Source organism: Megascapheus bottae, chromosome 10 (assembly GCF_031878675.1).
Source record: "Megascapheus bottae isolate mThoBot1 chromosome 10, mThoBot2.hap1, whole genome shotgun sequence".
Lineage (NCBI taxonomy): Eukaryota > Metazoa > Chordata > Mammalia > Rodentia > Geomyidae > Megascapheus > Megascapheus bottae.
In genome coordinates, this window is record NC_143518.1 from 9,178,815 (window position 1) to 9,322,993 (window position 144,179).

A 144,179-nucleotide genomic window follows, 5' to 3' on the forward strand; every position below is an offset into this window, starting at 1 on the left:
GTGGGAGTGGGTTTGCATTCTTGTTTCTTTTTTTAAAAATTTTTTCCTGGACTTGGGGCTTGAATTCAAGGTCTGAGTATTAATGCTTGAGCATTTGTGCTCAAGGCTAGCAGGCTTAAATCCACTTACATCACTAAAAACACAGCTTCTTTGTTCTATTTCTGAATTTAGGTGGATACTTAAAGGTGAGAATCACAGACATCCCTTCCTGAGCTGGCTTTGACCCATGAGCCTCCTATCACAGTCTCCTGAGTAGGTAGGATTGAGTGGCATGAGAGAGTGAGGGCTGGCTTATGCTGTTTTATTATTATCCACTTTTTTAGGAAATCTGAACTGTGCACTTAGTATAGCTCCCCCAATTGAAGATGCAATGGATTTGCAGCAATATGAAGTGTGTTAACGTCTTTCTGAATTCCTTAAACATATATAATCATGTATTTATGTAAATGCACCAATATACATATGAATGTGTGAATTAAAATTATGATTATATTTACCAGAATTTATAGTAAAGGCTAAAGATGCAGTTCCTTGGGAAATGAGTTTTTTAACATGTTTGATCTCCACACAGCCAAAGTTATTTATAAATCACAAAAAATATATTGACTGAGTAGAAAGGGTAGGGGGAGGGAAATGGAGAGAAAACATGAAAAGGTATATCAATGTGTGTGAGGTAATGCCCCTTCTATCTGATGAATATAACTGTAACCCCTCTATTAATTGCAATAAAACTATATGAAGAAAAAAATTGAAATTTTCCCCTACAGTATAAATTTGATACAACATAAATTCTACCAGCTGAAAAATAGAAACCTATTTATAATGAATTTCACCATGAAACTAAACTGTAAAACTGTAGGTTCTTGGGTCGGAAGTTTGGCCTAGTGTTAGAGTGCTTATCTAGCATGCACAAAGACCGGATTCGATTCCTAGGTACCACATACATAGAAAAAAATCTGGAAGTGGTGCTGTGGCTCAAGCGGTAGAGCTCTAGCTTTGAGAAAATCCAAGGACAGTGCTCAGGCCCTGAGTTCAAGCCCCAAGTCTGGCAAAAAAACTGTAAATGCTTGAGGGATATATTTTAATAATATCAAGTAGAAATGCCAAGTGCATAGTGCTATATTCATAATACTGTGAAATAATGATTGTCTTTAAAAATTTATGCTAAACGCTGAGGAAAGCATGAGTACATTTGATGATAAGAATGGTAAAGAATTGCTAAAACTTGAACAATTCATGATGCACACAGCATAAGTTTTTCAGTCTGCCTCATGAGCTGTGAGGACATAGGAGGGTTTCATGATGAACAGAAAGAAAGACCTCAGCAGAACCTTTTGTCCTGTGAATAGATCTTTGATTTCCTGTGCCTAGAATGATGATAAAAATTATTCTTTCAGTTTCAGTTTTGGAAATGTGCCAGTTTTCAGTAAAATTCCAGTTTTCAGTAGCATCTTTAGTTTCTGATATTTTGTTATGGCAGACTGGGCTGAGAAAGATATAGAAGATATACAAGCAGAGTTGTATATTTTTTTTCTGTACTTGATCTTGAAGTAGGACTTGAGTATGGTCCTTGGGCTTTCTTAAGTATAGAACTCTACCACTTGAGTCACAGCACTACTTTTGGCTTTTTCTATGCATGTGGTACCGAGGAATCAAACTCAGGTCTTTGTGCATGCGAGGCAAGCACTCTACCACTAGGCCAAACTTCCAGCCCCCAGAGTTACATTTTTATAGAAATAAATATAAACATAAAATGAATTTTGATTTATGTAAAATTCATAAGATATCCTAATACAAAGCAACATTAATGCGTGAAATAATGTTGCTCATTCTTTCTTGATTAACTATGTATTGTCTGTTTGACATTTTTAATGAAACTATCCAAACACATAAATGAAATGTTTTACCATTGTAAGCCAATTTTACCCAATCAATTCTACACAGAAAGTGGTGAGAAAACAACAAATTTAACTAAATATTTTGTTTTTGAAATAGCATTCCCCTTTGGATACATTCCTGCTAGCATCTGTTGTTCTTTTTCTTGATAGTTGCCATTCTAACTGGTGTAAGGTAGAATTTCAATATTGTTTTGATTTGCATTTCTTTTATGGCTAGAGATATTGAGCTTTTCTTCATGTATCTTTTGGCTATTCATATTTCATCTTTAGAGAAGTTTCTCTTTAAGTCTTTAGCCCACTTTTTAATGGGGTGTTTGTCTCTTTGGGGGTGATGATCCTCTGTAGATTAACATGTAGTATAAATACAATATGGAGCTCTATGTTTCCATCAGAAAGAATGATATTGCCTCATATATAAGGAAATGGTAAGATTTATAAAAAGTCGTATTATGTAAAGTATGCCAGATCCAAAGAAAAGTAAATTGTGGAAATTCCCTCATATGTAGGAACTAGAATGTATCTGATATTATTAATGGTGGATCTCAATAACAAAATTGCTTAGTGCATAGGAATATATAAAATGAAGCATATCCACAAGAACTCCAGGATGTGGAAATAAGAGGTTGTTGTTATGTCTTGTATGTAGGTTTATTTTCAAGTTTCTCTTAATTTTCTGTACCCTGTGTCCTGTATATAAGATTATTTGATATGTGGAAGGGAAAAGGAATCACAGAAACAGCAAGACAAAGATGAACCAATGGATTATTGATACTCTAATGACACTATGTTGCATATGGACCTTACAACTTGGGGATGGGTGGATAAGGAGGGCTAAGGAGGAGAAAATGAGGAATGGGATAACAACGTTTAAAAACAATTGTTCTTGTTATCTTACTTACATAACTATAAATTCAATGTTCATCACCTTTTCAATAAAAAAGTGCAGAATTAGTAACTTTCCTATTTTCAGGTAGAAAATTTTAAATAGACACTACCCCATGAGCTTGGTAGTGTGAATGATAAAAGGGTCAGTTCATAGTAACGCTTTTGAACAAAATTTAGTAGACTTACCTGTAAGGTTTGAATACTTCAGCATTCGGCATCTTCTTTTGCATAGTCAAAGATATCAAAACTTGCTCCTTTCTTCAAATCTGCTTTATGTATTTATTTTGAATAATAATGTGGCTTATTTCCTACTGGTCATTGCATTTAGATATAATATAACTGGATGAATCCCAGACTCTGGCTTCTGGCATTTCACAATTTATTCTAAATATTGCTGGTATGTCAGTGTCTCCATTGAGTTAGGAAGTCTTGGAGTATTCCATTTACATGTGAAGCAGCATAAAGCTTAATGGAGTGACTGGTGGTGGAGCTATTGTCAAACATACTAATATATATGAAATATAGAGTCATGATAAGGAAGTCTCCATAGCTGTAAACAGAACTAGAAATTCAGTATCCAACATTTCTGATACTCCAATTATCTACAAAGTGTTAAGATGCTCATTATCATTGTAAAGTGAACAATGTTATATAGAGACATTTTAGATAAAATGATATATATTAAAATAAATGTCATAAATGGGCATTGATTGCTCACACCCCTAATCCTAATTATGCAGGTGGTTGAGATCTGAGGATAAAGCTTCAAATTTAGCTTTGGCAGAAAAGTTGCATAAGACACTGGTCTTCAATTTACAGCTAGAAACCAGAAGCGATGCTACTGCTCAAAGTTGTAGAGGACTATCCTTGAGTGAAAGAGCTTAATGTTTGTACCAACGCCCTGAGTTCAAACCCCACTACTGACAAAAACTAAATTAATATGCTAAAATGAAACAAATACCATAAAATCAATAATGATGCCCCAGTAATTATAATTGAGATAAATTAAACTAAAACTGTAATGTTTAGGATTTGGTGCATACATCTCTACTTTAAAAAATGATATTGATAATTTTAATTTTCCTCCTGGATCTACGAAGTCCAACATTGCTGTTGATTTTCCTTCTCTCTAGATTCCACTCGAAAAAAACATAGCAGTTATTGAAAACATCCTGTTTCAAAATGAATATATAGTTCCTTTCAATGTACTTATAGGGCTATATGAGCTATTGTGAATTTTAGATGTGGATCTTTAGATTATCACAGTGGGTCCCTAATGGAATTAGTGAAACCAGCAATGTGGCTCATACAATGAGGTGCTTTTTACCTTGGAAATCAACAACACCAATATGAGAAAATTCTGTACCCAGCTGAGTGTCTGATGCCCATATCTAGATTTATGATGTAAAATTCTCTTCTTATTAAGCTTCATAATCTACTCTTTGTTATGACAGTCCAGACCTATTATGCACCATCATTAGCCTTACTGTGCCTTTATTCTGCCTTCCCGATGATGTAAATTGTTTCCCACAAGTAGAATGTGGTTACCACATAGTGTATAGCTGGTTTGGCAGCACTGATGGACTCTTTCTACTCTGTTATGTAACATGTTAAAGGCAATGCTTTGCTCCCTGCAACACACACCTCTAAGAACTGACCTCAGCCTGCCATGCTTCAGCAATAAGCAAAAACTTTTAGTTAACTTTCAACTATTTATCTTTACTACAGTGAAAACAGATTTGAGCTTTAAGTTAAAAATATATGAAAAGCAGCAAGAAATAAGGAAAGGTACAAAAAATTCGAAACATGTGGGCCAAATTTGTCCACAGAAACAAACAAAAAGATTATGAAATGGTTAAGCTGAAGTCATATTAAAACTTTGTCTTGCTTTAATAGCTCCTTCAAACTCTGATTTCATTATAAAAAATTAATAATAAAATAAATGCACTAAAATTGTTTTGTTTTGCTTTTTTTTGTTTTTTTGTTGGTCAAGGGAGTTGAAGTCTGGGACTGGGCAATGTCCCATTGTCAGTTCAATCCCATTACATTACCTCTAGAGCCACAGTGCCACTTTCAGTTTTTTAGTGATTAATTGGAGATAAAAGTCTACCAGACTTTAGTGCCAAGGCTGATTTTGAGCCCAGATCCTCAGACCTCAGCCTCTTGAGTAGCTAGAATTACAGGCATGTGCCACCATACCTGGCTTGTATGTTATTTTTAATATATTACTTTTGAGTATATTGTAGCAATGTTGGAGCCAAAATATTTACTGTTTTTTTCAATATTATTCATCATTTGTTGACTTTAGTGTCATTGGTTATGTTCACATCAATCTTGATTTAAGAGTCCACCAGAAGGACCATAAAGGCTTGTGATTATTTGTATAACTGTAGTTACATTCCATGTTTTAAAATAAAGTATAATTTAAAAAAATCTATGCACCAGTGGCTCACAACTATAATCCTTGCTACTTGGAAGGCTGAAATCTGAGGGTCACAGTTTGATGCTATCCCAGGCTGAAAAGCCCATGAGACTTAAAAAAGCCCAGAAGGGAGGCTGTGGCTCAGGTGGTAGAACAACAGATTTGAGTACAAAGAAGGTCAGGAATTAGAGCGCAGGTCCAGAATTCAAGCTCAAGGACCAGCAAAAATATTATTGTTGCTATTATTATTATTATATGAATTATTTTTTCAGTCTGTAATTTAGAATTGAAATACAGATTTGCCTGTATATAAAACTGACCTGAACTTTGCCTGATATTTCTGCAGTTTACGTGTTGTCTTATATATTTTATTCCTAGAGGCTACTCTCATACATTAACTTACATAATCTTCTATCTCATCATTGTAAATATACTCCTTCCATAGGCACAGGTCTTCCTGCCAGGAAAACAGCAAACATTTCTTAAGTATTAAGGGTTGAATGGATTGTATTGTGACCAATTCCATAATATACTCAACCCAAACACCTTTATGCAACCACAATCGATTCTTTTTGCAGCATTAAACAATGGATTCTCAGGCTCCAATGAGGTATAGAAACTTGCACTTTTGTAATTTTATTCAGATTTTGTCACAGAACATGATAAATCTAAACTACATGAGTCTCATGAGGAACTCGATATCAACTTGTTTGAAATATGATACAGTTTGATTCATAATTCTAAATTATATTATATTGTGTGTAAACAAAATACTTAGTACCAAAGGAAAAAAGAAATATTTATATCACATTAAAATAACAAATATATATTAATAAAAGAATAAAATATTTAGATATTGAGAGAGAATGTCAACAAAATACAAAGCCATGTTATTTTTCAATCCAAATATTCATTCTACTGTTTTCCCAAAACAGAGTGATGTAATCTCCACAGGAGCTTAATAAGAGCAGCTTTGATCTCCTTATTTCTCAGACTGTATATTACAGGATTCGAAAATGGAGGCATCACTGAGTAGAAAACAGATGCCAAAAAGTCCACAAGGTGTGGGGAGTCAGGGACTGGCTTCAAATAGGAAAAGATAGCTGTCACTGTAAATGTGGTAACGACTATGAGATGGGGAACACAGGTGGAGAAGGCTTTGGACCGGCCTTGTAGGGAGGGCATTCTCAGCACTGTATTGAAGATGTAAATGTATGAATACCCAATGCACGCAAAGCAGACAAATCCATATACGACCCCAATGGTGACACTAACATCAGTGATGATATGCTTCCTAGAACAAGAAATCTTCAGTAGAGAGGGGACATCACAGAAAATCTGTGGGAGTTTTCTGGAACCACAGAATGAAAGAGAGAAAGTTCCAGCTGTGTATAAAACCCCAAAGATACTGCCAAATAACCAAGAAAGAGCCACCATCTGCACACAGAGTCTATTGTTCATTATGGCCTCATAGTGCAGTGGGTGACAGATGGCCACATAGCGGTCATAGGACATGGCTGTCAGGATGAAAATCTCAGAACTAACTAAATTAACCACCAACAGGACTTGACACACACAGCCTGGGAAAGAGATGATGCTTCTGTGAGTGAAAGAGTTCATAATGAGGTTTGGAACAGTGGTTGAAATGAGGCCCACATCAAACAAGGACAAGTTCTTCAGGAAGAAGTACATGGGGCTGTGAAGACAGGGATCTATGGTGGCAAGTGTGAAGATGAGAAGATTCCCCATGACAGTCAACATGTAGATCAGCAGACACAAAATGCCAAGGAAGATCTGGATCTGCTTGCTGTCAGATAACTGAGTAAGGATGAAGTCTGTCTCTACTGTCAGGTTGACCATGCCTTCCACTGAATTGAACATCTGTAAGCAAAAGAAGGAAAGACAGGTGCCTATTTCTTGTTGAGATTTCCTCTGATACATTTCACTTCTTAGCAGTACATTTTGACCCTGCCCCTGTCCACCTTGCCATACCTTTTCAATTGCAAAAGAGACAAATTTACACATCTCATGAAACAACAGAAATTACAAAGACCTATATATCAAGCATAGCACAAGGAGAATGGTAAAAATCTACTTTTCTTACTCAGAACAAGGTCTGTGTAAGAAGTGATCAAGTTGCCATGTCTATCTTAAAATTTGCCTGAGTCAATAATTGGAAAGTGTGAAGGGTTTAGATCCGGATGCTGTGAAATCAGACTAAGCAAGAGGTGCACTATTTTTTTTTGAGAAGTGGCTTTCTTACTGATACTATGAATGAAACGTTTAATTACTGCACAAAGTAAGTTGCTATACATTTATTACTTTGTCTTTGGAATTATACTTCCTGGAAATTTAGCTTCTTTAGCAAAAATGCTTTTGAATGCTTGCACCAATAGGTTTTATGCTGAACAAGTTAGTAACAATGAACATGAAAATAATTAGAAGAGAGTTGAAGAAAGCTCACTTTATTAGGGGAAGTATAATGGAGCTATCAGTCTTGAGAAAGTTAGAAATTTTCTGCTACTCTGTAACTTTTGTTTAATAAATTGTATTCCATAATTACTGTGATTCTTTTATCTCTTAATTATGTTTATGGCCACATGTATATAATAGTTACCAAATTCAAAACATAATGTAAGAAAAAAAGTCCCCAAGATAACCATGAGAAGGGATATAAATGTGTAAGAAGTAATGCACTTACTACCTCATGAATGTAACTGAAACTCCTCTGTACATTATCCCAACAATAAAAAAGAAAAAGAAAAGAAAAAATAGTCCCTGAGTACTTTGAGATTTGTGCTCCAATCTTCTGATAAATGAGTTTAGAAAGCTTAAAGGTATTCATCATTAAAAAACTTTAAATGTGGGCCGGGATTTTGGCCTAGTGGTTAAAGTGCTTGCCTAGCATGCATGAAGACCCGGGTTCGATCCCTCGGTACCACATACATAGAAAAAAGCCAGAAGTGGTGCTGAGGCTCAAGTGGTAGAGCTCTAGCCTTGAGAAAGTCCAAGGACAGTGCTCAGGCCCTGAGCTCAAGCCCAGGACTGGCAAAAATAAAAATAAATAAATAAATAAAAAAAAAACTTTAAATGTGGAAAATAATGGCTGTTCTGTTATTTTTAGTTATCAAGTAATTATCTCCTACACAAATGCTTAAATATTGTATATCAAGTTTAAGTCTAGATTTATTTGATGAAAATATTTCATGGTATTATCATTGTTTGAAATACGAGTAAATTTCACTCTATGCCATAAGAAATGCTAGTATAAAGATGATTGCTTCTTGTGATTTCTTATAATAAAATTTTATTTAACCATCTCTATTGGAAACAGCATCATCTACCATGGCTAAAAACTAAAATGGGACTGTGAAATCTGAAAGTCTGACATAATCTTGGAAGAAAAGATAGGACTTTGAATGGCTGTAACACAAAGGAATAGTTCTTTAGCTAGAAATGAGAGTTTCTCTATTTGGTTATTTTATATAAAATACTGTATCAAATAATCACACAGTACCTTATAACTACTATATCAAATAATCACACAGTACCTTATTAAATATGAGCTGTAGGAGTTAAATCACTTTTATTATGATTGCAATAGTTGAACTAATGCATTAAGGGGAAATTTCTATTCATGTAAACACCTGGCTTGAAAGTTGTTACATATAAAAAACAAAAGAAAAACCAGACCAAAACAAAAAATGAGACATTTCTTTCCACATGCTTATACATATGACATAAAGATTTAGGACAATATAAAGTGCCAATATTCAGACTCACCTGGTAGGATTCAAAATGGTAATATTAGACCTCTTCTATTCATGGTGAGAAAGGAAAAGCCAGTGATTTCATCTCAGTTGAAGTCCTGTTTTTAATAGAAGGGAATTATGTCCAATTTACTCTGCATTACCCTCTGGGAAACATAGGGCTGAAGACAAACCCAGTCCTATGGGGACCATGATGCATTTCTATATGGAGCCTCATTCACTATGGTGATGAGTGTGTGCAACCTGGATCTGATGATCCTTGTGCTCCTGCTGTGACCTTTCTTGTAAGGTCACTGAGAGTCCCACCTGCCTCCTCACCAGTGGAACACAAGATGGTGCGCAGTGTACTTTGGTTACTTTGTGTTACAATTCATGTTCTAAATCTAAGGAAACATTTCGCCAGATTTTCATTTTTCAAAGCTATCCTTACTTGTACTTTTAAGAAAACAGTTTATGAACACAATGCATCTGGATCTACATCATGCATTTCAACATATCCACTTAACTCCCTAACTCACTTCTTTACTCAGTTTTCTTAAGGTAGAATTATCTCCATGGTCTATGTACAGGCAAAGAAATATGTTCTCTATTTAAGACTTCTCCAAAAGTAATTAATCTATGTACAATCTAAATTTTATAGTGTTTATTTTAGTGATTCAAATATAATGAAAAACTAAATAATATAATACATATTCATGTGAATTACTCTGATAATTCTCTACATTTATGTAATGTAAAATAATCAGAAGTATTAACATTGTACCTAGAGAATTATTAATCATTCCTTTCTCTTGGGAATGTTTCCAACTTCTAACTTGTCTTCCATGAGTTTTGCCACAATGAAAAAGCCACATTGACTTAGTTTGTAGTTCTTTTTCACTTCTAATGCATTCTAGCCAATTCAGTCCTCAAGCGGTGGTGTTTATACACAATGGAATTCTATGCTGCTGTCAGAAAGAATGACATCACCCCATTTGTAAGAAAATGGAAAGACTTAGAAAAAATCACATTAAGTGAAGTAAGCCAAACTCAAAGGAATTTAGGCTCAATGCTTTACCTCATTTGTCATAATCAGTAGAAACCTTGGGCTCTCCTAGCATAGATTTACAATAGAACAAAACCTAGATACATAAGGCAATATAGTATGATGCTAAACAAAAGCCATATAATGAGTGATTGCTGTCCTAAATGTACTATGTTATCTCTCATCTCTTTTGCTGTCCCTTGGTTATCTCATACTGTTACAGTATTTCACCTTGTTATCTTATATATTGTATATATGCTTATTTGGTTATTTGAAATAGGATAGAGAAGGGGGAAAAAAAGATGAGAGGCGGGGATGAGGTGAGGGAAATGGGGACCAAGATCTAAGAAAGGGTATCAATGTTTGTGAAGTAATACACCTTCTATCTGGTGAACATAATGTAACCCTTATATTAATTACAATAAAAATGTATGGAAAAAAGAAAATAGCCATGAATACAAGCAAAAGCAGTTGATTAATATTTTGTCAAAAAATAGAGACATTTTCACTGATTTGTGGAGCATTTAGAGATTAAAAACTATGTTTCTTTTCTTTCAACATTCCCAACATTTTATCACCTTCAGTGTTGTATATCTCTACATTCCAGAAATGAGACTCATTTATGGAGTCAAGTTTAGGTTTTATTTCTATATTCATAAGTCAATTGTGGTAAAATATATTCATTATTCTCCATTTTATTACATAGAATTGCAACACGTGGTGAATTACTTGAAAATCCTGGTAGCTGTCTGACTGTGCTTATTGCAGTTTTTGGTGGGACATTTCTTTCCTCACTTCTTCAAAGCCTAGAGGCTTTCAACCACTTATAGCTTCTGACACCCTTTCCCTTTCAGTGCTAACAATTAAATATAACCATTCTGTCATCATGTCTCTCCTACTGAGTAGCATCCAAATTGTTTCTTAGCCTTTAATGGTCGAATTGTGGCCACTTAGATAATCTACCTTGCCCTACTTCCTTACATATGTAAAGATCAGTTTTGTACTATAAAGTTCTCTGTGAGGGGCTGGAAATAAATAATTACCTTATATCACGAGAGCCTGAAATAGAGCCATTGAAGTCTGAATTATGAGAATCACTTCATGTACCAAATACACAGCTCATGAAAATGATGATAGTTTGGCCCTGATCAGAAAGATGTAAATGAGATTCTCTTACGTTTAAATAAAGTAAATACTTAAAACCAGTGAATAATTTACATTGTAAGAACTTATATATACATTGAATATTTTCAAAACTATAGCAATTCACACACTGTAGTATTTCTAGTTATAGATTTTGTTCCCTCTAACACTTATAATGTAGTTTCCACAGAAGCTTCCACAGACTAGCTTTGATTTCCTGGTTCCTCAGACTGTATATGATAGGGTTCAAAGACGGAGGCATCACTGAATAGAAAACAGATGCCAAAAAGTCCACAAGGTGCGGAGAAACAGGGACTGGCTTTAAATAAGCAAAAACAGCTGTTACTAAAAATGTAATTACAACTATGAGATGAGGCACACAGGTGGAGAAGGCTTTTGACCTTCCTTGCAATGATGGCATTTTCAAAACAGTATTGAAAACATACACATATGAAAATCCAATAGAAATAAAGCAGAAAAGTGCATATAAGACTCCAAATATCACACTAACATCAATAGTGACATGAGTCTTGGAGCAAGAAATTTTCAGTAGAGAAGGAACATCACAGAAAATCTGTGGGAGTTTTCTGGAGCCACAGAAAGATAAAGAGAATGTTCCAGTTGTGTAGAAGATCCCAAAGAGACTTCCAAAGAGCCAAGAGACAGCTGTCAGCAGCTCACAGACACCTTTGTTCATGATGACATCATAATGTAGTGGGTGACAGATGGCCACATAGCGGTCATAGGACATGGCTGTGAGGAGAAAAAGTTCAGAGGAGGCAAAGTGAACCACCAACAAGACCTGACACACACATAGTGGGAAAGAGATTTTGCTCTTGTGTGTGAAAGCATTCAGAATGAGGTTTGGAACTGTCACTGAAATGAGGCCTGCATCAAAGAAGGATAAATTCTTCAAGAAGAAGTACATGGGACTGTGAAGACATCGATCCACTGTGACAAGGAGGAAGATGAGAAGATTTCCAATGAGAGCCTCCAAGTAGATCAGAAGGAAGAGGAAGCCATGGAAGACCTGGAACTGCTTGTTGTCAGAGAACTGCCAGAGGAGGAAAGCTGTCTCTAATGTGAGGTTGGTCATGGTGCCCAATACCTCCTGTGTGACAAAGTGGAGAAGGACACACATCATGTTCAAAGGAGTCTTCTACAGGTCAAACAGTGTATATTCATTCGTGTAATAGACCATCATGCTGAAGATATATATAATAGTTCTATTCGTTATGTCAAATATGCATCACATTTTATGATATTTAAATTTCATTTCTAATCTGTTTCGGGTATTGAAATGAGAGGGTATTTGAAAAGAGATTATACAGGACTAGTTTATTAATATGCACAACAGAACTTCACATTTTTGTATTTTTCTGGGGTTTTCTTTTTTATGTTTTTATTTTTATTAATGGAGTGTGCTGGATATCTAATTTTGTTCAGGTGACTGCAGAACCTGGAAAAGCTGTTGCTGCTATCGATGCATAACATACTGCTATTTCTGATCTTTTTATATAAATATAAATATATATATATACATATGTATAATTTGAATTTTTGGAAACTTTAGCTGTGCTGTCAACTTCGGAAAAAGTATCCCACTTTACAGTGTTGAGTTGGCATTGTACAGAAATTTGTAGCCATATTGGTCTAGAAACGTTAAACTTATTTTTTTTTCATTTGTACAGGGGTAAACACACTGCATTAAATATGTAAGGTCTTATCTACATGGGTTTGATTACAGAAACTAATAAAGTATTCTCTAAGTAAAAAAGAAAAGAAAACCTATTTTGACTCATCATCTGCATTTGTAATTATAATCATAATAACAGCCAGGTTAATTTGTGAAACATGTCAGAGGGAACATTATCATTGAATCATTTTACAACTGAACCCAGATTTAATACGCAGGAGCCTGTTCTTTGAAAATATTTTTTGATTAATTTTATTATTAAATTATATAAAGATAGGAATATTAAATGTGATAGAAAAGTGCATATCAAAGATGAAAGATAGTTATATCAAAGAGGGGGGAAAGACAATATGGTCAAAATTCAACATATACTTCATAAAATTAAGAAAATTGACGATAGGGGGTGAGGTTGGCAGTGATGGATGAGAAAGGGGTGACGTTAGTCAGCATGCATTATATTCATACAATACTTTTTGAATGACAACTTCATTGTCCAATTACTTAAGGATAAAAATAACCTAACTTTTGGGTGGCATACAAGTGTACAAAAATAAATTAAAATATGGCAGATTCAGGAGAGAATTCAGGGTAATTCATTAAAAAGTCAAAATCATAATTCAACAAAATAAATGCAAGGTAATGCATACTTGAAAGGGGGGATGCAGATAAGAAGATGAGGGAGAATGCAGTAGAATATTCAATTTATATCCTACATAATATTTAAAAAGTGAGGAAAAGTTTAGGTTGAGAAGGATGGATGAGAAGGTTAAAAGGGGTGACATTTATCGAATGTGTTGGATTCATAGACTTTTGTTCAATGGCAACATCTTTGTACAAGTACTTAAAAATAAAATATTTTTAAAAATAATAAAAATATAGCATTGCAATGAAAAGTAATAGCGATTATGGAAATCATTAGAAAAGCATATGGAATATGTGGAAATAGTAAGCATGCCTATGCATTTCATTGGCTTGTTATATGTGCTTTCATGTGCAGTCTTCTCTTTCACACACACAAACTGAAAAATTCTTTTGCCCATTTACCATCTGAATTTCCAGGGTTATGAATGTTCATGTGCAATCACATATTATAAACAACTCGGTCCCAATAAACATAGGCAAGCAAGAGGAAACGAGAACACTGATAGCCAATACCACTCTGTTGAAATGCACCCTTCAATAGGTATAGGTTATTTTGAGTACAAAGACGTATGAAAAGACAGAAAATCTTTATGTAGCTAATCCACTTCAGTTTACATTGAGTTAAAAAAAAGTAAGGGAGAATGGGCCAGGAGGTTAGCCTAGTGGTAGAATGCTTGTCTAGCATGCATGAAAATCCGGTTTTGATTCCTCAGTACCACATAAATAGAAAAAGCCAGAAGTGGTGCTGTGGCTGCAGTGGTAGAACTCTAGTATTGAGAAAGCCCAAGGACAATGGCCAGGCCCTGAGTTCAAGGCCCAGGAGAGGCCAAAATAAAAGTAAGGGGTAACAATGTTCAACCAGAAGTAAACTGAGTATCTTTCGTATATAACAGTGACACCTCTGTACACCACCCTGACAGTATAATTGAATTTAAAAAAGAAAGGAACTTTTAAAACAAACAAAATCTTCATTTACAGACCACTCAATTTCTTTTTTTAATTAGAAAATAAATCATTTATTTCTTCTCCTTTCATACGTCATACTACTCAGGAGACAGTCCTGAATTTGTATGTACAGAATCACCCTAGCACTCACACTGTTTAAAGGCAATAGCACCATCAGAGAAGTGACCCAGCCCTAAAGAGATTTCAGCTCACAGATTTTGCCTCATGTTGAACTTCTTAAAATCAGAAATATCATCTCCAAAAAAGGATAAGAAGGGGACTGTAAAAATAATCACTTTATTCAATATTATAGTTTGAGAAGTGGAGTATTTTTCCCTTCAAGAAACGAAAAACTAAGAAAATGCCACTAACATGGTTGGGATATCAGAGTAGGTCAGCAGCAAAATAATACTAAGAAATTCTAGTGATAATTTGGTAATTACCTCAACTGTTCACTGTTGATTTTGTGAAGCCCTTTCAGTTCTGCAGATGAGGTATGCATCCCTATCCTATATAGGAGTGCAGAATCTTGGGATATCCAGCATTTTGAAACTGATCCAGTGAAAGTAAAGAAATGCAATTTAAATACATTTAAATTTAATTAAAAATATGTATCCCATCAAGGACTTGAATACATGGCTCCTCATGTAAGGGCTAATAGAAAAGTTTGAAAACTCCTAAGACAAAGAAATGACATATTTATTTAGGTAGAAATCGTAATTACTTTGAATTAATCACCTTATATGGTATATAAAGGCACCAAATTATCACAGAATTCCCTACAAGTACCAAACCATAATTTGTTAAATTAATCATATTTGAAAGATATGACTGAAGTGAAAATAAATATATATATAATATACCAGGTAACAAAGTCACATACAGTAACATTCTGATGACTTCATACTCACCTGTAAGATTCAAATTCTCAATGTTTTATTTCTCTTTAGAGCTCTTTTTCTAGCCATGGTATAAGGGAGAAAGTCAATGATTTCATTTTTTCTAAACTACTCTTTATATCGTAGATGAAGCAATTTTTGATTCATTCTGAGTCACCTTCTGGGAAAACAATGGGTTGAGGACAAACACTATTCTCATGGGGACTGAAAGAGACAGTGTCCAGGCACATTATTTTCTTTCTCTTGTAATCCAAGAGATCCAGTCACATGTTCTAAGCTCTGTGATGGTCAAATTTTGACCATCATTCTTATTTTATTTTTTTTCCTTTTTAAGATGTATATTTTATTTTATTTTTTATTGTAATTAGTAAAAGGGTTACATGATATTTGCCAGATAGAAGGTGCATTAATTCACATACATTGATACCCTTTCACATGTCTTGGTACCCATTACCCTCCCCCCCACACTCCCCACCCGTCTTGGTTTTCCCCCCTTCCCTATCAAATTTCAAATAACCAAATACAAATAAATTCAATATATCAGATAACAAAGTGAGATACTATAACAATATGAGATAACCAAGGGACAGCAAAGGAGATGAGAGACAACATAGTACATTAAGGACAACAATCATTCGTTATATGGCTTTTGTTTCAATATCCTGGAGGTCCTTTCAATTAGCTTCATACTATATGGCCTTATGTATCAAGATTTTGCTCTATTGCAGATCTCTGCTAGTAGAGCCCAAGGTTTCTACTGATTATGACGAATGAGGGAAACCATTGAGCCTAAGTTCCTTTGAGTCTGGCTTACTTCACTTAATATGATTTTTTCTAAGTCTTTCCATTTCCTAACAAATGGGTGATGTCATTCTTTCTGACAGTAGCATAGAATTCCATTGACAAGGGAGCCAAAAAAAATAGAATGGAAGAAAGACAGCCTCTTCAACAAGTTGTGCTGGCAGAACTGGTTAAGCATCGTTCTTATTTTAAACAATTACTTCTTTTTTATTTATTTTTTAATAAATTTTTAATAAATAAGCAATTACTTCTTATTTGTCTTTAATAGCTAACATAAACTCAAATTGTAATTATTTTCTTAGATAAATGATTATTCTTTTCCCAAAACATAATTTAGCATTTGGAATTTCATCTACATTTCCACTCATTTCAATTTTCATGATTTATTCTATAACTAAATTGGAGAAATCTATTTTCTTGGTTCCATATGGAGCTCTCCAAATTATTATATTTTTATCTAGTTATATGCTGGATCAACCCCTATGTAACTTATTTAATATCTCAAACACTTATGATAGAACTTTTCTGAAATGTTTCTGTGTATGCTTAAAACTAGTTGTTATATAGGTTAAACCTGTGTAGTTTAATTCTAATGATTATTAAAAATTGGTAATATTAAATATTATTAAGATACCAGCAACAAAATCTTTCTGTGTGTGTGTGTGTGTGTGTGTGTGTGTGTGTGTGTGTGTGTGTGTGTGTGTGTGTATGTCTGTATCGGGAGGCTTGTACTTAGGGCTCTTCTTTTTTACTCTCAGAGCTAGCACTTTATTATTATTATTTTTTTTGCCAGTCCTGGGCTTTGAACTCAGGGCCTGAGCACTGTCCTTGAACTTTCTCAAGGCTAGAACTCTACCACTTGAGCCACAGCACCACTTCTGGCTTTTTATTTTCTATGTATGTGGTAATGAGGAATCAAACCCCGGTCCTTGTGCATGCTAGGCAAGTGCTCTACCACTAGTCTAAACTCCCAGCCTGAACTTTACTATTTGAGCCACAACTCCACTTCTATTTGTGTGTGTGTGTGTGTGTGTGTGTGTGTGTGTGTGTGTGTGTGTGTTTGTCTGTGTGTATTACTGAAGATTATAGGTTATTTGAGTTATGTAAATAGTCCTTGGCCAAAGTGCTACAGAAAATGTGAAGATGCAGGATTCTCACTGATTTGTTGACACCATTCCCTTTGAATAAATACCCCAAAGTGGCATTGATCAATCAAATATTAGTTCTATTTTAGTTGTTTGAGGAGCATCCATTCTATTATTGCAGCATCAGTCCTAACAGAACACTAGCATTGTATAAAAGTTTCTTTTCCCACATGTCCTCACTATCTTTTGTTGGTGTCAAAAACAGTATATTAGGTAAGTATTAAAGAAACAAAAGTATATGCTGAAAAATTCCAAAATAAGTTCTTCATATTGAGCAATTTAATAAACTTTTTTCTATATTGAAAAAAAACAAAGATGAGCAATTCATAGAAAAACTTTTAAATGAGGGATGATAAATCCATCCAAAAATATATGGATGAAACATTGTTGAAAACTATAGATTATTTTTCTCAAGTGGACATAGAGAATTTGAAAGGAATTTTGAGACCTAAGTAAGTTCAAGGTTTTTGTTCACATTAACATTTTGAATAATATGTAATTTAAAATAATCTATTACCTATCTGTCATCTTTGTGTCTAACATCTCAACAAAGATAGAAAATAATTTCCCTCATTTTGTTCATATATTCTTTATTGTAATTAATAAAGGGGTTACATTATATTCACCAGATAGAAAGTGCATTACTTCACAAACATTGATAACATTTCTCAGGTCTTGGTCCCCATTTTGCTCTCCATATCCCCACCCCTCATCTTGTTTTCCCACCTTCCCTATCCTATTTCAAATAACCAAGTATGCATTTATACAATATATCAGATAACCAGGGGAAATACTGTAACAATATGAGATAACCAAAGGACAGCAAAAAAGATGAGAGATAACATAGTACATTGAGGACAACAACCACGCATTACATGGCTTTTGTTTCCATATCCTGGAGGTCTTTTCATTTAGCATCACTCTATATGGCCTTATGTATCTAGGTTTTGTTCTATTGTAAAGCTTTGCTAGGAGAGCTAAGGTTTCTACTGATTATGACAAATGAGGGAAACCACTGAGCCTATGTTCCTTTGAGTCTGGCTTATTTCACTTAATATGATTTTTTCTAAGTCTTTCCACTTCCTTACAAATAGGGCATATTGTTCTTTCTGACAACAGTATAGAATTCCACTGTGTATAAATACCAAATCTTGTTGATCCACTCATCAACTGAGGGACATCTGGGTTGGTTCCATATCTTTGCTATGGTAGATAGTGCTGCAATGAACATCATTGTGCTAGTAGATTTAGTATGTCCTTGTTTCTGGATGATTGGGTAAAAGCCAAGTAGTGGAATTGCTGGGTCATAGGGGAGCTCTATGTTTAGTCTTTTGAGGAACTGCCATACTGATTTCCATAGTGGTTGAATGAGTTTGCACTCCACCAACAGTGTAGTAGTGATCCCTCCTGTCCTCATCCCAGACAGCATTTGCTGTTATTAGATTTCTTGATCATGGCCATTCTAACTGGATTGGGGTGGAATCTTAGAGTTGTTTTGATTTTCATTTCTTTTATGACCAGAGATGTCAAGCATTTCTTCATGTGTCTGTAGGCCATTTGTATTTCTTCCTCAGAGAAGACTCTCTTTAAGTCTTTGGCCCATCTTTTAATGGGATGGTTGTTTCTTTGGAGATTAGTTTTGGAGTGTTTCAATTTTTTGAGCTGTTGATAAATTTTAGATATGAGGCCTTTGTCTGTTGTATCGTTAGTGAAGATCTCCTCCCACCCTGTAGACTTTCTAGTTAGTTTGCTGGTTATATCTTTTGCCATACAGAAGCTCTGCAGGTTAATGCAGTCCCACTTATCCAGACTTTCTCTGATTTGTGTTTCTGAGTCCTTATTAAGTGAAATTTGACCTGTGCCAAGGGCACCTAGTGTATCTCTGACTCCTTCTTGTAAAGTTTTCAGTGTATCTACTTTTACCTCCATGTCTTTTTTCTATTTGGAGTTAATCCTGATGCAGAGTGACAAAAAAGGGTCCAACTTCAGTTGTCTACATGTGCTTAGCCAGTTCTGCCAGCACCTCTTGTTGAAGAGGCTGTCTTTCATCCATTCTATTTTTTTGACTCCCTTATCAAAGATTAGGTGGCCATAGGTTTGTGGGTCAAAATCTGAGTCCTCAGTTCCATTCAATTTGTCATCAGGCCTGTTCTTGTGCCAGTACCAAGCTGTTTAGGTCACTATAGCTCTGTAATAGAGCCTAAAGTTTGGTATTGAAATTCCTCCTGTGCTGTTCTTTCTGCTAAGAATTGTTTTTGCTATAAGGGGTCTTTTATTATTCCATATGAAATTTTGGGTTGCCTCTTCTAATTTCTTTAAAGAATGACATTGGGAAATTGATGTGTATTGCATTGAATTTGTAGATATCCCTTGGCAAGATGTTAATTCTTCCAATCCAGGAGCATGGGAGGTTTTTCCATTTCTTCAGTTCTACTTTAATGAAAATATTTTTGATAAGCCTAGTAGACAAAAAATTATATAATAGAAATAGAAATATATATTGAGCAGATTAGTATGAAGTAATATATATATATATATATATACTATAGAACACAGGTTACTGATCTAAAACATATAAAAGCAAAAGATAGTCCTGATTTTTTTGAAAACTAAGATGAAATAGTTAACAAATGGAAACAAACAGCAATTAGTAGAGGAATATAGGCCCTCTCCACCGAGGCATTACCAGCGAGCCTCCATGTGCGCCTGTGGTCCCTGAGGGCCTGTGGAACTGCACGAGTCTCCTCAGCCTACCCTGGGGTGTGTCTGTGAGCAGCATTCCCTTTGATGCTCTTAAACCTGAATGTTGAATGGCTCTTTTCTATGTCCCACCGACTCTGCCCAGTGACTCCAACCATCTCTGGACAATGGCCACCACTCTGTTGCTCACCATTGGTAAGAAACTTTATGAGGGTAAAACAAAAGAAGTTTATGAATTGGTAATAAAGCAGGAAAATTCCTCCTGCAATCTAAGGACCAGATTACAGTGGGACATGCAGCTAGAAAAAATCACTTTGAAGGAAAAGCTGCAATCTCCGATAAAATTACTAGTTGTATTTTTCAGTTGTTACAGGAAGCAGGTATTAAAATTGCTTTCGCTGGGAAATATGGGGAGACAGCTTTCATAGCACCTCAGTGTGAAATGATTCCAATTGAGTGGAGTTGCAGGAGAATAGCAACTGCTTCCTTTCTCAAAAGAAATCCCAACATCAAGAAGGATATAAGTTTTATCCACCAACAGTGGAAATGTTTTTCAAGGATGATGCCAACAATAATCCGCAGTGGTCTGAGGAACAGCTAATAACAGCAAAGTTTTGTTTGTTGGACTTGCTATAGGCCAGACTAAAGTGGATATCATGAGTCGTGCTACACAAGCTATTTTTGAAATACTTGAGAAATCTTGGTTGACCCAGAACTGTACACTGGTTGATATGAAGATTGAATTTGGTGTTGCTATAACCACCGAAGAGATTATTCTGGCTGATGTTATTGATAATGATTCCTGGAGACTCTGGCCATCAGGAGAAAGACAAACAGTCTTATTGTGACCTCAAAGAACTAACTCCTGAAGGACTAAAGATGGTAAAGAAAAACTTTGAGTGGGTTGCAGAGAGTAGAGTTACTTCTGATATCAGACACTCAGTGCAGAGTGTTAGTATTGATGGGTTCAACTTTTGATCTGGGTCATTATGAAAAAATCAAAAAAGCATGTGGAAATTTTGGAATTCCATGTGAACTTCGGGTAACATCTACCCATAAAGGAAACTCTGAGGATTAAGACAGAGTATAAAGGAGATGGCATTCCTACTGTGTTTATTGCTGTGGCAGGCAGAAGCAATGGTTTGGGCCCAGTGATGTGTGGAAACACTGCATATCCAGTCATTAGTTGTCCTCCTCTCACACCAGACTGGGGAGCTCAGGATGAGTGGTCATCTCTTCAACTAGTAGTCTTGGCTGCTCAACCATACTATCTCCAGAAGGATCAGCTCAGTTTGCTGCTCAGATATTTGGATTAAATAACCATTTGGTATGGGCTAAACTGTGAGCATGCATATTAAACACGTGGATTTCCTTGAAGCAAGCTGACAAGAAAGTCAGAGAATGTAATTTATAAGAAAAATGTTTTTTCATGAATGAAATGTTACTTTAGTCTTCTAAAAATCTCAAATTTCTAGATTCACAGCCAAAAAGAAGCAAGATAAAAAGATTTTAAATGAATAAAAATAGTTTACTAGTGTATAAGAGTTTCTCTAGATAAGGATTAGTAGAATAGCTATTGGTATTTATTATATAGGTAGCAAAATTACCATAGCATAATCTTTTTACCCATTATAAATGGTTTTTGTTAGCTAATAGATGATATAACATAATCAAATATATTTTATAAATGTTAATGTCCTTTTCTAAAGATATGACATTATTACTTGCCCTTTGTGTCTTCACGCAAGTTTTGAAAATGCTTATGGTGAGGAAAATATTGTCATCTTTAACTTTGTGGTCTACAGATTTGAAGGTTGTGCATTTTTATTTTTGCTGAGGTTTGAACTGAGGGCCCTTTGCATATTTTAGGAAAGTATGAACAAGGCCTTGGGTTCGATCTCCAGCAACATAGAAAAAGGAAGTTGAAATTGGTGTTGAGGTAACATGAAGTGAGGAAAAACTATGAGTAAAATAAGACTTTTCTGGGACCTTTTTTGTATCAGCAGTCTTCCTTGGAAAAAGTAGCCTCTTTACTATCCTAAATAAGAATAAATAAATCTTACTATGTAAAAAAAGAGGAGTATAGTAAAATAAAAAATCCGTTCTACTATATATAGAAAAACCAAAGCCATTCTTTATTTGACTAAGTCAAAGATTTTAAAATGAGACCTAGTGTATCTCTGATTCCTTGTAAAGTTTATAATGTGTGATTGTTGTTCTTAATGTACTATGTTGTTTCTCATCACTTTTGTTGTCTCTTGGTTAGTCTCATATTGTTACATATTTTGCCATGTTATCTGGCATATTGTTTATACAGTTGTTTAAAATAGGAAAGGGAAGGGGGGAAACAAGACGGAGGAGAGAGAAATGGGGACAAAAACATGAGAAGAGGTATCAATGTGTGTGAAGTAATGCACCTTCTATCTGGTGTATATAATTGTAACCCTTCTATTAATTATAATAAAAAAGAAAAAAAGAAATAAAGGTTTTAAAATGAGTAAATTAAGTATACTAAAATTAGGAATAAAAACAGGGAAACAACTAAAATAATTGTAGTGGGAAAGAACATTATGGAAGTATATTAAAATATGACTATTACTATAGAATCGTAAATCTCTACCCACTACCTCAAATCTTAAGCTTTCAACATTTTAAAATAATAGGAAATTTAAGCTGTACTACACATACTAAATTGCTTGCTCTTTATGTTATATATTAATGAATAAGAAACTACCAGATGGTTTAGCACACAGTATGCATTTTGTGTGTGTGTGTGTGTGTGTGTGTGTGTGTGTGTGTGTGTGTGTGTGTGTGTGTGTGATGGGGCTTGAACTCTAGGTCTGAGTGCTGTACTTGAGCTTTTCAGCTACTGCCCTACAATCGGAGCCACAGCCCTACTTCCTGCTTTCTAATGATTAACTGGAGATAAGAGTCTCATGATTTTCTCTGCTCTGGCAGGCTTTGAATTAGCTATCCTCAGATCTCAGCCTCCTGAACAGCTAGGATTATAGGTGTGAGTCACCGGGCCCGGCACACAGTATATTTAATATCAAACAGTTTCTATTGTTTAAATGTAAAGACTAAACTTAGATAAATTGGAGGAACTAAAATTGATTTTAAAAAAATGGATGATTTGAAGTTGGATAGGGAAGTTAGGAAATCAAGATGAGGGGCAGTGGGGGGGGAGGGAAATGGCGACCGAGACATGAAAAAGGGTATCAATGTATGTGTAGTAATGCACCTTCTATCTGGTGAATATAATGCAACCCTTTCTATTAATTACAATAAAAATATATGAAAAAATTGGATGATGTCTAATAGGAAAATTTGCTGAATTTTACAGCTCAGTAAATAGTTAAAAAGTAGAAATGATCTTTCCAATACAACTAGTGTTGTAATACAGAAAAGCCCCATTGCTATGAAATGCCCCCTCATGCTACCTGCCAGAGCCAAATCCTCCCTCTGCCATTCACTGCTGGCTAATTCTGGCAGGATTATGCTCTGGATTGACATAAATGGTTCTGAATATCAATAAATTATTTATTTTATTGGTTCATTATATGAACAAAACATTTTATCCATATATCCATTAAACTGCAATACAATTTTATGCAAATATTGTTAGATGTTTGTTTCAAGTTTCATTCACATTTTAATAATAATATATATAAATACCTAGAAGTGCAGTAATCATAGGAAAGAATTGATGTCATGGCTGATGGTGAGAGAATGATCTCAAAGCACAGTGTTAGAGTTGCAGAGTATTCTTCTGGTTACATTTGCACCGTTATGCTCTCATTAACAGTGTGATTTAATCACTATTTTATTTTATTATATTTCTAGTTTTCCAAGGAAGAAAATGAACTAATAGCACATAGTGGAAAGAAATGATGAGTAAATCTAAGGAAAATTTTGGACCTTCAGGAAAGCATACTATCCATTATAGTGGAAAACAAATGTGGACTCTGGAAAACAATATTGTCAAGTAAGAAAGAAGGAACTGTAAATGAAATTAGAGAGGTAGATGGAAGATAGGGAAATTTAATAATGGAAATAAAAATGAAGAAAAATGATGGGAAAAGTGAACATAAATGTTTTAATAAGGTAAACTAAAAATGAATTTCTTTTGTAAACTTACTTAAAATGACAAAGTTATCAAATTTCTAAAACAAGTGAATTCAAGATGATAGGGAATGCATTTAATATTTTAAGCTATAAGTATATTTAATGTTATGAAGAATGACAAGAAGGGCTAGGAGTGTGGCCATGTGGTAGAGTGCTTACATAGCATTCATGAAGCCCTGGGTTTAAGCCCTGAAACCACATACACAGAAAAAGCTGGAAATGGTACTTGGCTCAAGTAGTAGAGTGCTAGCCTTGAGAAAGTTCAAGAACCATCCAAGGCCATGATTTCAACCTTCAGGACTGGCCAAAATAATAATAGTAACAGGAAAGAACTAGTTACATCCTATATTTGTATTGTTTTTTTTTTTTTTTTTTTAGCCAGTCCTAGGCTTGAGCTCAGGGCTTGAGCACTGAGCACCTCAGCACCACTTCTGGCTTTTTGTTATGTATGTGGGACACCGAGGAATCGAACCCTTGTCTTCGTGCATGCTAGGCAAGCACTCTACCACTAGGCCAAATTCCCGGCCTCCTTGTATTGTTTGTTTATGTGAAGATTATATAGAATTATATTTCCATTTCTATTGTATAATTAGGAATATACCATTTGCCATTCAAGATCATGGATCCTAAAATTATTTTGTAACTAGAAAATGATATTAATATTGTTGTCACTCCTTAGTAATTATTCTGAATTATTTTACTATTTATATTTATATATTTAATTTATATTTATTTTCTGAATTATTAAAATATGCTACTCATATAAACAAAAATGACAAAAATGAGTTTGGAGTTAATCATAGCTTGGAAAAATACTAAAGGAAATAATCGAGTATCTAACTTATTTTTTTTCTTTTTCTTTTTCATTTTTTTTGCTTATCCTGGGGCTTGAACGCAGGGCCTGAACACTGTCCTTGGCCTCTACCACTTGAGCCATAGCTCCACTTCCAGATTTTTTTCTATGTATGTGGTACCAACGATTCAAACCTGGGTCTTTGTTCATGCCAACTATGCACTCTACCACTAGGCCAAACTCCCTGCCCTGTTGATGTACCATTACATAAGAGAGACAAGGATCACATTTCTCTTTTTGGGGGGGGGTACAGTGTCACCTCTTAGTTTTTTTCCTCCCAATTTTTTTCCTTTCCCACTACCTTTTCATGCAAATTGTATAGGACATTTTTAATAGAGTGTCTAGTGAGTATCAATGCTGAATTGTTGAATTGGATCCCTCTCTGTCCCACCTTTCCTGTGCTTCCCCCTAACCTCTCTAAATCAGAAAATTACAAACAATACAATGGATACAGAATACACAAACAGCAACAAAAGGTGAAAAACTGAAAGAAAATCACACAAAATAAAATACAAAACTGTAAGTATCTCCAGGATAAGGAAACAAAAGCCATATAATGAGTGACTGTTGTCCTTAATGTACTATGTTATCACTCATCTATTTTGCCATCCCTTGGTTATCTCATATTGTTACAACTTTTCACCTTGTTATCTGATATATTTTATATGTGCTTAATTGGTTATTTGAAATTGGATAGAGAAGGGGGGAAATCAAGGTGAGTGGGGGGGAGGGTGCGAGGGAAATGGGGACCATGTGATGAGAAAGGGTATCAATGTTTGTGAAGTTATGCACCTTCTATCTGGTGAATATAATGTAACCGTTCTATTAATCACAATAAATTTATTTAATAATAAAATAAAATAAAATATAAAACCTCTTATTTCTATTCCTTGGAGTTCATTTTTATCCACATCACTACATATGCACATAGCTATTGAGCCCTTGTGATCCTCTCCTAAGAATATCCTCCTTTGGTCTTGCTCTATAAATATTTCGAGTCTTATTTAGCATACCCAAATGTAATTCTTCCTCTTTTATTATCTACTGCTTTACTTGTATATTTATAAGCTCCTCCTAATTACAAATGAGGGAAACCATGGAGCATTTGTTTCTTTGGGTCTGGCTTACTTCGTTTTCCAATTCCTTACAAATGGAGCAATGTCATTATTTCTGGTGGAAGTTTGAATTCCATTGTGTATATATGCCACATTTTCTTGACCCATTTTTTTCTCTGAGGAGCATCTGTGTGGATTACACATCTTGGCTATTATGAAATGAACCTGGTTGTGCTGGTAACTTTAATATGGACTCGTTTGTGGTAAATTGGCTAAATGACCAGGTGTGGGATTGCTGGATTATGGGGAAGCTCTATGTTTAGTCTTTTGATGAACCTTCATACTGTTTTCCAGCATGGTTGAATAAATTCACACTTCCAACAACAGTGTAGTAGAAATCCCATTTTGCCACACCCCTGCCATCATCTGTTGATACTAGTTTTCTTGATAATGACCATTTCAACTGGGGTGAGGTGTAATCTTGGTTGTTTTGATTTGCATTTCTTTTATGGCCAGTAATGTTGAACATATCTTCATTTTTCTACTTGTTATTCTTACTTCCTATTTTTAGAAGTCTCTAAATCTTTAGCCCCCTTATTAATGGTGTTGTATTTTCTTTGTGGATTTGTATTGGGTATTTTGTTTGAGCTCTAAATATATTGTAGATATTTGGACCTGGAAAAAGTCATAACTAATAAGATGGATTCTTATTCTGTGGATTGTCTATATTGCTAGCTATGTCTTTTGCTATGCAGAAACTGCCATTGGACGCAATCCCATTTATCCACTCTTTTGATTTGTAATGATTCTGGATCTTAGGAAGTTTTGACCTGTGCCAAGGAGCCATAGTATTTTCTTGATCCCTTCCTGTAATATTTTTGGAGTATTTGGTCTTCATTGAGGTCTTTGATTTGAGATTGATTCTGATGCATGATGATATGTAAGGATCTAAATTCAGTTTTCTGCATGGTATAAGCCAATTTTTGCAGCACTATTTATTGAAGAGGCTAACTCTTTTTTCTATTTGTGTTTTTGGCTCTCTTATCAAATATTAGGTGGCTATAAGCCTGTGTGTTCATTTCTTGGTCTTTGATTCCATTCCATCTATCCTCAGGCCTGTTCATATGCCATTACCAAGCTTTTATTATTATTACAGCTTTGTAATAGAGTTGGAAATTTTGGTATTGATATTCCTTCAGCATTTTCCTTCATGCTATGGATTGTTTTGCTATTTGGAGTCTTGTATTATTCCAAATGAAGTTTGGGTTGCTTCCTCTATATCTCTGAAGAATGTTGTTCGGATTTTTATAGGTATTGCATAGAGTTTGTACATAGCTTTTGACAGTAGTACAATCTTCTTTTTTTTGCATTTTTTATTGTAATTAGTAAAAGGGTTACATGATATTTGCCAGATAGAAGGTGCATTAATTCACATACATTGATACCCTTTCACATTTCTTGGTACCTATTTCCCTCCCCCCCACACCCCTCACCCATCTTGTTTTTCCCCCCTTCCCTAAGTAGTACAATTTTCATAATGTTAATTATTCCAGTTGAGGAGCTGGCAAAGATTGTTCATTTCCTTAAGTCTGCTTTAAGTTCCTATTTGAAGTTTTTAAAGTTTTCATCATAGACAGCCTTTACATATTTGGTTAATTATTTGATGTTATTTTGAGCCTATACAAATGGATTTGCTTTCTTAAATTCAGTCTCACTCTTCTCATTGTTAGTATACTAAAAAGCTGCAGATATTTTTGGTTGGTTATACATCTTAAACTCTGGTCCTGGGTTATGTCTTTGAGCTTTTCAGCTCAAGCCTAGCATTCTATCACTTTGAGTCAGAGTGTCACTTGCAGCTTTCAGGTGTTTAATTGGGAGATACGAGTCTCATAATTGAAAATTTCTAACATTCAGGCTCACATAATAGAAAGTATGTCCTCTTAGATGCTGGCAGGGTTGTGGAGAAAATGGAACCCTATTGAACTGCTGGTGGGATTGTAAACTAGTTCAGTCGCTCTGGAAAGCAGTGTGGACGTTTCTTAAAGAACTGAAAATAGACTTTCCCTACAATCCCGCCATACCACTCCTGGGCATCTATCCTGAACATCATAATCCAGGATATGGATATGGACACCTGCTCAGCTATGTTCATCTCTGCACTATTCACAATAGCCAGTGATGGAACCAATCCAGATGCCCTCCTGCAGATGAATGGATACAAAACTATAATACACACACACACACACACACACACACACACACACACACACACACACACACACACAAAATGGGATTCTACATAGCCAACAGACAAGATAAAATAATGGCATTTTCAGGAAAGTGGACGAATCTAGAGCAAATCATGTTGAGTGAGACAAGTCAGGATCAAAGGAACAAAAGGCGCATGGTATCCTTAATATGTGACTATTAGATCCAAACAGTACAAGAGCAAGGACTCTTATTTGCATACCCAATGCTATGGACATGGTATTGGAAATATATACAAACCCTCAGCCTAATTTTAATTATGTTCTAAAATCTAAGTGCCAGTGATTGTATATAGAGATTCCCTTCCTGAATAATTGTTAAATATGTCATTTGAAATATGATGTAAGAATTAATAAATTCTTTAATAAAACAAAATATGTCCTCTTGTATAGTTAATAGCAACCACATTACGTAGAAGATACCTAATAATGCAAAATTCAACTTAGTTTTCTTGACATATCAAGTGATTTGGTACATATTTGGTACATATCAGTGTCATTAATATTTTAGACTGCTGCAAATTTAGTTTTGCTTCTTTTTCCACTAACAATATTCCATAGAGCCACTTTCATGTCTCTGTTTCTTAGGCTGTAAATGATGGGATTTAGACTGGGAGGTAATACAGTGTAGAACACAGACATGAATACTGATGATGATGTTGTTATTGAGCCTAAATATGAAATTAATGAGGATAAAAAAAACAAGGTCACCACAATAAGATGGGGCATGCAAGTGGAAAAGGTTTTGAGCCTGCCTTGTGAAGAAGAGATTCGTAGGATGATGGCAAAAATGCGAACATAGGAAATCACCATGAAAATAAAACACACCAAAGCAATGCAAGAGCTTGCAATGATAAATGCATATTCTAGAGTTTGCTCCCTAGGGCAAGAATGTGTAAGTAATGAAGGAATATCACAGAAAAAATGATCCACTGTGTTGGGCCCACAGAAGTGAACAGAGAAAGTACCTGCAGTATGAAGGGATCCATACAGGAACCCACTGAGCCATGCAATAGTGACAATCTCTTCACAGGAGCTTCTATTCATTATGACTTCATAGTGCAAGGGATGACAGATGGCAGCATAACGGTCATAGGACATCACTAGGAGAATGGCAAACTCTGTGCCCCCAAAAAGCATCACAAAGAAAACCTGTGCAGCACACCCCAGAAATGAGATGGAGTGGGAGTTGGTGAGAGAAATCATGATGGATTTAGGAGTGATGGCAGAGATAAAGCCTATATCAATCAAGGACAAGTTCTTCAGGAAGAAGTACATAGGGGATTGCAGATGATGAACTGTGGAGGTGAGGGTGATAATGAGTAGGTTCCCTGTCAGTGCAGCTAGATAAATTAGTAAGAAGAGTATAGCACAAAGTCTCTGGAACACTTGGTCATCCGGCAATCCCATGAGCAGGAATTCTGTTATGGTGGTAATGTTGATTATCTTGGTCATCACAGATTCTGACTGTAACAATCCAATGAAATAATTACTACTTCATTGACTGAGAGCTTCATTTTTTTTTGCTTTCATCATACCTAGTCTCCTACCTTATAAAATTTCAAAGCTAGACATGATGATAATAATTTGAGTTTTTACTACTATTTCTAATGTGGGGAGCAGGAACTATTCCATTCTTTATTTCATTGGATTGTGTCCTGTTACACTTTAATTAATCCCTGCCAAAATTTCAGAAAAACCTTTTGTTTGTTGGTTGCTTCATTGTTGATTGATTCTACTTTGTTTTCTGGGACATTTTCATGATTGTGATATTGTGTATATCACACCTCACAAATTATAATTTTTAATTCATAATGGTAGATTTTAATCATTAAAAGACAGTCTAAGTAATTAAGCAAATGATGTCATGAAATTTAGTGAAGAAGCGAATAGAAACAATTTACTTACCTTTCCTAGATAAGGTCTTGTTTGATTATGCTGACATAGTTTTAAACATGTAGAAAACTTTATGAAGGTGAGGTGTTTATTTGTAGCACTTGAAGAATGAGTTCCTTGTGAACTGTTTCATAGATAATGAACAGCATGAGGAATTCACATAGCTCTTTATCTGTTTTGTTATTTTTATTCTAGTAGATATAAGAAAATAAGCAATGATGGGCAGAGGAAAAGATTTTGTTTGCAAGATTGCATAAGAAAATGATGTAACCTCTAATAATTCAACACTTCTTTTTGTGTTTATGATCAAACCTGGGTCACTAGTTTTAAACATTTCAAGCTAAGAAAAAACATGGCAGCTGGAAGAACAAATAAAACCTAAGTTTCTACACATTCTCTATCCATTTCAGTCATTCAGAGAGAAATTTGATAATTGTCTTTGGTAAATCACACCTGTGATTTAGCTAAAAAAAGATTTAGAATATTTCATATTACTAAATTAAGGCAAAATAAAAAGCACAAAAAGTAACTATTCAGTTGTATCAATAGAGTTGAAATATACAAGCTCACATTTGATAACATACAAATTTAGGGGAAATTTACTTACCTAATAAACAATCACTTTCTCTAATCTTAGGGATATATTGATTAAACTGCTATGGAATTGAAAGTCAAGAAGGAAGCTTAGTGGAACTCTCTTATATAAAAAAACATCTGGGTGACCTGAAAAATTTGTTCAAAGGGTATGCATCCCTGTGTGAATATGACAATCACTCTGGTTGTTAGAATAATTTCTGAGTTGCCTGCAGTCTTCTCTTCATTGGCAAAAACAGATTTTAGAACGCTTGTATAGATTTTGTAGTTTGGTGCAAGGTAACAGCCAATTATAATGGGAGCAAATTAAGTGTATGGCACAGTGGGTCCTATTGGGAATTTGTCTTACCATAGCAAACAATGAGGTTTAGAAGTAAAAATGTTCATATTTGTGTAGATAATTGTTATACAGAATGGATTTTCTGTTTTGAGTCCTATGTCCTTTATGAACGATCTAGTATTAATATTTAGCATTACTAAGAAACAAAACAATTTGAATTCATGAAATCATATCCAGACTAAATGGCCAGCATATTTCATCAACATTTAATATTCTGTCTTATTTATCATTAGAAAATATCACACTTTCCATCTTATTTATTTTTGTCTTGCCTTCAAATTCAGTATATATGCAATATATACTACTATAACACATGTAATTTTATTCATATTACATATCTATATTATAGGTAGAATATATAATACACAGTATATTATTAGTATATTTAACTCTAACAGTATACATTATACATCATATATAGTAGTATATAGTATTTAATTTAATTGTATCTGTTTTAAGTATTCTCCAAGGAGTTTTTCAACATTTATGTTTACTGTATAAAAAGTAGAAAGTGGTCATTTAATAAGGACATAATTGCCATCTTCTTCAATCAATATAATAGACATATACTTGCAAAGTAAATAAAGATCTATGAACAGTGATAATTTTCTTATCAATAAATGAGACTGATTTTTGAAGACAACTTCCTTGACATTATTAGAACTCTATGTAACCACCACTAAGATAATAAACAACTGATCACCATAGGTACATCGATTAAATTTCTTCCTTTTACCATTACTTCCCTATTTTCAATTCTGATGTAAGTAGTCAGACATAATTTTTATGACTCTGACCCTCTATGACATAGGAATCTCCTACAAAACAAAACAAAACTATGCTTTTAGAAATGTCATAATTCCTAATATTGTATCTAGAAGCAAAATCCTTACATGATAATTTCTTAACAGGGAAGAATGAAAATCTAATCAAGCAGGAACATAATAGCCAAATTATTTATCTTAGCAAAACTGTTATTCAAAGATATCTAGTGGATGAAATCGAATTTTCTGTTTGTGTTTTGGTACTGGACTTGAAGTTAATATCTGAGTAGTTGTCGATTCTGTCTTTTAGCTTTTTCTACTCAAGGAAAGTATTCTACCACTTGAGCCACAATTCTGCTTATAACTTCTTGATGATAAGAGTTTCGTGGATTTTCCTGCCCAGATTGGCTTTGAACTGGAGTCCTCTCAAATCTCAGCTCCTGAGCAGCAATAAAAACAGTCATGGACAACGGCTACAACAGCTATTTTTAAAGGCAAATGGATAAAATGCAAAATTCCTCAAAGGCAAATATTCTGAGTTCTAGCACTCTGCCGGGGCCTACTGGAAGCAAATTGGGATTCCTGAAAATAGGGGGCAGGGACTGGAAAAAATAGAGAGACAAACATATGGAATCTGGGAGGTCTGCAGCCCAGGTAAAGACTACAGCCCCGTTTATTTCCAACTCAAGGCTTATAGCCTTTCTTGAAACCAGGGAACTTCCAGGTGTTACATTCATATGGTAAATCTCAGGTCATTTAAACAGAATAAGGCCAGAAAACAATAAGACAATAAAGCAATTGTCTGATGCAAATCAAAGTACAGTTTGATTCCACTCTGGCTCCCAACATATCCCCCGTCTTTATTTTAAAAGAAACACAAGTGCAATTTTTACTCTTTCCTATACCTCTAATTTATCCTGTCTCACTTTCCAAAAATGACTCTGGTCCCTTCATCTAAAGGGGATTGATGGGCAGAGATTCAGCTTCTGTGACTTCTTCAGGCTGACTCAGGGGCATTGTCTCTGTACTTGACCAAGGATCTTAAAAAGGCTAGCCTATTTTACCAAGGGATTGCAAAGATTAGATATTAAGAACAATAATTTGCTCCAAACTAGAGATCATATTTAACATTTAATAACTGCACAAACCATCTTTGGCTACAATAGTGTAGCTTACTTAGCACCCATTTGCAAAGGCATTTTCTTGATTGTCTGGGGAACTAAATCTCTGCAACTGTAACAATACTTCAGTTGCCAGATCGATACAGATTAATAGGGACACAAGCCCCAGATCCACAAACTTTCCTGAATTTGCTTAGTTAGGGCTTTAAACTACCCACTATCACAGAAGATTGACAAGTTCCTGCCCAGTTATGAAAGGCATGGGCATTAGCAAGGCATGCTTACAAAATATTCTATGACCTCCCAGCTCTGATAAATATTGAATGGCCAAGCATGAGTGACTCTAGGATCTGACACCATCTCTGCCATCCAAGCAGTGGCTTACTGCATCTGGATGCTTCATTGCTTTCGTCCCAATATTGTCTCTTCACACCGGGATAAACATCTCTTTGGCATTTCACTTTGTTGATTGTTGGACTTGAACTCAGGGTCTGAGTGCCACACCTCAGCTCTGCAGCTCAAGGCTTGCACTCTGCCACTGTGAGTCCCGAGCTTGGTGCTTGAGTGCTGTCCCCCAGCTTTTCAGCTCAGAGCTAGCACTCTGTCAGATTAGACACCACAGTCTCACAGGGACTTTCCTTTGCCGGGGCAGGCTCAAAACTGCAGCTTTCAGATCAATGAGTCCTACAAAAGGCCACTTTACTCCAATCAGAAGCAACAATGTGGTCAACTCAGAAATAGTCTCTAGGCATGATCTTACCTGGAACTTGGTGAGGGCCAAAATTACATCTGAATGAGGATCTGCTGTCCTTCTCCATGGGCCTGCTGGAGATTGCTATAAAGTAACTTACAAGAGTAAGCTGAAATAGCAATTAAGCAACCATTTTGGTAGTCCTAATTTTCCTTGTTTCTTTTTTTGAAACAAAACTTTAGGACAACTTTACTTTTAAATTTTGTTCAGAAACCATTTCTAATTTTCTTTAAAACTTTTACACTTTTTAACTTAAACACTTAACACTTTAGTCTTTATTTGCATTTGAAAAACCTTTAAGGCTCAAGGAACTCCCTTTGCCTCCAGGCCCCCTACTGCCCAAGGCACTCCCTTTGCCTTTTAGAAGAGGCCTTTTTTTTTTTTTTTTTTTTGCAGTTTTGATTACTGCCTAGAACTCCAACAGTTTAGACTCAAATAAGTTTTCCTTAATGCAACCACAAACATAGCTGAGCATGTGTCCTTGTAATATCTTGGGTCATGATGTTTAGGATAGATGCCCAGAAGTGGTATGGCAGGATCGTAGGGAAGATCTATTTTCAGTTCTTTAAGAAATCTCCACACTGCTTTCCAGAGTGGCTGAACTAGTCTGCATTCCCACCAGCAGAGTAGTAGGGTTCCTTTTTCTCCACAACCCTGCCAGCAACTGTCATTGTCTGAGTTCAAAATCTTGGCCATTCTTGTTGGGGTAAGGTGGTATCTTAGGGTTGTTTTTATTTGCATTTCCTTTATGACCATGGATGATGAACATTTTCTCATATTCTTTTCTGCCATTTTAATTTCTTCTTCTGATAAGTCTCTCTTTAGTTCCTTTGCCCATTTAGTGAATGGTTTATTGGGTTTTGGGGGGATTAGTTTCTTGATTTCCCTGTAGATACTAGATATTAATCATTTGTCAGATGTATTGTTGGTGAATATCTTTTCCCAGTTGGTTGGCTGTCTATCTACTTTGGCGACTATGTTTTTATCTGTACAGAAACTTTTTATTTTTAGATAGTCCCATTTATCGAGTCTCTCTCCAATTTGTTGTGACCCTGGGATTCTGTTCAGGAATCTTTTGCCTATGCCTATGAGTTCCAGTGTTTCTCCTACTTTATCATGTAGCAGTTTCACGGTTTCCGGTCTGACATTGAGGTCTTTGATCCACCTTGAGTTAATGCTTGTGCATGGCGATAGGCTAGGGTCAATTCACCTGCTCAGCTATGTTCATCTCTGCACTATTCACAATAGCCAGACAATGGAAACAATGCAGATGCCCTACTGCAGATGAATGGATACAGAAAATGTGGTATATATACACAATGGAATTCTACATAGCCAACAGAGAAGATAAAATAATGGCATTCGCAGGGAAATGGATGAACCTAGAGAGAAACATGTTGAGTGAGACAAGTCAAGACCTAAGGAACAAAAGGCGCATGGTATCCGTAATATGTGGCTATTAAATCCAAAGAATACAAGAGCGAGGACTCAATAACTGCATACCCAAAGCTATAGACATGGTAATGGAAATATAAACATAACTATATAGACATAAAAATCTATGACTCTATAGACATAGTTTTATTTCATAAATATGTTTCTATGACATACAAACCCTTAGCCTAATTTTGATTAAGGTCTAAATACTAAGTCCCAGTGATTGTAAATAAAGATTCCCTCCTTGAACATTTGTTTGTTAAACTTGTCATATAAAATAGGATGTAAAAATCAACATTAATCAATTCTTAAAAAAAGAAAGAACCACAAACATCATCAGTGCACAAAAAGTCTAAGTCTGGACTTAGTTTCCATCTTTTCTAAAATATATCCAATTGTGAAGTAGTATGAAACCAAATCATAAGGAGATAATTTTTAAACATTCCTTTTAAAACCTCTTTTTCCCAATTTAATACATTTTTGGGGGCAGTTTAAGAAACACTAATCACATCACCTCTGACATTGATTAACAAATTCTGATTTAAATCTCTAATTCCACTCTGGCTCCCAACAGCACTCTACTAGATCAATCTACTCTTTTGAATGACAGCATCACTTAATTTCCTGATGGTTAGTTGGAGATAAGAGACCCTCAGACATTTCCTGCCCAGGCTGGCTTTAATCCATGAGTAGGATTGATTACAAGCATTAGGTACCAGTGCCCAGCAGTATCTTTTATTGTTATTATAAAGGTGATGTACAGAAAGTTTATAGTTACATAAGTCAGGTAATGAGCACATTTATTTCTTAAATTAATTTATTTTTTATTTATATTTTTCCAGCCCTTGAACTCAGGGGCTGGGGTCTGTCCCTGAGCCTCTGTCTGCTCAAGGCTAGTGCTCTACCATTTGAGCCACGGTGCCACTCTGCCTTTTCCTGGGCCCTTTATTGGAAATAAGAGTATTAAGGATTTTCCTTCTTAGGCTGGCTTTGAGCCATGATCCTCAGATTCCAGCTTCCTGAGTGGCTAGGATTATATGTATGAGCCACTGGCATTCGGCTAAGACTACATTTCTTTTGAGCAAAGTCATCCCTTTCCTTACTCTCTCCCTGTTTTACCTCCATTCATATCCACAAGTTGTGTAGTTCACTTTCAACATAGAGTACCGTGAGTGCTACTGCTGCATTTGTTCCCCTATTGTCCCAGCATTTGTGGATACACTTTCCCCCTCCCAAAGAGAAAAAAAAAAACGAATAGAAAGGGAGAAAGGAAAAGAAAACAAGACCGTAGCAAAGATAAAAATTTCTTGTTTCTATGTTCTGGAGTTCATTTTGGGAAAACTATTTTATAAGACTTGAGAAACATAAGCAATTGTGTTTTTGTATTCCTCTCCTAAGAACATCCTATATTTTTGGTCTCACTGTGTGTGTGTGAATATGAAGCTTTGTACAATGAATTATGAAACCACAGAAAGTATTAATCACACAACAGCAGGACTGAGTCCTGGACGTGTTTAGCTAGAAGAGGAAAATACTCTGCAAGATCATATACTGCTTGATTATAATGAAATATATCTTTGGAAAGACAAAATTACACCACCTTCACTGTTCAGAACACTCAATACTGATTCTACACTGATATAACTCTAGTTGAAATCCCTGTACATGGGTCTGAAATTGTCAGCTTGATGCATAAATTCATATGTTCCATGATGGCCCATGGAAATTGCTGAAAGTGACAAGGAAGAAGGTATAACCAAGGTATCAATTCTGTCACAAGTGTGGGGTGTGGGCAACAAACAGGGTGCAAAATGGGAGAAACTGAACAAAAATTTCCCAGAAAATATGTCATCAGCCTTATTCAGACATGAGAAACTTAGAGGAACTTTATGCCAGTTCTAGGACATAAGGATGGTGTTACAAAAGTTTTTAAATTAACTTAATTGTGTTTACAAGAGGAGAAACAACTGCTAAATTCCCTTACGATGTTGCTTGCAAGTGATGAGAACATCACTGACATCTGTGAAGATGTGAAGTCTGGAAGAAATTCTTGGCACTTTCTTCCCAGACATCCCTTACCATGTAAGAAAAAAGGAAAAATTTTGTTTTGTAGTCTAATGTTCTTTCCCATTAAATTGAAATGGATTATCATAGTAGATTAAAGGTGATGTGAACCAAGAATTAAATTTAAATTTAAATTTAAATTAAATTTGCTTCAGGAGCAAATTAATATCTTAAAACTCACTACTCACACAGCTATGATAATAACTGAACAGTTACTGGAGAGATCATTCTAATCAGTCCCCGAGAAATGTCTTCTTTGCTCTCACTGGACAAAAGGTTAGCCAGATTAGTTTTTACATGCGTGATGAGAGTAAAGGGTCTGGTCTCTAAGGCTTCAGAATCCAAACACAAAATACTAAAGCTGAATTGTGATGATCTGGGGAAAATCCCATGAGATCTATAAGGCTGGCTTGTAACTGCCTTACAAGCTAGTTACTTCTTGGACAAACAATTTTCTGAGGCAGAGAACACGAAGCACACTTTTCCAACAGAATTCAGTGATCTTTTTCTCAATGAATCACCTGTATGATAAGGAACATACTCTATGAAGGTTAGTGTTAAAGTATTCATTTCGGAAAGACTGTTGAGAAATCTTAGCAACAAATGTATGTGTATGGAAAGAGACAATTAAAATAAATTGCAAATTACATTGGTTTCCACATGAAAATTTCTTCATATTCATAATTTCTTATCCCTTTGAATGCATTTTATTTCATTATTTTCCCAAAATATTATGCAGTTATCACTGCTTCTTGTTTCATCCTCCTTTTATCTTTCACTTTTCACATCTTTTTATCACTTTTCTAATTCTCTTTTGCTGTGCTTCAAATTGTTCTGTGTATTGGAATTTGTGAAATAGTGTGCTCAACATATATACTTGTATGGATCTTTACCACAACAAAATATTTCTGTTCAAATTAAGCTAAAGCTTAAATTTTCATATAGAAAAGAATATATGTAGTGTGTGGAGTTATTTTCTCCATTTCATTTGACACATCTCTGCCCTTGCCAGTGCATTCTATTTATTGTCTCATAATCCACTCACATTATTATACTATGAAGATAATATTACTCTCATAATAAAGTTAGGATAATCTGGGTCACATGAAGCGATTTCCCAAACCTTACGTGTAATTCTTTCATTACTTTTTGACCTATCTATGATCTCCATTATATATTTCTGTTTTAATAAATCCTATTTCATATTAGCTCTAAAATATTGCCTTTTTTTTTTTACCAGAGATCCTTCTGGTCAGCCACCAATCATTTATAAACACATATAGTCCTAAAATATTTCACGTTCTCTTTAGAGCTTTTTCAGTAACAAATACAATTGTTACATGTTAATTGATGTTTTATCTATTCATTTTTTTTACTTTTATTTCACTGTTGTTAAAAACAACCAAAAGGGGCCAGGAGTGTGGTCTAGTGATAGAGTGCTTGCCCTACCATGCAGGAGGACCGCGTTTTCAATTCCTCAGTACCACATACATAGAAAAAGCCAGAAGTGGTGCTGTGGCTCAAGTGGCAGAGCTCTAGCCTTGCAAAATCCCAAGGACAGTGTGTAGGCCCTGAGTTCAAGCCCCAAGATTGGCAAAATAAAAAGAGCAGAATCTTTAACTGGGCACGCGGTGGCTCACTCCTTTAATCCTCGCAACTCAGGAGGCTGAGATCTGAGGATCAAGGCTCGAAGTCAAACCTGGTCACTAAAAACTACGAGACTCACCTCCAATTAACCACTAGAAAACCAGAAGCAGAAAACCAGAACCCCTTTTCTAGAGGCTAACTGAAAATAAGAGTCTCAGGTATATTTGTGCCCGGGATGGCTTTGAACCTTGATCCTCAGATCTCAGCTTCCTGAGTAGCTAGGATTTCAGGCATGAGCCACCACACCTGGCTTCTACAAGTACTTTTATGAATCTTGCCTAAAGTATGTCAGAGTAAATGAAGTTTTGAAGTTTCCTTAAAGCTTTTTTTTTTTCCTGAGTGTGGGTCAGGCATTTTCTCTGAGTTTTTTTCTCAAGGCTGTCTCTCTATCATTTGAGCCACAGCTCTAATTCTGGCTTTTCTTGTTGTTGTTGTGAGGAGATGTATATCTCCTCACATGGTTTCCTGCCCTAGCTGGCTGCAAACTATCATCATCTTATCTTAGTTTAATGAGTAGCTAGGATTACAAGTTTGAGCCACTGGCATTTGGGGGGGAAGATGAGAATAGAAAATATTACCTTGTTTTAATTTAATATTATGGTTTAATTTAAATTAAAACCTAATATTGAGCTATACAAGATAGCTATTCTATAAACCATTTAAAATCTGTTTGTTTGAATGTAGTAGATGGGGGCCAGAAGTGTGGCCTAGTGGCAGAGTGCTCACCTAGCATGCACAAAGCCCTGGGTTCGATTCCTTGGTACCACATACACAGAAAAAGCTGGAAGTGGCACTGTGGCTCAAATGGCAGAATGTTAGCCTTGAGCAAAGTGTGTCTAAGGACAGGGTGCAGGCCCTGCGTTTGAGCCGTAGGATTGGCAAAAACAAAACAAAAAAAAAAAAGAAAAAAAGAGAAAGTAGTAGACTAAGTTGTCTGGTATTAAATAGAATGTTGAGGCTAATTATAGAAATAAATGTCATTTGTGAGAGAGCAAGTCAAATGCATATTCTAGTTTCCTCTTTTTGGAATTACAGTGGCATAATAAAATATGTTACTTTTTAAATGTGAAATCATTGTATTGAAGAGTTCAAAAACCACAGGAAGTATTGACAGAATGGCCCTATTATGTGTGTGGAAAGGAGGAACAGGAAGTAGGGAGAGAAGAACTCTTAAAATTTGACTTTCCACCACTTGAAGAAAGAGTAAACACTGCTCCTATTGGATCTGGATGCACTGTTGGAGATAATTGAAAGTAAACTGGATGAGAGTGAGTTCACAGTGTGTTCAGCTTTCAAAGAAAGTGGCATGTGAGCAGGGATGAGTAGTCAAAAGCAGTAATAGGCAGAGCCAGGCCCTTCTGAGATGTCTGATGGAGAAGTAAGGATTGTGAGCACCATTCCAGGTGTGGAGAGCATGCTCACAATTACTGAAATTATGGTGTGGAGCTGGTGTGTGTTAGGAGCTGGTGCTCACTTACAGAAGTGAGAGTGCCTTCTTGATAGTGAGTTCACTGAGCTAATAAAAGAAACGAGTTGCAAGGATATTTTATAAGCATGCCAATAAACGGGAGTTAATTTTTGGTCAAAGAGGACCTAATAAAGATGATTTTGTAGAGAACTACCACCTCATACTTAGTGAATGAATGACCTTGGGTAAGAGCCCTGTGTGTCCCTACTATACAAGGCTTTGTCCCTCTATTTTGGGTGCAGTAGATTCATTTCTCCTGAACTGCTTCTTGTTAATAAATCCTTTACAGAATCTTAATGCATAGTGTTACACCAGGTCTCCGGTGTTTCTCTTTTCATGAAAGTCCACTGTATATTTTAAACCAAATCTGCCTATCTTCTTTCTTTGCTAAGCACCTGTACTAGAAAAAGACTCTATAATAAAATACACACCAAAGTGTTAAAATTTTATTGTACTATGAGATCAAGTCACTTAGAAGGAAATTCAGTTGTAGATTTAATTCATGGAAACAATTTCCATTTTCTATTTTTTTCCCTTCTTTTTCCTTCTAAGGCATTTATTTCCCTATCCCATTTACATTTTAGATTACTGCTTAAAACCAGTATACCAATATATTCAGTCCGTAGTTGACCATGACTTAGTACAAATTATTGTGTGTGTGTGTGTGTGTGTGTGTGTGTGTGTCTATGATTGGTGTTGGAGCTCTGAACTCAGTGCTTTGCAGTTTCTATGTAAGTGCTGCAAACTGTTTTTTATTAAAGAATTTACATCATATTTCAAATGACGTGTTTAACAAACAAGTATTCAAGAAGGAAATCTCTATATACAATCACAGGCACTTAGATTTTAGAACATAATCAAAATCAGGCTAAGGGTTTGTATATCATAGATATATATTAATCAATGTAATAAAACATTATTTCTCTAGAGGCATACATTTTTATGTCTATGTAGTTGTGTTTATGTTTCCCGTACCATGTCCATAGAATTGGGTATGCAAATATTGAGTCCTCACTCTTGTACTGTTTGGATCTAATAGCTGCATATTAAGGATACCATGCACCTTTTGTTCCTTTGGTCTTGACTTGTCTCACTCAACATGATTTGCTCTAGATTCATCCACTTCCCTGCAAATGCCATTATTTTATCTTGTCTGTTGGCTATGTAGAATTCCATTGTATATATATGTATATATATATCATACTTTTTGTATCCATTCATCTGCAGTAGGGCATTTGGATTGTTTCCATCACCTGGGTATTGTGAATAGTGCAGAGATAAGCACAGTTGAGAAGGTATCCTTATCATATCTTGGCTTATGATGTTCGGGGTAGATGCCCAGAAGTGGTATGGCAGGATTGTAGGGAAGGTCAATTTTCAGTTCTTTTAGAAACATCCACACTGCTTTCCAGAGTGGCTGAACTAGTTTACAATCCCACCAGCAGTGCAGTAGGGTTCCGTTTTCTCCACAACCCCGCCAGCAACTGTCATTGTCTGATAGGTGAATATCTTTTCCAAGTTGGCTGGCTGTCTCTCTACTTTTGTGGCTAAGTGCTGCAAACTTTGAGTACTGTCCTCAATCCTTTTTTTCCCCTGCCATTGTTGTAGAGGCTCTCAAGATTAGGGGCCAACCAGACTTTTGCTGTAACCTGCTTATCTCCGTCAATAGCAACTATATACCCACCATATCTAGCTTGTTTGTTAAATGGGTTCAGTCTATTGTCTCAAGTAACAATCCTCCCTGTCTCTGCCTCCTTGGTAACTGTTTACATCAATAAGCCACCTGGTCTAGCCTGAACCTGTTTAAAGAATTGGACTGTGGCCAGTCACTGGTGGCTCATGTCTATAATCATAGGCTAGGATATAATCTGAGGATTGCAGTTAAGATGCAGACTTATCAGGACAGTCTATGAGATTCTTATCTCCATTAAACCAAGTGGTGCTTTCCTTGAGGAAAGAAGCTCAAGGATAATACCCAGACTCCAAATTTAAGCCCAAGGACCAATAAAGAAACAAATAACAACAATAAAACAAAACAAAAAATAACCAAACAATAAACGTCAACTGCACTGTACATCTAGCAGACTCTCCATTTATTATATTGAATTTAAAAAAATATCAAGTAGTATAACATTAACTTGTAACACTGTGACACATTACTATTATAATTATGAACAAATTCTGCATTTCATTATGGAAAATTATTGAAACACTTCAAGTTATTGTGGAAAAAAATGTACTTAAATTTAAGTCAAAATATGTTGTAGACTTTTGTTTTAAAGTTGAATAGATATATGAATATCAGAATTTGAGATGCTTTTAACTCTTCTGCCTAAAATGATAACCTCCTCAAAAATGAATAAAGAATTGACATGCTATGTAGTATATTAATGTATATATCCTTTTTTTGTTCAACAGGTAGATACTAATTTTCAAACATGCCAAACCAGTGATAGTGGAGTTCTTGCTGCTGAGGCTGGCTGAAAATCCAGTGCTGTTGAGGCTGTATGCCGCACTCTTCTCATTCATATACGGTGGCTCTTTTGGAGAATGTGATCATCCTAGTCCTTACTGTTCTTTACCAGCACCTCCACACCCCAATGTACTACTTCCTTAGGAATCTGTCCTTCTTAGATCTATGCCTCATTTCTGCCACCCTTCCCAAGTCCATTCGCAACTCTGTCATCCTCACTGCTTCCATCTCCTTCTTTGGGTGTGTGCTACAGCTTTTTGTGGTGATCCTACTGGCTGGATCAGAGATTGGAATCCTCACTGCCATGTCCTATGATCACTACGTGGCCATTTGCTGTCCTCTGCACTATGAGGCCATCATGAACAGAAGGTTCTGTGTCTTGCTAGTGACTCTATCCTGGCTTAATGGTGGTGCCTTTGGAATCTTGTACTCATCTGGGACATTCCTCCTGGATTTTTGTGGCTCCAACAGGATCCATCAGTTCTTCTGTGATGTCCCCTCAATTTTAAAGCTCAGTTGTTCTAAAGATCACATAACCATTAATGTCAGTGTGGCCATTGGTGTGTGTTATGCCTTCTCCTGTTTGGTTTGCATTGTGGTCTCCTATGTGTATATTTTCTCCACAGTCTTAATGATCCCTTCCAGACAGAGCCAATCCAAGGCCTTTTCCACCTGTGTGCCTCATTCCTTCTGATAGGTGCTGTTGCTTACTTAAAGCCAGTTTCAGATGCACCCTCAATTGTTTGAGGAACAGGGATGTTAAATCAGCTCTAGGTAAAGTACTGTGGAGTTCCAGAGTTTGTAAAGCTTTGAAATGATGGTAAAAGTTGAAGCTAAGAAGTAGCATGTCCTTTGATAGTAGCATATCTTAATTGCAAAATAATGAGTTTCATCATCATAGTTTCAATCTAGATATAAGATACCAGGATCATGTTTACACCCCACAATAGACACATCTACTCCCTTCTCACTCCTTCCAGGTCTCTTCATGCTGTAATATGTCATCAACAATTATTTTTTTGCCTTTTGAGATAAAGATTACACATGAGAGGAAATACATAGATACTTCTCCAAATCTGTCTTCAATTTTGTTTAATACAATAATTTCCACTTCCATCCATTTTCCTACTAAGGGCATAATTTCATTCTTTTTTTGTGGGGGGAAGTATTAAGGGTTGGATTTGGGACTTCAGACTTAGTAGAGTTTAGCTCTTGAGAGCAATGTCTCCAGTCCCATTTTTTAATTTATTATTTTTGCAATAAGCTCTCAATGCCTAGACTGGGCTGGGTTTGGATGCTCTTACTTTTCCTTTACTTCATTGCTGGGTTTGTAGCACTGTGCTTATCCAGTAGCTGGGATAATAATTGCATTCTACCACCCAAGCCAGGTATATGTTGAGATGGAGGGGTTTTTCCCAGGGTTGCCTTGAATTACAAACTGCTAATCTCAGCCTCTAAGGAACTTGAACTGCTGCAGCCATCTAACTTTATTGTTCTTTATATGTTTATAATACTCAGTATATATGGTACATTGTCTTTGTGTATTCATCCACTGTCAGGGTTGAATGACTTGGCTACTTTGTATACTGCACACTAAATATAGGTATGCAGTATTTCTGTTTTATGCTTGGTTTGATTAATAGGTTGTGACATGGAAGGATAAGTTGATACTTCTATTCTTAGTATTTGAGAAACCTAAATATTATTTTCATAAAGACTTGAACTTACTATATTTTAAATAGTGTTTAAGGATTCCTCTTCCCTCCTAATCCTTACTGGCTTCTGTTGTTTATTTTCTTCAGGCAAGAAGTTCCAATTGAGGTAAAATAGAATCTCAGGGTGGCTCTTGTTTTCATTTCACTGATGGCTAATATTATTGGATATTTTCAATGTATACATGGTCCATTTGAATCTTCTCTTAGAAAAACATCTATTCAGTGTGTTTGTTCTGAGTTTAGCTTCAGATTTGTTTAAATATTCTGTTCTGTCAGATAAATAACTGCTCAGATTTCTGTCATTCTGAAGGATGTTTCTCTATGCTAGTAACTGTTTCTATTGCTGTTAGAAGTAGGGACTGTTTCTATTGCTGTCAGAAGTCTAAAAATAGATAATGATTACTTACAATGAAAAGAAAAATGTACTTGAGATGACAGAAATTCTCATTTCCCTGGTTTGATCATTGTACATAGCATATATATCAAAATAACACATAGTACCCCATAAATATGTACCATTATCTAAATGTATATGTTATATGTTAATTGCATGCTAACTTAAAACAAAATATTACTAAGAAGAAGTTGGATAGACAATTGGGCTATCAAATATGCCCTCTGAAATTGCACATATAAATTATGTACTTGAGAATGTGCTTAGCATGACTTAAGGACTTTGGTTACTTAATTTTTAATTAATATGAATTTAAAGACTCATACTCCATTCATTTTAATAACATGGGATATATTTAAATATGCATGTAATAAACTAAGTCTAATAATCTCTTTTTTCCACCACAAACTTCATACATTTAAGTATAATTTATTTTCAGTGAAAGTTTAGTGCTCCAATAAGTACGTCTAAAAGCATACTTCATGTACTCAATATAAGTGATAAATTATCACATTCATAGTTTTACTAGTCATTAGGTATTGAAATGGCAATTTCTAAGTTATATTTTTTAAAATATGATTCCAAAAGTAAGAAGGCCAAGAATTCTGGCACAGAGCTGTAATATCCACACTGAAGTGTGAGAGATGGTATGATCATATTTGAAGGGCATTCTGAACTATACGACAACATTCTGTCTCAAAAGACTAAGAGACAAATGTGGTTCATCAACAACAGGCACCACTCTTTGCTGTCACCAAAAACAAGAAATCACATCTCCAGAAATGTGATTTATATAGCCACAGGGAAAATGTGCAAGTTTGTAAGGTAGAGGGTAAACAGAAGAGATTGCATCTAGAGAAACTCCAAAAATAATGCAGTCTCAATTAAAAAAAACAAAACAGGGTTGGGAGTTTGACTTAGTAGTAGAGTGCTAGCCTAAAATGCACCAAGACCCAGGTTCAATTCCTTGGTACCACATACGGAAAAAAAGCTGGAACTGGTGCTGTGGCTCCAGTGGTAGAGTTCTAGTCTTGAGAAAGCCCAAGGATAGTGTACAGGCCCTAAGTTCAAGGCACAGGACAGGCTAAGAAAACAAAAAGAGACAAAAAAAACCAGAGTAAACTTTAACTAGAGTGTACTTTTCTAATATTATTTCTTATATGACCACACTAAATGTCAGGAGGTCTGACACGGAGAACTCCATTAGGATCTTAGTCTCCTACAATCCCCAAGACTTATTTGGAAGGAAATTGATCAATGAGTAAAATAATTATATAAATAATTATATATTATATGCATTATAGAATATTAATATAAATATAATATATCAACACATAATATGTAGATATGAATTATATTCACCAAATAATATATACATTATATCACTTATATGTTAATATATTAATATATCCAACATTAAATATAATATGCCAGTATACTATATATTAATTATATATATATATATAATTGGTTTATCATGGATCTTGAACTGAGGGTCTGGGACTATCACTGGGCTTTTTTTCCTCAAGGCTAGAATATCTCCACTTCTGGATTTTTGTGTGGTTATTTGGAAATAAGAATCTCAAGTCTTTTTTCTTTCTTTTTTTTTTTTTTGGCCAGTCCTGGGCCTTGAACTAAGGGCCTGGGAACTGTCCTTAGACACTTCTTGCTCAAGGCTAGCTTTCTGCCTCTTGTGCCACAGTACCACTTCCAACTTTTTCTGAGTATGTGGTATTGAGGAATCAAATCCAGGGCTTTGTGCATGCTAGGGAAGAAGTCTAACACTAGGCTATGCTTCTGATCAGAGTTTCAGGTCTTTTCATGCCTGAGTAGCTAGGATTACAGATGTGAGCCACTAGCACCCAGCATATGTAATAATTAGATAGGAGTAATTCTAGTGTATACTTCATAGCAGCATGTGTGTGTGAACAATGATACACTTCTTTCCCTTCTCTTCTTTCTCTTCTCTTCTCTTCTCCCTCCCTCCCTCCCTCCCTCCCTACCCCCCCCCCTCTCTCTCTCTCATCTTTGGGTTTGAACTCAGGACTTGGGTGCTATCTCTGAACTTTTTTCTTGCTCCATTAGAGAAACAGCTCCAATTTTGACTGTTTGCTGCCCAGCGCATTCTGTTTGCCCCTCTCCTGACCCAGCGGGCTCCTCCGGGCATCTGCCTCACCTGCCTCCTGGGCCTCTGCTGCCGCCCCCCAGCGGTGTATGTCTTGATCTCCAGCGGCAGGTTTCACGGGCTCCTCAGGATTATGATGCTGCCCAAGTTGCAGCTGCTGGCAGTGGTGGCCTTCTTGGTGGTGGTGTTCTTCCTGGAGAACCAGGTCCAGAAGCTGGAGGAGTCCCAGTGGAAGCTAGATACTTGAGGCTCAGTATATAGTGGGTCACTTTCACCACTGAAGTTCTTCTTTCTGTGTCATATAAAATCCATATTAATAGTTGTTTTTTTTTAACAAAAATTGGAGATGATTGAGAGGGGGACTGGGAAGGAAAAGTGGGAGAAAAGCATGAGAAGGGATATCAGTGTTCAAGAATTAAGGTACCTACTACATCATGAATGTAACTGTAACCCCTCTGTATGTTACTCCAAAAATAAAATACAATTAAAATAAAAATCTTATGAGAATGGTTATAACACGACAGAAATTGCCAAGATCCAGAGCATCATAAGGGAATACTTTTTAAACCTTTATGCAAACAAGTTTGAGAATCTAGAAGAAATGGAAGAATTTCTAGCCAATATAACATACCCACACTGAACCAAGAAGACCTAATCCAACTAAATAGACCTATTTCAAGCACTGAAATAAGAGACCTCCCATCCAGAAAAGCCCAGAGCCAGCTGGATTCAAAGCTGAGTTCTATAAGGTCTTCAAAGCAGAGCTCACACCAATAATCCTCAAGCTCTTCAACAAAATTGAAAACGAAGGCTCTTTGCCAAACTCATTCTACCAAGCCACTATACCCCCTCATCCCCAAACCAAACACATTCATCAAAGGAAGAGAACTATAGACCCATTTCTTTGATGAGTATTGATACAAAACTTCTCAACAAAATACTGAAACACAACAAATCAGAGAAAGTTTGGATAAGTGGGACTGCATTAAACTGCAGAGCTTCTGTATGGCAAAAGACATAGGTAGCAAATTAACTAGAAAGCCTATAGAGTGGGAGAAGATCTTCACTAACCATACAATGGACAAAGGCCTCATATCTAAAATATATCAACAGCTCAAAAATTTGAATCACTCCAAAACTAATCTCCAAAGAAACATCCATCCCATTAAAAGTAGGGCCAAAGACTTAAAGAGAGTCTTCTCTGAAGAAGAAGTAAGAATGGCCTATAGACACATGAAGAAATGCTTGACATCTCTGGCCACAAAAGAAATGCAAATCAACACCACTCTAAGTTCCACCTCACTCCTGTTAGAATGGCCAGGATCAAGAAATCTAATAATAACAGATGCTGGAGGGGATGTGGCCGGGTGGGGTCACTACTACACTGTTGGTGGGAGTGAGAACTCATTCAATCACTATGGAAAGCAGAATGACAGTTCCTCAAAAGACTAAACATAAAGCTTCCCTATGATCCAGCAATTCTACCACTTGGCATTTACTCACGCATCCAAAAACAAAGACATATTAAATCCACTAGCACAACGATGTTCATTGCAGCACTATTTACCATAGTAAAGGTATGGAACCAACCCAGATGCCCCTCAGTTGATGAGTGGATCAGCAAGATGTGTTATTTATACACAATGGAATTCTATGCTGCTGTCAGAAAGAATGACATTGCCCCATTTGTAAGGAGATGGAAAGACTTGGAAAAGATTATATTAAGTGAAGTAAGCCAGACTCAAAGGAACATAGGCTCAATGGTTTCCCTAATTTGTCATAATCAGTAGAAAACTTGGGCTCTCCTAGGAGAGATTTACAATAGAACAAAACCTAGATACATAAGGCCATATAGGATGACGCTAAATGAAAGGTCCTCCAGGATATAGAAACAAAATCCATATTGTTGTCCTTAATGTACTATGTTTTCTCTCATCTTTTTTGCTGTTCCTTGGTTAGCTCATATTGTCACAGTATTTTACCTTGTTTTCTGATATATTGTATATATGCTGATTTGTTTATTTGAAATTGGATTGGGAAGGAGGGAAAACTAGATGAAGGGCAGAGATGTGGGGAAGGAAATGGGGACCAAGACATGAGAAAGGGTATCAATATTTGTGAAGTAATGCACTTTCTATCTGATGAATATAAGGTAACCCTTCTATTAATTACAATAAAAAATAAATTAAAATCTTAATAAAAAATTAAAAATCAGGGGCCGGGAGTTTGCCTAATGGTTAAAGTGCTTGCCTAGCATGCATGAAGACCCGGGTTCGATTCCTTGGTACCACATATAGAAAAAAGCTGGAAGTGGTGCTGAGGCTCAAGTGGTAGAGCTCTAGCCTTGAGAAAGTCGAAAGACAGTGCTCAGGCCCTGAGCTCAAGCCCAAGACTGGCAAAAAAAAAATTCAAAATCAGCCCCCTTTCCCCTCCAAAATGGGGTGAAAGTTTTTTTTTCTTTTTTGCCAGTCCTGGGAATGTGCCTGAGCTTACATGAACTTTTACATTCATGGGGTAGTACCTCTTAAAAGATAAATATGAAAAAGACATCTATCTCATTTAATATTATTCACATCACTGTAATAATTTCTGTAATAAAATGAAGACTTGAGGAAGAAGCTAAGCCTCATTTTGTTTTTATTCTAGACTTGATGCACTTGATGTGAATAAAGGGAAAGTTATGAACTAAGTACAATAAACTGTAGACATTTCCCCCTCCCCAAAAAAGGGAAGACTTCTCTGGAGAGGAAATAAGAGCCAATACACACATGAAGAAATGTTCAATATTTCTTTCCATAAAAATGCAAATCAAAACTACATTGAGATTCCACTGCACCCCATATAGAATGGCCAGTATCAAGAAAAGAAATAATAGTAGATGCTGGAGGGGATGTGGCCATTCCACTGTTGGTGGGAATGTAAACTGGTTCAACCATCCTGGAGAGCTGTGTGGAGGTTCCTCAAAGGACTAAATATAGAACTCCCTTATGACCCATCCATCCCACTCCTAGGCATTTACCCAAAGGCCATACTAAATCTGCCAGCACAACCATGTTCATTGCATCATTATACAACCAACCCCGATGCCCCTCAGTACATGAATGGACAAAAAATGTGGTATATATACACAATGAAATTCTATGCTTCCATCAGAAATATTGGTATCACTTGTATGATTTGGCATCATTTGTAAAATCATACAAATCATATTAAGTGAAAAAAATCATATTAAGTGAAGTAAGTCACACCCAAAGAAATATAGAGTCCATTGTTTCCTTCCTTTGTAATTAGTATTGGGTCATTCTAGCAGAGGATCAGAATAGTTCAATAGCTATTGATGCTAATCAAAATGAAGTCCAAGATATGGAAATGAGAGTGTTTTGTGTGTGTGTGTGTGTGTGTGTGTGTGTGTGTGTGCATTTTTGTTTTAGTTTTAATATATGGTATGAAGTTATTTCTGTTTTCTTTTTCTTTTGTTTTATCCCTTGTCAGTTTCTTATTTTGGTACCTTTTGTCTTATATATAAATTTATCTGATTTGGAGAAGGGAAGTGGAACAACAAAATGGTGAAGCAAAGGACAAAGGGGGAACCCAATGCAACAGTGATACATGACACTATGCTGGATGAACTTTACAACTTGGTGGGGGAGGGGAGTTGAGGAAGGAGGCAAGTGGGAGAAAAATGGGGTATAAAAATGTTTGACAAGAAATGTACTCCTTACCTGAGTTATGTAACTCTAACCCCTCTGTACATTACCTTTACAATAAAATAAAATTTAAAAACCCTCTTGTTTCCATTTCTTGGAGTTAATTTCAAGAATCATCATTTATATGTTCATATATACAGCTATTGATCCATTGTGATCCTCCCGTTGGAATATACTCTCTTGTTCTCAGTGAGTCTGTGTTGGAATTCCCAATATCTTATTCAATAAAACTTTCTGCTTAATGCTCATCTCACTGTCCAAAACTTTCATTCTTAGATTGTCTTGGGACACAAACTTGGCTCACATCAACTGGTATTAATTTGAAACTATTATGTTATAACTGAAAAAATAATTACTGAAGTGGGGCTTTCTTCACATCTTTGTTTCTCAGGGTGTATATGAGAGGATTGGCCAGTGGAGTAAACACACCATAGAACACTGATACCACCTTACCAATGGTGAAGTTGTACTTGGCTGGAGGGTGGACATAGGCAAAGATTATGGTGCTATAATAGATGGAAACCACGCTGAGATGGGATGCACAGGTGGACAAAGTTTTCTTCCGAGCCCCATGATGGTGACCACAATTTTGCCATAGGAAGACATAGAAGAAAAGAACTTAGAATCACAACCGAGCTGTATGTATACTCCACAGCCTCAACAAAGAATGTATCTGAGCAAGAAAGTTTAAAAATGGGGTCTGAGTCACAAAAGAAATGGTTGATTTTCCAGGGACCACAGAAATCTAAGTAGGGTGTGTAAGAGCAGAGGCATAAAGCCCCCAGCCCACGATCCAGCAGAAAACTGCAGGCAAGCCTGGAGACTCACGAGCCGCGAGTAGCGGAGCGGGCTGCATATGGCCACGTATCTGTCATAGGCCATCACAGCCAGCAAGATGCACTCGGTAGCTCCCATTGAGAAAAAAAGTAGTACTGAGTAACACAGCCAGAGACAGAGATGGTGACAACCTTTGAGAGGCATGTGGACAATAACTTAGGCACTGTGGCTGTACCAGATCTCTAAGGACAGATTTCCTAGGAAAATGTACATGTGTGTCTGCAGTGCAGGATCCATCAGAAGAATGAAAATGATGCGAGTGTTTCCTTTGAGTAAGAGAAGATACAGGGTGAGGAATCCCACAAACAATGCAGAGAGGGAGCACCTAAAAAACCAAGCAAAATGAACTCTGTCACTCTTGTATGGTTTGTTACATCCATATTTCATCATCTCTGATCTATGAGGAATAACAATACCTAGATGATGATAGATAGCCGAGAAGGAAAAAAATGGTTTATATAATTATTATATAGTAATTCAAAAGGAGGTGAAAAAATATGAACAAAAGCGTTGTAATGAAAGACAAGACTAAATTTTAGAATATCTTTCCTATATACCTGGTTACATAAGGAAAAAAAATCAATATTTATGTCATCTTTAACAGACCAAATATTTAAACTGTTTCTCATTTGTATGAAAGAGATATAACAGGGACTTTTTTTCAATCAAAAGAAACCATGTGTTTTTTTTTATTTTTATTTTTGGTCAGTCATGGAGCTTGAACTCTGGGCCTGGGCACTGTTCCTGAGCTCTTCAGCTCCAGCGTATCACTCTAAACATTGAGTCACAGTGCCAGTTCTGGTTTTGCTGGTGGTTAATTGGAGATAAGAGTCTCATGGAATTCCAGTCTAGGGCTGGCTATGAACTGTGATTCTCATATTGCAGCCTCCTGAGTAGCTAGGATTACAGACATGAGCGACTAGGAACTGACACAATGTATTGTTTGATATGAGATAAACCAAAGGCCAAAAAACAGAAGAGAAATAACATAACGCATTAAGAACAACAATCACACAAGATAAAGCTCTTGTTTCCATATCCTGGAGGCCTTTCATTTAGCCTCATCCTATCTGGCCTTATGTATCTAGGTTTTGAGCGATTGTAATCCTCTGTTAGGAGAGTCCTAGATGTGTACTAATTATTACCAGTGGGAGAAACCATTGAACATATATGTTCCTTTGGGTCTGGCTTACTTAATATGATTTTTTCAAGTCTTTCCGTTTCCTTACAAATGGAGCAATGTCATTCTTTCTGATGGCAGCATAGAATTCCATTGTGTATAAATGCCATATCTTCTTGATCTAATTATCTACTAAGGGGCATCTAGCTTGGTTTGATATCTTTTCTATGGTAAATAGTGCTGCAGTTAACATCATTGTGCTAGTGGCTTTAGTATGCCCTGATTTCCGGACAATTGGGTAAATGCCAAAGAATGGAATTGCTGGGTCATAGGGGAGCTCTATGTTTAGTCTTTTGAGGAACCGCCATACTGCTTTCCATAATGGTTGAACAAGTTTGCACTCTCACCAACAGTGTAGTAGTGATCCCTCTTGGCCCCGTCCCCACCAGCATCTGTTATTAGATTTCTTGATCATGGCCATTCTAATGGAAAGAGGTGGAATCTCAAAGTTGTTTTAATTTGCATTTCTTGTATGGCTAGAGATGTCAAGCATTTCTTCATGTGCCTAAGACCATTCTTATTTCCTGTTCAGAGAAATTTCTCTTTAAGACATTAGGCCATCTTTTAAGAGCATGGTTCTTTCCTTGGAGATTTGTTTTGCCGAGATTCAATTTTACCTTTATCTAAGATAAACCATTTTCTCTCTCACTGTCTCCCTCTCTCTCCCTCCATCTCTGGCTGTCTGTTATAGTATTCTATAAGGAGTTATTGGGATCATGTCATTGACTCTGCTTAAGATGCAGGATATATAGTGCCTTAGCAATTTATACATTTACACCAATGCACTTTGCAGATGAGAATGCATATATAATGCATATCTTATTTTTATGAATTTGTTTGGTCATTATTTACCTACCCAAAGATGACATTGTTTCCACAAATTTAACTCTTATGCATTTCTTGGTTTTAATTGGGTCACTTGATCTCTAGAGATCAGTACCTGCCAGAAATTATACCCTGCTGTCACAGGATAATGAGGGCCCTGCTCCCAGAGTGTTTGCTTATGATTTATGAACATATATTTTTGATAAAAGGCACATTACTGATTCTTCCTTTGAATGCACAATTGTGTTTGCTTTATTGAAAGTCATCCTCAGCTCTCATATGAATGGGGAAATTGGATTGAATCACTGTTCCATCCCCAACTTAGAGAAGTTAATGTGGTGGGAGTCGATCTTCTCACAGGGTTTAGAAGAGCTGCTGATAGTGAGTACAATGTAACTTCTGTGCTGACTTGACCACTCATTCATAAATGATACTTTGATTCAATTTGGAATATTATCTTAGAATTTGGAAAGACATTCTAGTTAAAAATTCAAGCCATGCTTGTTTATTTTTAAGAGAGCTGCTTAAACTTGCTTTTAAAAATCAAAGCAATATAAACAAGAAATAAATCTTTTCTTCCCTAAATACTGAAATAGAAAGTATTCAAATGGGCATGACAGTTGAGAATAATTTGTCCTTATTTACCTCGATTTCTTTTACTCCTAGTGTTTGTGTATCCATTTGTGTGCATGTGTGGGGGGTATGTGTGTTCTGTCTTTTTTCTATACCATACATTAATGTCTGAAGAAATTTTAGCATTACTCTCCTTTCATAGAATGTGGCTTTAGTTCAGAGTTAACTCTTATTTTTTATCCAGCAATGGTGGTTCAAGCCAACTTATTCACAATGAGATCTAAAGATTGCAGTTTGATGCCATCCCTAACAAAAAAGTAATACTTTTTTTCTCCAATTAAATAGTGAAAAGCTGCAAATATATGTATAGCTCAAGAGATAGAATGCCAGCTTGATCTAAAACATCAGGGCTCTGAATTTAAGCCCAATACACACATCCCCCCCTTCTTCAGGGTTTTTTTCTAGAAATGCATTGCATCATCTGATCGTACTAGTAGTGACATTTTTATAATTTCAGCAATATTTTTTCAAAATACATTGTTCATGCTAGCACTGAATTAATACACTGAGTGGAATGTGTTTTGTTTGTGGTATGTACATCTCTACTTTGTTAGGTCTGAGGGGGAAGTTGCAAATTTTCACAACTGAGTGGGATGCATTTTTTTATTAAAAATATTTTTTCTTTTATATTTATGAGAAACTTATTGTAAATGACATTGAAATTTATGAAATATTCTTTCATGTGTTGGGATTGCCATGTGATTTTTGACATTCCATCTAATAATGTAGGCAAGCACAGTGGCTGATTGATTTGCTTATGTTGAACAAAGCCAAAACCAAGGATAAATTCCACCTGGTAAGAAGCTTCAATGATTTTAATGTACAATGTATATTTTGTTTATAAATTTGTATACACTTTTCTCAAGAATATAGTCTGTTTTCTGCTTTCCACATCTAGGTGATGGAGACATTAATTCTGCTCATAATGTTTCCTTTCATTAGAATTAATTCCATTTAATAATTACTTATTCATTCAAATTTCCTTGTCATGTTTTTTTCATTAGAATTACTTCAGAGTAGTATTACTTCTCTCTCCAAACCAATTTTTTCTCATTAATAAATATATTTCTGAATTCTTTGTTCACTGAATTTCTTAGCATGTGATTGTTGACATGTGATCATTTTAATTTGTGTCTTCTTTTCTAACTTTATTAAGAGAAATTACACTCGTATTAAAGTTATTCTCCATAACAGATTTATTTTGCTGCTTTTATGAGTATGAAGTGACTCAGTATTGTAATAAGTAGAACAAGAATGGTTGCTCCATTAAAAGAGGTTTCTGAAGTTAATGTTCATCCTTAAAAATGCTCAGAATTTCAGATTCATTGTGTACATTCTCTTCAATAACATTCCATGTATTTGCTATAAAAGATATGGCTGTATACACAAAAAATACTAAAAAGATAAAAATAAAATTTTCAAGTAATATCATTTGCTCAATGAGCTATGCAGGCCTTCAATCCTTTGCTTCTGAATGACCAGTAACTGCCAGGAATAGTTGAATTTGTTTGTTTTAATTTTGTTTAAATTGTGCTACCAGAAATTCATGTCAAAATCTGTATGGTATAGCTCTTTGAAAGTTACTTTCTGCTTATTACAAAAACATTGCAATTGTCAATATTTTTAAGGCTTCGTGTAAATTAATTCTCTTTATCATCCATAAGTTATTCTAAATTTATGAGCATTGATAGACTGTTAGAAGTTTTGGTTCATAAAATAAAACACAATTAATAAATCTATTAAAGTAAATAGAATCAAGTATGTTGTTTTGATGTTTATTTGTCTGTTTTACTTTCTTTTGCCTCTTCATAATTGTTTTGTTTCATTGTTGATTTTATATTTTTTCAGGTTGATATTATTTGAATATTTTTTCTTTATCATTTTACATTTATGAAACAATCTGTTATGACTACTATCTGGTGTTCTTAGATGTTCTTAGCATAATGGTTTAATAAATAAGTGACAGCTTACCTTTATTCGTGTTTAAAATTTCAACACTTTAGTAAAACATAGTTCATTTTACGAAATTCAAAAATAATTTATTTTTTTCATATATTGTTATTGTAATTAATAGTAGGGTTGCATTATATTCACCAGATTGAAGGTGCATTACTTCACATACATTGATACCCTTTCTCATGTCTTGGTCCCCATTTCCTTCCCCCACTCCCCCCAAAATACTTTATTTTAAATGGGGGTACCCAATCATGATTTTGTAGTAACAACTATACTTAATATTTTGCTCTTTGTGTGCTGCATGTGTGTGTTTGTGTGTGTGTGTGCATCCTTGTTGGTGTTGGGACTTGTCCCTTAGCTGTTTTACCCCAGACTTGTGCTCTAACACTTCAGCTACCACTCCCCTTTTAGCTTTCTGGTAGTGAATCAGTTATGAGAATGTAAAAGACTTTCCTGCAGGGGCTTGCTTCGCAACTTGGTTCTCAGATCTCAGCATCCAGTCTCCTGTGTATTTAGGATGACAGGTGGGAACTACTGGTTCCCCAGAATACTTTTACTTTGGGTTAAAAGTATTGATGCACTCTCATTGCAATATTATAGTCTTTTGTATTTCTCTATATACTTACTTTACCTGTAATAATTACAATTTTAGAAGTTCTTAACTTGTTGTTTAGTGTCTTTAGGTATCAATTTGGACCACACCCTTCAGCTTCTGTTGGAAACCATGTCTAATAAGCCAGATGCTGTGATCATTGGGAAAGGACTGGTAATGGAGTTTCTACCTTGGTGGGACATACTGGGTTTTCCATATGTTTCCCCATCATTTTCTCTGCAGCCATCATTTTTTAATTTGTTATATTTTCATGTTTCATATGTTTCCTTTGTGAGAAGCCAACCTCCTGAAAGTAATATTTGTTTTCTTCTGCTGTAATTTTTGACTCATCTCGACTGATCTGACTTGGTGCAAGAATCAAAATGTCTTGGAGTCTACAAAGAAATATGTAATATCTTACTTCTTTTATTTTCCATTTTATTTTTCTTTTATTTTTCTGTTCATTTTTTCTTTTTTATTGTAAGTAATAGAGGGACTACAGTTATATTTGCCAGATAGAAGTTGCACTACTTCTCACACACTGATACCCCTTTTTATGTTTTTGGCCCCATTTACCTCTCACTATATATATATATATATATATATATCACTAATTGAACCCAATAGTTATAATACTTTATTTCTATTCTAGAACTTATATATTTCATTAAATCAGTGATTTGTCCAGATAGATTATTCCATAAGCCATATATATAATCAATTTAAGCTTCACTGAGGCAAAATAATTTATGAGCTGGATAACATTATTAATCAAGTACCCATGCTAACATTGCCAGTGTGCATAGAGCATTCTATTTCCTTGGAATTTGTTTGTTTATCACTTACAATGGGAAAAGTTTACATGAATAATGACACAGTAAGGTCAATTGAATAAAATAGAAATAAACAACAACCAGAAAAGTGTACAGCATCATTTTACAAAATGATTTTATTCTTTTTGTTTCTTTTGGTCCAGATACATCATGATTTTCAGAGGCTGGGCAATGCCAGTACAGTGATCGGGTTTCTCCTGGAAGGCTTTGCTGAGGCTTGGGAGCTCAGGCTCCTGCTCTCCATGCTGTTTCTGCTCATGTACCTGGCTACAATGCTAGGTAATCTGATCATCGTCATTGTCACCTCCATTGACCAGAACTTGCAGACACCCATGTACTTCTTCCTCAGAAATCTGTCCATCACAGATATGTGCTACATTTCTGTCACTGTCCCTAATACCTGTGTCAATTCCCTCACTGGCAACAGAGCTATCTCTATGGTTGGCTGTGCAACTCAGATTTTCTTAGTCCCATATTTCATTTACGTGGAGATTTTGATCCTTACCATAATGGCCAGAGATCGGTATGTGGCCATTTGCCAGCCCCTCCAATACCCTGTCATCATGAATCACCAGTTCTGTGTTCAGAGCACATTGGCTTCCCTACTCTCTGGTCTCCTGTATTCAGCTGCTCACACTGGCAACACATTCCGACTCTCCTTCTGTCATTCCAACCTGGTCCCTCAGTTCTTCTGTGACATCCCATCTCTGCTGAGGCTATCCTGCTCAGACACCTTCAGCAACAAACTCTTAAACCTTCTTTCTACCATGTTCATAGCAGGTAGTTGCTTTACCTTAATTGTCATTTCATATGTGCGCATATTTTCTACTGTGTTGAAGTTCCCAGTAAAGGAAAAAAGAGGCAAGGCCTTTTCTACCTGTATCCCACACATTCTTGTGGTATCCATACTTCTTAGCTCCAGTGCCTATGTGTATCTCAGACCTCCACTAGTCAATAAAATATCCCAGGACATTATTGTTTCTATATTCTATACCATTGTCCCTCCATTCTTGAATCCTGTGATTTACAGTCTTAGAAATAAGCAGATAAAGCAGGCAATGAGGAAGGTAGTACTAGGAAAATTTTATTCAAGAATATTGTAAGAATTGATTTGGATTTATTATATCACTAAGACTTCCATTTTAAAATAATCTACCCTTGAATTTAATTGACCATTTCACTGACTCCCAAGTCAGTCCAATGAAACCACGAGGAATCCATTTTTTAACTTATACTCACAAGATTTATTTTCATGTGTCCATTCTGGCATATAATATAGTTTGATCATTTAATACTGTTATTCTTTGTAATTCATGCTTTCCTTCTCCCATTTAAAGATTCTCATATGCTCCATTTTCCTGTATGAATTTAATATATTTTGATTATCTTCATCCATGTGACCCACTTCTTCATTCTTCTTCCTTTCTATTAGTTCTCCAAATGCTGTCCTTTCTGTTCAGTCATTATTATTGCTTTGTTTTGTTTTATTTTGTTTTAGGTCTAGATTCTACACACAGTAGAACATGTGATAGTTCTCTTTCTGATAATAGCTAATTTCACTGATCTTGAAAATCTCCATGTCTCTTGTTTTTTCTTGAAACTGCATAATCTTCTCCTTTCTGTCTGAATGACAGCTACTCTTTTGTACATATTACACATATGAAATCCATTTAGTAGCAATAGGTTCCTTGGTGTGGCACTTTTAAATAGTATTGTAATAAACACTTGCATGCAGGGCCGTGGGTGTGGCCTAGTGATAGAGTTCTTGCCTTGCCTGCATAAAGCCGTGAGTTTGATTCCTCAGTACCACATACACAAAAAAAGACAAAAGTGGTTCTATGACGCTAGTGGTAGATCACTAACCTTGAGAAAACTCAAGGACAATGTCCTCAGGACTGCCAAAATATATTACTATGAAGGCATCTCTGTAGAATTCAGACTACATTCCTTCAGATAAATGCCCAGGAATGATAATGTAAGATCACACTACAATTGTGTTTTTAATTTACTGAAGAACTTCCACACTGATTTCAATAGTAGCATAAAAATATATGAAAATCGAATAATAATGATGATAATTATTTTTCAATAATTATCCTTACCATTTCACATCTAAAAATGAATATTTACAATCAATAAAATTTTATTGTGAACAATTTATGGTACATCCTATGGAATTGATACCTGTACCAAGTTAGTTATTAAGTTAGAGTAATTAGAATTTTCTTCTCTTCAAACATGCATATTTTAAAAATTCTGTTGCTCAGTGTTGCTAGAAATTAAACCAAGTATGTTTACCATCCACATGTATTTAGCTTTTCTAATAATAACTCAATTTGCAGCACTTTGCAAGTTGACTTTGAACTGCAATCCTCAGATCTAGCCTCCTGATTGGTGAGAACTACAGGCATGAACCACCAGTGCCAGGCTTTATCCTATTTTTAATTTCCAATTTTGTTAATTCACAAATAGAATTCTATCAAATAAGCACATTTCTGTATTAAAAGAACAATTACCAGACTCAAGTGAAAATTCAAACTGGAAGAAAATATTTGCCCGCTAATCAATGGGCAATTGATTAATATTCACACTATACAAAAAGCTCAACATACTAAAAAACAAAAGAACAAGTAATCAATTTAATGAAGAGGAAAATAGATGATGCACAATTCTCAGAAGACATACAAATGGCTGGTGGATACATAAGTGTTCAATATCCAAGAAAGTAAAACAATATAGTTCTATCACATTTCAGTCACACAATAAACATTAAAACACAAGCAAACAGAAAATCTGGGTGCTAGTGGCTAATGTCTATAACCCTAGTTTCACAGTAGACTGAGATCTCAGAACTGTGGTTCAAAAGACAGGCCTTGGCAGAAAAATTGATGATATTCTTATCTCCAATAAACAACCTATAAAAAGCCAGAAAATGATGCTGTTTCTAAAGTGGGAGAGTGTTAGCTTTTGAGCTTTGAGAAATAAAAGAACAGTGTGTAATCACTGAGTTCAAGCCTCAGGACTGGCAGGCACACAGACACAGACAAAGACACACAAAGACACAGACACACACACAGACATAGACACAGACACACACACACACACACACACACACACCTAAATGAACAAATAAATACATAACATACATAAATAAAGCACGGAAACCTAATACTAGGGGGAAGGAGTAGTATATTTTGCTGACAGGATTGTAAATTAGGGCAACCATTATGGAAGCAGGCATGAAATTTCCTGAAAAACACAAACTGCAGACTTACTAATGACACTGAAACTATATCTAAAAGACTGTAAATAAGTGTAAAGTGGTGTTCTTATATCTTCATGTTTCTTGCAGTTCTGTCTACAACAATAAGCTACAGTTAGCTGAGGCCCTCACTAGCTAATGAATGGATAAAGAAAATTTGGTGCAAATATACTATGGAATATTGCACATCTGTGAACAAAATGAAAAGTTATAATTTGGAGGAGAATTAATGGACTGAAGATCATCATGCTGACTTGAGTTAAATAAGCCAAAGTAAAAATAAACAAATAAAAAATATCATATGTTCTAACTCATCTGTGGAAGGTAGAACAAGGGGTTATCAATACTGAAGTACATTTATTGTATATTTGAAGAGACTGTAGGATGCTCTCTATGAGCTTCTGGACAATAAAGGAGAGGGATAGGAAAAGAGAACAATAGAGACAGGTAATTTGGTTAATGTATCATGCATACGTGTGCAAGAATGCAAGAAAACAGGACAAAGTTACTGTGGGGGTTTTTAGTCTGTTCCTACCAACCTGCAAGAGGGATAGAAAGAACACGCCCTGACCAGGACAAGCTGAGAAAGGCAAGGGTCGACTGATGGTCCCTACCCAACCCTCCCTCGCTGGAGGACAGATGCATCAGGGAGACCAGTCAAGGCAGGAATTCCTTTATTGAGGAAGTACATTTAGCTAACATAGGATGCAGGAGCCTATCAGCACAAAGGTGGGCAGGGTGGGGGAGGTAGGTAAAGAAGGGGAATCAGGTACTGTTTCAGAGGGCAGATGGGTTCGGGGCCAATCCCTGAGGTAGACTTACTTTACATCACAAACCACAGCCACACCTTCCAACCAGGCGACAGGCAGATTGGGTCCCCAAACCAGGAAATGAGCACTGGACCACTAGTTAGGCCTCCTTTTCTAAAGCATAGGTTTCCATTTCCCTGATGTGACGCGCTCCACAGTTTCTATGGTTGAAATTATATGTATTGAAAACATGAACGGCAGCAAAGTGGCAGCAAAATTAGCAGTTTCTTTTGGGGAATATATATCACTGGAAAGGAAGACGCAAAGAGGAAAAGTGAATAAGAATGCAGAAGAATGCTTTGAACATATTAATATATAATATATAAAACATAACATGCATAATTAAAAAGTAGATGAGGCAAGGAAAGAAATGAGATTTATTTACATATAGCATATGCATACCTGGTAATATCACAATGAACCCGTTTTGAACAACTAATATATATTGGTAAAAATCTTAAGAAAAATAAATTAGTAGAACAAGAAAAAACATATTTATATCTTCAGTATGAGAATCATTCACTTAACTAGGGCCTGAATAGAATGAAGTCTGAACATCAGACTTCTGTCAGATGTACAGATTTCAGAAGTGTCTATTTCCAAGCCACATGAACAAACATATACTCAGCTATATGCTTCTTCTTTGGAGAAACTTGACAAAGAAGCTTACTTCAGAAATTTTTGTGAAAATGTTTAAACAATTTTTAGTACTGGAAAATTACAAACTGTGTGTATTTTATTGTTGTAAATTGTGTAGCTAAATTTGAACTCATATAATTCTTTTAACAGCAATAACAACTAGACAAGAGAGGCACAGATAAACTAAACTAAAATTAAAAACATCATCAAAAAGCATTTCCAGGCCAAGTAGAACAACTGTTTGGTGGTTCTTGATCTGGATGCATGCATGCTATGGCCATAGCTTTGTCATGGCTGCTCTCTAATTTATGTTAATATCTGATATTTAATGATCAGATTATAACCATCGGTTATTGTAAATAATATTGCATTCCACATAAGAAAGTTTCAAAATGGATAATTTCCTTTGAGATCTTTATTTATTTATGTTTTATTGTCTGGACAAGGTATAGAGGGGTTATAGTTACATTCGCCAGGTATTAGGTGCATTACTTCTCACACCCTGATACCCCTTCTCATGTTTCTGTTCCCATTTCCTGCTCCCTACCTCCTCCCAATATCTTGTTTTCCCCACTTCACTATTCTATTGTAAATAAATAAATGTATAGACAAGGCACCAGGTAGCAAGTCAGACACAGTAACAATATGAGATTAACCAAAGGGCAACATAAGAGAATTGACATAGTACATCAAGAACAACAATCACACAAGATAAAGCTCTTGTTTTTATATCCTAGAGCTCCTTTCATTTAGTCTCATCCTATATGACCTTATGTATCTAGGGTTTGAGCTATTGTAATCCTCTGCTAGGAGAGTCCTAGATGTGTACTAATTATTAAACATGAGAGAAACCATTGAGCCTATGTTCCTTTGGGTCTGGCTTACTTCACTTAATATGATTTTTTTCCTCGTTTTTCCATTTGTTTACAAATGGAGCAATGTCATTCTTTCTGGTGGCGGCATAGAATTCCATTTTGTATAAGTACCACATTTTGTTGATCCAATCATCTACTGAGGGGCATCTGTGATGGTTCCCTATCTTTGATATGGTAAATGAACATTGTTGTTCTAGTGGCTTTAGTAAGTTCTTGTTTCTGGATGACTGGGTAAATACCAAAAAGTGAGATTGCTAAGTCATATTGGAGCTCTATGATTAGTCTTTTGAGGAATCACCATAATGCTTTCCATAATGGTTGAAGAAATTTACACTCCCACCAAAAGTGTAGTAGCAATCCCTCCTGGCCACATCCCCATTAGCATCTGTTTTATTAGATTTCTTTCCTTTTTTTTTTTTTCTATATATGTGGTACTGAGGAATCGAACCTAGGTCTTCGTGTATGCTAGGCAAGCACTCTACCACTAGGCCAAGCTCCTGGCCCCTGTTATTAGATTTCTTGATCATAGCCATTCTAACTGGAATGAGCTAGAATCTCAAAGTTGTTTTGATTGACATTTCTTGTATGGCCAGAGATGTCAAGAATTTCTTTATGTGTCTATAGGACATTCTTATTTCCTGTTCAGAGCAGTTTCTCTTTAAGTCTTTAGTCCACCTTTTAAGGAGATGGTTCTTTCTTTGGAGATTTGTTTTAGAGAGATTCAATTTTACATTTATGTGAGATAAACCTTTCTCTCACTCCTTCTCTCTCTCTCTCTCTCTCTCTCTCTCTCTCTCTCTCTCTCTCTCTCTCTCTCTCTCTTCCTCTCTCTTCCTCTCTCTCTCTCTCTCCTCTTCCCCTCTCTCTCTCTCTCTCTCTCTCTCTCTCTCTCTCTCTCTCTCTCTCTCTCTCTCTCTCTCTCTCTCTTTCTCGTGCTCTTAGTCTCTCTTACAGTATTCTAAAAGTGTTATTGAGATCATCTGATCAACACTGCTTAAAATGCAGGACACATAATGCCTTAGCAGTTTATACATTTATACCAATGTACTTTTCAAATGAAAATTCATATAAGAAATAAGAAAAATATGCCTATTTTTATGATTTACTAGTTTGGTCATTATTTACATACCAAAAGGTGACATCGTTTCCACAAGTTTAACTCTTGTGCATTTCTTAGTTTTAATTGGATCACTTGTTCTCTAGAGATCAGTACCTGCCTGAAATGACCCATGGGCACCCTGCTGTCACAGGATAATGAAGGCTCTGCTCCTCGAGTGTGTTTAGTGTGTTTGCTTATGATTTATGGACATGCATTTTTGATAAAATGCATATTACTGATTCTTCCTTTAAATGCATAATTGTGTTTGTTTTATCGAAATTTAATTGATCCACTGTTCCATACCTGACTTAGAGAAGTCATGAGCTGGGAGGTGTTCTCACTGGGTTTAGAAGGGCTGCTGACAGTGAGTACAATGTGACTTCCATTTTGGTTAGATCAATCACTAATAGCATACTTTAATTCACTTGGGAATATTATCTTAAAATTTGAAAGGATCATTCCTAGCCCAGATTAATTTTTTTGTATTTTATCCTATTTTTTATTTTTATTCCTTTCAGTTTATTTTTTATTATCGAGGAATGATTCTTTAGGTGATGGGCAAAAGGGAATCCATTGTGGTTACAAAAAATTTGTTTATGTCAAGTGAGTGATACCTAGCCCTCAGAGATCCAAAAGGAACTAAAGGATTTTTTAATTTCATCTACTTTTTGTGTTTTTTTTCAGGTTTTAGATATAATGTCAATAACCAAACATATGATAATTGCTGAATTATATAATACAATGTATACATTGTAATATTTATTTGTATTAGTAATAAAATTACATTGAATGTTAAAAAATAGAATATGAAGGAAATCCAATTAAAAATACAGTCAAAGAAAATCTGTGTAACATATGACTTTTTTCAAGTCCATGGCCTTGAACTTTCTCAAGACTAGAGCTCTACATCTTGAGTCTACATCTTTGCATGTTGTAATGAGAAATTGAACCTGAGTCTTCATGTATAGTAGGCAAGCACTCTACTACTAGCCCAACCCTGGCCAACATAACATTTTTTTTCTGTGAAATGCTTATTTAATTTAAAGAAGAGGTGAAGACAATGGAAAGTGATATTAATGTTCAAGAGGTGAGGTACCCACTACCTGATAAATATAACTGTAACCCCTCTATATATTATTACCTCAATAATAAAATACAATTTAAAAAATAGAGTAGATTAGGACAGTAAACTTACTGTAGATTTGTAAAGGCCAAAGCAATCTTTGGGCATTTGTGTTTGTAGTAGTTTGGGCCATTTCAGATGTATCAGAAGAGCATCAGGGATGTAGATTCAGCATAATTGATCATTGTTTCATATGCCATCTGATTTAAAATTTATTTTGAAATGGAAGATGTTAAAGTACTACCATGGCCATTATTTGACACATGTATATATGCACATAGTATAACTCAAATTTTGTAAAGGCATGGTTGTGAAATCAGTTTTTTTCATATATTTTTATTGTAATTAATGGAAGGGTTACATGATATTTGCCAGACAGAAGGGTGAAATCAGTTTTATATATCATTGTTGTACTTTTTCTTTGACATGGAGTATAAGATGTCTTTCTCTCTTGAAATACATACCTAACACTTTCCGTTGAATCCTTTTTATATTTCTGCTATGCTTGAAGGACATCTTAAAACTATTAAATATGCATCTCATATCAAAGAAATGTGCTATTGAATATATCAAGTAGATTGAATAATCTAAAAATAATCACTTAGTAAAGCTAATATATATTTTATGTATTGATACAATTGTTTCATTGAATTCTGTTGCTGCTGTATTTGCCATCATAATACTTCAAAACATGTAGTATTTTTGTACTAGACCTGTGGCTTGACCTCAGGCCCAGGGCGCTATCACTGAGCTCAAGGCTAATGCTCTACGACTAGAGCCATAGCTCTACTTCTGGCTTTTTTGAGTAGTTTATTGGAAATAAGATTATCTTGAATTTTCTTACCCAAGGTTGATTCAAATTCTGATTCTCATATCTCAGCTTCCTTAGTAGCATGTATGGCAGATGAACCATTGGTGACCAGAAACATCACTTAGTTTTTTAATGAAATTATAAAGAATATAAGATATATTAGACAAATAATTTAAACATTAAATATTCAAATTTCATATGGTATTAAATTTCTAATTATACTAAGTAACTACTACCTTCATAAGATTTCTCCAAAGATTTAAAATTATATTTGTCACAGGCAAAAATATGTGGGTGTAGGGCCAGGAGTGTGGCGTAGGGCTACAGTGTTTGCCAGGCTTACATGAAGGCCAGGGTTTGATTCCTCAGTACAACATATATAGAAAAAACCAGATGTGGTGCTGTGGCTCAAGTGGTAGAATGCTAGTCTTGAGCAAAAGTGCTCAAGACCAGTGTCCAGATCCTGAGTTTAAGCCCCAGGGCTGGAAAAAGAGAAATGAGGGTTTATTGTACACATCTCACCACTTATTGTAATGTAAACACATTGATTTCATGATGGAAGACTCATATGGATTTTTGCTGGTTAGAAAGTGAAAACTTTCTCTTTGCAGGGATTCTTGAGCCATCAAGTATCACTAGATCCTGCACTGTCAGACATGTGACTCTCGTCACGTATATGTGTGTTGTCATAAAGGTTATAAACATGTAAAACATGAATCACCCGGAAGTTTATTTAACATACTGCCTAACAAAGTGGAATACCTTCTTTTCCAAATTGCTGTCGGATATTAAAGTATCATTAAATATTAATATTTTATCATAAAGAAATTTAAGTTTAACAATTATAATTAGAAATTTTAAATTCAAGCCATGCTTGTTTATTTTTTAATGGGGCTGCTTAAACTTGCTTTTACAAATCAATGCATTCAAGGAGGGAATCTCTATATACAATCACTGGCACTTAGATTTTAGAACATAATTAAAATTAGGCTGAGGGTTTGTATGTCATACATATGTATTAATCTGTATAATAAAACATTATGTCTATAGATTCATAAATTTTTATGTCTATACAGTTATGTTTATATTTCCAATACCATGTCCATAACATTGGGCATGCAAATATTGAATCATTGCTCTTTGAATACTTGTCTGCCAAACATGTCATTTGAAATATGATGTAAAAATCTATGTTAATGAATTCTTTAATAAAAAATCAAAGCAATATAAATGAGAAATAAAAACTTTTCTTCCCCAAATATTGAAACAGAAAGTATTCAAATGGGCATGATAATTGGAATATGTCTCTTCTTTATCTTCATTTCTTTCACTCCTACTGTTTGTGCATGCATGAGCATGTGTGTGTGCGTGTGCGTGTGTGTGTGTGTGTGTGTGTTCTGTCCTTTTTTCTAAAACCTATTTACGATGAGATCTAAAGATTGCACTTTGATGTCAGCCCTAGCAGAGAAGTAAACTTTTTTCTCCAATTAAATAGCAAAAAGCCGAAAATGTATGTATAGCCCTAGTGACAGAGTGCCAGCTTTATCTAACACATCAGGGCTCTGAATTTAAGCCCACACAATCTCTCTCTTTCTCTCTCCTCTCCCTCCCTCCCTCCCTCTCTCTCTCTCTCTCTCTCTCTCTCTCTCTCTCTCTCTCTCTCTCTCTCTCTCTCTCTCTCTCTCTCGCTCTCTCTCTCTCGCTCTCTCTCTCTCGCTCTCTCTCGCTCTTCCTCTCCTTTCCCTTCCTATTTGTCATTCTTTTTCTCTCACTTACATATATACTCAGATAGAGAAAAAGAGAGAGAGAGAGAATTCTCAAACATAAATACAATATTTTTTAAAGGCTAATAAGGCTTAGTACTCATTTGTGCCTTTGTTGTATAGACATTATCTGTGAAGCAAATTAGAATGTTCCTGCCTAACTATGATGATGGCAAGCCTCAAATGCTCAATTTTTGAAGTTTTCCTGTGAGAAAGAAAAAGTCAAAGAGTACTGAAATTCCTAAATTTTAAATTGGTCACGCAAGCAAAAGAATTGTTTAGTCATATTCAGGCTATTCAAGCCAGTTATAAGATAATTCGCTAAGTTTCACAGGTAGATAAATAACAAGACTGCTCAGTGCAAGAAATGAACATGTTTCCATCATTCCTGTGGGATATCTTATATCTTAACATGCCTTTTAAAAATTACTGTATTGAGGAATGATTTGTGTAACTGTATATACTTTACACTTGCAACCTGATGAATTTGAGATAAGAAAACAAAACCAACAAAGAAAAATAGGTTACCTTTCCAGAAATGAACAAAATATGAAAAAAGAAATTACGAAAATAATTGTATTCTGAAAAGTTTACTTTTTATAGAAATACATTGCATCATCTGATCATATTAGCAAGGACATTTTTTTATTTCAGCAATATTTTCCATATAACATTGTTCACACTAGCACTGAATGAATACACTGAGAGGATTTTTTTTTTTTTTTGCGTGCGAGGGGAGTATGTGTATCTCTACTTTGTTAGGTGTTAGTGGGAAGTTACAAATTTTCACAAGTGATTGGGATGAATTTATTTTATTTTTTAATTAATATTTTTTCTTGAGCTGGGCACTGTGGCTTACGCCTGTAATCCAAGCTACTACAGAGCGTGAGATTTGAGGATCAAGGTTCAAAGCCAGCCTGGGCACAACAAAAGGAGCTGAGACTCTTATCTCTGATTAACCTCTAGAAAATGGGAAGTGGGGCTTGGCTCCTGGTTAGGGTGGTAGCCTTGAGCTAAAGAGCTCAGGCACAGGACCTAGGCCAAGTTCAAGCCCTATAACCTACAAAAATATATTTTTTCTTTTATAATTATGAGAAACTTTTACTGTAAATGACGTTGAAATTTATGAAATATTATTCTTGCATGTGTTGGGATTGCCATCTGATTTTTGACATTCCATCTATTAATGTAGGTAAGCACGGTGGCTGATAGATTTGCTTATGTTGAACAAAGCTCAAAACCAAGAATAAATTTCACTTGGAAATTCGATTATTTCAATGTACCAAAATATACAGTCTTGTATATTTTGTTTATAGCTTTTTTTTTTTGCCAGTTCTGGGCTTGAGCTCAGGGCCTGAGCACTGTCCTTAGACTTTCTCAAGGCTACGGCTCTACCATTTGAGTCTCAGCACCAATTCCAGCTTTTTTTTCTATGTATGTGGTACTGAGGAATCAAAGCCGGGTCTTTGTGAATGCTAGGCAAGCAATCTACCTCTAGGCCAAAATCCGGCCCCTGTTTATAACTTTTGTATACACGTTTCTCAAGAATATAGTCTGTTGTCTGTTTTTCATGTATGTGATGCAGACAGTAAAATCAGCTCATAATTGTTACTTTAATTAGAAATTATTCCATTTATTAATTACTTATTCATTCATGTTCACATGTCATGTTCCTTTCATTAGAATGACATTAAAGTAGTATTACTTCTTTCTCCAAATTTCTATTTTTCTCATTGATCCATATGTTTCTGAAATCTATATTCACTGAATTTCTTAGCATGTGATTGTTGGCATGTGATAATTTTATTTTTTGGAATCAGTTTGGATATCTTCTTTTCTAATTTTATTTATATGACTTACACACTTATGAAAGTTATTCTCCATAACAGGTTTATATTGCTGCTTTTTATGAGTATGAAGTGATACAGTATTAAAGTGGAACAGAAATGTTTGTTCCATTAAGAGGTCTCTGAATTTAGTGTTCATCCTTCAAAATGTTCGTAAATTTCAGATTCATTGTGTACATTATCTTCAACAACATTCCATGTATTTGCTACAAAAGATATGATCGTATACACAAAAATATTAAAAAGATAAAAATAAAATTTTCAAATCATATCACTTGCTCAGTAAGCTATGTAGGCCTCCAACCCTTTGCTTCTGAACGGCCATTAACTGCCACACATAACTGAATTTGTTTGCTTCATTTTTTCATTTAAATTGTGCTACCAGAAATTCAAGTCCAAGTCCATATGCTATAGCTCTTTGAAAGTTACTTTCTGCTTATTATACAAACATTGTAAATGTCAATACTTTTAAATGCTCAATACTTTATGTAAAATTATACTCTCTATTACCCATAAGTTATTCAAAATTTATAAAAGTAAAACTTCTAAAAACTTCTAAAAAGATGTTTTGGTTCATAAAATAAAACACAATCAATAAATCTATTAAAGTAAATAGAAATTATGGTGTTTTGATGCTTATTTGTCTGTTTAACTGTCTTTTGCCTCTTCATAATTATTTTGTTTCATTTCTGATTTTATATTTTTTCTGGCTGATATTATTTGAGTATTTTTTATTTTTCTTTTTATATTTGTGAAACAATCTATTATGGCTGCTATCTGGTATTCATAGATGTTCTTAGCATAATAGTTTAATAAACAAGTGACAGCTTATCTTTATTTGCATTTTAAATTTCAACACTTCAATCAACCATATTTCATTTTATGAATTTCAAAATAATTTATTTTAAATGGTGGCATCCATTCATAAGTTTGTAGTTACAATTATACTAAATATTTTTCTGTGTGTGTGTGTGTGTGTGTGTGTGTGTGTGTGTGTGAGTTTGTTGGTGTGTTGAGGCTTGTCCCTTAGCTGTTTTGCCATAGACTGGTGCTCTAACACTTGAGCTACAGCTCCACTTTTAGCTTTCTGGTAGTGAATCAGATATGAGAATGTAAAAGACTTTGCTGCAGGGGTTTGCTTTGGACCTTAGTCCTCAGATCTCAGCTGCCAGTGTCCTGTGCATCTAGGATCACAGGTGAAAACTACTGCCACCCCCACAATGCTGATTATTATTTTTTATACTGTAGTTAAAAGTATTGATGCCCTCTCATTGTAATATTATACTCTTTTGTATGTCACTATATACTTATTTACCTGTAATAATTACAATTTTAGAAGCTTTTGACTTATTGTTTGGTGTCTTTTAGCATCAATGTGGACCACACCCTTCAGCTCCTGTTGGAAACCATGTCTAATGAGCCAGATGTGGTGATTGTCGGGAAAGGACTGGTACTGGAATTTCTACCTTGGTGGGATATATTGGGTTTTCCATAAGTTTCACCATCATTTTTCTCTATAGCTATCACTTTTTAATTTTGTTACATTTTTATGTTTCACATGTTTCCTTTGTGAGAAGCAAACATCCTGAAAGTAGTATTTTGTTTACTTCCACTGTAATTTTTTGCCTGATCTCGAGTGATCATACTTGTGAGAATCAAAAAGTTTGGGAGAATCCAAAGGAATATGTATCTTACTTCTACTCTGGAATTTCTGTATTTCATCAAATAAGTGATTTGCCCAGGTAGTTTACTCCATAAAAGGAATTAGCCATAATTTAATAGGAATAGACACAATTTAAAGGGAAATAATAGCCATAATTTAAGAGGAATTAGCCATCAATTTAATCTTCCTTAAGGGAAAACAACTTCTGGGTTGGATAATACTGTTAAGCAAGTAACCATGCTAACATCTCCAGTGTGCTTAGAGTATTTTACTTCCTTGGCACTTGTGTGTTTATCACTTACAATGGGAAAAGTTTACATGGATACAGACACAGGAAGGTCAACTGAATAAAACAAAAATAAAGAACATCCAGAAAAGTATGCAGAATCATTTTACATAGTGGTTTTATTCTTCCTTATTTTTCTTTTTGTCCAGATACATCATGATTTTCAGAGGCTGGGCAATGACAGCCGAGTGACTGGGTTTCTCCTGGAGAGCTTTGCTGAGGCATGGGAGCTCAGGCTCCTGCTCTCCATGCTGTTTCTGCTCATGTACCTGGCCACAATGCTAGGTAATCTGATCATCGTCATTGTCACCTCCATTGACCAGAACTTGCAGACACCCATGTACTTCTTCCTCAGAAATCTGTCCATCACAGATATGTGCTACATTTCTGTCACTGTCCCTAATGCCTGTGTCAATTCCCTCACTGGCAACAGAGCTATCTCTATGGTTGGCTGTGCAACTCAGATTTTCTTAGTCCCATATTTCATTTACGTGGAGATTTTGATCCTTACCATAATGGCCAGAGATCGGTATGTGGCCATTTGCCAGCCCCTCCAATACCCTGTCATCATGAATCACCAGTTCTGTGTTCAGAGCACATTGGCTTCCCTACTCTCTGGTCTCCTGTATTCAGCTGCTCACACTGGCAACACATTCCGACTCTCCTTCTGTCATTCCAACCTGGTCCCTCAGTTCTTCTGTGACATCCCATCTCTGCTGAGGCTATCCTGCTCAGACACCTTCAGCAACAAACTCTTAAACCTTCTTTCTGCCATGTTCATAGCAGGTAGTTGCTTTACCTTAATTGTCATGTCATATGTGCGCATATTTTCTACTGTGCTGAAGTTTCCAGTGAAGGAAGAAAGAGGCAAGGCCTTTTCCACCTGTATCCCACACATTGTTGTGGTGTCTGTACTTCTTAGCTCCGGTGCCTATGTGTATCTCAGACCTCCACTAGTCAATAAAATATCCCAGGACATTATTGTTTCTATATTCTATACCATTGTCCCTCCATTCTTGAATCCTATGATTTACAGTCTTAGAAATAAGCAGATAAAGCAGGCAATGAGGAAGGTAGTACTAGGAAAATTTTATTCAAGAATATTGTAAGAATTGATTTGGATTTATTATATCACTAAGACTTCCATTTTAAAATAATCTACTCTTGGGTTCAATTGACCATTTCACTGACTCCCAAGTCAGTCCAATGAAACCATGAGGAATCCATTTTTTAACTTATACTCACAAGATTTATTTTCATGTGTCCATTTTGGCATATAATATAGTTTGATCATTTAATACTGTTATTCTTTGTAATTCATGCTTTCCTTCTCCCATTTGAAGTTCTCATATGCTCCATTTTCCTGTATGTATTTAATATATTTTGATTATCTTCATCCCTGTGACCCACTTCTTCATTCTTATTCCTTTCTACTGGTTTCTCCAAACACTATCTTTTCGATTCACTCATTATTATGTTTTGTTTTGTTTTATTTTGTTTTAGGTCTAGATTCTACACACAGTAGAAAATGTGATAGCTCTCTTTATGATAATAGCTAATTTCACTGATCATGAAAATCTCCATGTCCCTTGTTTTTTCTTAACACTGCATAATCTCCTCCTTTCTGTCTGAATGATAGTTACTTTGTCGCATATTTTACATATATTAAATCCATTTATTTGCAGGAGGTTCCTTGGTGTGGCACTTATAATTAGTATTATAATAAATACTCTGTGCAGGGCCAGGGGCCTATTCTAGTGACAGAATTCTTGCCTTGCTTGCATAAAGCTGTGGGTTTGATTCCTCAGTACCCTTACACTAAAAAACACAGAAGTGGTTCTATGGCTCAAGTGGTAGAGAACAATGTCCAGGCCCTGGTTCAAGCCCCAAATCTTCCAAAATTTATTACTGTGAAGGCATCTCTGTTTGATGTAAACTCCTTTCATTCAGAGAAATGCCCAGGAATGATAATGCAGAATCACACTGTCATTGTGTTTTTAATTTACTGAAGAACTTCCCACTGATTTCAATCGTAACATAAAAATGAGTAAATGATAGATAAATTTAATATTTATGAAAAGTGTAAAACAATTTATACACACATAGAAACTATAAATAAATACATAGCTTTACATTCCACCAGGTGAAGATAATTTGTATATCAAGAAATGAACGGAGTAATATGTTTAAAGGGACAATTAAGGGGTCTGTTAGAATGAAATATGAATTTATCAAAATAAATCATATTAATTAAATACCCTCATGGTGAACTTTAAAAATTCTGGATGTTCCTTTACAGTTGGTTAATACAAGTACTCCTGTGTGTTGATGAGCCTTCAGTGAGGTCATGTAAAGAAAGATGTAAGTCTCTGGACATAAAAAATGCAAATCAGAACAACTTTGATATTCCACCTCACTCCAGTTAGAATGGTCATTATCAAGAAATCTACTAACAACAGATGCTGCTGATGCTGACAGGGATGTGGCCAGGAGGGATTGCTACTACATTGTTGGTGGGAATGTAAACTCATTCAACCACTATGGAAAGCAGTATGATGGTTCCTCAAAGGACTAAACATAGAGCTTCCCCTATGACCCAACAATTTTCACTACTTGACATTTACCCAAAAGTCTAGAAGCAAGTATATACTAAAGTCACTAGCACAAGGATATTCTTTGCAGTACTATTTACCATGGCAAAGATATGGAACCAACCCAGATGCCCCTCAGTTGATGAGTGGATCAACAAGATGTGGTATTTATACACAATGGAATTCTATGCTGCCATCAGAAAGAATGACATCACCCCATTTGTAAGGAAGTGGAAAGACTTGGAAAAAATCATATTAAGTGAAGCAAGCCAGACTCAAAGGAACATAGGCTCAATGGTTTCCCTCATTTTTAATAATGAGTACACATCTAGGTCTCCCCCAGCAGAGGATTCCAATAGCTCAAACTTAGATGCATAGGTCATATAGGATGAGACTATATGAAAGGATCTCCAGGATATGGAAACAAGAGCTTTATCTTGTGTGATTGTTGTTCTTAATGTACTGTGTTATTTCTCATCTCTTTTGTTGCCCTTTGCTTAATATCATATTGTTATAGTATCTGACTTTTTTCCTGACATATTGTATACACATTTATTTGTTTATTTGAAATATGAAAGGGAAAGTGGGAAAACTAGATAGTTGGGAGGGGTGGGGGAGGGAAACGGGGACAAAAACATAAGGTGTATCAATGTTTGAAAGGTAATGTACCTACCATCTGGCGAATATAACTGTTACCCCTCCACAGATTGCAATAAAAATAAAATAAAATAAAACAAAATGCATGAAAATAAAAAATAAAGATGTAGGGTCTCTGATAAGTAGTATTTTGTGAACCTATTTTGTATCAGCTGAGTAAAATTTGTTACCTAATAAAATGACTAATTTTAAGCTCCGGCGATAAAGTGAGATGAATAGAACAAAATTAGTGTAAATATGCAGAGCACACACACTTAATTTTAATTTGTTCAGCCAACAATTTAGTAAATTGTAACCAACAAGAAAATAGATAAGTGACCATCAATATGATGATCAGCACTCTGTAGATGTAAGAGACAAGATATACATATATAAAGATTCTAAAGTCTTAAATCAAAAGAGAGGAATGAAACAACTAGGTACATAAAGACCAATGTATCTACCTTAAATTAGGATTACTTGTGGCTGGATTTTAGTTAATGGTTGTGGGTAAAGGTTTCTACTTATGAAGTGAGGTACCCGGTATAAAAGTAAATTTGAACCCACTGCTTCTTCTCCCAGGTCTTCTGCTTTTGAGTTGTGAATATTGACCAGTTTCAGGACACTCACAAAAGTGCAAAACAGGAATTATGAACTTTCACTACCATTCATGGGTAGATCTATTAGCAGTGCCTCTACACATAAAGCAGCACCTTGCAAAACTCCAAAAATGTACCCATAAGAGTCATCAAAATGTGCCATAGGAATGAGCCAAAGTTATAGCTGATTAGGAAATATAGATATATCCTGTTTGAACTATACTTCTTCACAAATTAGGATCCGTTTCACAAAGGGAGTCCACAGAAAAAAATGATATAGGAGAAGCAGACACTAAGCTTCCATATGTTTCATAGAAGCCTATAGGAAATCCTTAGTTCTCATCTCAAGAATAAATGTACTCACTACCTTACGAATGTAACTGTAACCCCTCCTCTATACATCACTTGACAAAAAAATAAGTTTTTAAAAAAGTAGTTTATCATACCAAATAATACCTGCCACAGTCAAAAAGAGAATGACTTCAACAAATGCATGAAAAACACTTGTGATGATTGAAATGATTTTGCTCCCAAAATTTTCATCATTAATAGCTTGATTAAGACATCGAATCTTATTTTTGCAGCATAGCATGGCTAATGAAATGCACGTGAAATATATATCTCTGTATGATTTGGTACTACATGTGAAATTATTCATAACATTCATCACATGTGAAATAAACATTTATTTTATTTGAATTTATTTTTATATCAATTATTAAAAGTAAATTAGGTAATTATTATTTTGATAGTGATATTTTAAATTTAGCACACACAAGCTATTACTACAGAACATAGAAAGTGATATGAATGTAGTAAAGTTCACTATTTCCCAAACTTACATGGTTAAAATCAATGGCTGCAATAAAGAAAATATTCCCTAACATGTGAAATGATGTTCTTGTTTTATTTTTTTCTAAACTAAGGTGCATTTTAATTTGACTATGAATGTACATGTGAAATAAAACAAGTAAAGGAGGAGGCAGAGGCTCTAGCAAAGTCAATTCTGGCATCAGAAGGGTTGTTCAGACCAGCTGTTCCTTTTCTTCATTTCTCTGCTCATTGGTCAGATTATTAACTCAACCAATTTCAGTTCCTCAGTCTACAAAAGAGGTGAAACAGTAGCATCCACTGTAATGGTTAATTTATATGTAAAGTTGAATAGCTGCCTAGCTTTTGATTAAATTTTAGGTGTTTCTGTGAGAATATGTATGGATGAGTTCTATATTGAAATTGATATTCTAGGTAATACATGTGAATTACTCACAAGTGAGCCTCACCCACTCAGCTAAGGTCTGAGCAGAATAATCAAACCCACTTCCTAGAATAGAAAGATTTGTCCTGACTGACATCTTCTCTTCATACATGCAAGCAGCCCCTGACATCCACGTGCCTGGTTGCACCAGTCCTGAGGCTTAAACTTAGAGCCTGGATACATTTCTGTAGTGTGTGTGTGTGTGTGTGTGTGTGTGTGTGTGTGTGTGTGCATGTGCCATCATATGCATGTGTGTTCTATATATTGCTTAAGATAAGTTACATAATTTCATGTTCATAAAAATTGCTCATATTATGCCAAATGATGGATGTCATTCATGTCTTTCCTCTGACTCTCTGTAGCCACTATTTTCACATGCAGCAAGGACACTGTTTCTAAATGTTCAATCCTGGCCTCATTCCCTGGATGTTACTTGGTACCTATTTTGCCCTCTGGAGATCCTCATCTCTCAAATTACCTTATGCAACCTGCTGTCACAACCCAGTAAGGACTCTGTTCCTAGAGTATTTGCAGGTGATTCCTGAGCAGGCTCAGGTTGTTAGAGGTACATTCAAGAAAGCGTTTGGGTTTATTCTGAAAGGTTTAAAATCCTTTAAGACAAAGATGACTGTTAAACTATCTTTAAGTCCTTGAGGTGAAGACACTAGTAAGAGGTATTGCTGCCTTCACCTTCATATCAAGAAGATTCTGACAGTGAGTTAGCAGTGACGACTGTTGTTCTCTTAATTTTTCCTCATTCATATATGGAATTGCCAGCCATCTTTTGTTGCTTTTTCTTTATATAAGTTTTTGACTTTAGAAATGGAAAATAATTCACAGTTAAAAGCAGGAATAGACTATATTAGTGCAATAATCAAATTTAAATAATTCCTATGAAACAACCAGTAATATAATTATAGATACAAATCAAGGCAGAAATGTAAGAATTGGTATTTAGAAAAACAATTAAAATTACAGAAGAATTATAATTATTTTATAGCAATTGCTGTCATGTCAAATGTCTCATAATGGTATTGGGGAGTGTCATAGAATCATGTCCACCATTAAAAAGCATTAAATTTAAAAAACAAGATTAAAAACTGCCGTTTATCTTTTTTTGACAGTCATGGGGCTTAGTGGTTAATCAGAGATGAGAGTCGCATGGACTTTTGTGCCTGGGCTGGCTGTGAACCATGATTTCAGATCTCAACCTTCTGAGTAGCTAGGATTACAGGTGTGAACCTCCAGCACCCAGGTTTTCGTTGTTGTTGTTGTTTCTTAATGACTTCTTTATTGATTCTGAATTTTTACTTACAGCCTTTAGTAATAAACACAGAAAATGTGTGGAACTGTTCCAGAGCAGACATCAGCTCTAGAGAAATGATGGCGCACAAATAGTTTATATATAAGCACATTTGTATATAAATTTTACAAGTTCCAGTCTGTTATTCCTGACCAAAATTTCTTTGCTTGTTAGAGGATTTGTAGTTCCATTGCAATCTAAGGATTGTTTCTGTTATATACAAATGATTTTGTAGGGTTATGTTGAGTCTATAGATTTATTTCACGGGCTTTTAGAATTTTTTATCGTTATTGTAAAAGTGATACACAGAGGAGTTAGAATTGCATTATTCAGATGATGAACACATGACTTTTTGGAAAATACCGTCTCCATTCCCTCACTGTCTCCAAGATTTTCTCCTCCTGTCCCTACTCAGCAATTGTGTAGTTCATTTTCAACACAGTATCTTACTGCTGCATTGATTCATGTATTTGTCCCTCCAATTCTAGGCTCCCTTTACCCCTGCAAGAACAGATATATGAGCAAGAAGATAAAAATAAAAGAAAACCCAAAGAAATAACAAAGAAAAATCCTTTTGTTTCCATTTACTGAAAGTTATTTCGAGAAATATTTTATATGACCAGAGACATCTAGGCATTATGTCTTTGTGGTTCTCTCCTTAGAAAAGGCTCCTTTGGTCTCATTGTATGTCAGTGCCTATAGTTCTGTGCAATATCCCTCATTAGCTTTTTATATTTTAAAACAATATTTAAGTATCCACTATTTTTTATTAGTATATCTACTTGCTTTACATTGCTAGAATTTTTAGTATATAAACTCTTTAAAGTCTTACATTAACTTTGTCTTGTCATTATATCACTTTTGATGTTATTGTAAATTATTGTTTTGCATAATTTTCTAGACCCTTTGATGTTTAAGTAATATATTTTGCATTTTATTTTGTCTCTACAGCTTTGGTAGTAGAGTTTTGAACTCTTTGTGTAATTCTTTTTTTGTCAGTCCTGGGCTTGAATTCAGGCCCTGAGCACTGTCCTTGGAATTTCTCAAGGCTAGAACTCTACCACTTGAGCCTCAGCACCACTTCCGGCTTTTTTCTATGTATTTGGTACCAAGAAATCGAACCCGGATCTTTGTGCATGCTAGGCAAGCACTCTACCACTAGGTCAAACTCCCGGCCCCCTGGAAATTTTAAGATTGCCTACCTATGAAACTATGAACTTGGTTAATTCAGGTCATTTTCTCCTAAGTTTTCCTTTGGTTCTAATTTCCTTCATGATTGTTCAGGCCAGGACTTCTACAAGATATTGAATTGTAGATGTAAAAACTCATGTTTATATAAGATATAATTATGAGTTGTTTTACTCCAAATAATAGAGCTTAATTAAAAATGTTTACCTATGATTCTACATTGTTTCACCCAAAATGTGTAACAGCCTTAACAGCCAAACTTGTGGGTTATTTTGAAGAAAATTTTCTTCCTCAGGCATGCAGGTTTAATTACACCTTTCAAGTCTACAAGTGTAAGAGAAGACTAACACAGAGAGAAGTTTCGTACAATTTTTTCCTCTTTCTTTCTCTATAAGAAACAGATGTGTTGGTTCATTATAGCTAAAATTACTTACAGAATTTAATTCTAGACAAATTACAATCCCATTTGCTATAGGTAAATATATGTCACATATTTCATATAAATATACACAAACAATTTATGTTAAATGTATATACAAATAGATATCTCTATTTCTGAAAATTCTGTGGAAAGGGTTGACTGATGATTATTTACTCTGGAAGAGGAATTGGCAGCACAGAGATAACAGGGATAATAAAGCTCATGAGCTGAATATAATTGAAGTAAATGAGTGATACACATTCACCCAAACCATTATATTGGAGGTCCATATCTTCATTTGTATATTCACATGACATTGAGTTACAAGTAAAAAAGTGTTATACTGTGCGAAGGCATAATAGCTGGAGTTTATGACAGAGGGTCAGGTACAAAAATAGAGGTAAACAACATCAAGGAAAATGCTCACTAACATTTTACTAATTATTTGATTCTCTCCATTCTTTTATTTTTCAGATGAGCCAGTACGTCCTGAGCATGGCCAATGCCAGTCAGGTGACTGAGTTTCTCCTGGAAGGCTTTGCTGAGGTGTGGGAGCTCAGGCTCCTGCTCTCCACGCTGTTTCTGCTCATGTACCTGGCCACCCTTCTAGGGAATCTGATCATCCTCACTGTCACCACCCTTGACCAGAACCTGCACACGCCCATGTACTTCTTCCTCAGGAGTCTATCCATTGTGGACATGGGCTACATTTCTGTCACAATACCCAATGCCTGTGCCAACTCTCTCACTGGCAACAGAGCCATCTCTGTGGCTGGCTGTGCAATGCAGATATTTCTTGTAATTTTCTGTGCATGTGTGGAACTGTTGCTCCTGACCATCATGGCACATGATCGCTATGTGGCTATTTGCCAGCCCCTCCACTACCCTGTCATCATGAACCACCAGTATTGTGTTCAGACCACACTGGCTTCTCTACTAGGTGCTCTTGTCTATGCAGCTATGCACACTGGAAACACATTCTGGCTGTCCTTCTGTCAGTCCAACGTGGTTCCTCAGTTCTTCTGTGACATGCCCTCTCTGTTGAGACTGTCCTGTTCAGACACCTTTAACAATAAACTCATACTTTTTGTATCAAGTATAGGAGTGTCTGGTAGCTGCTTTATCTTCATTGGTATGTCTTATATTCATATATTTTCAACTGTCCTGAAGTTTCCAGTGAAAGAAGAGCGAGGGAAAGCCTTTTCTACCTGTGTGCCTCACATCCTTGTGGTGACTGTGTTTCTTGGCTCAGGTGCCTATGTGTACTTAAGGCCTTCAGTAATCTCTAAAGTGGGTCAGAATATGGTTCTTTCAGTTCTGTATAGCATTATTCCACCATTCCTGAATCCTATTGTCTACAGTCTTAGAAATAAGCAGATAAAGCAGGCTGTAGGTAAAGTAATATCAAGAACATTTCCTTCTGGGAAGCTGTAAATATCAGTTTAGGGTTTATTCTGAGATGTCCCTAAGTAGGATTGATACTTATGTTTTTTATACTATACCATCTAATCCGTTGCCAACTCTGATAAGTATGACCATTTCATCTATAAATTGAAAAAATATTCTTTAAATGATGTTATTTGATTTTATATATTTGTACAATATAAATATTAGATATCGCTACAATAAGAGATCCTCAAATGGAGGTAATTATATTTCTTTTGTCTTCCAACATAGTTGTCTCTTTTATTTTAAATTTTCATGAAACTAATTTTGTGATCCACTTTTAAAGGAAAATTTACCAGTACAAAATCAAAACCTAAGAAAATTAGTGATTTGCTTCAATATCCTGGAGGTCCTTTCAATTAGTTTCATACTATATGGCCTTATGTATCAAGGTTTTGCTCTATTGCAGATCTCTGCTAGTAGAGCCCAAGGTTTTTACTGATTATGACAAATGAGGGAAACCATTGCCATATAATGAATGATTGTTGTCCTTAATGTACTATGTTATCTCTCATCTCTTTTGCTGTCCCATGGTTATCTCATATTGTTACAGTATCTCACTTTGTTATCTGATATAATGGATTTATTTGTGTTTGGTTATTTGAAATTGGATAGGGAAGGGGGAAAACCAAGATGGGGGGGTGGTGCAGGGGAGGGTAATGGGTACCAAGACATGTGAAAGGGTATCAATATATGTGAATTAATGCACCTTTTATCTGGCAAATATCATGAAACCCTTTTATTAATTACAATAAAAAATATATAAAAAAGAAAATTGGTGATTTGCCTTACTTTTGAATGTTATAAGAAGATTCTTGTCTGTCCTTATATCTGCCCTTGTACTCTTTGTCATTTTTTTGGCCAGTTCATGTTGAATGCTTTAATTTTAAGGAAAATATTTGCTAATTGTTAAGGTGATCATTTTTTTGTTTTAATGTTTGTATTATTTTCTTCTCCAATAATATCTTGTTTTCTCATAATATAAATAATATAATCTAATTTAACCCAAATCTGCATGAGCACAATTTTATTTTACTTTCATATTTATCTTCATAATGTAAAACTGTGTATGTATACATAATTAGAGTATGCATAAACTTTTCTCATAATGGAAAAATGTTAGTGTATTCAGAACTCTTTTCCAAAAAAGTATTTCACAAACAAAATGCCAAATGTGTTTGTTCTGAAAGTCCTGTTACTAAAAACATTTAATGCAATAAGTGAAATTTGAGAAAAAAATTATTAAAACTTAAAAGAATGTAGTTGAAACAATTTCAGATGTTTTGTTCTACAATGGAGTACTGGCATGTAAATTTAATAAGACAAATGAAAATATTCTACACATCTACAAAACAATTAGCAAATACATTTTTGATTGACACTAGCTTTAAGACATGCTGCATGTCTAGAGATCTGCTAAATAATATTAATGGAAAATGTATATACATTTTATCACTGGAAAATGTCTTTAATGTGAGCCATATGTTAATTAACCACTCAATATGTATAACATTAATTGAATGAATGAAGAATATTCATTGGTTAGTATAAATCTTGTATTTAGTCAGTAGAACCTTTAATGCTGTCATGTTAAATGGGAATAAAATCTTAGATTTCTGAACTACTTTGGTCTCTTATTTACTTAAACCACGAATAACTTGTCATGAAATATAATGGTCAAATTTGGCAACATTGTACACATGGAATAGTAGAATGTTCTTTTTCTTCTTAAACCTCTCTGGTCATGTTTTATGGCTGATAGAATGACTGCTCAGCATGGTGGTACTATGTGCTCGGATCAATAGCATAATTTGTAAATGATTCATGCTGCCTTTCCTCTTCATTCAATGGTGTCAGCTGACTTTGTTCTACTAAGTAGCAAGGCCACTGGTTGAGTTTTGCCCAGAGCTGACACTTGGCTGTGCACGGACATGCCAGCTTCACGGAACTGGAGAAGCCCGCAATTTGTGAGTACCTCCAAGTAGAAGTTTCCACTGCTGCTCGCAGAATGGCATTGGGAGGGAGCCTCCTCCCCCACAAGCTGAGAGCAGCGCCATCTTGACTGCTGGCACAGACCCGGTCAAAGCAATTGGAGCCTGAGAGGTGTTGCTGACAGTGCCATCTTTCTAACCAGCAAAGGATTTCCCAGAGATCCCGTACCTGGAATTCCAGCCACAGCACTGCTGAAGTCGGTCCCCTGTGCCGGCCACAGACCTTGTAAACAAAGCCGCCCACGGATATTTCATCTTTGTTTTACCAATCAATCTGACCCGAAAAACCGCAAAGCCAAATCACAAAAGCAAATGATTTTGTGAAGTGTTTGGATCCCGAATTTAGTGGAGACACAAGTTTCCTATCCTGCACCCCCACAAAAAAAAAAAACATGAAGAATACCCTTTTTTTTGATTCTTCTACCCTTTTCATTTGCATTTTTAGCTGTTCTTATTTTCTCTTAGCCATTTTACCTACACATTTTTTTCTAATGTTATGATTCATTCCTTTTTGTTCTTTTTTTTCCTCTTTTTTTTTCTTCTCTCTTTTCACACATTCCTTCTGTCACTGTGGTCATTCCTAGAAACACAGTGACAGCTCTAGGTACAGTCTGAATAAAAATGATATCTATATTGATACAGTCACCTGCTTTTTAATCTCCTGGTTATCAACCATAGTATCTCTTGGGTAAGAACTCACAATAGTGAGGAATCTCTCCCCATCCCCCCACTTTTTTTTGGTGTGTTTTTTTTTATTTAGTAGTTGTTTTGTTTCTTTTTTCTTTTTAAAATTTGTATCATTGAAATCTCCTATATCTACCTCCCTCTTGTCTCTATACATTCTTCTTATTACTCTTCTTATTTTCATAAGTTTTATCTAAGTTCTTCTAAACTTTTACTCAAATATTCTACCTGTTTATTACCTTAGGTCAGTTATCCTTACACTATACCTTTTCTTCATTACTATAATAATCTTACACTCCTGCATTATTCTTTTCCTACTTCCCTTGTTGTCTTTCATATTATTTTTCTATCTCTGGTCTTCTGTTTATCCTTCAACTCTTATAATGCATGGATCTACATTTGATGGTTGTTGAGCAATGCTGTGTATCTAGGTGTTCAATTATACTCTAGGTCTAGAGGTGTTGGGGACCGACTGTGGGGTCAGTGACCATGACTGTGTGCTCACTGACCATGACTGTGGGGTCAGTGACGTTGGACCCACACAATTGAGTACACAAGGAAGAAATCTCTTATCATGATTTTGGCCTGTGTCTATCACTTCTATTTTAACCTGTTTGGGACTTGATACTGTTTGTATGAATGTAGCCCCTGGCAGTTCCCTAGTTTAATGAAGTGTATTTAAGGTCAGAACTTGAAATAAACTGGGCTACAATCTTAGGCTACCGTCTTCTTAAGCTGTGGCTGCTGACTTGGGCTGTAGCCCTCCCAAACCCCATCTGTTTGTCTCTCTTCTATTTTTTCCTAGTCTCTGCCCCTTATTTCAGGAATCCCAATTTGCTGCTGGGTGGCTCCAGCACAGAGGGACTTAAATACAATAGAGATTGGATTGAGGGGCTTATTGTTTTGGTCATAAATCGGCAATCAGTGGTTGTATTAGATTTGTAGGTAAGTGCACAAAAAGAAAGAGAGTGTGATATTAGCAATCTAAAAGAGTGAACATCTATTGTTAGCCAACTAAAAAGGTCTAGGTTGGTTATATCTGAAAAATTATAATCTTGTTTAGTATTAATCTTGCTCCCATTTTCAAATTGGCTGAACAAGAAACTCAAGAAAAATGTCAAATCAAGGAATAGCATCTCCCACCCAATATAAACAGGCATTGGAGCAGACAGTGGCAAATCTAGAGGAGAGTCTTCCAAGTGCTATACAAATGCAATTGATAAACTTCATTAATGAAAAGTGTGAAAACATAAAGAAAGAGATAAGAGAGGAAGCCATAGCTAAACAAGAGAAAACCATAAACAAGGTGATAAGTGAAAAATGAGAAGCCATGAGGGAGGCCATAATTAAGGTTTTTCAAAGAAAAATGGACGAATTCATAGAATTCCACTCAAATGGAAATCAAGGAGCTAAAGAAATCCATACATGGTCTAAAACAAGAGATGCAAGGCATCAAAACTGAGCAATTAGAAGCAAGGGAGATGAAGAATGAAGTAGAAAGCTTTGATAGCTGGTTAGAAAATGCAGAAGAGAGAATTTCTGGGGTTGAAGATAATTTAGTTGTTATAGAGAAAGAACAGAAAATGAGCCAATCCAAATCTAGGAAATATGACAGAACGCTACAGGAGGTCCAAGATACAATTAGGAAGCCTAATTTAAGGCTAATTGGTATTGAGAAGGGTCTGGAGAAAGAGGTCAATGCTATTGGAAATATACTTCAGGGAATCATCTCAGAGAACTTCCCAAATATCCAGAAGGGCAGGCCCATCTAGATACAAGAAGCTTTTAGAACTCCAAACAGACCTGACCAGAAAAGGACATCCCACCGCCACATTATAATCCAAACTGGATCAATAGAGACCAAAGAAAGGATCCTAAAAGGAACCAGGGAGAAGAGAACAATCACCTATAAAGGAAAACCAATCAGAATAACCCCAGATTTCTCAGCAGAGACCATGCAAGTAAGAAGAGATTGGAAGGATATATGTCATGCCCTGAAGTCAAATAACTACTAACCAAGAATACTGTACCCAGCTAAGCTCTCATTCATAACTAAGGGAACAATAAAAACATTCCATCCCAGGGAAAAGCTGCAACATTATGTAGCAACCAAACCAACATTACAGAAAATTCTCAAAGATGCTCTACACATAGAAAACCAACACAAACGTAATACAGAGAAAGACATGGCACCTAAAACTCATACCCTATCAGTATCAAAAGAACTGTCAAGACACACGCCCTAATGAAACCTTGTAAAAATGGCAGGAACTAATAAATATTTCTCAATCCTGACTCTCAAAATCAATGGACTTAACTCTCCAATTAAATGACGTAGACTGTCTAGTTGGGTCAAAAAGCAAGATCCATCGTTCTGCCATCTTCAAGAGGCACATCTTACCCAAAAAACAAACATTTTTTTGACAGTGAGAGGTTGGAATAAACTTTATCAAGCTTATGGCCCCCATAAACAGGCTGGAGTTGCCATCCTCATATCAGATAAAATAGACTTAAAACTAAAATTAGTGTGAAAAGACAAAGAAGGTTACTACATACTACTAAAGGGATCTGTCCTCCAGGAGGACATAACCATCCTAAATATCTACACACCTAATCCCAGAGCTCCGAATTTGATCAAGAAAACTTTACTTTCACTGAAACCATACATAGATCGAAACACACTGATTGTTGGTGACTTAAACACACCGCTCTCAACTATGGACAGATCAACCAGGCAAAAATCAACAGAGAAACCTTAGAATTGAAGGACTGTATAGACCAACTAGATCTAACAGACATCTGCAAATTATTCCACCCAGCAACAAAACAATATACATTTTTTCAGCAGCACATGGAACATTTTAAAAAATTGACCAAATTTTAGGGCATAAAACAAACCTGGGCAGATTCAGAAACACTGAAATTATTCCCAGCACTCTATCAGACCATAAGGGCAACTAATTGGAACTGAACACCCATATCCACCAAGGAAAACCCCGTAACTCATGGAGATTGAAAAACACATTGTTGAATCACTAATGGGTCCTCGAAGAGATCAGAACAGAAATCCAACAGTTTATGAAATTTAACAAAAAGCAACACACAAAATACCAGCTCCTTGGGACACGGCAAAGGCAGTTCTAAGAGGAAAATTTATAGTTCTGAGTGCCTACAATAACAAATAGGAAAAATCGCAAACCAACAATTTAATGTGTCTAATTAAACTCCTGGAAAAAGAGCAACAAACCAACCCTAATCCCACTAGAAGGAAGCAAATTATTAAAATCAAAGCAGAATTAAATGAATTGGAGTCCAAAAAAAACTATAGAAAGAATCAACAAAACAAGGAGTTGGTTCTTTGAAAAAATTGACAAACCTTTAGCAAATCTTACCAAAAAAAGAAGGGAACATACCAAAATAATCAAATCACAGACAAAAATGGTAATATCATGACAGAAATTACCAAGATCCAGAGCATCATGAGGGAATACTTCTCAAACCTTTATGCCAACAAATTTGAGAATCTAGAAGAAATGGATGAATTTCTAGCCAATATTAATATACCCACACTGAACCAAGAAGAACTAACCCAACTAAACAGGCCTATATCAAACACTGAAATAGAAATGGCAATTAAAGACCTTCCACCTGAGAAAAGCTCAGGGCCAGATGGATTCACAGCTGAATTCTATAAGGTCTTCAAAGCAGAGCTCACACCAATACTCCTTTAGCTCTTTAATGAAATTGAAAATGAAGGTTCTTTACCAAACTCATTCTATGAAGCCAGTATAACCGTCATCCCCAAACCAGCCCGAGATGGATCAAGGAAAGAGAACTACAGACCCATTTCTTTGATGAACAGCAGTGCAAAACTTCTCCACAAAATACTGGCCAACCATCTACAACAACTCATCAAAAAAAATATACACTATGATCAAACAGGATTCATTACAGGGAGGCAAAGTTGGTTCAACATACGCAAATCAATTAATATAATTCAAAACATCAACAGGATCAGGGACAAAAATCACATGATTGTCTCAATAGATGCAGAAAAGGCACTTGACAAGATCCAACACCCCTTTATGTTAAAAGCTCTGCAGAAACTAGAAATCCATGGAACATTCCTCAGTATAACAAAGGCTGTGTATCACAAACCCACAGCTAGTACTATACTTAATGGTGAAAAGCTACAGACATTCTGTCTAAAATCAGGAACAAGACAAGGATGCCCACTCTCTCCACTTGTCTTTAACATAGTATTAGAATTCCTAGCCAGAGCAATAAGGCAAGAAGCAAGCATATAGAGGCTCCAAATAGGGAAAGAGGAAGTAAAACTTTCCCTCTTTGCAGATGACATGATTCTGTATTTAAAGAATCCTATAGACTCCCAAGTTGCTTGAGCTGATTTGAAACTTTGGCAAGATAGCCTACAGAATGGGAGAAGATCTTCACTAACCATACAACAGAAAACAACCCCATAGACTCCACTCCCAAGCTCTTGAGCTGATTCAAAACTTTGGAAAGGTAGCAGGGCATAAAATTAACCCTCAAAAATCAACTGCCTCCCTCTGTGCTAAAGGTGAGAGGAATGAGGCAAGAATCAGTAAAGTAACTCCTTTTTTAATAGCCTCAAAGAAAATAATTAGGAATTATCTTAACTAAGAATGTAAAGGACCTTTTTGATGAAAACTTTAAAACCCCGAAAAAGGAAATTAAAGCAGAACTGAGGAAATGGAAAAACCTCCCATGCTCCTGGATTGGAAGAATCAACATCGTGAAAATGACAATCTTGCCAAGGGCTATCAACAAAGTCAACACAATACCCATCAATATCCCAATGTCATTCTTTAAAAAAATAGAAGAGGCAATCCAAAATTTCATATAGAATAATAAAAGAGGAAGTGAAACTTTTCCTCTTTGCATATGACATGATTCTGTATTCAAAGCACCCTGTTGACTCCACTCCCAGGTTGATTAAGCTGCTTTGAAACTTTGTCAAGGTAGCAGGGAATAAAATTAACCCTCAAAAATAAACCCCCTTCGTTTATGCCAACAACGAGAGGATCGAGGTAGTAATCAGGAAAGCAACTACTTTTTCAATAGCCTCAAAGAAAATAAAGTACTTAGGAATGAACTATGAATGTAAAGGGCTTTTATGATGAAAACTTTAAAATCCTGGAAAAGGAAATTAAAGCAGAAATGAGTAAGTGGAAAAACCTTCTATGCTCCTGGATTGGAAGAATTAACATCGTGAAAATGGCAATCTTGCCAAGAGCTATCTACAAATTGACTGCCATATCATTCAATATCCAAATGTCATTCTTTGATAATATAGAGGAAGTAATCCAAAAATTCATATGGAATAATAAAAGACCCCCTATAGCAAAAACAATTATTAGCAGAAAGAACAGCATAGAATGAATATCAATACTTAACTTTAGACTTTATTACAGAGCTATAGTAACTAAAACAGATTGATACGAACAGGAGTAGGCCTGAGGACCAATGTGATAGAACTGAAGACCCAGAAAACAACCGACAGACCCATGGCCATCTAACCTTTGCTAAGGAAGCCAAACAAATAACATGGGAGAAAGACAGCTTCTTTAACGAATGGTGCTGGCAGAATGGGTAAGCACCTGCAGAAATCTAAAGTTAGTTCCTTCTATGTCAACCTGCACCAGGATTAAGTCAAAAGGGATGAAAAACCTGGAGGTAAAAGCAGATATCCTGAAAACTTTACAAAAGGAATAGTAGATACAGTATGTCTCTTTGGTATAGGTAGAAACTCTCTTAGTAAAGGTCCAGAAATACAATGATTCAAAGAAAGTTTGGACAAATAGGGCTGCATTAAACTTCAGAGGTTCTGTATAGAAAGTACATAGCTAGCAAGTTAAATAGAAAGCCCACCGAGGGCAAGAGCTTCACTATCCATACAACAGACAAAAGCCTCAGATCTAAAATATATCTACATCTCAAAAAAATGAATTTCTTCAAAACAAACTGTAAAAGAAACAACTATCCCTTTGAAAGATGGCCCAAAGAGAGTCTTCTCTGACGAGGAAACAAGAATGACCTATAGACACATGAAGAAATGTTCCACATCTCTGGAAGTAAAAGAAATGCAAATCAAAACTACTTGGAGATTCCACCTCACTCCAGTTAGAATGGGCAGGATCAAGAAAACTAATAACAACAGATGCTGGCAGAAATGTGGCCAGGAGGGTTTGCTACTAAACGGTGGGAGTGTAAACTCGTTCAACCACTATGGAAAGCAGTATGGTGGTTACTCAAAAGACTAAACATAGAACTCCCCTATGACCCAGAAATTCCACTCCTTGGTATTTACCCAATCGTCCAGAAATAAGCACTACTAGAGCCACTAACACAAAGGTGTTCATTGCAGCATTATTTACCATAGCAAAGATATGGAACCAACCCAGATGCCCCTCTGTAGATGATTGGATTAACAAGATGTGGTATTTATACACAATAGACTTTTATGTTGCCATTGGGAAGAATGGCATTGCCCAATTTGTAAGGAAATGGAAAGACTTGGAAAAAATCATAGTAAGTGAAGTAAGCCAGACTCAAAGGAACATAGGCTCAATGGTTTCCCTCATTTGTAATTATTAGTATACATGTAGGACTCTGCTAGCAGAGGATTACAATAGCTAAAATGCAAGATACATAAGGTCATATACCATGAGACTAAATGAAAGGATCTCTAGATATAGAAAGAAGAGCTTTATCTTGAATGATTGTTGTTCTTAATGTACTGTTATTTCTCTTTTCCTTTGTTGCCCTTTGGTTAATCTCATATTGTTACTCTATCTGGCTTTGTTACCTGGCCCATTGTATTTATGTTTATCTGTTTATTTGAAATAGGAAAGGGGGAAAACAAGATGATTCAGAGGTGGTGGGGGAAGGGAACTGGGGACAAAAACATGAGAAGGGGTATCAATGTGTGAGAAGTAATGCACATACTACCTGATGAATATAACTGTAACCCCTCTATACATTACCTTGATAATAAAAAATAAAATGGAAAAAACCAAATCACTACAGCATTGCAAGTCTAAAAAGTCACTAACTATACTTCGAAGCCAACTAAAACTCAAAATTCCAAATTTCATATTTCCAATTTACATATTTATTACACATACCCAAAGGTATTTACTTCCAAACAAAATTGTAAATTATAGTAAAACTCTTTTGGCCAAATTTATTTCTTAGAAAACTTTAAAGTTGTAATAAAATCAAATGTAGATTTTCAAAGTAAAAAATGATACAAACAATTCTAATTATCTTGCTCATGTTAATTTATAGTATTGATAAATTAGGATCATTGCTGAAATTCCCATCTAAAGCCAAATATGATAGATGCTGTAAAATCCAGAAAAAAGGACCTCTTTAAGGTTACTTGAAAATCAGATTCATTTTTGAGACATTATTGATTTACTTTCTAGTTAATTCATTCTATTGTAATAACATTTTAAATTTTATTCACTGGGCCCTGTCAGTTTCCCTGGTTATAAAGAACTCAGCTTTGTTGTCAGAAGTAGGGGGAAGGACACAACCAGACCTATGATTGCAGTCCCCGTTTTATACTTGATAGTACCAGAACTTGATTATATATTGATTTTTTCTAATTTTTTATTTCAAAAACAAACATTTGGAACCATTAGTCTCTGTCTTACAGCTTTGCTCTAGGGCTTTATCTGTTCCTTGATTGGTTGTATCTTTAACGAAAATCAAAGGTTCAACTGAAAAAAAAAGCAAAGACTAAACATAGAGCTCCCTTATGACCCAGCAATCCCACTTCTTGGCATTTACCCAAACAATTATGAAAAATGCCACAGTATGGATACCAGCACAATTATGTTCATTCTAGTATTATTTACTATAGCTAAGATCTGAAAGAAACCCTGATGCCCCTCAGTAGATGAATGGATCAACAAAATGTGATATATATCCATTCTTGATTTTTTACAGTCCTATCTGTCCTTTCAAGTTCATTACTTGCCTGAAATTACCACTGGGACCTCTGCTCTCAGAAGGCAATAGGACCATGCCCCTAGTGTGACTCTTGCGCAGGCACACATCTTTAATAAAAAAACAACTGCATTCAGCCATTGTTAAAATAGTGCCTTGATTTTTTTATTCTACCACTAGTCCAAACTCTCGGCCCCTTTATAGGAAGATATTCTTAAAACATGCATTTTGTTAAGTCACCTTGATGTTGTGGACACAAGAGAAAACTGCATGCTTTTCTTTGGGTTAAGAACAGTCACTGACAGTGAGTATACTGTGGTTATTGTGGATGCCTTGTATTCCACCTTGTTCATGGTAGGATTCCCCAGTAATGCCTTGATTCATTTTGAAATAATGCTTTTTGTTAGCAAAATATATGGACAGAGAAACAAGTACAAACCTTTTTTGGTCAAGAACTAATAATTTTACTAAGAAACTACTAAGAGATACATTATGTTTTTAAACAAGCACCTCTGGATAAAATGTAATTGTTCTGTAGAAGTTTTTTCCCCATTTCAACAGTTGCAGGCTAATACCAGGGAATGCAACAAACTCATAAGGACTGTATTTAACAAAAAAATATTTGATGATTGCTTTTTATAGCATCTGCTTCAGAATTTAGGTTTCCAAGAAATTTTTACAAAGAAATCAACCTGTTCTTAAAGTAAACATAATTACAGCACACAATATGCAAATACCATCACCAGAAATCATTCATTAAAATCACTTTGTGTGTATGAAATCAAAATGTTACTAAAGCAAGATCACCAAATACTTTTGAATACTAAATGTTACTCTTGAGTCAACAATGTTAAAAATTTTAACCTATGCTAAATAACTCATCTTTTCATCAGATTTCTCCACTAATCTAAAATTATCCTAGATTTAAAAGTGTGGATTTATCGTATATATTTTACTATTTATATAAACAGACATGTGATGTATTCTTAACAGAAAGATTTGTTCTTCATGCCAGAAAGAGAAAATATTGTAATATAAAAATGTTTTTTGCAGGGAATCTTTCTGCCCCATTGGTCACACGATGTTGCCATGCCTGACACACTGCCTGTCTATTTTAGATCTTGTAGGTTTTTTTAACCAAAGCAACGTTTATAGTATGTGTTGATTTACATATTCTGAGCTGGTTTAATGTATTAAATCTTCACAAATCATTACTGAATTTGTAGGCTTACAATTGTTTATCATCACCCATTGTAATTCTTTTATTTCTATGGCATGACTTTTAACTTAGGTATTTATTTATTATGCCTAGTACTGGGGCTTGTGGATTTGGCTTACACAGTTGGCTTTCTCTCTACTACTTGAGCCATGCTGGCTTTTTCTACTTAACTAGAGATGGAGTTCTTCGGATTGTCCTGCCTGGTCTGTTTTTTGAACACGGATACCTTAGGACAAAGAATCCTAAATATTTAGCATTGCAGGAGTGAACTTCTGGTGCTTGTCCCAGTAATTTTAAAGTTTCCTTCTCTTGTTTTGTTTACATTAATTATTTGTTTGATTGCATGTTTGTCAGTTAAGTAATCTTTTCAAAATAGTTTTTTTTAACCAGTGTTTCAGGAGCTAATACCCCTAATCCTGGGCATTCATGAATTGAGGTTCAAAGCCAGCCCACATAAGAGAGTATGTGAAGCTAAAATGATCAATTAACCATAAAAAGCTGAATGCAGAGCTGTGGTTGAAGTGGAGCTGTGGTAGAGTGTCACCTTTGACCAAAAAAAAATAAAGGACAAAAAGCTGACTTTGAGTTCAAGTCCCAATTGCACAAAACATAGTTAAAATGCAACTAGTATTCATTTCTTAAATCTGTGTTTAGAATTAGTATTTGATGTTGTTAGCATTGCTACTAGAAGTTCATTAGGTATTGAAGTTTCACTCTCAACATTGCGATGGTTCTATGGGAATCTGCACAGCAATGTGCTAGGTCTTAACTAATTATAGTGGATATGTTCCTGGTTTTCAATATTTACCATACCACCACCTATTTTAGTTTCTCTCAACAATGCATAATTTTCTCCACTATTTTATTAAATGAAATTTTTTCTTTGATATAAAAGTATGAATATAGATTAAGATATTGTAAATGTTCATGCTTTTTATGACTCAAGTTTCTTTCTTATCACTTGGTTATAATTTTCTATTCAATGACACTGTTAAACCATTACAAGTTTCTGATTCATAAAATAAGATGCTAACTTAACATTTTAAAGATTTTTATCAATATTTTTCACTCCTTCATAGTTGATTTTTTTCTTTCTTCCTATGCTGTCTGGTTTCTAATTGAAGATTTTTTAATGATAAATTTTAATATTTTTATTACTATACCACCATATGAGGAACACATAAAAGTTCTTAATATGTTATTTTATTGAGCTTGAACAAATCATCTTCAATACAGTGCAAAAATTTTCAACTTATCTTTTTCAGACTGTAATACATTTCACAATTTACATTTTTATATAATTGGGTTGCATGTCCATTCAATTCTTTACTGTCACTTTTATTGATTTGCCTATTATTTTCTTTTAAGGGTGAACATTTTATAATCCCATTTGCAATATCATATTATTCTCTAAAATTTAACATGATTTTACCTTTACACTTTAATATATTTTGCATTTGCTATTTAATAAACATCATCTTCAACTTGTACATTACTCTTTAGGATCTGTTGTGAATCAGGTGTAATAAGCCAGCTGCTATGAACATTGGGAAAAGGATACATTATAGGTGTTTGTAGGCTGGTGAAATGTTTCTTTAATATTAGGATAATTCTCATCAATTATTTTCTTATATTTTTCCCCTTTGGCTTTTATTTTTTCATCTTCTGTGATAAAAATTTATTTAGCACATAATTCCTGTCCAAAAGACGTTATAACTTGAACCCTATTTCCTTAACTGTTACGTGTTTTCATGATGCCTTAGCATATGTCCAGTTATGTGTCATCTATTACCATCAGAGCTAGAATAGCAGGTGCACAATATTTTACACAGCTCACAGGTGAGAAGGACTCTTGCAAAGTTTTCTATCTTGATTGAACTCAAACCAGAGTCCTTCTAATCTCAGTCTCTCAGAAGTAAGGGTTACAGATAAAAGTTACCAGTGCCTTGTTTGTTTTCTGTATATATAAAATTTTTACCTGTAGTAGCATATGATATATATTTACTTATATATTTATAATACATAAAATATGTTTCTTCAAAACTATATCTATATATTATTTATTTGCTTCATATATATTTGGTAGAGTCACATCTAATAGAATGACTGGTTTCTTGTAAGCCTTCTTATCTGAATTATACATGAGCTGATTTTGAGCAAAATATGAAGCGATTACTAAAGAAAAATTAGGCTAAAATCTAATTTGAGCCTATCAAACAATAGCTAATGAGTTTCTTTGTTCTATCCCTATATGTACTTACTTCAAACAGTGACATTTAATAAGAATTTAAGAATTGCTAGAGCTGTTACCAATAAATTAGTGTAGGGAATAATATTAGTGATAAATCAATTATACTGAAATAATCTTATCCACCAGGCATGTAACATTTATTTGGTATCAAATATATAAAGAAATACTACAGTATGATTCACCATTGAGTAAGATTGTGTATTATTGGGAAACAATCATAATACAGCCTATATAACTCGGGACAAAGCAAAATATAAAGCTAGTTGAATAAAATTGGCAAGCGATTCATTTGAAATTTAAAAAAAATCTAATGGAGAAAAAAATCAGGACATAATGATTATGACCTGAAAGCTTAAAATTGATAAATATGTAAGATTTCAGTTCTTTAATCAAAATGACAGACTAGCCAATGTAAATGAACAGAAAAGTATTCACATGCTGTATTATAGTGAATTTCAAAGATGTACATGATCATGAAAAAAATCTTATTTGCTTGGACAGTGACTCTTAAATGAGCTACTCTATAATTGACCACATTATACCACGAATGAGTGCAGACATGGTCTTTTCAATATCGGCACAAATAAATGCTGGAACAAAAATTATATTTAAAGGTATATAGCATACAACAAGTAACATGGAATGTATACTTGGATAGTAGGGCAATAAGTGAGAATGTGTGTACGTAGATGAAAGAAACACATGTTTATGGCTGACACCAGTGTCTCTCACCTGTAATCCTAGCTACACATGTGGCTCATATTTAAGGATTTCAGTTGAAAGCCAGCCTAAGCAAGAAATCCCATGAAATTCTTATATCCAATTAAAAACCAAAAAAGACAAAAGGGAAGTTGTGTGTAAACTTATAGAGCTCTAGTCTTGAGCAAAAATCCTCATAATGGTACCAGGCCCTAAGTTCAAGTGACTGATGCTTCAGCCCAATAAAATACCATTTATATACTATGTTTATATCATATCTGAAAGCTAATTTTCATTCTTAAATATGTAAATCTGTGATCATATTACACAATGAAATGAACAGAATGACAATGATCAATATACAAGGGTTGAAATTTATATGTATATATAATCTACAGGTCAGCCCTCTCTGAGCGTTCATGACTAGTGCAGATAATTATTTGGTAAGAGAAAATGGACAGATAATAAACAAGGCGGTGAATGTTGTGAACTTTTTAAAAAATTTATATTTATTATTATTATTGTCATTATTATTATTGTGTTGTTGTTGTTGTTGTTGTGGTTGTTGATCATGGGGCTTGAACTTGGCCTGGGCACTGTCCCTGAGCTCTTTAGCTTGAGGCTACCACCCTACCCCTGGGCCCAGGCATTGTCCCTGAGCTCTTCAGATCAAGGCTATTAGCCCTGACTCTTGAGCCAAGCTCCACTTCTAATTTTCTAGAGGTTAATTGGAGATAAAGAGTCTCAGGTACTTTTGTGCTGGGGCTGGCTTTGAACCTTTCTCCTCAGATCTCAGCCTCCTGAATAGCTAGGATTACAGGCCATGAGCCACCATGCCCTGCAAAGCTTTTTATTTGATTGAAGAAACAGAGTAATCCTAGTTAAATTAATTTGTATTGTATCGATAAAGTGGAGTGCCCTCTTTTCATATTCTAATAAAGATGGGGTAGTCAAAAATGTATGTGATCACTAGAAATGTCAACATATGTCTGACATATATACAACAGAAGACACATTAAAAGAAATAGAGATCATCTTATCAAATATTTTATACTCATTATCTTTTTCCTTTCACTTTGCAGAGCATGGTCAATGTCAGCACAGTGACTGAGTTTCTCCTGGAGGGCTTTGCTGAGGCGTGGGAGCTCAGGCTCCTGCTCTCTACACTGTTTCTGCTCATGTACTTGGCCACTCTGTTAGGGAATCTGATCATTGTCACTGTCACCACCCTTGACCAGAACCTGCACACACCCATGTACTTCTTCCTCAGGAATCTATCCATTGTGGATGTGTGCTACATTTCTGTTACTGTCCCTAATGCCTGTATCAACTCCCTCACTAACCACAGGACAATTTCAGTAGCTGGCTGTGCAATGCAGATATTTTTTGTATTTATTTGTGCATCTGTGGAGCTGATGTTTCTCACCATCATGGCCCAAGATCGCTATGTGGCTGTCTGCCAGCCTCTCCATTACCCTGTCATCATGAACCACCAGCTCTGTGTCCAAGCATCTCTGGTTTCCTTACTCAGTGGTATCATCAATGCAGCTGTTCACACTGGTAACACATTCCGCCTGTCCTTCTGTCAGTCTAACATGGTCCATCAGTTCTTTTGTGATATTCCCTCCCTACTAAGGCTGTCCTGCTCAGATACTGTTAGTAGCAAACTCTTAATTTTTTGGTCTACTTTGGGACTAGGTGGTGGCTGCTTTATCTTCATTGTCTTGACATATGTTCGCATATTTTCAACAGTGATGAAGATTCCTGCCAAAGAAGAGCGAGGAAAGGCCTTTTCCACATGTGTGCCTCACATTCTTGTGGTATCTCTATTTCTTAGTAGCGGTTCTGTGGTGTACCTAAGACAGTTATCAAGCACTGAAATAGCTCAGGACATGATTCTATCAGTATTTTATACCATTGTTCCACCATTCCTGAACCCTGTCATCTACAGTCTTAGAAACAAGTAGATAAAACAGGCTGTCTGTAAGATATTAAGAAATGTTAATTCAAAAAATATTAATATGTGGGCTGTGAGTTGGGCCTAGTGTTAGAGTGCTTGGCTAGCATGCACAAAGACCAGGGTTTGTATCCTCAATATTACATTTATAGCAAAAGCTGGATGAGGTGCTTTGGTCTGGTGACAGAACACTAGACTTGAGAATGCCCAATGAAAGTGCTCAGGCCCTGAGTTCAAGACCCAGGACTGGCAAAAATATATTAACATCTCATTATACTTAAATTTATTGTTTCTTGTTTTCTTTTGACTTTCCTGGGTTGTGACTCTGGACTCTGTCCTTGAGCTTCTTTGTGCTTAACCGTATCTTTATACCACCTGAGCTACAATAACACTTCTTTCTACTTTTGAGTAGTTTTGGGGTAAGAGCCTCATGAGTTTTCATGCCTATGCTGAATTTGAACCTAGATCCTAAGATCTTAGCTTCTTGGGTAGCTAGAATTACAGTCTTGAGCCGCTGACATCTGGGTACAATTAATTTTAATTTTAATAAAATATTAAAATTTGATATTCTCCTAGGGAGATTTAAAATATAAAAAAATAACAACAGCATCAAAAAGCCCAAAAACCTGTGGGCTGTGTTTGGCCTAGTGGTAGAGTGCTTGCCTAGCATGCACGAACAATCAGGTTCTATTCCATGGTACCATATATATTAAAAAAAAAAAAAGCTGGAAGTAGTCCTGTGGTTTAAGTGGTAGAGCTCTAGCCTTGAGAAAGTCCAAGGACAGTGCTCAGCCTCTGATTTCAAAACCCAGGATTGGCAAAGAAAAAAAATAAACAAAACACAAAAAAACAGAAAACCTTTTTTGTTCTATGAATTACATTGCTTATTAAGTCACTCCATTGAGAGCTTGAGTAGATTATTTTAAAATTTTTTTACATTGTACTTTCTATTGTGTGGGAACTGAATCAAATTTCTTAAAAATTAACCACTATTTTATCATAGGTGGACTATATCAAATTTTGTACATATTAACAAATATTTTATCATTGATGACTATGGGGTTTAAGTGTGATTTGAAACATATACAAATATGCATACAATCTATGATAATCATTTTAGGATACTTAACATTTTCCTATTTTATCTTGTTAATGAGTTTTCAGAATTAACATAATTAAACAAATTAGCTGTATGTAATTCAATAATTTGGAAATACTGATTATATATCAAAAGAGCCTTTGATAATTTAAATGTAATTTAATCTTACAACTTTGTAATCTGATTTATTTATGTACATGTAAAATAAATTTTATAAACTTTATTGAACCAAAGCAAAGGTTTTGAAGAACTAAAATATAAAAGCCAAAAGAAATTAAAATATCTTGTTCTAAAACCAATTTTATGATCTAATCCTAAGTAGAGAGTATATATCCAAAGAATGAATAAAATTGTGGTTTCAGCCTCTGGTTTGAATGTCAGAGTAAGGTCCTAGTACCTGAAATCTACTTGTGATTCATTGGCTGTGATCGTATGTGTCTGTGTGTGTCCTTATGTTTGTGTGTATGTGTGCATGTGAGGGGTTAATGGGGCTGAACTCAAGGTCTTGTGCTCATTCTTAGCTTTTTTTAAATCTTGTTTTGATTACAAGGTAGCATTGGGATGGTCTGTTCTTTTTTGGTCTATTTTCTGTTCTAGAGGTTTTTTTTAATCTGAATGTCTATTCTTTTGGATGTTCAGGAAGTTCTCTGCTAGGTTCTGTTATTTAGGAGAAGAGATTGTATGTAGTTGTAATTAGTGAACAAATCTGTCATGACCTTTAAAGGAATATGAATCAAAGGCATAACACAACAAACTGCTTTAACACAGTCTAAATGATATAGATAGTGTAGCTCAAAGACTTCTAGAGATCAACATAGTAAAGAAAATAACCAAGGCATGAAAGACCACAATAAAGGAAAATTGGTTGAGATGAAATTAGAAGAAGAAAGAGCAAGAGATATAATAAAAAATAAAGGAAGAGAAAATAAGAGCAGAGAAACAGAAAGAATAAACTAAGACCTAAATTCGGGGATAGAAATAAGAAAAAAACAAGAAAGGAAAAAGTAAAGAAAGGAAGAAAATATAATGTATATGAAGCAATAATATCAAAATTAAAAATAGTTAAGATTGAGGCATAAAATTGAGTAATCAAAATATAACCTGAATTCAGTATGCATACGAGTAAGGATGATGAATAAACAGGATGTTTATGAAGAAGAAACAAAAATTGGAAACAAGGAGAAAAAAAGAAAAAATACTAACAATATAACAAAAAATAGAAAATAGAAAAAGTTAAAAATTAATACTTAGGAAAAGTAATCTTCAAATTATTTGTTGGATATTATGTCACCCTGATGTCTGCTAACCAGTCTCTTGCCAGAGCCTTTGATTTCCTTATTGTAGTCAGTTTCCCTTATACAACTGGTTTCTCAAATCAGCTTTTTTGAGAAGGCAAAAAAAAAATATCTGCCTTATCAACTTAAAGTCTTTGTTTCCCTCCTCCCAGATTAATTTAGTGGGAGTGGTTATACCACAGATGAAATTAAGGGAAAGAAAGCATATTGGAATGGCATGAGATGTGGAGTGGAGGCAGTGCAAAACTGTAAACCACAAATACATTATTTATTATTTGACTCAGGTAACACTAACACATCTGTATATCAACTCTACAATAACAATAAAAATATAAACTATTTTTTCTTATATTGCTGATATCTTAATATTGTTTGTGCAGAATTTTTATTATATCAAAATTTCTTCAGTAATGTAACTTATAATATGTATTTCTGTATTCAGTTAGGAGTACAAAAATTTTAATGACAAAATTTTATTCATAGGAAAAAATATATATCAAAATGAAAGAATCAAATTAACTTTACAGTTAGTAAAGCATCAAAATATTCCCTTTAAGTTGTTAAGTTAGGCAAGGAATGGTCATTATACACACATGAATACATATATGTATATATAATTGTTATGGGGATATAGTTACATCTGTCAGATAATGAGTTAATTTATATTTTATAAGTTATGTCTTTATTTTCAGAGAGAGAATGATAACTTCCTATAGGAAAAAAGAAATGTGAGTAAGAGAGCAAGAATATTGACTGTTGTTTCAGTTCTCTAAATAAAAAAGATCATTTATCAGAGAATTCTTTAAAAAATAACAGGCAGTATGACAAACCCACAGCTAGCATTATACTTAATGGTGAAAAGCTAAAGCCATTTCCTCTAAAATCAGGAATGAGACAAGGATGCCCACTCTCTCCACTCCTCTTTAACATAATATTAGAATTCCTAGTCAGAGCAACAAGGCAAGAAGCAAGAATAAAGGGGAACCAAGTAGGGAAAGAGGAAGTGAAACGTTCCCTCTTTGCAGATGACATGATTCTGTATTTAAAGAACCCTATAACTCCACTCCCAAGCTCCTCGAGCTGATTCAAAACTTTGGCAAGGTAGCAGGGTATACAATTATCAAAAATCAACTACCTTCCTATATGCCTCAATGAGAGGTATGAGGCAACAATCAGGAAAGCAACTCCTTTTGCAATAGCCTTAAAGAAAATAATGTACCTAGGAATTAAATTAACTAAGAATTTAAAGGACTTTTTGATGAAATCTTTAAAACCCTGAAAAAGGAAATTAAGCCAGGATTGAGGATATGGAAAAACCTCCCATGCTCCTGGATTGGAAGAATTAACATTGTGAAAATGGCAATCTTGCCAAGGGCTATCTACAAATTAAACACAATACCCATCAATACCACAATGTAATTCTTTAAAGAAATAGAAGAGGCAATCCAAAATTTCTTATGGAACAATAAAAGACCCTGTATAGCAAAAACAATTCTTAGGAGAAAGAACAGAAGCAAAAACAATTCTTAGGAGAAAGAACAGCGCAGGATGAATTTCAATAGCAAACTTTAGACTCTATTACAGAGCTACAGTGACCAAAACAGTTTGGTACTGGCACAAGAACAGGCCTGAAGACCAATGGAATAGAACTAGGGACCCAGATATTAACCCACAAACCTATGGCCACCTAATCTTTGATAAGAGAGCCACAAAAATAGTAGAATGAAGAAACACAGCCTCTTCAACAAGTGGTGCAGGCAGAACTGTTTAAGCACTTGCAGACACCTGAAGTTGGATCCTTCTTTGTCACCCTGCACCAGAATTAACTCCAAATGGATCAAAGATCACGAGGTAAATGCAGATACACTAAAAACCTTATAAGAAGGAAGAGGAGATACACTAGATCTTTTTGACACAGGTCGAAATTTTCTTAAAAAGGACCCAGAAGCAAAACAAATCAGAAAAAATCTGAATAAGTGGGACTGCATTAAACTGCAGAGCTTCTGTGTGGCAAAGGACATAGCTAGTAAATTAAATAGGAAGCCTACAGAGTGGGAGAAGTTCTTCACTAACCATACAACGGACATAGGCATCATATCTAAAATTTATCAACAGATCAAAAAATTGAAACACTCCAAAACTAATCTCCAAAGGAACAATCATCCCATTAAAAGATGGGCCAAAGACTTAAAGAGAGTCTTCTCTGAAGAAGAAACAAAAATGGCCTACAGACACATGAAGAAATGCTTGACATCTCTGGCCATAAAAGAAATGCAAATCAAAACAACTCTAAGTTTCCACCTCACTCCAGTTAGAATGGCCAGGATCAGGAAAACGAATAACAACAGATGCTGGAAGGGATGTGGCCAGGAGGGATCACTACTACACTGTTGGTGGAGTGCAAACTCATTCAACCACTATGGAAAGCAGTATGGCAGTTTCTCAAAAGGCTAAACATAGAGCTCCCGTATGACCCACCAATTCCACCACTTGGTGTTTACCCAATCATCCAGGAACAAGGACATACAAAATCCACTAGCACAACGATGTTCATTGCAGCACTATAGCAAAGATATTGAACCAACCAGATGCCCCTCAGTTGATGAGGAGATCAACAAGATATGGTATTTATACACAATGGAATTCTATGTTGCTGTCAAAAGAATGACATCGCCCCATTTGTAAGGAAATGGAAAGAGTTAGAAAAAAATCATATTGAGTGAAGTAAGCCAGACTCAAAAGAACATAGGCTCAATGGTTTCCCTCATTTGTCATAATCAGTAAAAACCTTGGGCTCTTCTTGCAGAGATTTACAATAGAACAAAACCTAGATACATAAGACCATATAGTATAAAGCCAAATGAAAGGACCTTCAGTATATAGAAACAAAAGCCATATAATGAGTGATTGTTGTCCCTAGTATACTATGTTATCTCTCATCTTTTTTGTTGTCCCTTGGTTATCTCATATTGCTACAGTATTTCAACTTGTAATCTGATAATTTGTGTATATGTGATTTTGTTATTTGAAGTCAGATAGGGAGGGGGTAAAACAAGATGAGCGGCAAGGGTAGGGGAGGAAATGGGGACTAAGACATGAGAAAGGGTATCAATGTTTGTGAAGTAATGCACCTTCTATCTGGTGAATATAATGCAACCCTTCTATTTATTACAATAAAAGTATATGGAAAAAATGACAGGCAAACTTAAGAAATGTTGCACAGGGACCTGTCAACTAGTGTTCAAACCCCACAATTTTTTTCAATTTTTTTTTGCAGATCAAATACATTCCATAGATGGTCACTGGTTATTCATGCATATAAACCTAGGTTCTTAGGAGGCTGAGATCTGAGAATCTTGGTTCAAAGCTAGCCTGGGCAAGAAAGTCCATGACACACCTACCTTTATTGAATGCTCAGAAAAACAGAAGTGGAACTGTTACTTAAAGGGGTAGACCTCTATCTATGAATGAAAAAGTTTAAGTACAATAGTCAGGCATTGAGTTCAAGTTCAATAAATGGCAAAGAATAAAAATTTCCAAAGAAAAATATATTTTAGCTATAATTTTAAGGAATGTTATATTATTTTGCAAAATACTTTATTTGCTTGTACTTTGACAGAATGTACAGTTATTTTACATGGAATTAAATCAGAAAATATGGCCTTAGTAGCAATTTTCTGTTTGATTTTCTGTGATACATATTTAACATGATTAATATTTGATGAACTACATGCACATCTATTATGAATTTCGTACAACTAATATTTTTAGGTTTATCATTCATTAACTTATGCTCACCAAATCCTTCAGAACCAAAAAGGATATAAGTATTATAATTTAAATATGATTTTTGCACACATATGTCAAAACATTGTGTTTCAGTTACACACAATTAAAATGATTAATTTTTAAAATATTTATTCTTGAATACTAAATTAAAATAATAATTTAAAAGACTGTTAGTTTTCTTTCAAATGCCTTAAGGACTAACTTTGATATACACAGCACAATACCCATTAACCCAACATACTATTATTTCAAGTTTAAATCTCACTCAGATAAATCTCAGAGCAAATTCTAACTAGGTATTAATGTTTTCTGAACATAAATTTTTAGTTTTACTTTCCCCATAGCGTTCTTTGTTTGTTCCTAAGACTAATGATAGAATTAAAGCCTAGTGAAACAATAGTACAAATACAGACAGAATCATATCCTGAATTCTTTCAGTGCTTGATGATTGTCTTAGGTACTCCATGAACACTAATAAGAAACACAGACACCACAATAATGTGAGGAACACAGGTGGAAAAGGCCTTTCTCTGCTCTTCTTTGGCAGGAAACCAGCACTGTTGAAAATATGCGAACATATAACAGGAAAATGAAGGCAAAGCAGGTAGCACCTAATCCCACAGAAGATAAAAGAAGTACTGGTTGGCTGCTAAAAGTGTCTGAGCAGGACAACTTCAGCAGAGAGGGCATGTCACAGAAGAACTGACTGTTCACATTGGACTTGCAGAAGGACAGTCGGAGTGTATTACCACATAGTAAAACTGCCATAATGAGACTGCAGAGTAGGGAAGCCAGTGTAGTGTGGACACAGAACTGGTGGTTTATGATGACAGGGTAGTGGAGAGGCTGGCAGACAGCCACATAGCGACATAATAGTGAGAAGGATTAGCTCCACACATGCACACACACACACACAAATACGAAAAATACCTGCATTGCAAAGCCAGCTACCGAAATTGTCCTGTTGTTATTGAAAGAGTTGATACAGGTCCTGGGAACAGTGATAGAAATGTAGCAGATGTCCACAATGGATAAATTCCTGATGAAGTAGTACATGGACGTGTGCAGGTTCTGGTCAATGGTGGTGACAGTGATGATGAGAAACTTCCCCAACAGAGTGGCCAGGTATGTCAGTAGAAACAGGGTGGAGAGCAGGAGTCTGAGCTCCCACATCCTCCAGGAAAAAAATTACTTACTGTGCTGGCATTGGCCCTTCTCTAAAAACACAGATCCATCTTGAAATCAGAGCCATGGAGGGGACTCAAAACACTGATAAAAATGATTGTGGACCTGACAAAGGTGGCTCACACTTGTCATCCTAGATACTCAAGGTCCTAAGAACTGCAGATTGCAGTTGGAATCTAGCCAGGCCTTGAGGTTCTTATCTCCATTTCTACATAAAATCCAGATGCACAGCCTTGAGCACAAAACCTAAGCAACAACATCCACACCTTGAGTTCAAACATTAAGACCAGCATATCTGGACAGACACGCACAAAAACAAATAGATTCTAAGCAACTTTTTTTTATTTTTTTGAACAGCTGTTTGATTAAAAATTCTCTTTTTTTTTATAAAAGTCCCATTTTCATTTTCTCTTTTTTGTGTGGCGGGGGAGGGAATGGGGCTTGAACTCAGGACACTGTCTTTGAGCTCTTCAGCTCAAGGCTACCAATCTACCCTAGAGCCAAGCCCCACTTCCCATTTTGTAGATGTTAATTGGAGATGAGTCTCAGGTTGTTTTGTGCCTTGGGTCTTTGAATATTGATTCTCAGACCTCTGCCTCCTTACTAGCTAGGATTACAGGAGTGAGCCACTACAACCAGCTAAATAGATTAACCCCCCCCCATTTTTTTTGCTGGTCCTGGGGCTTGAACTCAGGCCCTGAGTTCTGTCCTTGGTCTTTCTCAAGGCTAGAGCTCTACAACTTGAGCCACAGCACCACTTCTGGCCTTTTCTAAATATATGGTACCAAGGAATCCAGCACTGTAATATTAACATGTAATGTGTAAAAGTATAGGACACTCTTTCCAGTGACATATTACAAAGCACTATCATATTGTTTCTTCAGTAATACCCACATCTTAGTAGCACATTACAGTCTTTTTTTCTCACATTATAGTCTTAATGGTGTTTGAACAGACTTATATAGAGCCAGTTACAGTTACATACTGAATTATCTGAACCAAGAATATTCTAATATTAACAAGTTTATATATATGTACACTCATATAATAATATATGCTTATAGCACAATATATAAAATGATTATATAAACAAAAATAGTAAAACAAATATATAAACAGTTATATGTATATATATAATTTTCACAAGAAAACAAAAAGAGAGAGAGGCAGAAAGTTTGGGAAAATAAGGAACTAGAAAGAGAGAGATTTGAAGATACTACCCGTAAACTTGGAACTCTGAAACAATTGTACTTGTATAACTATGGAAAATTTTTGGATTCTCAGAAAGACCTAAATTTTGATCTCTTGAAACTTTTAATCCCATTCATATTAATATTGTCATTCTTCATTACCTAGCATCCATGACTTGGATATGTGAAGTACATCTAGAAAAATACCAACGTAGTAATAACCAATAATTGTTTCTTTAAAAACTGTACACTGGATTCAAACTCTTAGAACCAGACATCAAACTGCTCATGAAGTGCTGTTAAGCTTTATCAGAAATTGAACTATAAGTATGGTTCTATAAATATGAACTATGAATATAAATGTTGATGTTGTTAAAAGTCTTGTGACTGTTTCTTGCATATGATACATAAATATATATGTGGCCAGTTAGTTGACTTCTTCATAATTGGGATTAAGTACCGGATAATTTTACTTGTTTAGAATCGATGTATTCATTTATCATATAAATTCAAAGATCTTTCTATAATATATTCTGCTTAGGACAATTGAGCTTTCAGAAGATGGTGACTATTATTTTTTTCTATGATTGTCCCTTCCACTGAAAAATACCCAGAAAGTTGACTGAAAGAGTCTGTTTAATCAGAGAAAGCCTAAATAGCAGAATATGTATTTCAATTTAATCCTTTTCTAAAGGTTTGCTAGCTCACAAATGCTACACTGATATTACTTAATTTCAAGATTTCTGTAGCCTACAAGTGTTGCGTTGTTTTAGGCAAAAAGGGACAGGTCATTAGAGGGAATCTATGTAGCATATGTTTATTCTAAAGGTATCTGATGAATTACAATTTCTTGATCAAGTGCCATTGAAGTACCAGTGTATTAAAATGTTGGAGAATAGCACAATTACATGATTGAATTTGTGTGTGTCTGAAATATCTGGCCATGGATTAATGAGTTCTATTGGATCAGGCACATCAGACTATGACCAGTTGGTCATCATTTTCCAATGAATAGTGATCTAGATTAAGTACAAATGAAGAAAAATTGGATATAAATCTATGCACAAGAAGCCTAAAAGAAACTTGGAAAATTGCTTTAAAAGCAACAGAAAGGAACCATTCTTGGAGCACAGAGAGCCATATTCAGTATGCATCCAACGAATGTCACCAAATGTCCTGACAACTTGAAAATTCACATCATACACCTTTTCTTTTAGCAGATCATGGGGCTTGAACGCTGGGCCTGAGCACTGTCCCTGAGCTCTTCAGCTTAAAGCTAGTGTTCTACCATTTGAGTCACAGCACCACTTCCGGTTTCCTTGTGGTTAATTGAAGCTAAGAGTCTCATAGACTTTTGTTCCAGGGCTGGCTTTGAATTGTGATCCTTAAATCTTAGCCTTCTGAGAAGCTAGGATTACAAGCATGAACCAGTGGTGCCCTGCTAATACTCATTTTGTTTTTGTTTGTTTCGTTTTGTTGTTGTTTTGCAGTTACAAGAGATTTATATCAATGACAAAATATAAATGTTTACCAATATGCGGAAGTTAAAGTATACATTTTGGGGGTGGTAATTCTATTTGTTTTATTAATTTACTCTTTGAGTAGTTTTAAGAAGGACTTGCCATTTATCAAAACAATATATGAATACAATTCATTTTGATCAGTGTCACAATTTCAATATTCCACTATCCAACACAACCCCCTTGCATTATTTATCTTAATATTGTAGAATACACATTAAATTATTGACTGTATTCTTCCCTTTTGTAGTCTTTATTCATCAACTTCTAGTCCCTTGAATACACCCTATCTCTTTCAAGTTCCCTGGTATTTATTTTGTTTAACTTTCAATTTGTCTTCTTAAAGAATTATTCTAAATGAGGTTTCCTTTGAATGAAGTATATTACAGTTACTACATTTGTATGTGCTTACAAATCATCCAATGTATGTTATATATTTACAAACAAAGCTTCTATATATAAGGGAAATCTTGCAACTTTTCTCTCTCTGTGCCTGAATTTAATGTATGAAATTAAATTGCAGGGATGAATATAGAAAGAAAAAGTACAAATGTGAAACAAATGACACATGCCAAATTTATGGGAACACAGTTATTACTGAGGAAATATTGTTATGAATAAATGCCTAGGTTTTAGAACAAAGATTTCAAATAAACATCTGGCTTTTATGTATAAAGGAGCAGAAACCAGTAAAATAAATACACTCAAAATTAAGAGAAGAAATATTAATAATTAGGTCAAAAGGTTTACATATAAGAACAGAATCCTTAGAAAAGATATCTTTTTTTGCCAGTCCCAGGGGCTTGAACTCAAGGCCTGAGCACTGATCGTGGGTTTTCTCAAGGCTAGAACTATAACACTTCAGCCACAGCACTACTTCTGACTTTTTATATGTATGTGGTTACAGAGGAATCAAAACCGGGTCTTTGGGCATGCCAGGTAAGCACTCTACCACTAGGCCAAACTTCTGGCCTCCATAGAAATGTTAATTTTGGTTTCTGAAAAGTATTAGAACAATTGTCCAAAACTTATAAACTACATGTAAAGCAAATTCATACTCATGATGAATATAGTTCATATAAATAACTTAAAGTAGTTAAACTAACAACATGGAAATAAATGTTATAATGGGCTTAGATTAGAAATGGCCATGCAACAAAGTCAATATGCAGAATGAAGATCTTCTTAGGTGTATACCAGTTATTAAAATCAATTAAATTATTTAGGAACTCAATTAACAAGTGAATGACTGAATTGGTAACACTGACACTTTCACTAGAAGGACATCCTGAGATCACATTGCTTTATGTGCAAATGTAAAAAAAATACAAGGAAAATTAATAGTAGTAAAACTTATTTAATAAAAGACAAATGAGGACCTGGGAGTTTGGCCTAGTGTTAGACTGCTTGCCTAGCATTCATGAAGACATGGGTTGGATTCCTTCCTACCACATACATAGAAAAAAGCCAGAAATGTACTGTGATTCAAGTGATAGGGCTCTAGCCATGAGAAAAAACCCAAGGACAGTGCTCAGGCTCTGGACTCAAGCCCAGGACTGGCAAACAAAAAGACAAATGAAAGAATACTAACAAACTGGTTTTAGTGCATACCATGTATTAAAGAGATTCAAGGTACTAAAATATAGAAGGAAGTAAAATTTATCCTAAGGTAGGTATATTGTTCACAATAATAAAATCAACCAATATACATCAGTACATTAACAACAGAAATAACAAAACTTCATGTGGAAATATTAATACACAGGGGCAGGTAATATTTTGAAATCAGCTACCAATAAAAAGTTGCAAGTGAATTGTATACAGAAGGAAATTGTTTTCTTGAGTTAACACCAGGATAGAAGTACATACAAAATTGGCCTTATGGGGCCAGGAGTGTGGCCTAGTATTAGAGTGCTTGCTTCACATCCACGAAGTCCTGGGTTCAATTCTTTGGTACCATGTACACAGCAAGAGCTGGAAGTGGTGCTGTGGCTCAAGTGGTAGAGCCCTAGCCTTAAGAAAGCTCAAGGACAGTGCCAGGCCCTGAGTTCAAGCCACAGGACTGGCAAAAAAATTTCACCTTATATAAACAGAAAAAATTTCCAATTATTAAGGAAACAATCTTATAGAAAAAATAAAATTGAAAGTATGTACTTTTAAGTGCACTATTACTGTAAATAAAATTTGACAGAAATAGTTGTTTGTGTAAATGGAATCTAAATTTTACAATTTGAACTCAGTTTCGAATCAACTTTCTTTCTCCTGCATTCACTTATTGTTGAGGCACTAGACATTATTCTGATAAATGCTCAGAAGACCTGCTAAAGTGAAGTTACTTATTACTATTCACTCTGGAATAAGTAAGCAAAAGTTTCCTGGGGCATACAGATATGCTGATGCAGGAATTCTCAATGTCCTAATTTGGTCCTTGCCTATTTTAAGTATCAGTTGCTCCTCCCAGTGAAGTGACCAGCTCAGTATACCATTGTTGTCATTTAATTTCCTCTCTCTTTAAAATTTTGTAATTATCTGAATATATATTACATGAATTTAACTAAGAATTTCATACTTGTAAAAATTATATTTCTCTTTTCAAATTAAAATTCAACACATAAGCCTATCTTTTTATAAGAAGAGACATTTAGTGTATTTAAAATATTGTTGTATGACACTCATATTTCTAATTAACAACCAAGAAGGCAGTAATAAAGCTGTGGTTCAAGTTGTAGAGCACTGGCCTTGAATCAAAAGCTGGAGGGCAGTATGCAAGCATTGAGTTCAAACCCCACAGCACTGCTGTACAATAATTAAAAGATGTCAAGTGTTTTCAGGGATTATCCTCTGGGCAAGCAAGTCTTTTATGAGCAAGAAATTCTTGTTTCCTATGAATCACTTAAATATCCAATTGTTCAGTTTGGCAGTTTTCTGTTGGCATTTTGCTCAGTTGATCTATCCAGAGGTGCAGAGCTTTGCTAAAGTCCCCAACAATCAATATGCTTGATCTATGTTTGATATGAAAGCAAGATGTGATTATTTCTTGAATTTGACTGTTCTGGCATTTGGTGTATAGAATTGTTTCTATTCATGATTATTACTTCTTCCTCTGAGAAACTGTCTCTCTTTAAGTCTATAGCTCATATTTATAAATTTGGTTGTTGAAATTTGAGGAATTATTTCTTCTTTTATGTACATATGACTATATGTACGCCCACACAGACCATGCATACACACCATTCACACAGATCCACTGGGACATGATAAATTATATACACCCCAGACATTCACACACTGGGGCAAGGGAGAATATGCATAGAACTGGTTGACACAGGCTCAATAGCTATGCATCTATCATCATATCAAGATATATTTTATGAAATAAACTCCAAAAAATGTAACCAAGTGACTTTTGAGTTGCCATTGTTGCTCTATTTGTATTTATCTCCTTTTGTCTTGCTTATTTTTTATATTTGGGATGGTAAGGGGGCACAGAATAATGAAAGAATGATGAACAAACATCACAATGGTACTCACTAAATACTATGTGGAAAATGAACTATACGGCTTGTGGGTGGGAACAGGAATGAAAAACTGTAAGGGAGCAAGGACCTAGAGACACTATTTAATGAGAATTTTATTCATTATCAAATTCTTGTAACTGTAACAATTCTGTACATCATCTGTACAATATGAATCAAAATATAAACTGAAGTAATTTTTCTTATACTGCTGATATTTGAATATTATTGGTGTAAAGTTTTACTTTATCAAAATTTCTTCACTAACATAACTTACTTTATCATTCTGTGTTCAGTTGGGAAAATAGACATTTTAATGACCAATAATATTTCTCCCTGTGGTAGAAAAAAAAGCATAATATATAGATCACAAGTAAAGAATAAAATCAAATTCATAATCAGTAAAGCACCAATAATCTTCCCTATAGTTAAATTAGAAAATGTGTGGTCATTATGCTTATACATAATTTTTATTATAAATATAAAAATGGGGATATATTTATGTGTCATGTAATTAATTTATTTTTCATTAGTTGTCTTTTGTATTTTCAGAAAAAATTATAGAAGTACTAAAGTCTAAAATGTTGACCGTAAGAAAGCAAAAATGTTAATTGGTAGCTCAGTTCCCTAAAAATAAGAGAGCAAAAACTATCAGGAAAACTCAACTGATGTGGAACAATGGATTGTCAACTAGCATTCAAATGCAGGCAATTTTATAAATTATTATTTCTTTTTTGGAAAAGAATGCATTTTTAGACAGGTGCTAGTGGTCATGATTGGGTATCATACTGTGTATATTAAAGTTATTCCCTAAAATATTGAGCAGAAAAGTCTTATAATCATTTTGATTATTTTAATTTATTATCCAAAAAGAGTATTTTTTAAAATATTTTATTGTAATTAATAAAAGGGTTACATAAAATTTGCCAGATAGAAGGTGTATTAATTCACATACATTGATACACTTTCACATGTCTTGGTCCCCATTCCCCTCCCCCCCCCATCTTGGTATTCCCCCCTTCCCTATCCAATTTCAAATAACCAAATACAAATACACCCAATATATCAGATAACAAAGTGAGATACTGTAACAATATGAGATAACCAAGGGACAGCAAAAGAGATGAGAGATAACATAGTACATTAAGGACAACAATCATCAATCATTCATTATATGCCTATTGTTTCAATATCCTGGAGGTCCTTTCAATTAGCTTCATTCTCTATGGCCTTATGTATCAAGGTTTTGCTCTATTGCAGATCTCTGCTAGTAGAGCCCAAGGTTTCTACTGATTATTTTATATAATTAATAATTATTTCAAAGTTATGTAACCATGAAATACAATTTAATGATTTGGTATATGCATGTAAAAAATCAGCTTCAAGTTATAATATGTACTAATATTTCTTTTGCTTTTGAATTGTTTTGGCAAAAATTAGTTAATGAATGATGAGCCTGAAAATACTAGTTGAACAAAATTTTAATGGAAGTGTATGCATTTCATCAAATATTAATACTGTTAAAGCAATATCACAGAGGACCTTAAAAAAATCAAAGAGAAGTTTTTACTCAGGCTGTATTATCTGATTTATTTAATTCCACATAAAATATCAGCACAAATTAAGCATTTTGCAAATTAAGATAACAACTGTAAATGAAATTAAAATCTAAAATATATTTTTCATTGGAAATTTTTCTTATGGGGCTCGTTATGTGGCTTCAGTACCACTTCCATTTTTCTGGGCTCTCATTAAGGATAAAACTCTCACAGACTATTTTGTTCATGCTGGCTTTGAGACATGATTCTCAGACTTCAACCTCCTAAGAAGCAAGGTTTATAGGCATGAGATTTCAGTGTCAGATTCTTAAATGTATCTTTTCCAGAAAAAATTAATTACCGATATTGTGGGTTTTGCCGCAAATTTGAATGTTAATTGACAATTCTCTGTTCTACATTGGTTTACTTTTGCATCTCACTTTTTCAGTACTCACTGATAAATGACATTATTTTAGAGAACATTTTTGCACTCGTAAAAATTTATTAAATTGTATTGCATAATTACATGACATTAAATTAATGATTATTTATTAAAGTATTTATTCTTGGATAGTAAATTAAAATAATAATGAAAATGAATCAATGTTTTCTTTTCTCCAGTACTTGTTTATTCTTTTCAATTTTATGTCAGGATAATGAATAGAGGGGTTATAGTTACATTTGTCTGGCAGTAGGTGCATTATATCTCCCACCTTGATACCCCTTCTCATGTATTTGTCCTCATTTCCCTCCCAATCATCTTGTTTTCCCTCATCCCTTCCATATTTCAAAAAAACAAATAAATGAGTATATATCATATACTAGGTAATAAGGTCAGATACAGTATGGAGAAAAAAAGAGAAAAGAAATAACTTTACATACTATATTGAGAACAGCAAAAACAAAGTAAAATCTGCTGTGGAAATAAGATTTTCTATCCATTGTATTAAGTACTAATATTAACATAAACAGAACAGTACACATTACCGCAAAATACTATTTTTTATTGTAATTAATAAAAGGATTACATGATATTTGCCAGATAGAAGGTGCATTAATTCACATACATTGATACCCTTTCACATGTCTTGGTATCCATTACCCTTCACCCCACCCCCCTACCCGTCTTGGTTTTCCCCCTTCCCTATCAAATTTCAAATAACCAAATACAAATAAATTCAATATATCACATAACAAAGTGAGATACTGTAACAATGTGAGATACCCAAGGGACAGCAAAGGAGATGAGAGATAACATAGTACATTAAGGACAACAATCATTCATTATATGGCTTTTGTTTCAGTATCCTTAGGTCCTTTCAATTAGCTTCACATTATATATATAGATTTTGCTCTATTGCAGATCTCTGCTAGTAGAGCCCAAGGTTTCTACTGATTATGACAAATGAGGGAAACCATTGAGCCTAAGTTCTTTTGAGTCTGACTTACTTTACTTAATATGATTTTTTTTCTAAGACTTTCCATTTCCTAACAAATGGGGCAATGTCTTTTTTTCTGACAGCAGCATAGAATTCCATTGTGTACAAATACCACAACTTGTTGATCCACTCATCAACTGAGGGACATCTAGGTTGGTTCCATATTTTTGCTATGGTGAATAATGCTGCAATGAACATTGTTGTGATAGTGGATTTAGGATGCCCTATTTTCTGGATGGTTGGGTAAATGCCAAGTAGTGGGATTGCTGGGTCATAGGGGAGTTCTATGTTTAGCCTTTTGAGGCACTGCCACACTGCTTTCCATAGTGGTTGAATGAGTTTGCACTCCCACCAACAGTGTAGTAGTGATCCCTCCTGGCCACATCCCCTCCAACATCTGTTATTATTCGTTTTCCTGATGCTGGCCATTCTAACAGGAGTGAGGTGGAATCTTAGAGTTGTTTTGATTTGCATTTCTTTTATGACCAGAGATGTTCAGCACTTCTTCATGTGTCTATAGGCCATTTTTGTTTCTTCTTCGGAGACTCTAAGTTTTTGGCCCATTTTTTATGGGATGGTTGTTACTTTGGAGATTAGTTTTGGAGTGATTCAATTTTTTGAGCTGTTGATATATTTTAGATATGAGGCCTTTGTCCGTTGTTTGGTTGGTGAAGATCTTCTCCCACTCTGTAGCTTCCTAATTAATTTACTAGCTATGTCCTTTGCCATACAAAAGCTCCGCAGTTTAATGCAGTCCCACTTATCCAGCCTTTCTCTGATTTGTCGTGATTTTTGGTCCTTATTAAGAAAGTTTTGACCTGTGCCAAGGAGGCCTAGTGTATCTCCTATTTTTCTTGTAAAGTTTTCAGTGTGTCAGCTTTTACCTCGAGGTCTTTGATCCAATTGGATTTAATTCTAGTGTAGGGTGACAAAAAAGGATCCAACTTTAGTTTTCTGCAGGTGCTTAACCAGGTCTGCCAGCACCACTTGTTGAAGAGGCTATTTTTCTTCCATTCTATTTTTTTGGCTCCCTTGTCAAAGATTCGGTGGCCATAGGTCTGTGGTTTAATATCTGGGTCCTCAGTTCTATTCCACTGGTCTTCAGGCATGTTCTTTTGCCAGTACCAAGCTGTTTTGATAATTATAGCCCTGTAATAGAGTCTAAACTTTGAAATTGAAATTCCTCCAGCACTGCCCAAAATGCTATTATTTTGAGTTTAAGTCTCCCACAAATAATTCTCAGAATAAATTCTAAGTAGGTATTAATATTTTCCAAATATGAACTTTTTTTCTTTCTGAATACGAACTTTTAGCATTACTTTCTCCATAGCTTTTTTTATCTGTTTATTCCTAAGACTATAAATGATAGGATTCAAGAATGGTGGAACAATGGTATAAAACACAGATAGAACCATGTTTTGAATTATTTCAGTGCTTGATGACTGTCTTAGGTACACAATGAAACCACTAGTAAGAAACACAGTCACCACAATAATGTGAGGCACACAGGTGGAAAAGGCCTTTCCCCGCTCTTCTTTGGCAGGAAACTTCAGCACTGTTGAAAATATACTAACATAAGATAGTAACATGAAGGTAAAACAGGTAGCACCTAACCCCACGGAAGACAAAAGAAGAATAAGTTGGCTACTAAAAGTGTCTGAGCAAGACAACCTCAGCAGAGAGGGCATGTCACAGAAGAACTGACTGATCACATTGGACTTGCAGAAGGACAGCCGGAATGTATTACCACATAGTAAAGCGGCCATAATGAGACTGCAGAGTAGGGAAGCCAGTATAGTGTGGACACAGAACTGGTGGTTTATGATGACAGGGTAGTGGAGAGGCTGGCAGACTGCCACATAGCGATCCTGGGCCATGATAGTGAGAAGGATCAGCTCCACAGAGGCACAAAAAACTACAAAAAATACCTGCATTGCACAGCCAGCTACAGAAATTGTCCTGTTGTTGGTGAAAGAGTTGATACAGGCCTTGGGAACAGTGACAGAAATGTAGCAGATGTCCACAATGGATAAACTCCTGATGAAGTAGTACATGGGTGTGTGCAGGTTCTGGTCAATGGTGGTGACAGTGATGATGAGAAAATTCCCCAACAAAGTGGCCAGGTATGTCAGTAGAAACAGGGTTGAGAGCAGGAGCCTGAGCTCCCACACCTCAGCAAAGCCCTCCAGGAGAAAATTACTCACTGTGCTGGCATTGTTCATGCTCTGGAAATGAAGGGTCATCTGGAAAACAAAGCAATGGAGAGTAAAAATATTGATAAAAAGTGTTATCTGGTATAGTGTATATTTGTTAATCTGCTTATTTAAAATAGGAAAGGGAAGAGGAAAAATAAGAAGATTGGAAGGGATTTTGGGGAGGAAAAATAGGGAACAACATGATAAAGGGATATCCGTCTTTTAGAAGTAATGTATGCACTATGTGACGAATTTAACTATAACCCTACAACCCCATATATTATCTGAATAATAAAGTGTAATAAATAAATAAATAATAGAAAAAAAAGTGATTCTGCACCAAACAAGAGTGGCTCACTCTGTCATCTTAGATACTCAGGAGACTGAGATCTGAATGTTGTGCTTGAAAGTCAGCCAGGCCTTGAGACTCTTATCTCCAATTAAACACAAAAGCCAGGCGTGAAGCTGTGGCTTAATGGTAAAGCAACAGAGTTGACTTCAAAATCAAAGGATCAGCACCCAAGCCTAGAGTTCAAACCCTAGGAGTGTCCTACAGAGACATACATACACAGACAAAAATAGATTCTAAACAATTTCTTTGACGTTATAATCAGTTTGTAAAAATGTTCTTCTTATATCAAATGTCCCCCTTCTTGTTATTCAGATTAATGTAAACATTAGCACCTATTTTAACATTTAATGAACCAAAAGGTAGGACACTCCTGTTCAGTGATATATTCACCTACTCCAAAGAACTATCATAATTTTGTTCAGTAATACCGAGATCATAACCATCAATATCCCAATGTCTTTCTTTAAGGAAATAGAAGAAGCAATCCAAAATTTCATATGAAGTAATAAAAGACCCCAAATAGCAAAAACAATCCTTAGCAGCAAGAACAGCGCAGCAGGAATATCAATACTAAACAGGTCGAAAGGCTAGCACTCTACCATGTAAATGCCAGCACCACTTCTACATTTTTCTGTGTATATGGCAATAAGGAGTCAAGCCCAGGGCTTTGTGCATGTTAGGCAAGCACTCTACTACTAGGCAACCCTTCTGGACCATAAATGTTCTTTTCTGAGGAAAATTTCTTCTTTTTATTTTATTATCTTTCAGTAGTTTCACAAAGTACTTGCCATTTAACAATGCAGTATATGAAGACAATGTATCCTTTTTTAAGACAATGCATCTTGATCAAAGTCAATCTTTCAATATTCCACCTGTCCTTCCCAGACTCCTTCACTCTTCCATCTAATAATTGCAGATTATACATTAAGTTATTGAGTATTCTACGCCCTCTCTCCTATTTATTCCTCTATTCCTCTCCTCTTGACTCCCCCCTATCCATTTCAAGTTTCCTGGTGTTTACTTTGTTATGTTTGGCTTTACATTTCTAAGGAATTACACTTTCTCAGGAATTTCTTTTGAAACAATCATATTTTAGTTAGTACATTTGTATGCACTTATAAGCCATCCAATGCATTCTTTAAAATGTTTACAAACAAAGCTTTCACACATGAGGACAAACTTGCACTTTTGTCTCTCTGTTCCTGAAATTAAAATATGATTTTCAGTTGCCAAAGGAATATTGAAAGAAAATATACACATATAATGAGACAAAATAAATATACAAAAATTGTGGAAACAAGTTCATCACAACACATGGGAAGGGGTAACAATGTTCAAGAAGTAATGTACCTACTTCATGATGAATGGAATTGTAAACTCTCTGTACTGCACACCAAAAATAGAATAAAATTAAACAAATTCATTATAAGATAAATATTATGAATAAACGCCAAGATTTTAGAATAAGCATTTTAAATCAACAACTGGATTTTATACATAAAAGAACAAAAATGAATTAAGGCTTATGAACAGATGAAAATCAGGCAAACCTAATCTTTGAAAAGGGAGCCAAAAAAATAGAATGGAAGAAAAACAGCCTCTTCAACAAGTGGTGCTGGCAGACCTGGTTAAGCACCTGTAGAAAACTAAGTAGGATCCTTCTTTGTCACCCTACACTAGAATTAACTCCAATTGGATCAAAGACCTCGAGGTAAAAGCTGACACACTGAAAACTGTACAAGAAGGAATAGGAGATACACTAGGCCTCCTTGGCACAGGTCAAAACTTTCTTAATAAGGACCAAAAATCACGACAAATCAGAGAAAGGCTGGATAAGTGGGACTGCATTAAACTGCAGAGCTTTTGTATGGCAAAGGACATAGCTAGTAAATTAATTAGGAAGCTACAGAGTGGGAGAAGATCTTCACCAACCAAACAATGGACAAAGGCCTCATATCTAAAATATATCAACAGCTCAAAAAATTGAATCACTCCAAAACTAATCTCCAAAGTAACAACCATCCCATAAAAAATGGGCCAAAAACTTAGAGTCTCCGAAGAAGAAACAAAAATGGCCTATAGACACATGAAGAAGTGCTGAACATCTCTGGTCATAAAAGAAATGCAAATCAAAACAACTCTAAGAGTCCAACTCACTCCAGTTAGAATGGCAAGGATCAGGAAAATGAATAAAAACAGATGCTGGAGGGGATGTGGCCAGGAGGGATCACTACTACTTGTTGGTGGGAGTGCAAACTCATTCAACCACTATGGAAAGCAGTGTGGCAGTGCCTCAAAAGGCTTAAATAGAACTCCCCTATGACCCAGCAATCCCACTACTTGGCATTTACCCAACCATCCAGGAACTAGGACATACTAAATCCACCAGCACAACAATGTTCATTGCAGCACTATTCACCATAGCAAAAATATGGAACCAACCTAGATGTCCCTCAGTTGATGAGTGGATCAACAAGTTGTGGTATTTGTACACAATGGAATTCTATGCTGCTGTCAGAAAAAAAGACATTGCCCCATTTGTTAGGAAATGGAAAGTCTTAGAAAAAAAATCATATTAAGTAAAGTAAGTCAGACTCAAAAGAACTTAGGCTCAATGGTTTCCCTCATTTGTCATAATCAGTAGAAACCTTGGGCTCTACTAGCAGAGATCTGCAATATAGCAAAACCTTGTCACATAAGGCCATATAGTATGAAGCTAATTGAAAAGACCTCCAGGATACTGAAACAAAAGCCATATAATGAATGATTGTTGTCCTTAATATACTATGTTATCTCTCTTCTCTTTTGCTGTCCCTTGTTACAGTATCTCACTTTGTTATCTGATATATTGGATTTATTTGTGTTTGGTTATTTGAAATTGGAGGGGAATGTAATGGGTACCAAAACATGTGAAAGGGTATCAATGTATGTGAATTAATGCACCTTCTATCTGGCCAATATCATGTAACTCTTTTATTAATTACAATAAAAATATAAAAAAAGAAAATCAGGCTAAAATTTACATACAAAAATAAAATATAAATTTTAAGGTTGATTTCTGAAAAAAAATCAGACATTTTATCAATATCTTATGCGGACTAAAAATGAATACAGATTTCACAGTTAAAATGAATAAAATTTATAGTTAACATATTATTTAAAAAAGAATTACAATGGATGCCACAGAAATTCAAGGGTTATGATGAACTTACATAAACAATTTTAAGCCAACAAAAGCAATATACAGAATGAAGAGGTTGTCTGAACTACATCAGTTTTTAAATTTAATAAAATTTTAGGATCTCAGAACAGAAAATTAAAAAACAATTAACTGATTTGGAAATGTACACTGTCACACAAAAAACACCTTAGAATCACATTGTTTTGTCTGTAAATCACCCCCAAAATGGTAGAAAGTATTATTACTAGTAAAACATTCAATAAAACAAAATAAACAGAATACTAATAAATTGGTTTTAGCAATATATATTACATATTTATATATTTATCAAGTAAGCTAACAATGTTACAAAAAAAATAAAACACAATCCCCGGAAGTGTGGCCTAGTGGTGAAGTGCTTGCCTAGCATAGACAAATCCTTTCGTTTGATTTCTTGGACTCACACATATGAAAAAGTAGGAAGTGGTGATGTTGCTCAAGTGGTAGAGCAATAAGCTTGAGAAAGCCCAAGGAAACTGCCTAGACCCTGAGATCAAGTCCCAAGACTGGCAAAAATAAATACATATATAAATACATAAATAAAATGAAACACAGGCCAAGGTCTTTTAGAAACATGAAAGAAGCATTCCAAGCAATAAATTAGTATTCCAAAAAGAGTTACACCATTCGAATCCTCCACTGAATTCACTGTAGTTGAGTTAATATATTTATTATTTATTCATATGACCACATTTATATTTATATATATATTTATAATTTAGATGTAACTTCCACTCCTTTGGGGGAAAAAAACATACATACTTAGTCTCTATGTGCAGGACTTAAGTTTTCCAGCTGCTTCTATTTCTCTGCACATGACATGACAGCCTATCTATCATCTGTCTATTCATCTACCTGTCAGTCTGTCTGTCTATCAGTGTATCACAATTTATTGATCTATTCATCCATTAAAGGGCATTAGTGATACATCCATGACTTGTTTATAATGAATAGAACACCAAATTTTGGATAAACAAACTAGAGTGGTAATGATAGTGGGTAAAAATATGCAGGGGACCATTCCTAATTGGTAGTTCTTTGAACAACTTTTGTAGCTGAAAAATATAAATGTTATCAAGCTTGAATAATATGTGATCTGGTGTGATGAGGTCACTGGAAGGGGCCAACAATTTTAGAGAAGAGGGTGAGGATGCACTGTTCATACTAAATGTACTCATATGAAATTAGAACCAAGTAAATTGAGAGGATGGGTGGGGTAGGGAGAGATGGGAGAGAATAATAGATAGGATGACATTGATCAAAATGTACTTAATATTAAGATGTTGAATCAAACCACATTTTCATAAATAAAGACAATTAAAAATAAGTTATTCGACAAATAGTGACCAACATTTGCATACCTGGTATTTCAGTGATTCAAAACACCAAAATATCTAAAGAAGTAAAAGTTATGCTTAGGTATTCTATTGCTCACAATAATCAATCAACCAATGTTTATCAGTATATTAATAGCAGATGGAGCAAAAACTAATGCATATGAATACAGGTTAGACAATGTCATTTTTTAAATACTCAATATAAAAAAATCTGCAAATGGATTGTGTACAGAGAAAAATGTTTGTATATGTAACAACAGAATAAATGCAAGCTTTAAATCTCATTTCATATAAACAGAAATTTTCCAAATTGACAAGAACAAATAGGAAAAAATAAACTTGAGCATGATGGGGTCAAAGGAGGAATATTCTTATTTCCTGACTTCAGATAATGATTGAGAACCTACACTGATCAAAATTATGTGATAATTTCATTAAAAAATGGCAAGGTGCAGGTGGCTCAGTCATATAATACTAAGAACTAATGATGATCAAATTTGAAGAACTGATGTTCCAAGCCAACCTACTTCCAAAATAACCATTAAAATGACGGCTGGAAATAGGACTCAAAAAGTGATTACTCAGCAGAGAGTAAGCCAGCCAAGAAATTATGAGGCTTTCAGAAAAAGACTTATCAATTGTAGAACAATAAAAAACATACTCCAGGAGCTTTTTGTACACATGTGAGAACATATAGTCAAGATGGACAGTGACTTCATGAAATGTTCCTGGCCCAGCAATCTCATTATTGAAACTACATCTTAAATCTTAGAGATGATCTTGAGTTCCCTGGGTTGTATACTAGCTGCAGCATTTCTCCTAAGTTCTAAGATGTGGAAGAACCTAAATACCAAGCATAGGCAAAATAGGATGCCTTTTCCAATGGAATTTATCTTGTAATTATAAAACTAAAGTTATGCCATTTAAAAATTGTTCAACATGGGACCTGGAGTTTGGACTAATGGTAGAGTGTTTGCCTACTGTGCACAAAGACCCGAGTTTGATTCCTTGGTACCACAACATAGAAAAAAGCCAGGAATGGTGCTATGGCTCAAGCTGTAGAGTGCTAGCCTTGAGAAAGTCCAAGGAGAGTGTTCAGGCCCTGAGCCCAAGCCAAGGACTGGGATCAAAAATGTTCAACGTATATTTTAAGATTAAATTCAATACATTATAAAAGAGAAAATTACACACACACATGTGAAAGTATTACCTTATAATTTCTATAACTGTTTTACATTAGTCTTCAATAAAAAGAGTTGTACTGTGAGGAGAAAAAACCAAGGACACCTTTAAGGGAGAAACATAAAGGTACCATAACTATGGGCTTCTTCATATTTATATAAACAATATTTTTTTAAAAAACTGATGATACTGGAGATTATTTTTGCTATGTGAAATCAAGCACACAAAGAATAACCAACATATAGAGTAGCATAGGGCAGAATGATGAATGCAGGGCAAAGGAGGAAACAAGATATTTGTTAAAAGTAATAGAGATTCAGTTTGAAATGATAAATAAAACTGTGAACTACCACATCAGATCCTATGATGTACAATATTGCACTTCTTCTCCATTGTAAAACAATATTCCAATGACCTCATTATGTTTACTGTACATCATATAACATTGAAGTATGTAATTTGAAGGCAGGAATGGAAGATGGGAAAAGGAGGACAGCAATAGAAAGCGTCACACATATTAAGATGTATTATGTTCATAACCTGATGTGTGGCATTTGGAACATCTTGGTACAAGTACTTACCAATAAAAAAATAATCCAAAGTGAACTGAAAGATCCCTAGGCAATCCAGACATAGATATGAACACAGCAATAGTAATTATGTACTTACTATTAATGACTGTTCTTAACTCAGAGATGAAGAGAAGTCTTTCTCTAATTAATATCTACAAATGGAGGACTTAATGCTGCCTTATCCAGGAGCAGGATTAAGAATGTCTTAAGATAAGCCATTTCCATTCTGATAATGAATTTTAAGATGAGTGAATCACATCACCTTTTATTGAAAATGTGAGCTTGTACATGTGTCACTAGTGAACACACTGAGAGCAGAGTCCTAATTACCTTGTGAGAGTAAGTTGTCCATAGATGATTTCAGGCCAGTGCTGATCTCCAGAGGACAGGTTAATAGCACCCAATGAAAACTCAGGTATTGACACACAGTTGAACTTGAAGATAGTGCTGTCTTGGGACATGTGTAAAAGATGAAGTTAGCAAACTAGTTAGGCAATTGAAAAGTAAATTAGGGTACATGCATGGAGCTCAAAGAAAACTCGAAATAATGAAATAAAATGATTCATTCTCTCTATAGAACATATATTATGTGTACACTTTTTTGCTTAGCTATGACTTAAATTAATAGAACTAAATAGAAATCATCCCTTTCAAAACTCTCCTTTAAAATATTTAAGTAAATGAATTACATTCATAAAGTGAGAAAATGTAGACTGATATAAATATTACAGTCCTATGACACAACTTACTTTGGGAAATTTAAAGTAGTGAGGGGTTCCAGCAATTAAGGAAATGTATAAGCAAAACATAACAGATATCATGGTGAAAACTCTTTTAACAATTAACATTCTCTTGGATTGTAAAAAAGGAATAAAAATGTAAAATAGGTCCTCTTAGATATCAGTAGTATTGAGAAGGAGACATGATCAAAACACTGTAGAAATATAAATGTAATTATGAAGCTTGATGAGATTGTTTTGGGAAATAGAGGAGAAGAAGAGGGAAGTGATGAAGGGAGTTAGTCTGATCAGGTAGATTGTGTGCAGACCTGGAGATGTCAAAATGAACTCTTATGACAACTACTTGATGCCAATAAAAATTTGGGCCAGGAAGCAGGATAGAAATCAATGGGCCAATGGTCTGGGAGCATACTCTAATGGTGGAGCGCTTACCTAGTATTCACAAACCCTTCAGTTCGACTCCTTGGTACCACATAATCAGAAAAAGCTGTAACTGGCACTGTGGCTCAAGTGGCAGAGCACTAGCCTTGCGCAAAAATGCCACAGATCCGCAGAGGATCTTCATAGCTACACAACATCCAAGGTACTCATATCAAAAATATAGCCCCAGCTCAAACAATTAAACCCCCCAATAACAAATCCTCAAAGAAATGCATACATTCTGTGTCTTTTATTAACATATATTGTTACCAATTCTTTTATGATTTTCCCTAACTGAATCTCGTGTACTTCACTTTCAAGTCTTTCAGAATGTCTGTTCCTTTAAAACCAGTGTAAACAAAAAAATTATTATCATGGCCAAATGAGTTTAGCTAAGCTTTAATTATTAAAAAAATTATTGAAAAATTTAACCTAGTTTTTAAAGTGTGTATGTATTCTACATAAACAAATGTGTATTTATATAATCGTGTATTTATATAAACAAACATGTGCTGTAGTCTTAGCAGAGGCATGCCAGAAACAGGAAAGTGTGAACTGAAAAAGGTTTTCACAGGGATTTTTTGGCCTCCATAAGTCAGGAAATGCTGTCTGGAGTGTATTTTAGTTCTTGTAGTGTTTTTGAATGAAGAAAAAATATATAAAATATGTGTAATATGTGTTGGTTTACGCTTTCCGAGTTAATTTAATGCATTAGGGCTTTATAGAGTTTTATTGAATTTGTGGGTTTACAATTATTTATCCTAATCCATTATGATTCTTTTTTTCTTTTAAATGTTTTCTACTTATGTATTTATTTATTAGGCCTACTATAGGGGCTTGCTGTGGATTTGCTTTCACATTTGGTTTTCTTTCAATCACTTTAGCCAAACTGGCTTTTTCTAATGAATTAGAGATGGAATTCCTTGGATTGGCCTGCCTGGTTTGCTTTTTGAAGATGGATAGTTCAGCACTCAGCATCCTGGGTATTGAGCATTACAGGAGTGAACCTCCAGTGTCTCCTGGCTTGTCCCAGCAGTTTTATTCCTTCTCTAGTTTTGTTTACATGAATTATTCCTTTGAAATCCTATTAATTGTAAGTTATCTTTTTGAAATAGGTTTTTACCAGGGTCTCAGTAGCTGGTACCCATAATCCTAGGTACTCATGAGCTGAGGCTGAAAGCCAGACCAGGTAAGAGAGTATGTGAGGCTAAAATAATCAATTAAAAACAAAAAAGGACAAAAAAGCTGAAAGTGGAGCTGCAGTTGAAGTAAGTGGTAGTAGAATGTCAGCTTTGAGCAGAAACAGATAAAGGACAAAGTGCAACTCTGATTGCACAAAGTGTTGTATTTTAAAATGTTAAAAGTACTAATTTCTTATTTTCTACTTATAAAATTGGATTTGTATTTTTAGCATTGCGATTAAAAGTTCATTAAATATTTATTATTTACTCTCAACATTGCAGTGGTTCTATGAGAATCTACAGATCAATGTGCTTAACATTGACCTTAACATAGACCTTAACAAAATATGAGTATGGCCTGATTTTCAATAATTTCCCTACAAACACCAACTTGAGCCACACAACATTGGATCTATATTGGAAAACAGTATGAGATTTCTAAGCAAAATATAAAGATATTTGAATAACTTTGTAAGTATTGATAAGGAAAGTGTCTAAACCAATATTTTCATTTGACATCCTTTAATATTTTCATGGAGAAAAACAACAGCATATCATGAATATGGTATGAATGCCTAAGGTGGGTAAATATATTCAGGGAATAAAGTAGAAAAATACCCAGTTCTTTAATTAAAATGAAATACTAGTCAATAGAAAAGTAGTTTCCTGCTGTATCACAGTGAATTGCAAAGATGTACATGATCATGAGGAAATCTTCCTTCTTGCCTGGACAGGGTCTCTCAAATGACCTATTATGTAACTGAACCCATTACATCCTGAATGAGTGCAGACATTGTCTTTTCAATGTCAGTACAAATAAATGCTGGCACAAAATTTCTATTTAAATGACATCTAGCACAGAATACATACCTGTCTAGTAGGGCAATGCTAACTTGGAAGAATGTGAGGCCGTGGATGACTGTGGCACCTCTTGATGGCTGACACCCATGTCTCTCACCTGTGGTCCCAGCTCCTGTGGCTTAGATCTAAGTATTTCAGTTCGAAAGCAGTCCAAGCAAGAAAGCTTGTGAAATTCATGTTCAATTATGCACAAAAAGGCCAAAAGAGAACATGTGACTGACCTTGTAGAGCACTAGTCTTCAGCAAAAAAATCTCAGAAGAGTAGCCAGGCCATGAGTTCAAGTTCCAGGAGTGAGCCTTCACAACCATATATGTTTTACATAATATGCTTGTAACTATAAGTAAAAGCTAATTGCCATTCTTATAATAAAAACACATATATGAAACATATGTATATAACTATAAGTACATATAAATACATAATCATATTATATAGTGAGATAAATAAAATGGCAATGATACATAAACAGGTTTTGAAATTTATATTTATATTTGATCAATGCTATTTGAATATTCATGACTAAAGAAGATAGTTAAGCAGAAGAAGAAATGGGCAGTTATTCAACACTTTAATCCCCATGAGGCAGTAATATTATGAACCACTTTTTATTTAAGAAATGAGTAACCTTAATTTAAATAAATCTGTGAAATAAAATACTGTCCACTTTTCTTTTTATATTTTAATCCACTAACAGTAATCAAAATGTATGTCAATCAGTTGAAAAATTTTGACATGTGCCAGTTACAAGAAAAGGAAAACACTTAAAAAAACAACTGGAGATCATCTTATCAAATATTTCATACTCAATACCTTTCTACTTTTATTTTGCAGAAAATGAATGGCCAATGTCAGCACAGTGACAGAGTTTCTCCTGGAGGGCTTTGCTAAGACGTGAAAGCTCAGCCTCCTTCTCTCCTTGCTGCTTCTCTTCATGTACCTGGCCACCATGCTAGGGAATCTGACCATTATCACTGTCATCACCTTTGACCAGAACCTGCACACATCTATGTATTTCTTCCTCAGGAATTTATCTATCTTGGATGTGTGCTATATTTCTGTCACTGTCCCTAATGCCTGTATCAACTCCCTTACTAAACACAAGACAATTTCTTTAGCTGGTTGTGCGATGCAGATATTTTTTGTACTTTTTTGTGCATCTGTGGAGCTGATGTTTTCACCATCATGGCCCCGGATCGCTATGTGGCAGTCAACCAGCCTCTCCACTATCCTGTCATCATGAACCACCAGTTCTGTGTTCAGACCACACTGGTTTCCCTACTCTGTGGTCTCATCTATGCAGCTGTACACACTGGCAACACATCAGGCTGTCCTTCTATCAGTCTATCATGGTCCATCAGTTCTTTTGTGATATCTCCTCCCTGCTAAGGCTATCCCGCTCAGATATTTTAGTAGCCATGTCTTAATTCCGTGGTCTGCTGTGGTGGCTGCTTTATCTTCACTGTCTTGACATATGTTCACATATTTTCAACAGTGATGAAGATTCCAGTCAAAGAAGAGCGAGGAAAGGCCTTTCCCACGTGTGTGCCTCACATTCTCGTGGTGTCTCTAATTCTTAGTGGTGATTTCATCGTGTACAGATATCAAGCACTGAAATAGCTCTGGACATGATTCTATCAGTATTTTATACCATTTTCCCACCATTCCTGAACCCTGTCTTATAAACAAGCAGATAAAGCAGGCACTATGTAAAGTTATATTAAGAAATGCTAATTTGGAAACATTAATATCTAATTGGAGTTTATTTCATTTCTTTTCACATGCCTGGGGTTTGAACTCTGGGCCTCTTTATTTTCTAGGGTAGTGTTTTACAACTTGAACTACATCAGTAATTCTTTCTACTTTTGAGTAGTTTGGGGGTATAAGTGCCTCTTGGGCTTTCTTGCCAAGGCTGATTTTGAACCTAGATCCGCAGATCTTTACCTTCTGAGTATCTAGAATTACAGTTATGAGCCATTTGTGCCTGGTGTAATTAATTTTAATAAACTATTAGTATCTGAGATTCACTTTGGAAGATTTAAACTTTAAAACCTTTTGTGTTGTAGGAATTGCATTGTTTATTTACTCTATTGAGAGCTTAAATAGATTATAAGCGTGTTATCATGTTCTTTCTATCATATGGGAAATGAATCAGATTTTTTTTTGTGGGTCATGGGGTTGAATTCTGCGTGGGCACTGTCCCAGAGTTCTTGAGCTCAAATTTACCACCCTAACCTGGACCTGGGCACTGTTCCTGAAATCTTCAGCTCAAGAATAGCAGGTTACCCTTGAGCCAAGCCCCACTTCCCATTTTCTAGAGCTTAATTGGAGATAAGAGTCTCAGGTCCTTTTGTGCTCAGTCTGGCTCTGAATCTTGATCCTCAGATCTCAGCCTCCTGAGTAGCTAGGATTACAGAAGTGAGGCACCACTCCCGGCTGAATCAGATTTCTTAAATATTAATAATTATTTTTATCATAGGTGAGTCTGAGGTTTAAATGCGATTTGAAACATATACAATCACATATAAACTGATAATCATTTTAGGATATTTAACATTTTTCTATTTTCCCTTTTTAAAGAGTTTTTCTGAATTAACATAATCAGCATATTAGTTGTATGTAATTTAATATTTTTGGAAATGTTGATCATGTATGAAAAGAGACTTTGATAATTTAAATGTTAATTTAATTTTACAACTTTGCAATCTTATTTATTTCCATGTAAAATAAATTTTATAAACTTTATTAAATTGAAGCAAACTTTTTGAGTATTTAAAATAAAAAAACCAAAATAAATTACTATACTTTATACTTTATACCAGAACCAATTTTGTGGTCTACTTCAAAGTGAAGAATATATATTCAAAGCAGAACTTATAAAATTGTGATTTCAGCCTCTGTTTTGAATGTGATAGTAAGACCCTACTAACTGAATTTTGCTTAGGTTTCATGGGCTGAGACCTTGGTGTGTGTGTGTGTGTGTGTGTGTGTGTGTGTGTGTGTGTGTGTGTGTGTGTGTGTTTGTGTGTGACTGGGGCTGAACTTAGGACCGTCAGCTTTCTTAGATCTCTTGCTCAAGGTGTCCTCTACCACTTGAGCTTCATCTCCATGTAGATTTTTTCTTTATCAACATTCCCTACAAAATGTCCAGATTTTAGGTTATGGAAGCATGCCCATTGGGTTAACATTATTGCTGTTTTTTTTTCAACAACAAATATCTCATATTACTATTCAGAATAAAAAGATGACCACTCATTCTTTATCTTAATTACAAACGTGTGTGAATTCCAAAGTTCAATGTGTTTTTTTTGACAATTGATTCTTTATTGATTAAAAATGAAGAAAACATGCAGTAAAATAGAATATCCAGAAAACAAAACAAGAGGGGGTGGGGGGAAATGGACTATTTTACATCTCTCATCATCTAACAGGTCATCTTTTTATGGCTGCATCATCACTCTAGCCCCCAGATGATTCACTATTTCCAGCTGGCTCTAGGACTTGGTACAAAACAGAAGCGCAAATAACAAAAAAAAAATTAAAAAAAATCCACTCGTCATGAAAAGCAAAATCATTTCACCATTAGCATTGGCACATTTTCCCCTTGTGCTCAGAGTCAGTCCATTCTTACTCCAGCTATCAAGAAAGCTGGGGAGGCCAGTGGATGGAGTGGGGCTGTGGTACAATCCTGGGTGACAATCTCACCCACTCAGGCAGTTCCTGGCCACTTATTTTTCCTGGGCCTCGCCGAGCCAAGCTAGCAGAAGAGAATACACCTCCCTGACATGTAAGGGGTGAGGGGTGGAAAGAAAGTTAACATTGTGTGAGGCTTGGCAGTTCACGTCTGTAATCCCAGCTACTCAGGGAGGCTGAGATTTGTAGATGGCAGTTCGAAGCTAGCCTGAGCAGGAAAAGAAAAACAAAAAACAAAAAAACCTGTGAGGCTCTCATCTCTAATGGATTACTGGAAAAAGCTAAAAGTGGAGCTGTGGCTCAAGTGGTACAGCACTAACCTTGAGAGAAATAAAAGCACAGAAATAGGCCTGAGTTCAAGCCCCAGGACTGGCACCAAAACAAAACAAAAACAAACCAACCATAGTCTCCATACAATATGACACAAGCCTTGTCCTACAGAGGGTACCACCCCTCATTTCCAACCTCATTTCCGCCTAGGAGGCCGGACCACTTCCACCAAGAGAAGGAAAAGGCAGATTTTCTTCTCTACCTGGTCCTTTTCTTCCTTACTCCTTCCCTTCTTTTATCAGTTCTGCTGGAATCTGGGATTCCCCCATCTGCCCTAACTCCTAATCCATCCCCAATTCCTTTTCCCAACATGCCTTTGTACCCACAAGTATCAAAAAGTCTAAACTACAGCCTCAGAAAGAAGAAAGAAAAAAAAAGTTGAGTTGGTTACAAGGGATGCTTTTAACTTTTCTAAATTGCTGGGTACTGCCCTTTAGTGTTGTGGCTTTTTTTGTGTGGTGGTGGGGGGTGAGACTCAAGCTCAAGCTGCCATTTCTGGCTTTTGGGGTGCTTCACTGGAGAATTTTATGAGCTTTGGACCCCAGCCCTCAGATCTCAGCCGAGTGGTGAGGATTACAGACGTGAGCCACCAGCCATGTCTGGCTCCAGGTATTTCAAGAGAAAGTTAGTTGATGCCCAGCACAGAAACAAACCAAAAAATTAGAATGCCCCCCCCCAAAAAAATCTTGTTCCTAAGATCAACATAGTAAAGGGCTCAAGTGATTCTGTTAAAGGCAACTCTCCCCTTTTGGTGGGCCTGAGGCTCATTTTTAAGGCTAGATAAAGAGTACCTCATTCATATGCAAAAACTTGGTAAAAGAGGGTATGGTTATTAACAGACTAGGAAATAGTAGGAAAGAAAAGAAAAAAAAAACAGGAAAAAAGATCAACCTCACAAGAATTATTCACATATTGCATTACGAGTGCTCTTAAAAAAACACTGAGGAATAATTTATATTATTTTTGTAGAAAAGAAAAATCAAATGAACACTATCTACTCATAAAACCTAAGGATGTGTTTTTTTTGGTCCATCTTGAATGGGGTTCAGTGGGCTGACACCCCACTCCAGGAGTCAGTGTGGGAGAGGGGTAGAGGCAGGCCTGAAGTCTTGGCCTCGAGTGGGTCTCCTTATTGCTGTAGAAATCTCAGCCTGTACACACCGCTGCCTCAGGATGGGAGGCCAAGCAAATCCATGACCAGAGTAGGATCCATTTTTTTTCCTTTTTGGTGCCCATACTGGTGGCTTGAACTTAAGAGCCCTGGGCACTGTCCATTAGCGTTTTTGCTCAAGGCTGGTGCTCTATCACTTGAGGCACACTTCCATTTCTGGCTTTCTTGATAGTTCATTGGAGAGTGAAGAGTCTCTTGGATGTGTCTGCCCGAGCTGGATTTGAACTGCGATCCTCTTATCTCAGCCTTCCCAAGTAGCTAGGACTTACAGGCATGAGCTACTAATGGCCCAACTTCATTTTTTGTTTTTGTTTTTAATTTGAAAAATACTTCCCCACTGATATTGTCGTAGGAGTTTTTGTGTTCTGGTTCACAAACTGTCTCTGGCCACGTTTCCTTTTTCTGGCCACATTTCCTTTTTCTGTTTTGTTTTGTTTTTAGAAGCCATTACTTGATGTTTTGTGCAAGAAAACAAAACAAAACAAAAACGATGAACAAGAACCAGTCCAAGGTTCCACACTGAAGGATCTGGTGGTGGCTGGTGGGGGATAGCCCGAGGTTTTGCAGGAGCTGACATTAAGGCTTGGTCACCCCTTTCTGGAGGCCAGTGGAGGGGGCGTCTGAGAAACAACTCCAGCAAAACGTTGACAATAGATGAAATAGGAACCATAACAACAACAAACAGGTTTTAGGCTGCCTCCAGACAAGAGGTTGTGCTTTTTTTTTTTTTTTAATCTCCCCTCCCCCTAAAACAAAAGATTGCTAGAATTCACATTAGGTACAAAGCAACAATAATAAAATAAAAAATAAACACACACACAAACACATACACACAACCTCCCCACCCCCCCCCCCCCCACACACACACCACGAATCAAATTCTCTGGGCTCCAGTTGAACACTCTTAGCTTTGCACTGTTGCTTCATGGGCAAGATGTATTCCCCAAGGAGCCCCCAAAGTCCCCTCCCTGGCCCCTCAAAACATCTTGGCAGGAATGGGGTCAGCTGGGGCTAGTGGAGACTACTCACGATAGTTACCTAGTCTTCACACCGGGGCCATGGTTGGAGTAAGGCAAGAATGAGCTGAGATGTCCCTGGCTGGGCCTTGAGGCAAACAGGGGTCCGTGCTGCAGGTCTGGGGGGGGGCAGGGGGAGTAGGGGGAACGTAACCGAAAGGGCCAATGTTGTAGGTTTAATAACAGAGCTGTCAAGAGGGAGGCCTGGGGTCTTCTCTGTGGGGCGCACAGTGGGAGGGAAATGACAGTGGAGCAAACAGAAAGATGAAGAGCTCTAAAGTTCTCCACCAGGAGACTGGTGGCTGGATTCTTTGGCAGTAGTGGACTGAGGCCAAGAGACAGGAGAACAGAGACCCCATCAGGTGGAAATGGCCGGCCCCGGGTAGCAGGGGGGTTTAGCTGATGCTGAGCTGGGCGAATCCGATTAATTTGCCATCATCCGGGATTTCGGAGCCTTCCACACCAGAGGCCAGTTTGAAAGTGACAGATTTGATTGAGGTTCTTCCACAAATGTTCTGCAAATTAGCTGCCACAATAACTAAGTCCTTCCCGTCGACCAGGCCGGCAGAGATGTGCTCCTGTGAGACGCCCTCCGCCGTATCTCTCCCAGGAGTAAATTAAATGACAGCAATGATATACTAAGCTGGTCACTGCACTGGGAAAAATAACTGATACTTAAAATAGACAAGGACAAAATTCAGACATTGAGACTTCCTTCATCAACATATCTGTGTGCTCCAGGAAACTTTTGCTTACTTATTCCTTAGTGAATAGTAATAAGTAACTTCACTTTAGGATTCAGGAAATTGAATCATGTAAAATGTCTGGAAATTTATATGCTATTTACCTGAGCCATCAGCCTGCTTAGGAAAACAACAATCAAATCATTAAGGATTTCCCAACACACTTCAAATCTTACAAAAATGACTGTGCTCTATGAGATTACACACTTTGAAACTATTTGTTTGTGATTGCACAAGTAAAAAAGGTTGATGGAAAATTTAGTTAAAATTGTAAAGTTTAGAGTCCATCTACATAGACAACTATTTTTATCAAATTTTTATCTAAAGCAATAGTGCACTTGAAAGTATGTACTTACAAAATTTTTGTGTAACTGTTCCTACATTTATTATGATAACGTCTGTCAGCCGTAAGGAAAAGATATACAAAATTTAGTGTGCAGAAATAGCTGATGATTTTACAATATAAAGTTAATAAAACAAATTGAGAGTGCTCCGCGAAGGCTCCGGGCGGAGAGGGCGGGACGGCGGCTGCTCTGCGCGGCCATTTGGTTTATTTAAAATACTTTTGCATGATGCACATATTTCTCATTAGCAAGCAAGAAGCCAGTAATAAAACTGTGGTTCAACTGGTAGAGCACTGGCCTTGAATCAAAAGCTGGAGGGAAGTATACAGATCATACGTTCAACCTCCCCCCAACCAGCACTGCTGTAAAAAAAATTAAAAGATGCCCAGTGTTTTCAGGGATTATTCTTTGAGCAAGCAAATCTTTTTTTCCATATATTTTTCATTGTAATTAAAAGAAGGGTTACAATATTCACCAGATAGAAGGTGCATTACTTCACAAACATGTCTTGGTCCCCATTTTCCCTCCTATCACCCCCACCCCTCATCTTGTTTTCCCCTTCCCTAGCCTATTTCAAATAACCAAATAAACGTATTTACAATATATCAGAAAATAAGGTGAAATACTGTAACAATATGAGATAACCAAGGGACAGCAAAAGAGAAGAGAGATAACATAGTATGTTAAGGATAACCATCACTCATTATATGGCTTTTGTTTCTATATCCTGGAGGTCCTTTCATTTAGCATCATACTATATGGCTTTATGTATCTAAGTTTTGTTCTATTGTAAATCTCTGCAAGGAGAGCCCAGGTTTCTACTGATTATGACAAATGAAGGAAACCATTAAGCCTATATTCCTTTGAGTCTGGCTTACTTCACCTAATATGATTTTTTCTAAGTCTTTCCATTTCCTTACAAATGGGGCGATGTCATTCTTTCTGACAGCAGCATAGAATTCCATTGTGTATAAATACCATATCTTGATCTACTCATCAACTGAGGGACATCTGGGTTGGTTCAATATCTTTGATAGGGTAAATAGTGCTGCAATGAACACCATTGTGCTAGTGGATTTAGTATGCCCTTTTTTCTGGATGGTTGGGTAAATGCCAAATAGTGGAATTGTAGAGTCAAAGGAGAGCTCTGTTTAGTCTTTTGAAGAACTGTCATACTGCTTTCCATAGTGGTTGAACATGTTTGCACTCCCACCAACAGTGTAGTAGTCATCCCTCCTGGCCACATCCCTGCCAGCATCTGTTGTTATTAGCAAATCTTTTTTGAGTAAGAAATTCATGCTTCCTTTGAATCACTTAAATATCCAATTGTCTATTTTGACAGTTCTCTGTTGACGTTTTGCTGAGTTGATCTATCTAGAGGTGCAGAGCTCTGCTAAAGTCCCCAAGAATAAATATGCTTGGATCTGTTTGATATGAAATTAAGATGTGATTATTTCATGAATTTGGGTATTCTGGCATTTGGTTTATAGACACTTAAAATTGTTTCTATTCTCTTTAAGTCTATAGCTCATATTTATAAATTTGGTTGTTGAATTTTTGAGGATTTATTTCTTCTTTTTGTACATATGATTATATGTACATCCACACAGACATATACATACACACCATATACAACCATCCACTGGGACATGATAAGTTGTATAGACTCCAGACATTCACACACTGGGGCAAAGGAGATAGGCATAGGAGTTGACACAGGCTCAATAGCAATGTACCTATCGTCATATCAAAGTATATTTTATGAAATAAACTCCAAGGTAAACAACTGACTTTTGAGTTGCCATTGTTGCTGTTCTTGTATTTATCTACTTTTGTCTTGCTTTTTTATATTTGGGATGGTAACGGAGGCACAGAAAAACTAAAGAAGAATGAACAGACATCACAGTGGTACTCAGTGAAAACTAGGTAGAAAATGAACTATATCTCTTGTGTGTGGGAACAGGAATGAAAAACAGTAAGGGAGCAAGGACTTGGAGACATTATTTAATGAGACTGTAACTCTTCTGAGCATCATCTCTACAATAACAATAAAAATATAATCTAAAATGCCTTTTCTTATATTGCAGATGCTTTAATAATGTTGGTGTAAGGTTTTAGTTTATCAGAATTTCTTCACTAATCTAACATACCTTATACATTTATGAGTTTGGTTGGAAAAATAAACATAGTAAAAAAAAAGCACAAAACATACATCACATAAAATCAACTTTATACTCAGTAAATCACCAATAATCTTCCCTATTAATTATTAAGTTTGAAAATGAGTGGTCATTATACCTATGTATATATAATTTTATTGTAAATATAAAAGATGGGGATATATATATTTATATTTTTTTTGCCAGTCCTGGGCTTGAGCTCAGGGCCTGAGCTCTGTCCTTGGACTTTCTCAAGGCTAGAGCTCTACCACTTGTTCCTCAACACCACTTCTGGCTTTTTTCTATGTATGTGGTACCGAAGAATCGAACCTGGGTCTTCCTGCATGTTAGGCAAGCACTTTAACCACGAGGCCAAACTCCCGGCCCCTCGATGGGGATATATTTGTATGTCATTTAATTAATTTATTTTTTATTAGCTTTCTTGTATTCTCAGAAAGAATTATAGAAACTACTTTTGGAATAAAGTATAAAATATTACCTGTAAGAAAGCAATAATGTTAACTGTTACCTCAGTACCCTAAAACTAAGAGGGTATTTATCAGACTAGTTAAAAATAACTGGTAAACTCAACTGATGTAGAACAGGGATTGTCAACTACCATTCAAATGGAGGCAATTTTATTAATTATTATTTCTTTTTTGGGAAAGAATGTATTTTGTAGACAGGTGCTGGTGGCTCATGCTTGGGTACCATTCTGTGTACATTAAAGTTAGTCCCTAACATATTGAGCAGAAAAGTCTTACAGTTGCTTTGGTTATTTTAATTTTATCCAAGAAAACTATTTTAAATAATTAACAATTACTTTAATGTTATGTAACCATGAAACACAATTTAATGATTTGGTATTTGCGTGTAAAATATTAGCTTCAAGTTCTAATACCTTTTAATGTTTCTTTTAGTTTTGAAGTGTTTTGGCAGCAGTAAGTTAATGAATGATGAGCCTGAAAGTACTGATTGAATGCAAATTTAATGGATGTGTATGTATTTCATCAAATATTAAACCAATATCATAGAGGACCTTAAAAATCAAAGGGAAAGTTTTTACTCAGGCTGTATTATCTGATTTAACTCCATATAAAATATCAACATAAATTAAGTATTTTGCAAATTAAGATAAAAACTCTGAATGAAATTAAAATCTAAACTATATTTTTCATTGGACATTTTTGTTATGGGGATTGTTATGGGGCTAACAGTACCACTTCCATTTTTCTGAGCATTCATTAAGGATAAAACACCCACAGACTTTCTGTCCAGCTGGCTTTGAGGCATGATTCTTGATCTCAGCCTCCTAAGAAGCAAGGTTTACAGGCATGACCTACCAGTGCCGGATACTTAAATGTATTTTTTCCAGTAATAAATTAATTAGCAATATTACGATTTGCCTCAAACTTGAGTGCTAATTTGACAGTTCCCTGTGCTACATTGGTTGGTTTTGCCTGTCCTTTTTTTTAAGTACTCTCTGATAAATGATTTATTTTACAGAACATTTTTGCACTTGTAAAAAATCATTAAATTATGTTGCACATTTACATGACATTAATAATATTTTAAAATATATTTATTCTTGGATAGTAAATTAAAATAATAATGAAAATGGTTCAAGGTTTTCTTTTTTTCCAGTGCATCTTTATTTTTTAAAATTTTATTGTGATTGTAATGAATAGAGGTGTTACACTCGTCAAGTGGTAGGTGCATTATTTTTCGAGCTTCGATACCCCTTCTCATGTTTTTCTCCCGCTTCCCTCCCAGTCATCTTGTATTCCCTCATCCCTTCCCTATTTCAAATAAACAAATAAATGAGTATGTACAATACACCAGGAAACAAAGTCAGATGCAGAAACCACATGAGATTAATCGCATAGAAAAGAAAAGAGAAAAAATAACTTTATAGAGCACATTGAGAACAGCAATCAAAAAATAAACCTCTTGTGGAGACAAGATATTCTATACATTATACTAAGTACTAGTATTGACATAAACAAAACAGAACCCAGTACCCCAAAATACTATTATTTGAAGTTTAAATATCATTCGTATAAATGATAAATTCTAACTAGGGATTAATGTTTTCTGAAAATAAATTTTTAGTATTATTTTTTCCACAGCTTTCTTTATCTGTTTGTTCCTTAGACTATAAATGATAGGATTCAGGAATGGTGGAACAATGGAATAAAACACAGACAGAATCATGTTCTGAATTATTTCAGTGCTGGATGACTGTCTTAGGTACACCATGAAACCACTACTAAGAAACACAGACACAACTATAATATGAGGCACACAGGTGGAAAAGGCCTTTCCCCGCTCTTCTTTGGCAGGAAACTTCAGCACTGTTGAAAATATGCGAACATATGACAGACAAATGAAGGTAAAGCAAGTAGCACCGAATCCCACAGAGGACAAAAAAAGTACAAGTTGGCTGCTAAAAGTGTCTGAGCAGGACAATCTCAGCAGAGAGGGCATGTCACAGAAGAACTGACTGATCACATTGGACTTGCAGAAGGACAGCCGAAATGTATTACCACATAGTAAAGCTGCCATAATGAGACTGCAGAGTAGGGAAGCCAGTGTAGTATGGACACAGAACTGGTGGTTTATGATGACAGGGTAGTGGAGAGGCTGGCAGACTGCCACATAGCGATCCTGGGCCATGACAGTGAGAAGGATTAGCTCCACAGATGCACAAAAAACTACAAAAAATACTTGCATTGCACAGCCAGCTACAGAAATTGTCCTGTTGTTGGTGAAAGAGTTGATACAGGCCTTGGGAACAGTGACAGAAATGTAGCAGATGTCCACAATGGATAAATTCCTGATGAAGTAGTACATGGGTGTGTGCAGGCTCTGGTCAATGGTGGTGACAGTGATGATGAGAAAATTCCCCAACAGAGTGGCCAGGTATGTCAGTAGAAACAGGGTGGAGAGCAGGAGCCTGAGCTCCCACACCTCAGCAAAGCCCTCCAGGAGAAAATTACTCACTGTGGTGGCATTACTCATGCTCTGGAAATGAAGGGTCATCTGGAAAGCAAAGCAATGGAGAGCAAAAATATTGATAAAAGGGTTATCTAATATACTGCATATATGTTTATTTCTTTATTTGAAATACAAATGATCAGGGGACAAACAAGAAGATTGGGATAGGGTTTGGGAATGATATGTAGGAAAAAAAAAACATGAGAAGGGGTGTCATTGTTCAAGAAGTAATGTTTCCACTTCCTGACAAATGTAACTATTACCCCCATATTCATTCCCAACAATAAAATACCATAAATAACTAAAAATGAAAAAAAATGATTCTGCACCAGACTCCAGTGTCTCACCATGTCATCGGAGATACTCAGTATCCGGAGATATGTAGATTGTAGTTGAAAGCCAGCCTGGCCATGAAACTCTTATCTCCAATTAACCACACAAAGCCAGAAATGCAGTTGTGGCTTAATGGTAAAGAAATAGTTTTGACTACAAATTCAAAGTAACAACACCCAAGGCCAGCGTTCAAACCCCAGGACTGTCCTACAAAGACATACATACACAGACAAAAATAGATTCTAAATAATTGCTTTGATATTATAATCACTTTGTTAAAAAGATCTTCTTATATTAAAATGTCCCCCTTTTTGTTTTCATATCAGTGTAAAAATTAGCACTGTAATTTTATTAACATTAATATACAAAAGATAGGACACTGCTGTCCAGTGATATGTTCACCAACCCCCAAGCACTATCATATTTTTGTTCAGTAATGCCTAGATCATACCCATCAATACCCCAATGACAATCTTTAGTGAAATCAAAGAAGTCCAAAAATTCATATGGAATAAATAGAGACACTGAATAGCAAAAATAATCCTTAACAGAAAGAACAGCACAGGAGGACTATCAATACTAAACTTCAGACTCTATTACAGAGCTATAGTAATCAAACCCCCTTGCTCTTGGCACAAGAACTGTTCCTGAGGACCAATGGAACTAAAGAACCAGAAATCAACCCACAGACCTGAAGCTACCTGTCTTTGCTAAGGGAGCCAAGCAAAAACTTGGAAGATGCTCAGGCCCTGAGCTCAAGCCCAGGACTGGCAAAAAAAAAAAAAACAAAAACAAAAACAAACAACAAAAAAACTTGGAAGAATAACAGCTTCTTTAACAATTGTTTCTTGTAGAATTGGTTAAGCACCCGCAGAAAACTAAAGATGGATTCTTATTTGTCACCCTGTACCACAATTAATTCCAAATGGATCAAAGACCTTGAGGTAAAAGCAGATACCCTCAAAATATTTTACAGGAAGGAATAGGAGATACACTAGGGCTCCTTGGCACAGGAGGTCCAGAAACAGAGCAAATTAAAGAAGTTTGGACAAATGGGGCTGAATTCAACTGCAGAGTTCTCTACGGCAAAGGATATAACTAGCAAGGTAAACAGAAAGCCCCTAGAGTTGGAAATGATCTTCAGTAGCCATACAACAGTCAAGGTTCTCGTATCTAAAATATACGTACAGCTCAAAATCTGAATGTCTCAAAAGGAAATCCTAAAAGGAACAACCATCTATTAAAATGCGGACTAAAGACTTAAAGAAAGGCTTCTCTGAAGAGGAAATAAAAATGGCCTATTGACACATGAAGAAATACTCGACATATCTGGCCATACAAGAAATTCTACCGCACTCTAGTTAGAATGATCATGATGAAGAAATCTAATAACAAGAGATGCTGGGGGGTATGTGGCCAGGAGGGATCACTACTCCACTGTTGGTGGGAGTGTAAACTCATTTAACCACTATGGAAAGCACTATGGTTATTTCTCAGAAGCATAAACATAGAGCTCCCTTATGACCCAACAATCCCACTCCTTGGCATTTACCTATATGTCCAGAAGCAAGGATATACTAAAGGTACTAGCACATTAATGTTTATTGAAGCATTATTGACCATAGATAACAAACAAAACTATCCCTGATTCCCATTCAGTGGATGAATGGATCAAGCAAATATGTTTGTATTTATATAAAATGGAATACTATGGTGCCATCAGAAGAATAACATTGCCCTATTCTTAAGGAAATGCAAAGTCTTGGAAAAAATCATAGAAGTGAATTAAGCCAGATAAAAAAGAAATAGGCTCAATGGTTTCCCTCATTTGTAATACTTAGTACACATCTAGGATTCTCCTTGCAGAGGATCACGATACCTCAAAAGCTAGATACATATGGTCATACAGGATGAGACTAAATGATGTGAACTCTATCAGTGTATCACAATTTATTGATCTATTCATTCATTAAAGGGCATCAGTGGTTCATCCATGACTTGGTTATAATGAATAGTACATTGGTTATAATGAATGAATAGTAATGACAGTGGGTGGAAATATGCAGGGGTGAATTCCTAATTGGTAGTTTTCCAAACAACTTTTATAGTTGAACAAAATAAATATATTATGAAGCTTGTATAATATGTGATCTGGTGTGATGAGGTCAATGGAAGGGACCAATGATTTTAGAGGAAGAGTGTGAGAATGCAATACTAATACTAAATGTACACATGTGAAATTGGAAACAAGTAAACTGAGAGGAGGGGTGCGGTAGGGAGAGATGGGAGAGAATAATAGAAAGGATGATATTGATCAAAATGTACTTAATATTAACATGTTGAATCAAACCACATTTTCATAAATAAAGACAATTAAAAACAAGTTATTTGAAAAATAGTGATCAACATTTGCATACCAGGTATTTCAGTGATTCAAAGCACCAAAATATATAAAGAAGTAAAATTTATGCTTAGATAGATATATTGCTCACAATAATCAAATCAACCAATGTTTATCAGTATATTAATAGCATAAGGAGCAAAAACTCATGTATATGAATAAAGATTAGACAATATCATTTTTAAAAAGCTCAATATAAAGAAATTGCAAATGAATTATGTATAGTGAAAAATGTTTTATATATGTAACAACAGATATGCCTGTTTTAAATCTCATTTAATATAAACAAAACTTTTCCAAATTAACAAGATCACAAACCAAAAAATAAAATTGAGCATGATGGGATCAAAGAAGGAATGTTTTATTTCCTGCCTTTAGGTAATGATTGAGAACCTACACTGATCAAAACTATGTGACAATTTCATCAAAAAAATGGAAAGGTGCAGGTGGTTCAGCCATAAAATACTAAGAACTAATGGTGCTCAAATATGAAGAATTGATGTTCCAAGCTAATTTACTTCCAAAATAACCATAAAAAAGACAGCTGGAAATATGATACAAATAGTAATTACTCAGCAGAGAGCAAAGCAGCCAAGAAATTCTGAGGCTTGATATTCAAGCTGCAATGCCAGAAAAAGACTTATCAATCATAGAAGAATAAAAAGCATACTCCAGGAGCTTTTGTACACATGTGAGAACACATAGTCAAGATGGACAGTGACTTCATCAAATGCTTTTGGGTGAAAAAAGATCTCCATACACCAGATGAGCAAAAGTCAGATGTTTATCTTTAGCTTAATTAAAAGTAGCTCCAAACTGGCTCAACTACATAGACATAAAACCTTGAAGTCTAGTATTACAAAGGGAAAATAGCAGAAGTTTCTTTCCATTAGTCTTTTCAATTTTTAATGACCCTAAAAGTATAAGAAAGTAAAACTAAACAAATACAAATATGTGACACTAAAAAGCTTTGGCATGTCAATTTTACAAAGGAACAAAGTTAGAAAAATTCATTGAAAGAAAACACTGTTTTTTACTGTTTTTTTTACTGTTTTTTACTGGTGTTTACTGGTTTAATAGCCAAAAAATAACACTAAACAAAAATACTACCAACTCAAGTGATAAAAATAAGAACACTGCAAATTGTATTAAAATATGTAAATATATTTAGCAAAATACAAGAAAGAACAGCTATTAGATTAGAGAAAATAGGTCTAGTTTGGCTATTAAGAAGGGAAATGCAAATCAAAATATTGAGGGATGTTACATTACAAGTTTTAGGATAATTAATATAAATTAAGCAACAGAGAAGTGTTGAGCGGGATCTGAAAAAAAACACTTCTTTACTCTTTTCAGAAGTATATTGATATGATCCATTGGAAATGAATACAGAAGTTCTTTAATAAAGATCAGCCTGATATGACTGTGGTTCAGCACTCTCAACTTTTTTCTTTGCTATTCCTGAGACTTGAACTCAGTGCCTGGGCAATGGCCTTGAGCTTTATCAATGATAGCACTCCACCATGTGAGCCCAAGCACCACTTTCAGCATTTTCTATGTATGTGGTATCAAGGAATCAACCCTAGGACTTCATGCAGGCTAGGCAAGAAGTTTACACTATGCCTTAATACTGGCCCAGCAATCTCACTTTTGATTCCATGTCTTAAATCTTAGAGATGATCCCTAGGTCCTTTGCTACTTGCAGCATTTTTCCTAAGTTCCAAGATGTGGAAAAACCTAAATACTAATCAAACCATTCAAGTATAGGCAAAATACGATGCATGTTTCCAATGGAATTTATCTTGTAGTTATAAAAGTAAAGTCATGCCATTTAAAAATTGTTCAACCTGGGGCTTGAAGTTTGGCCTAGTGATAAGTATTTGTCTAGCATGCACTGAGCCTGGGGTTTGATTCATCGGGACCACCTGCATAGAAAAAATCCAGGAGTGATGCTGTGGCTCCAGTGGTAGAGATCTAGCCTTGAGAAAGTCCAAGGACAGTGTTCAAGCCCAGAGCCCAAGCCAAGGACTGGCAAAAAAATTGTTCAACTTATATTTAAGATTAAATTCAATATATTATAAAAAGAGATAAATTAAGCACACCCATGTGAAAAGCTTACCTTAAAATTTCTAAAACTATTTTACATTAGTTTTCAGTAAAAGCAGTCTCACTATGAAGAAAAACACCAAGGATATGGTTAGGGGAGAAACATAATGGCAGCATACCTATGTGCCACTTCATATCTATATAAATAATATTTCTATAAAACTGATGATATTGGAGATAATTCTTGCTAAGTGAAATGATGCTCACAAACAATAACTAGC

At 35.4% G+C, this 144,179-nt stretch overlaps 9 protein-coding genes and 4 pseudogenes across 9 annotated transcripts; 7 read left to right on the top strand and 6 right to left on the bottom strand.

Moving 5' to 3' along the window:
- Window positions 1–6,120: 6,120 nt before the first annotated feature.
- On the bottom strand, window positions 6,121–7,065 carry LOC150057475 (olfactory receptor 14A2-like). Its single transcript, XM_090340032.1, has one exon. It carries the CDS (start codon window positions 7,063–7,065, stop codon window positions 6,121–6,123), a length of 945 nt encoding a protein of 314 aa, XP_090196158.1.
- Window positions 7,066–20,137: 13,072 nt separating this feature from the next.
- On the top strand, window positions 20,138–21,384 carry LOC150057476 (bifunctional phosphoribosylaminoimidazole carboxylase/phosphoribosylaminoimidazole succinocarboxamide synthetase pseudogene; annotated as a pseudogene).
- Window positions 21,385–28,777: 7,393 nt separating this feature from the next.
- On the bottom strand, window positions 28,778–29,725 carry LOC150057477 (olfactory receptor 14A16-like). Its single transcript, XM_090340034.1, has one exon. The coding sequence runs from the start codon at window positions 29,723–29,725 to the stop codon at window positions 28,778–28,780; it is 948 nt and encodes a 315-aa protein (XP_090196160.1).
- Window positions 29,726–37,158: 7,433 nt separating this feature from the next.
- Window positions 37,159–47,306, top strand: LOC150057478 (olfactory receptor 14K1-like). Its single transcript, XM_090340035.1, is given in 5 exon segments — window positions 37,159–37,255; window positions 42,803–42,884; window positions 42,886–43,508; window positions 43,511–43,566; window positions 47,055–47,306. Coding segments are annotated over 5 exon segments (1,110 nt in total).
- Window positions 47,307–51,118: 3,812 nt separating this feature from the next.
- LOC150057479 (olfactory receptor 5A2-like) lies at window positions 51,119–51,983 on the bottom strand (annotated as a pseudogene).
- Window positions 51,984–56,921: 4,938 nt separating this feature from the next.
- Window positions 56,922–58,725, top strand: LOC150057480 (olfactory receptor 14C36-like). The gene is made up of 2 exons (XM_090340036.1): window positions 56,922–56,963; window positions 57,766–58,725. Exons 1-2 carry the CDS (start codon window positions 56,922–56,924, stop codon window positions 58,723–58,725), a joined length of 1,002 nt encoding a protein of 333 aa, XP_090196162.1.
- Window positions 58,726–65,366: 6,641 nt separating this feature from the next.
- Window positions 65,367–73,468, top strand: LOC150057481 (olfactory receptor 14C36-like). Its single transcript, XM_090340037.1, has 4 exons — window positions 65,367–65,398; window positions 71,219–71,300; window positions 71,949–72,872; window positions 73,439–73,468. The coding sequence occupies exons 1-4, from the start codon at window positions 65,367–65,369 to the stop codon at window positions 73,466–73,468; spliced, it is 1,068 nt and encodes a 355-aa protein (XP_090196163.1).
- A 6,819-nt stretch (window positions 73,469–80,287) lies between these two features.
- Window positions 80,288–81,226, top strand: LOC150057482 (olfactory receptor 14C36-like). Its single transcript, XM_090339722.1, has one exon. The coding sequence runs from the start codon at window positions 80,288–80,290 to the stop codon at window positions 81,224–81,226; it is 939 nt and encodes a 312-aa protein (XP_090195848.1).
- Window positions 81,227–97,165: 15,939 nt separating this feature from the next.
- Window positions 97,166–98,047, top strand: LOC150057483 (olfactory receptor 14C36-like). Its single transcript, XM_090339723.1, has one exon. It carries the CDS (start codon window positions 97,166–97,168, stop codon window positions 98,045–98,047), a length of 882 nt encoding a protein of 293 aa, XP_090195849.1.
- Window positions 98,048–104,605: 6,558 nt separating this feature from the next.
- On the bottom strand, window positions 104,606–105,393 carry LOC150057484 (olfactory receptor 14C36-like; annotated as a pseudogene).
- Window positions 105,394–115,869: 10,476 nt separating this feature from the next.
- LOC150057485 (olfactory receptor 14C36-like) lies at window positions 115,870–116,829 on the bottom strand. The gene has a single exon (XM_090340039.1). It carries the CDS (start codon window positions 116,827–116,829, stop codon window positions 115,870–115,872), a length of 960 nt encoding a protein of 319 aa, XP_090196165.1.
- Window positions 116,830–127,506: 10,677 nt separating this feature from the next.
- On the top strand, window positions 127,507–132,411 carry LOC150057486 (olfactory receptor 14C36-like; annotated as a pseudogene).
- Window positions 132,412–138,194: 5,783 nt separating this feature from the next.
- LOC150057487 (olfactory receptor 14C36-like) lies at window positions 138,195–139,142 on the bottom strand. The gene has a single exon (XM_090340040.1). The coding sequence runs from the start codon at window positions 139,140–139,142 to the stop codon at window positions 138,195–138,197; it is 948 nt and encodes a 315-aa protein (XP_090196166.1).
- Between the last annotated feature and the right edge of the window lie 5,037 nt (window positions 139,143–144,179).

Excerpts from the sequence above, each read along its gene's own strand:
- LOC150057475 (XM_090340032.1), bottom strand. The coding sequence starts at position 7,065 with ATGGTCAACCTGACAGTAGAGACAGACTTCATCCTTACTCAGTTATCT.
- LOC150057477 (XM_090340034.1), bottom strand. The coding sequence starts at position 29,725 with ATGACCAAGATAATCAACATTACCACCATAACAGAATTCCTGCTCATG.
- LOC150057480 (XM_090340036.1), top strand. The coding sequence starts at position 56,922 with ATGTCTAATAAGCCAGATGCTGTGATCATTGGGAAAGGACTG. Across the intron at positions 56,964-57,765 it reads TGATCATTGGGAAAGGACTG|ATACATCATGATTTTCAGAG; the intron begins GTAATGGAGTTT and ends CTTTTGGTCCAG.
- LOC150057481 (XM_090340037.1), top strand. The coding sequence starts at position 65,367 with ATGGAAAGTGATATTAATGTTCAAGAGGTGAG. Across the intron at positions 71,301-71,948 it reads TGATTGTCGGGAAAGGACTG|ATACATCATGATTTTCAGAG; the intron begins GTACTGGAATTT and ends CTTTTTGTCCAG. Across the intron at positions 72,873-73,438 it reads TAAAGCAGGCAATGAGGAAG|TTACTTTGTCGCATATTTTA; the intron begins GTAGTACTAGGA and ends TCTGAATGATAG.
- LOC150057482 (XM_090339722.1), top strand. The coding sequence starts at position 80,288 with ATGGCCAATGCCAGTCAGGTGACTGAGTTTCTCCTGGAAGGCTTTGCT.
- LOC150057483 (XM_090339723.1), top strand. The coding sequence starts at position 97,166 with ATGGTCAATGTCAGCACAGTGACTGAGTTTCTCCTGGAGGGCTTTGCT.
- LOC150057485 (XM_090340039.1), bottom strand. The coding sequence starts at position 116,829 with ATGAACAATGCCAGCACAGTGAGTAATTTTCTCCTGGAGGGCTTTGCT.
- LOC150057487 (XM_090340040.1), bottom strand. The coding sequence starts at position 139,142 with ATGAGTAATGCCACCACAGTGAGTAATTTTCTCCTGGAGGGCTTTGCT.